At 48.0% G+C, this 142,921-nt stretch overlaps 3 protein-coding genes across 5 annotated transcripts; 1 reads left to right on the top strand and 2 right to left on the bottom strand.

Moving 5' to 3' along the window:
• Positions 1 to 52,635: 52,635 nt before the first annotated feature.
• Positions 52,636 to 64,014, top strand: PPP1R1A (protein phosphatase 1 regulatory inhibitor subunit 1A). Of its 2 annotated transcripts, none has more exons than XM_079775929.1 (7): positions 52,636 to 52,844; positions 56,517 to 56,577; positions 57,521 to 57,558; positions 57,849 to 57,912; positions 62,309 to 62,464; positions 63,346 to 63,452; positions 63,954 to 64,014. In XM_079775929.1, exons 1-7 carry the CDS (start codon positions 52,761 to 52,763, stop codon positions 63,960 to 63,962), a joined length of 519 nt encoding a protein of 172 aa, XP_079632055.1. In that variant the 5' UTR covers positions 52,636 to 52,760; the 3' UTR covers positions 63,963 to 64,014. The 2 variants fall into 2 exon arrangements, with proteins under 2 accessions (XP_079632055.1, XP_079632056.1); XM_079775930.1 differs by having other exon boundaries at positions 63,957 to 64,000.
• Positions 64,015 to 65,104: 1,090 nt separating this feature from the next.
• PDE1B (phosphodiesterase 1B) lies at positions 65,105 to 93,143 on the bottom strand. 2 transcript variants are annotated; one of them, XM_079775067.1, is made up of 16 exons: positions 93,016 to 93,143; positions 92,806 to 92,928; positions 76,052 to 76,165; positions 74,701 to 74,883; positions 74,477 to 74,543; positions 74,040 to 74,156; positions 71,198 to 71,338; positions 70,712 to 70,812; positions 70,480 to 70,605; positions 70,254 to 70,355; positions 69,058 to 69,178; positions 68,665 to 68,746; positions 68,205 to 68,313; positions 67,581 to 67,711; positions 66,982 to 67,101; positions 65,105 to 66,447 (listed from the first exon to the last, which is right to left on the bottom strand). In XM_079775067.1, the coding sequence occupies exons 2-15, from the start codon at positions 92,913 to 92,915 to the stop codon at positions 66,998 to 67,000; spliced, it is 1,608 nt and encodes a 535-aa protein (XP_079631193.1). In that variant the 5' UTR covers positions 92,916 to 92,928; positions 93,016 to 93,143; the 3' UTR covers positions 65,105 to 66,447; positions 66,982 to 66,997. The 2 variants fall into 2 exon arrangements, with proteins under 2 accessions (XP_079631193.1, XP_079631194.1); XM_079775068.1 differs by lacking the exons at positions 92,806 to 92,928; positions 93,016 to 93,143 and adding an exon at positions 80,637 to 80,778.
• A 4,913-nt stretch (positions 93,144 to 98,056) lies between these two features.
• On the bottom strand, positions 98,057 to 141,857 carry NCKAP1L (NCK associated protein 1 like). Its single transcript, XM_079775431.1, has 31 exons — positions 141,701 to 141,857; positions 140,533 to 140,643; positions 139,771 to 139,863; positions 137,777 to 137,833; positions 135,989 to 136,131; positions 134,725 to 134,815; positions 134,498 to 134,635; positions 133,620 to 133,668; positions 133,366 to 133,522; positions 127,223 to 127,279; positions 126,892 to 126,988; positions 125,793 to 125,902; positions 125,490 to 125,622; positions 125,019 to 125,100; positions 124,775 to 124,833; positions 124,411 to 124,556; positions 123,347 to 123,479; positions 122,943 to 123,062; positions 120,735 to 120,880; positions 120,298 to 120,429; positions 116,940 to 117,158; positions 115,353 to 115,483; positions 112,083 to 112,180; positions 111,861 to 111,954; positions 111,629 to 111,711; positions 111,254 to 111,334; positions 107,317 to 107,410; positions 105,916 to 106,032; positions 105,468 to 105,577; positions 103,144 to 103,233; positions 98,057 to 100,018 (listed from the first exon to the last, which is right to left on the bottom strand). Exons 1-31 carry the CDS (start codon positions 141,800 to 141,802, stop codon positions 99,887 to 99,889), a joined length of 3,405 nt encoding a protein of 1,134 aa, XP_079631557.1. The 5' UTR covers positions 141,803 to 141,857; the 3' UTR covers positions 98,057 to 99,886.
• Between the last annotated feature and the right edge of the window lie 1,064 nt (positions 141,858 to 142,921).

Below are 142,921 nucleotides of genomic sequence, written 5' to 3'. Positions count from 1 at the left end.
CATGCCCCCACCACCACCCTACACAGGAGATCTGGGACTACCTCAGCCCCTCTCCATTGAAATTTCCTTCATTTGTGCCTTCAAATGGCTCAAATTTCTCATCCACATTCAAAATGCATGGTTGTCTGATACCAGATGCCCCTGGGGTCCTACCCCCAACCTTCCCACTGCAGAGTCTGCTTGCTCATTTCCCTTCCTCTCACTCCTGCCCAGGTTGGGGGATAGGGCTCTTCCTTTGGCCTCCGGTGAATCTAACCTCCCTCCCTCTGACTTCTGTGTCAGGCCCTCAGGGGCGCAGTGAGGTTGGAAAGAAGATTGAGTTGAGGATGGAATGGGTGGGTGGTGCTTGGGGCCCTTCAAGCCTCATTCTCATCTCTGTTTCCTTCCAGGGGAAATGGACTTTCTGAAGAGAATATTTAATCCAAGCAGAATTTTATTGGGATAAGCTGTAAAGAATGGGATCTGGGAACTTAACGCCTTAAACATGTGTACAGCTCAGAGCAATTAAATTGAAAGCATATAACTTGTTGTGTGCCTGTGTTCTGTTGGGTGGGCCTGAGGGAGAGGGAGAAAATTCCTGCCTGGAGCCCATACCCTGAGCCAGTCACAGCCCACTTTCAGGACACGGCCTCTAACAAGCCCTTTTAGTCACACTGAGCCATAGCCACATGTGGTGGGCCTCCTGCTCCAAATGCCACTCGATTCGGTCTGCCTCCTTCTTCTTCACACAGTGCTCCTAGTGACATTTGAGCAGTTCCAAAAATTAAATCAACCTCCAAAGAGCCAGGATTTGTCATCCTGAAAATAGTCAAATCCTGAGTTATTGCTTCAAAAGCCACTTTCTTGTGCCATTAGTAAAAATGCATCTCTCCTGCCGAAACCGGTTTGGCTCAGTGGATAGAGCGTCGGCCTGCGGACTCAAGGGTCCCAGGTTCGATTCCGGTCAAGGGCATGTACCTTGGCAGCTGATCAATGTTTCTAACTCTCTATCCCTCTCTCTTCCTCTCTGTAAAAAATCAATAAAATATATTTAAAAATAAAAAAAATAAAAATAAAAAAAATAAAAATAAAAAAATAAATAAAAATGCATCCCTCCTGCCTTCCACTCATAATTTCCACACTGGGCCAATTAATTTACTGGGCCTGGCTGGTGTGGCTCAGTTGGTTGGGCATCGTTCTGTGCACTGATGCAGGTGTGCAGGAGGCAGCCGATTGATGTGTCACTTTCACATCAATGTTTCTCCCTCTTCCTTCCTCTCTCTTTTTTTTAAATTAAATCTTTATTGTTCAGATTATTACAGTTGTTCCTCTTTTCACACTCATAGATCCCCTCCACCCAGTTCCCACCCCACCCCATGCCCTTACCGCCCCCCCACTGTCCTCATCCATAGGTGTATGATTTTTGTCCAGTCTCTTCCTGCAACCTCCACAACCCTTTTCCCCCCGAGAATTGTCATTCCACTCCCTTTCTATGCCCCTGATTCTATTATATTCACCAGATTATTCTGTTCATCAGATTGTTTTATTCACTTGATTTTTAGATTCACTTGTTGATAGATAAGTATTTGTTGTTCATAATTTTTATCTTTACCTTTTTCTTCTTCTTCCTCTTCTTAAAGAATACCTTTCAGCATTTCATATAATACTGGTTTCGCGGTGGTGAACTCCTTTAGCTTTTTCTTATCTGTGAAGCTCTTTATCTGACCTTCAATTCTGAATGATAGCTTTGCTGGGTAGAGTAATCTTGGTTGTAGGTTCTTGCTATTCATCACTTTGAATATTTCTTGCCACTCGCATCTGGCCTGCATAGTTTCTGTTGAGAAATCAGCTGACAATCCTATGGGTGCTCCCTTGTAGGTAATTAACTGTTTTTCTCTTGCTGCTTTTAAGATTCTCTCTTTGTCTTTTGCCCTTGGCATTTTAATTATGATGTGTCTTGGTGTGGTCCTCTTTGGATTCCTTTTGTTTGGGGTTCTCTGTGCTTCCTGGACTTGTAAGTCTATTTCTTTCACCAGGTGGGGGAAGTTTTCTGTCATTATTTCTTCAAATAGGTTTTTCAGTATCTTGCTCTCTCTCTTCTTCTGGCACCTCCATAATTCGGATGTTGGTACGCTTGAGGTTGTCCCAGAGGCTCCTTACACTATCTTCATATTTTTAGATTCTTTTTGCTTTTTGCTTTTCCGGTTGGGTGTTTTTTGCTTCTTTGTATTTCAGATCTTTGACTAGTCTGCTATTGGATCTCTGTATATTATTCTTTATTTCAGTCAGTGTATGCTTAATTTCTCATTGGTCCTTTTTCATTATCTCGAGGGTCTCACTAAATTTATCGGCCTTTTCTAAAAAATTCTTGAAAAGCCTTATAACCATGGTTTTGAACTCTATATCCAGTAGTTTGCTTTCCTCTATTTCTTTCATTTGTGACCTGTTTCTTTGTCTCCACATTTTTGCTGCTTCCCTGTGTTGATAGAGTGGCTTTGTGTATGAGGTGTCCTATAGGGCCCAGTGGCTCAGCCTCCCCAGTTAGCTGAGGTGGGCACTCTTGGTGCACCCCTTTGTGGGCTGTGTGCACAGTCTTGATGTAGTTAAGCCTCCTTAACTACAGAAGGCTTATTGGTATCACTGGGAGGAATTGACCTCAACTTGATTGTTGTTGGTATCACTGGGAGGAATTGACCTCCAGACCAATTGGCTATTAGGATCAGCTGTATCTATGATGGAGAACTTCTGTGCTGGAGACATCCTTATGAGGCAAGACTTGCTTCAGTGGGGCTTTGGTGCTCACTGAGTCTGCCCCCTGAGTGTGTCCCTTATGGATCTGAGGAGTTGTACTCTGGATGGTCCTACTCTGACCACTGGGTACACTGGCTCTTGGATCTCCAAGGAGGTGCTAATTTAGCCTCTGCCTGAGGCCACCCAGTGGGAGCTATGGAGATATCTGCAGATTCCTCTTCTTTGTTTGTGTTTTGGAGGTGCCCAGATGAGGCCCAGCTGTGAAGCAATGCAAGCTGCTATGGGGCCTTGGGCCTTCTTTTGGATGTTCTTGGTCTCTCTGACTCAGCTGCAGTTTGTTAGGTAAGTTTAGATTTCAAGGGAACAGGCCATTCATATGCAAAAGCCTCTTCACACAACTTGGATGGGGCAGAGTCTCAGGGCGGAGCAAACAGCTACGGCTGGTCCTCAGCCCTGCCCTAAGAGGCCCCTGGATCTCAGTGTCCCTTGGTAATCACTGTAAGCACCTCTGAGACAAAGCCACCCTCGAGTTCCGTCCGCTGCCAGACAGTCCAGTTTCTCCCCATATGAGTCTGGGTCCCCAGAGTCTCGCCCAGAACTGGATTTCAGAACAGTTGGGAGCTTGTGTCTCCCTCCTGATTGAAAAAGTCAGTCGCATCCTCAGTTGCCAGCCCCTTTCCGTGTGCCTCCGTACCTCGGCACTTTACTTCTGCACCTCCTCTGAGTCTCAATGTGCTTTTCTCTTCCCTTCTAGTTGTAGAATTTCCACTCATCCAGCCTTCCTGTGGTTCTGGATGATGTCTGTTTTGTCTTTTAGTTGTAGTTTTGAAGTGGTTGTGCGAGGCAGCAAGTTCCAGTGTTTACCTATGCCACCATCTTGGTTTCTCCTCCCTTCCTCTCTCTTTATAAATCAATTTTAAAAAATCTTGAGAGAGAGAGAAAGAAATTGGACACAGACACACACAGAGGGAAGATTATGTAAAGACACACAAGGATAGATGGTCATGTGACCAAAAAGGCAGGAACTGGTGTGATGCCAACACCATGAACAAGAAGAGGTAGGGAAGGGTTCTTCCCTTCAGGTTTCTGAAAGAGCATGGCCCTCTTGACACCTTGATTTTGAGCTTTTAGCCTCCAAAACTAAGTGACAATAAATTTTTGTTGTTTTAAGTCATCCAGTTTATGGTAGGAAACTAACACACTCCCCTATTCACATATTCAACATCTCAGCAGGCTACTGGCTTCTACTTATAACTGGAAGGTCACAGCCTTTGACCACCATCACCCATTTCCCCCACCTCCTAAGCCCTGGCAACCACCAATCTACTTTGTTTCCATGAGTTTGGGTTTTTTCGATTTCACATATAAATGAGATCATAAAGTATTTGTCTTTTGCTGACTTATTTCCCTTAGCATAATATCCTCCAGCTCTACCCATGTTGTTGCAAATGGCAGAATTTCCCTTTTTCTCATGGCTGAATACTAGTCCATTATATTGATATATATTTCTTTCAGTTTTTACTGCACAGATCTTTTACCTCTTTGGTTAAATTTATTTCTCAGTATTTAATTCTTTTAATTCCGTATTTTTTTTAATTTATCTTTATTATTGAAAGTATCACAGATGTCTGCTTTTTTGTTATTGTTATTTCATTTTGTTTTTATTGATTTAGAGAGAGAGGAAGGGAGAGGGAGAAATAGAGAGAAACATCGATGAAACATAGATCAGCTGCCTCCTGCACACACCCCACTGGGGGTTGAGCCCAAAACCTAGGCATCTGCCCTGACTGGGAATCAAACTGTAGACCTCCTGGTGCACGGGACAACGCCCAAACAACTGAGCCACACCGGCCAGGGCTTAACAAGTTTTAAGTACACAATGCTGTATAGACATTATGTTGTAGAGCAGATCTCTAGATCTTATCTTGTAGCATTTCTCACTACCCAATATACTATATAATTTACTTATTTATCAATTTTCTTAACTAGAACGTAAGCACCAGGAGAGCAGGGATTTCTGGGTTTTTTTGCTGGTGTATCTTCAATTCCTAAAACAGTGCCTGGAATGAATGTTGAATGAATTCACCCCTTCCATCCACCTCTCCATTCTCATCCTGTGAAATTAATGTCTCCACTTGTGCTACCTCTTTACTTATTTGAAGGTATATAACACTTCAGAAACAAGTCTATGTGTGATCCATCTCAATATCCTGATGGGTCCCTAATACTCAATGGATAATAGATGCTTATTTCACAAATGGCCTGTGTATTGAATGATGGAGATTCATGTAGGTACCGTCCACTCAGGCCCATACCTGCACACAACACTTCTCCCATCCTCCCCACTGACAGTACCCACCCAGGCTCTGGTGATATCTGCCTTCCAGCACTCCAACACACCCCAGGTCCTCCCCCCTCAAAGGACCGAAAACTTTAACCATCTCACACCCAAATCTCTGTGCTTTGGACGGTACAGTGACCATGACAAAGTCTGATGAAGGGGAAACAGTTTCCCAGATACTGTTTCAGAGGAGACTCCAGGCTCAGTGAAATGGTTCATCCCCATAGACAATGGCAGCAGTCCAAAAGCCCTAGGCAGACCAACAAGGAAAAAGGCATCGGCAGCTTCCCCTTGTTGTATGTTACTTTAACATGTTACTTTTGTTGGGGGTGTGGGGAGCAGAAGGTGGTCTCTCTGACACAAACCACTCAAGACGCATACAAACGCATCTGTGTCCAGCTAAAAGGCCAAGCACAGCTTTCCACCCGCTTCGCACACCCAATTTTATGAAATGACAAGAAATAATAAACAAATTTAAAAATATTTTTAAAAAAGGAAAGTATTATTTGGGGTTGTAAGTTCTTTCCATTGGCAATTGTTTTCCTAATTCTGGGGTTATAGAATTTGATGTTCAGCTATGGGTGATATTCTAAATCATTGATTTTCAACTGGTATGCCACAAGACTTTTTAAAACATGCAATACCTGACTATTTAGTCAGGGGCACTAACTTCTTTTCCCTTAAGTTGTCAAATAAAAAAAATAACAATGGCCAACACAACAATAGCCATCCAGTGTGAATGAATCAAAATTTTTTTTTTTTGTCAAATCAACAAAAAATATAATTTTTGGTATGCTGCAGAATTTAAGTAATGAGTTTATATGTTCCATGAGCTGAAAATCACTGTTCTAAATAAATTATATACAAATTAATAAGAGAAACACTCAACACAATTCCAAATATAATGAGAAGGAATAAACCAACATCTTATCTTTGAAACCAATTGAATTGATTTACCACAAGGAAAATAAATACAGATATATAAATTCCATTTTGGATGAAAATGGAAATAACTTACAACCCCAAATAATACTCTACTTTTTAAAAAATATTTTTTATGTATTTCAGAGAGGAAGGAAGAGGGAGAGAGAGATAGAAATATCAATGATGAGAGAGAATCTTTCATCAGCCACCTCCTGCACATCCCACAGTGGGGATGGAGCCTGAAACCCTGGCATGTGCCCTGACTGGGGATTGCATCATGACCTCCTAGTTTCTAGGTCAATGCTCAACCACTGAGCCACACCAGCTGGGCCCAAATAACACTTTCTATGAAGAACTTCCGCCAAGTCCAGTGAAACTGGAACCAAATTGAGGGAGGAAGCTGACACAGTGTCCCATGATGACAGCTCATGGGCAGAGTAGACAAAGTGCATGATATACTCAGAAGAATAAAATCAAGGACACCTTGTTTGTAACTAGATCCACCATATGTATGAGGACTGCTCCTGAAAAAAAAAAAAAAAAAAAACTGATCACCTAGAAAAGAAAAGCAGAATTAAAGACATAATTAAAGTGTTCCTTAAAAATAAAATTTGAATCTGGCTGGGGTGAGAGGGAAATGGGGAGTTGTTTAATGGATGAAGAGTTTCAGTTTTGCAAAGTGAAAAAAGTTCTGGAGATTGGTTGTGCAACAACATAAATGTACTTAACACTATTGAACTGTATACTTATAAATGGTTTAGATGGTAAATTCTATGTTATATGTATTTTACCACAAATAAAAACTAAAATTAATAATAAAATGTGAGCCCTAGTCAGTTTGACTCAGTGGATAGAGCCTTGGCCTAGGGGCTGAAGGGTCCCAGGTTCGATCAGGTCAAGGGCACATGCCCGGGTTGCAGGCTCAATCCCCAGTAGGGAGCATGCAGGAGGCAACCAATAATGATTCTCTCTCATCATTGATGTTTCTATCTCTCTCTCCCTCTCCCTGCCTCTCTGAAATCAATAAAAATATTTTAAATAAATAAATAAATATAAAATAAAATTTAAAAATGGGAATCTACAGATTGAAAGGAAAAACAGGTTTAAAAAGACAAATGCTGAGAACTGGCTTAATAAAATTTCTTATATTCAAAAATAAAATAAAAAAGACTCATTAGAAAGAGGGAAGGAGATTAAGTACAAAGTTCCAGTTGTAAAATAGGTCACAGGATGTAAAGTATAGCCTAGGGAATATAACTATGTATGGTGATAGGTGGATACTAGACTTATTGTGGTGATCACTTTGAAAGGTATAAAAATGTTTAATCACTATGTTGTACACCTGAAACTAATATCATGTTGCATTTCAACTATAATAATAATTAAAAAATTAAAAAAGAATCATTGGACATTCAGGCAAAACTATCAGCATAGCTACTGAGGAACTGAGGGGGAAGAGTCTTATATAATAAAAGCCTAATATGCTAAGTGTCCAATCGACCAGTAGGCTGTTCGAACAATCAAAACATAATCCTACCTAATAAAAAGGTAATATGCAAATTGACTGTACCTTCGACACACCCACAAACCACGCCCACCAGCCCAAGCCACGCCCACCAGCCAATCAGGGCGAGTATGCAAATAAATGCAACCAAGATGGCTACAGCCACAGAGAGCAAGGTTTCCCAGGTAACAGAGGGAAACAAGCTTTCTGCCTGCCCTTGCCAGGCCTAAGCCTCCACTCAAGCTACAAAGTTTCAATTATAGAAGGTAAACAAATTCAAACAGAAATGGCGGCAGAACGGAGCTTGAGAGAGCAGGCCAGGGTTGCCCGCGGCAACAGGGGAAGCAAAGCTTTCCGCACACCCTGGCCAGCCAGGCCTCCACTTAAGGCTACAAAGTTTCAATTATAGAAGGTGAATTAACTTAAACAGAAATGGCTGCCGGCCGTGGAGCATGCAGGAGGCTTGGCTCCGCTCCAGGCTACAAAGTTTCAATTGTAGAAGGTAAACCGGCCTGCAAACCACCACAGGCCCCTCGCTCAGGATGCCCCACACCCCAAGGGAACCCCCACCCTGATTCGGGACACCTTTCAGGGCAAACCAGCCAGCCGCCATTCCTGCACCAGGCCTCTATCCTATCTAATAAAAGAGTAATACGCAGATTGACCATCACTCCAACACACAATATGGTTTCCCCCATGTGGTCAAAGATCCTGCCCCCATGTGGACACAAGATGGCCACCACAAGATGGCCAGCAGGAGAGGGCAGTTGGGAGGCACCCGGCCTGCAAGGGAGGGCAGTTGAGAGGGACCAGGCCTGCAAGGGAGGGCAGTTGGGGGCAAACAGGCTGGCAGGGGAGCAGTTAGGCATCAATCAGGCTGGCAGCGGAGTGGTTGGGGGTGATCAGGCTGGCAGGAAGAAGCAGTTAGAGGCAATCAGGAAGGCAGGCAGGCAAGCAGTTGGGAGCCAGCAGTTCTGGATTGTGAGAGGGATATCCAACTGCCCATTTAGGCCCGATCCCAGTGGGATCGGGCCTAAATGGGCAGTCGGACATCCCTCGAGGGGTCCCAGATTGGAGAGGGTACAGGCTGGGCTGAGGGACAACCCCCCTCCGTGCACGAATTTTGTGCACCGGGCCTCTAGTATGCTAATGATATGCTAAGGCTGCTCAACCACTCACTATGATGTTCACTGACCACCAGGGGGCAGATGCTCTAATCGGTAGGTTAGCTTGCTGCTGGGGTCCAGCCAATTGGGACAGAGCAAGATGGGCCTGACACATCCTGGAGCCCTCCCGCAGTCCCTCCCCATCTGGCCAACCTCCCAGGTCCCTCTCCACCCTGGTGCACCGGTGGGGTCCCTCTGTCTGGTCTGCACCCTCTCACAATCAGGACCCCTTGGGGGATGTTGGAGAGTTTCAGCCCAATCCCACAGACCCACACGAATTTGTGCACCAGGCCTCTAGTATATATATATATATATTCAGGCTGGCTTCAAACTAATACCCAAAAGGTAAAGAAGTCCTTACAAAGTCCTCTAGAAGAAGAAAAATGAGACCCAAGCATTTTGTACTTCCTCAAATTATTTTTCCAGTCTAAAGGTGACAGACAAGTATTTTCAGCATTACAAGAATTCAAGACATTCCATTCCTATGACCCTTAAAAAAAAACCTATCTTACCTTATAATAGAGAAACATGCAAATTGACCGCACCTCCGCTATGCCCACGATTGGGCCGGCAGGAGGCTGGGGGCGGGACTCCGGGTGGCATATCCACCGTTGAGTAGATCAAGATGGCGGTGCCCAGTGGCTGGGCCCATGCCGCCGCTCCCGGGGTGCCTGGGGTGATCAGCACCCCGGAGGGGCGTCGCCGGGCCCATCGGCACCCCGGGGGGCGTGGCAGGACCCATGCTGCCGCTCCCCGGGGTGCCTGGGGCGATCAGCACCCCGGGGGGGAGTGGCCGGGCGATCGGCACCCCGGGGGGGCGTGGCCGGACCCATGCCGCCACTCCCCGGGGTGCCTGGGGCTATCAGCACCCCGAGGGGGCGTGGCCAGGCGATTGGCACCCTTGGGGGGCGTGGCCAGACCCATGCCGCCACTCCCCGGGGTGCCTGGGGCCATCGGCACCCCGGGGGGGCGTGGCCGGGCCCATGCCGCCACTCCCGGGGTGCCTGGGGCGATCAGAACCCCGGGGGGGCGTCGCCGGGCCCATCGGCACCCCGGGGGGCGTGGCAGGACCCATGCCGCCGCTCCCCGGGGTGCCTGGGGCGATCAGCACCCCGGGGGGTGGCTTGGCCGGACCCATGCCGCCGCTCCCCGGGGGGGGCGTGGCTGGGCGATCGGCACCCCGGGGGGGCGTGGCCGGACCCATGCCGCCACTCCCTGGGGTGCCTGGGGTGATCAGCACCCCGGGGGGGCGTGGCCGGGCGATCGGCACCCGGGGGGGCGTGGCCGGACCCATGCCTCCGCTCCCGGGGGTGCCTGGGGCGATCGGCACCCTGGGGGGGCGTGGCCGGGCCCATCGGCACCCCGGGGGGCGTGGCCGGACCCATGCCGCCGCTCCCCGGGGTGCCTGGGGCGATCAGCACCCCGGGGGGGAGTGGCCGGGCGATCGGCACCCCGGGGGGCGTGGCAGGACCCATGCCGCCACTCCCCGGGGTGCCTGGGGCTATCAGCACCCCGAGGGGGCGTGGCCAGGCGATTGGCACCCTTGGGGGGCGTGGCCAGACCCATGCCGCCACTCCCCGGGGTGCCTGGGGCCATCGGCACCCCGGGGGGGCGTGGCCGGGCCCATGCCGCTGCTCCCGGGGGTTCCGGGGGTTGATCGGCCACCTGGGGGGGCGTGGTCTGGCCCCTCCCGCCCCTCCTGGGGGTCCCGGGTCGATTGGCCACCTGGGGGGGCTTGGCCGTGCCCATCCCGCCCCTCCCGCCGCTCCCGGGGGTCCCAGGGGCGGAGGCTTTCCGGGCCTTGGGCACCAGCAGGGAGCCTGCACCGATCGCAGGAAACCACTGGGGGTCGGCTCCTGTGATCGGTAGCAGGGACGCTGGGTGCGGGGAGCCCAAGGCCAGGAATGCCTGGGGCAGAGTCTTTCCCGGTCTTGGGCACCAGTGGGCAGCCTGCACGGATCGCAGGAAACCACTGGGGGTCGGCTCCTGCGATCCTTAGCAAGGATGTTGGTTGCCGCGGAGCCCAAGGCCACCGCCCGGGGCCAAGCCCCGACCCTGAAAAAGGCAGAAGGCGGTGGCCACAGCCAAGGCCTGGGTCCCTGGTGCTGGCAGAAAACTGGTGCAGGCAGCCAGGTGAATGAAGGTCTATTGCACGAATCTTCGTGCAAACGGGCTACTAGTTAGATTATAAACTCTAGTCAGCCAAGAGATAAATGGATAAAATAAGGTAAAAGGCTTAGCTGCAAGTGCTAAATTCATTTTCATGCAAGACAAAAGCTAAAATTGCTAAGGAGTTATGGTTACAGAGCAGAGGTAAATGTTATAAACTATGAGAATGTAACCAAAAAAATCAGAATGGGAATGATGGGGATAGAGGAGAGAATGGGAGTTAATAAAAATAGAATAACTTACACAACTTTTATAGGATATCAAAAACTATTTTCATCTGCTAATGCAATAATAAAGCTATAAAGGAAACCATGAGAATAATTCATACTATAATTCATGAAAATCAGATGGTAAAGAATTGAGTGCATTATTTGAAGTTATGATTAAACAAGAATCAGTAGGACTATTAAAACTATACATATTTAAATTATCAAAAAAAACTACACAGAAAAAATGAAATACAGATAATATATCCAAAAATAAATAATAATAATAATTTGTTAAGATGAAAGGATAACATTGAGAAGATAAAACTAGCACCAAACACACATTTTATATGAATAAATAAAAATAGCACTAATTCATGTATTAAAAGCAAAATATTCTCAGATTGGGTCACAAAGCAAAACTAAACTATAAACAATAGGTTCCTCCCTTCTTCCCTTAATGATTCAGTGCAAAAGCCAACAGAGCCAACAAGTAGGTCTCTGCATGGGCAGGGGGTGGGGCATGCTGAAAAGCTGGAGCTGGGTGTTGGAATTGGAGAGAGATGAGGAAGGTGTCTGCCCAAGGGTACTGGTAGCAGGAGAAGGGGGAGGGTGCAAGTACTGATCTGGTGGGGGGTATCAGAGTACAAGCAGGATGAGAAGAAGGTCTACATGGTGTAGGGTAACTGAGCTGGAATTCTGTGGTACCAGACTGGAATTAGAGGCAACAGGGAGAACTTATTGGAGAGATATATATGATTTATTTGTATGAATGTACATACATTCATGCAAATATATATTCCCTATCTTTGACCAATGGAAGGGCCTAGAAACACTGACATTCCAAGAAACTACTATATCTTCATTTCCAAATACCATTAAAAGAACAGAGATCCTTGGAGAAATGGCGAATACCAGGAGTAGCACAGAGAAAGTACATGATGAGCCTGGAATGCCTGGTTGTACTAGAAAGTTAAAAAGTGCTCAAAGAATAATGAAGACATGTCAAAAGAATACATAAGCTAACCAGAAAGCTAGCTTAATTCCATCACTGTCAAATTGTCTCAGACTAGCCAAGTTCAATGGGAAAGGAAAATATTATAGTAATAATAATAATAATAATAAATAACGACGATGGTAACAAGATTATAATTTACTGACTAAATTAAAAGTCATGAGTCCATATAAATGTGCATATATTATTTATTTATATTAGTGTACATACATTCGTAAATGGGGAAGTGAGAAAGGTTTTCCCTTACAATAGAATAGCAGCTAATGAATGTAGAAGTAATGAATGAACTAGAAAATCACTATTTGACAACAATTTCAGGAATAAATAATTCAGCCAAAAAAAAAAATCAATGGGTGTTAAAACTAATTGGCAAAAGTTTGATGAGGAACAGGACATTTATATAGTCTCAAAGTGACTTCCCACAATATATTTATTAATTACAAAGAGAAAAAATGTAACTCTACAGTGGAGAAATCTGCCAGACATCATGTTAAACAGTGATCAAAGTTAACATCACAAAAATGAAACAAATGGAACTTATGCAACACCTAATAAAATGTGATATGAAGAATACAGTGTCACTTCTTGCTATTCCTGCCAAAAATACAGAACCTGAATCTAATCATAAGAAGACATTAGATAAATCCAAATCAAGAGACATTCTACACAATTGGCCTGTAGTCTTCAAAACTGGAATTCATGAAAATCAATGACGAACTGTGAAAACTAAATGTTAATCTTCAATTGGATCCTTTTGTCATATGGAACATTATTGGGACAACTGGCAACATTCACTTGGGGACTGTGGTTTAAATGGTAATAAGATATCAATAGTATATCAAATGTTAATTTTCTGATTTTAATGGTGGTATTGTGGTTATGATGAAAATAGTCTTGTTTGCAGGAATTACACAAAATTCAATAGAAAAGTAACTCGGGCCCTAGTCAGTTTGGCTCAGTGGTAAGAACGTCAGCTGGTGGAATGAGGGTCACAGGTTTGAGTCCAGTCAGTTGCAGGCTCAATCCTCGACCCCAGTAGGGGCACAAGTGGAAGGCAACCAATTGATGTGTCTCTTTCACATCGATGTTTCTCTCTCTGTATCTCCCCCTCCCTTCCACTCTCTCTAAAAATCAATGGAAAAACTATCCTCAGGTGAAGATTTTTTTGTTTTGTTTTGTTTTGTTTTTTTAATTTCTTTATTGATTAAGGTGTCACATATTTGTCCTCATCCCCCAATTCCCATCCCACACCCCTCCCCATGGATGCCCCAACCCCCTGTTGAACTTAACCATTGGTTAGGCTCATATGCATGCACACAAGACCTTTGGTTGATCTCTCCCCCCTCCCCCCACCCTCCCCTATCCTCCCTCTGAGGCCCGATAGTCCGATCGATGCCTCCTTGTTTCTGATTCTGTTCTTGTTCATCAGTCTATGTTGTTCATCATTTCCCCTAGATGAGCGAAATCATGTGTCACTAGAGATATACTTATAAGAATTGAATGTGCGACGAGCAATAATAGTTATGCTGACAGGCAAATGAATCAGTCTGTAGTGAGTTTCTTTCTGGACCAACAGTTCTTTTGAGACCCAATATCAATGTCCACCAGTTCCTTATGAGTACATGTCGGCACTGACCCCTCAGCTCTGGATGGTGGACAAATGGTGATAATGCAGGTCCGACTCCCTCTGGTTTGGTCTCGGCCGGACCCAGGGGCACGGCTTCACCCGGATCCAGGGGCCCACGGCCTCACCCGGACCCGGGGCCAGGCTCACCCGGATCCAGGGGCCCACGGCCTCACCCGGACCCGGGACCCAGGCACACCCGGATCCAGGAGCCCACGGCCTCACCCGGACCCGGGGCCAGGCTCACCCGGATCCAGGGGCCCACGGCCTCACCCGGACCCGGGACCCAGCCTCACCCGGATCCAGGGGCACACGGCCTCGCCCAGACCCAGGATTCAGCTTCACCTGGACCCAGGGGCGCATGGCCTCACCCGGACCCAGGGGCGCGTGGCCTCTCCCGGGCCTGGGACCCAGCCTCACCCGGATCCAGGGGCACACAGCCTCGCCCGGACCCGGGATCTAGCTTCCCCCGGACCCAGGGGCACGTGGCCTCACCCAGACCCAGGGGCGCGTGGCCTCTCCCAGACCCAGGGTCGCGTGGCCTCACCCGGATCCAGGGGCCCACGGCCTCACCCGGACCCGGGACCCAGGCTCACCCGGATCCAGGGGCCCACGGCCTCACCCGGACCCGGGGCCAGGCTCACCCGGATCCAGGGGCCCACGGCCTCACCCGGACCCGGGACCCAGCCTCACCCGGATCCAGGGGCACACGGCCTCGCCCAGACCCAGGATTCAGCTTCACCTGGACACAGGAGCGCATGGCCTCACCCGGACCCAGGGGCGCATGGCCTCTCCCGGGCCTGGGACCCAGCCTCACCCGGATCCAGGGGCACACAGCCTCGCCCGGACCCGGGATCTAGCTTCCCCCGGACCCAGGGGCACGTGGCCTCACCCGGACCCAGGGGCGCATGGCCTCTCCCAGACCCAGGGTCGCGTGGCCTCACCCAGATCCAGGGGCCCACGGCCTCACCCGGACCCGGGACCCAGGATCACCCGGATCCAGGGGCCCACGGCCTCACCCGGACCCAGGACCCAGGCTCACCCGGATCCAGGGGCCCACGGCCTCATCTGGACCCGGGACCCAGGCATACCCGGATCCAGGAGCCCACGGCCTCACCCGGACCCGGGACCAGGCTCACCCGGATCCAGGGGCCCACGGCCTCACCCGGGACCCAGGCTCACCCGGATCCAGGGGCCCACGGCCTCACCCGGACCCGGGACCCAGCCTCACCCGGATCCAGGGGTACACGGCCTCGCCCAGACCCAGGATTCAGCTTCACCTGGACCCAGGGGCGCATGGCCTCACCCGGACCCAGGGGCGCGTGGCCTCTCCCGGGCCTGGGACCCAGCCTCACCCGGATCCAGGGGCACACGGCCTTGCCCGGACCCGGGATCTAGCTTCCCCCGGACCCAGGGGCACGTGGCCTCACCCGGACCCAGGGGCGCGTGGCCTCTCCCAGACCCAGGGTCGCGTGGCCTCACCTGGATCCAGGGGCCCACGGCCTCACCCGGACCCGGGACCCAACTCACCCGGATCCAGGGGCCCACGGCCTCACCCGGACCCGGGGCCAGGCTCACCCGGATCCAGGGGCCCACGGCCTCACCCGGACCCGGGACCCAGGCTCACCCGGATCCAGGGGCCCACGGCCTCACCCGGACCCGGGACCCAGCCTCACCCGGACCCAGGGGCACAGCCTCACCCGGATCCAGGGGCCCACGGCCTCACCCGGACCCGGGACCCAGCCTCACCCAGATCCAGGGGCACACGGCCTCGCCCAGACCCAGGATTCAGCTTCACCTGGACCCAGGGGCGCATGGCCTCACCCGGACCCAGGGGCGCATGGCCTCTCCCGGGCCTGGGACCCAGCCTCACCCGGATCCAGGGGCACACAGCCTCACCCGGACCCGGGGCCAGGCTCACCCGGATCCAGGGGCCCACGGCCTCACCCGGACCCGGGATCTAGCTTCCCCCGGACCCAGGGGCACGTGGCCTCTCCCAGACCCAGGGTCGCGTGGCCTCACCCGGATCCAGGGGCCCAGCCTCACCCGGATCCAGGGGCACACGACCTCGCCCAGACCCAGGATTAGCTTCACCTGGACCCAGGGGCGCGTGGCCTCACCCGGATCCAGGGGCCCACGGCCTCACCCGGACCCGGGACCCAGCCTCACCCGGATCCAGGGGCACACAACCTCGCCCAGACCCAGGATTCAGCTTCACCTGGACCCAGGGGCGCATGGCCTCGCCCGGACCCAGGGGCGCGTGGCCTCTCCCGGGCCTGGGACCCAGCCTCACCCGGATCCAAGGGCACACGGCCTCGCCCGGACCCGGGATCTAGCTTCCCCCGGACCCAGGGGCACGTGGCCTCACCCGGACCCAGGGGCGCGTGGCCTCTCCCAGACCCAGGGTCGCGTGGCCTCACCCGGATCCAGGGGCCCACGGCCTCACCCGGACCCGGGACCCAGGCTCACCCGGATCCAGGGGCCCACAGCCTCACCCGGACCCGGGGCCAGGCTCACCCGGATCCAGGGGCCCACGGCCTCATCTGGACCCGGGATCTAGCTTCCCCCAGACCCAGGGGCACGTGGCCTCTCCCAGACCCAGGGGCGCGTGGCCTCACCCGGACCCGGGAGCCAGCCTCACCCTGACCCAGTTCCCAGCCTCACCCGGACCCAGGGGCGAGCAGCTTCACCCGGATCCGGGACCCAGCGGGGTTTCGTCTTCTTGATCCCAATTCCTGTTGGTCAATTCCCTCTCAGCAATTCCTTCGGCCATTTTCTCAGAGCTCCAGGGCAGCCACCGCAGAACTCATTGGGCGGCGGGCTCGGCGAAGCTCCGGTGTGCCCGGTGCGCGGCGGCGGGCTGGTCCGGGGTGGCTGCATCGGCCCTTGGGTCTGCAGCGGTGGCCAGTCGCCGAGCGTGCGCACCTGGCCGCTTCCGGGGCGTTGAGATTCTTGAAGGACTCGGAGGTCAGCAAGCGCGTAGTCTCCCACCCCATGTCTCCCAGGGGCTCGTCTGTCCGTGCTCGGCAGTGAGTGGAGCCTTCCCCTCAGCCGGAGACCACTGGGGGAACTGCGCTGAGCACGTTCCAGGCCGCCATTGTGTCGCCTGAGCCGTAGTTTTTAAAGTGTGGTCTTTGGGTCACCGGCATCAGCTTCATCCCGCGTACCCCTCTCTTTTATTCTAGTTGTAGAGCATCTGCTCAGTCAGCCCTCCGGTGGTTCTGGATGGTGTCTGCTCTGCTCTCCCGTCGTAGTCTCAAAATTGTTGTGGTAGGCAGCAATCAGGCTTCTGCCCTATGCCTCCATCTTGGTCCTTGTTTGTATAGTTAAGTCTTGATTGTTGTTGGTGTCACTGGGAGGAATTGTCCTCCAGGCCACTTGGCTGTGCGGACCCTCTGTATCTATAAAGGAAGAGTTGCTGTGAGGGAGACACGTTTATGTGCCGGGTCTTGGTGCAGCAAGGCTTTGGCGCTCACTGCGTCTGCCTCTTGAATGTGTCCCTTATGCGAGTGGTTGAAATCTGGTGTCATCTCACACCGACCACTAGATGCCCTCGTTTCTGGGTCTCCAATGGAGTGTAGGTCAGCTACTGCCTGAGGCCCCTCAGCAGGAATTACAGCATCCCTTATATTCGTGACCTGTTTCGGTGTCTTCCCCTTTTGGCTGCCTCCTTATCGCTCAGCTTCCCCAATCTCCCTAGGTGGTCGCTCTTGATACCCCCCTTTGTGGGCTGAGTGCAAAGTCTTGGTGTTGTTAAGCCTTGATTGCTGTTGGTACACTGGGAGGATGTGACCTCCAGTCCAATTGGCTGTGAGGATCAGCTGTGTCTATGCCGGGAGACAGCCCCATTCAACTAGACTTGCAAAATTGTAAAAGCCTCTGTGTTCAGCTTGGATGGGGCGGGGTTACAGGGCGGAGCCTACCGCCTTGGCTTCCCGTCAGCCCCGCCCTATGAGGTTCCTGCGTCTCAGTGTCCCTCCGTACTCCCAGCAAACACCTCTGAGAGAAAAGCGCCCTGGAGTTTCGCGCGCTGCCAAACAGTCTAGTCTCTCCCCCAATGAATCTGGATTCCCAGATTCTCGCCCGGAACTGGGTTTCCGTGTAGTCGGAACTGGGGCTCACCGCAGTCTGGCGCTTTTGTCTCCTTCCCACCAGGGCGACTCAGCGGCACAGTCAACAGCCCATCCTCCGCGCACAATCCCGTGCACGCCTCCGGTGCTCTGCTCTTCGCCGCCTCTCTGCACCTCTGCCCCACAGCCCAGCTTTCCCCAGCATGAGCCTGGCTTCCCCGGGTCTCTCCCAGAGCTGGGGTTCAGTGCAGTTGGAACTGGGGTTCAGCACGGTCGGGAGCTTTTGTCTCCCTCCCGCTAGGGCAATCCAGCGGCACAGGCAACAGTCCCTCCTCTGCGCACATTCCCGTGCGCGGCTCTGGCGCAACTCCTCTGTGCCTCCGCCCCACAGCCCAGACTCCCCCAGCCTGAGCCCGGCTTCCCAAGGTTTCGCCCGGAACTGGGGTTCAGTGCAGTCGGAGCTGGGGTTCAGCACAATCTGGCACTTTTATCTCCTTCCCGCCAGAGAACGCCAGCCAGGCCGTCAGCCGCCCCTTCCTCTCCGGCTCCGTCTTCCCCGCACGCGCGCGGGCTCATGTCTCCGCCCGTGTCTCCATACCTCAAGCTTTTACGGCTTCTCTGATTTTCCTTGTGGTTTTCTCTTTCCTTCTAGTTGTGGGCATTTCAGTCAGCCAGCTTTCCTGTGGTTCTGGATGATGTCCGTTTTGACTTTTAGTTGTGTTTTTGAAATTGTTGTGCCAGGCTGTAGGTTAGGTGTTTAACCTATGCCGCCATCTTGGTTTCTCGATTTTTAAAAAAAAAGAAAAGTAACTCGGAAAGATTGGAAGTCAAAGGATGGCAAAAGCACATATGCAAACTTTAGAAAGCAGAATATTGATCTTACTATCAGATGACATTTATTTTAATACAAACACATTAAGTGAGACAAGGAAGAGTATATTAATAAAGTTTGCAATTCACAATAAACATTTTAACAGACACAAATAGTTCTGTTCATTATAAAAGAGCACCAAAACTTTAAGAAATGCAAGATCAGTAGTTGGAGAGTATCTAATTCACCTCAGGCCCTAACGATCAAGTAGACCAGGAAACTATGGTTATGGAGTCCGTATCCAAGTAAGTTAAACAGTAAGATAGAGCTAATTTAATGCTCTTGGAAAGAGAAAATATTCCTTCACTTCAGAAATTGATCCCAAAAAAATGCATCAAAAATTATATAATGACAAACAACTACAACAATAATAATAGCTAACACTTCTATGAAACTTAAAAATGTGCCAGGCACTCTATTCTAAGCACTTTATAGATTTTAATTTTTTGTAGGGCTTATAACAACCCTATCATGAAACTTGAGACACTTGAGAGAAGTTAAATAAAATCATGTAGCTAAGGATTTGAACTAAGGCAGTCTGGCTCCTGAGTCTGTACTCTTAACCAATGTTTCAATAAACCCTAAAATGTAGAAGTAATGCAAATGGACATTCCCTGATCAGAAAACAATAAAATTAGAAATTAAGAACAGAACTAAATAACCCCCCCCCAAAAAGAAATCACATCTATATGGAAATTTGTAACCCTCTTAAATGACTCTTGATTTAAAGAGGAAGATAAAATAAAAAATACTGAATATCTGGAATGCAACAATAATGAAAATACTACATATCAAAATTTGAGATACAGCTAAAATGGTGTACATGGGAAATTTCAAAGTCTTAAATATCAATATTAGTCAAAATATGAAGTAAAAATTTAAGAGGGGATAAAAGGTGATTATAAAAATAAATTTTTAAAAAGAATAAACCTATGCAAAATTAAATGAAAAAATTAATTTTAAGCAACCAACTTAAAAAATTAAAGAACAAACTAAATAGAATGAAAACAGAAAGAAAAAATAGTAAAAGTAAAATCAGAACTTAATTAAATAGAAAAGAGAAAATCATAGAACCTAAACTTTAAAAAAATCAAAAAGCTGATTATTTAGGGAAAAAACTAGATAAACCATTATCTAACTCTTAACAGCAACAACAGCAAAAAAAAAGAGAAGGGGGGTTGGGGATGAGAGAAACTAGAATAAAAAATGAAAATGGGGACATAACAAAGATAAAAAGGAAACTCAAATAATTAAAAGATTGTTTTTGCTTCAATTTGCAAGTGAACTTATTAAACCTGAGTAAAATGGATTATTTTCTAGAAAAATATCTAAGCAAACTGACCTCAGAAGAGATAAACTACATAAACAGATGAATTACTGAAAAAGAAATAGAAAACATCAAGAGCTATCACACAAGAACGCATAACGCCCAGAGGACTTCACAAGTGGGTTCTCTAGTCTCTTGAAGGAACTCAGTTTCATTATGCTGTCCCAGAGCACAGAGAGAGGAGAACACCTCACACAGACAAAAATGAAGAACAGAACACTGATTTAAAAACCCAAAAGAGTGCCCATGGGGGGGGAAATGTTTTTAACAGACCAATCTCTTACTTGCACACATCAAGGCAAAATTCTAAGTGAGTTATTAGCAATAGAATCTAGCAGTAAGTGCAGGAGCAAAAGAATGGTTCCATACTAAGAAGGGTATGAATATAATCATATACACCAGAGATCAATGATGGAAAAGTATATGGTTCTATCCCAAAGATTCTGCAAAAGAATTTGACAAGAAGTCAACATTCATATTTTCTTTTTTTCTTCTTTTTTTTTATTGATTTTTTACAGAGAGGAAGAGAGAGGGATAGAGAGTCAGAAACATCGATGAGAGAGAAACATCGATCAGCTGCCTCCTGCACACCCCCCACTGGGGATGTGCCCGCAACCAAGGTACATGCCCCTGACCGGAATCGAACCGGGGACCCTTCAGTCCGCAGGCCGACGCTCTATCCACTGAGCCAAACCGGTTTCGGCCAACATTCATATTTTCTTAAAGATGACTTTATCATTTAAATGATACTGGTAATAAAAGCACACCCAGAAGTTGTGCCACAAAAGCTTCCACTTAGAAAACAATTATGGAAGAAGTATTCAAATAGTTCTATCTAGGGAGATATGGAAAATAAAAATCATTAAACAACTGTCTGAGGGACTAAGGAAAATAAAAGAAGAAGGAGGAGGAGGAGGAGGAGGAGGAGGAGGAGGAGGAGGAGGAGGAGGAGGAGGAGGAGGAGGAGAATATCATAGAGCTGAACCTGTAATACCATAGAACTAAAATTCTAGCCAATATCAGCATGGTGGGATGTGGAGAGGAAGACCAAAGGGACACATCAGCATAAAGTACTTATTTTATTAGAAAGAATCTCATTTCTTCTCACTAACTTTTCAGCAATTTTTCCTACTCTCTTTCTCTACTGGAGTTGAAGGGAGAGGTGGGAACCGGAGATACATCACATTTAGGCAGAGAAAGGAGATGGAGAAAGTGAGTGCTGAATTGGATATATTAAAATTTTTATGGGAGTGGGCTAAAAGAGGTCAATGGGAGGAAAGGGAGACATATGTAATTCTTTCAACAATAAACATTTCTTTAAATAAACTAAATTGAATTAAAAAATTATGACTGGACTTGACTATGTGCTATTCCTGAGATATTATTAAGGGACCAGAAATGGTTGCTTCACAGAGCATTTTTAAGGCAATGAGTTTAAAAAATAAAACCATTACATATGAACCCTATCCGATTCAGACTGTTCATGACCTATTGTTGGTTTCCTATGCAAAAGCTGTAGGCCCCTTTCTCTTTGCCAGCAGATTGATTTACTCCCGGCCTGCTCCTTGTAGCCACGTGTTTCAGGAGGGAGGTGCCATCCAGGGATGAATGGTAGTTTGCAAAGCCAATCAAAGTGGTCCCCTTCTCGAGCACTGACATGTGTTGCAATTCTGGGTAATGAAACGTAAGGAAAATTTCGCCACGGAGACTTCTGAGAAAGGTTTTTCTTGATCTTAAAAAATTATTGCACAAAGATAAAGGTTCTCTTTCTGCCTCTGGATACTGCGAGGGTGTGATACCTGGAGCAGCGACAGCCATCCTGCTTACCTGAAGAGAAGTAGTCAGAAGCCAGGGCTCTTGGGCAGAGAAATGGAAAGAATCTAAGTCCTTGATGACTTATTAGTACTGAGAATTAACCAAGACCAGCTCCAGTGTTCTATGACAAGAGATAACAGCTTTCTCTTTGTCTTCCACAGCTGAATTGGACTGTCCATTATTCGGAAGTGAAAGCATCCGACCTGAGGCCAGGAAAACGCAGTGCTCTGGGTTGCATTCAACGCCAGTACATCCCTAAATAAGGGCCTCAGTGTCAAACCCTCTACCCACCCCTATGAGGGAATTAACGAGAATAGAAGTGCCGCTAACACAGATGGGACCATGTGTCCCAACCACTACCTGGTAGGGTCTTTCCTCACTTAGAATAGGTCCACAAGTTACATCTACTGTTTTTACAACTCACTGAGTTTTCCTTCTGTCTGAAATTCAAAATTCACTGAGAGGGATCTTGTTAACTTGGTTAGGAACAATTCAATATGGAGCACCAGTAAGACAGATCTCTCATCCAGACTTCCTCAGAAGCCATAGGTCCTCTGATGCCCAGCCTCTTGATGGATGCCTCTGGATAAGACCCAGACTTCCTCACCAAATAGGAATGGCCAGAGTAACAGGATCATCTGATCCAAAGTCTGGAATTTATGTGCAAAAACCACGGTGATCTCTCTTCTCAGAAGGGAACTACAGGTGTGGCACTTGGACACTTCTTTAGTACATCTTTCTTCTCCACAGGTGGGGAGTGAGCACACGGGTGGAGGCTAAGTTCTTGGAGGAACAGATGGCAGAGGGTGGAGGCTGATCTGTAGCTGGGGGTAGGATTACCTTATTTAGCAACCAAAACACAGAACACCCAGTTAAATGCGAAATTCAGATAAACAATAAACAACCTTTTAATATAAGTACGTCCCCTGTTTGAGACATACTTAAACAAAAAATAATTATTTGCTGCTTCTCAGAAATTCACATTTAACTGGGAGGCTTTATCTGACAACCCCACCTGGAAGAGCAGGCACCAGGTCTGTTTTGCTCAGTGTTGAAGTTCCAGTACCCATCTCATGACTCCCTCCCCACTGAGGGTAAACAAAGCTCCCAGGGGCCAGCTTTGAACAGGCAAATTGACTCATTCAACTTCCCAAACTGGAGCACTTAGCAAGTGTTAAGATCTGTGCTAAATAAATTGGGATACAGAGATAAATAAACTGTGACTCTTGCTCTCAAAACGGTAATTGATCAATAGGAGCAATATATCTAAACAGAAAATTACAATAGAGTGTGACAAATGCTAGACCAGTGGTCGGCAAACTCATTAGTCAACAGAGCCAAATATCAACCGTACAATGACTGAAATTTCTTTTGAGAGCCAAATTTTTTAAATTTAAACTTCTTCTAACACCACTTCTTCAAAATAGACTCGCCCAGGCCGTGGTATTTTGTGGAAGAGCCACAGTCAAGGGGCCAAAGAGCCATATGTGGCTCGCGAGCCGCAGTCTGCCAACCACTGTGCTAGACCATAAAGGTCATGAGGCCAGGGTCAGGCAATTTTGCTTACCACTATCTCCGAAAAACTTGAAAAATGGCAGACACTCAATAAGTAGCCGTGGAATGAAACTCACTACAGACTGATTCATTTGCCTCCCAGCATAACCATTATTGCTTGTCTCATTTTCGGTTCTTATAAGTATATTTCTTGTATCACATGATCTTACTCATCTAGGGGCAATAATGAACAACATAAACTGGTGAACAAAAACAGACCCGGAGACAGGGAAGCATCGATAAGACTGTCAAACCTCAGAGGGAAGGTAGGGGAAGGTGGGGGAAAAGGGGAGAGATCAACCAAAGGACTTGTATGCATGCATATAAGCCTAACCATTGGTCATGGACAACAGGGGGGTGGGGGCATACGTGGGGAGGGGTTGGGGATGGGTATGGGGGAATGAGGACAAATATGTGATACCTTAATCAATAAAGAAATTTAAAAAAAAAATAAGTAGCAGTGGAATCCTATCTAATAAAAGCGTAATATGCAAATTGACCATCACTCCAAGACACAAGATGGCCGCCCCCATATGGTTAAAGATGGCTTCCCCCATGTGGACACAAGATGGCCATCACAAGATGGCTGGCAGAGGAGGGTAGTTGTGGGCAATTGGGGGTGACCAGGCCTGCAGGGGAGGGCAGTTAGGGGTGACCAGGCCAGCAGGGGAAGGTAGTTGGGGGTGACCAGGCCTGCAGGGGAGGGCAGTTGGGGGTGACTGGGCCAGCAGAGGAGGGCAGTTGGGGGAGAGCAGGTCTGCAGGGGAGGGCAGTTTGGGGGGACCAGGCCTGCAGGGGAGGGCAGTTGTGGGCGATCAGGCCAGCAGGGAGGGCAGTTGGGGGTGACCAGGCCTGCAGGGGAGAACAGTTAGGGATGACCAGACTGGCAGGGGAAAGCAGTTAGGGGTGATCAGTCTGGTAGTTAGGGGCAATCGGGCCGGCCGGGGAGCAGTTAAGCGTCAATCAGGTTGCAGTGGAGTAGTTAGAGGGTGATCAGGCTGGCAGGCAGAAGCAGTTAGGGGCAATCAGGCAGAGGTAGGCAAGCAGTTGGGAGCCAGCAGTCCTGGATTGTGAGAGGGATGTCCAACTGCCCATTTAGGCCTGATCCCTATAGGGCAGTCGAACACCCCTCAAGGGGTCCCAGATTGGAGAGGGTGCAGGCTGGGCTGAAGGACACCTCTCTCCCCCACCGTGCATGAATTTCATGCACCAGGCCTCTAGTCTATACTAATAAAAGGGTAACATGCTAATTAGACCAGGAGACCTTCCGGACAAAGCCATGGTGGTGGGGCTGAGGCAGAGGCGGTTAGGGGCAATCAGGCCAGGAGGGGAGGGCAGTTGGGGTGAGCAGGCCAGCAGGGGGGGGCAGTTGGAGGTGAGCAGGCCAGCCGGGAAGAGCAGGCCGGCAGGGTGGGGGCAGTTGGGGCAATCAGGCCAGTGGGGGAGGGCAATTGGGGTGAGCAGGCTGGCGAGGGGCAGTTGGGGGCAAGCAGGCCAGCATGCAGAGTGGTTAGGGGCGATCAGGCAGGCAGGCAGGTACGTGGTTAGGAGCCAGCAGTCCCGGATTGCGAGAGGGATGTCCGAGGGGTCCCAGATTGGAGAGGGTGCAGGCCAGGCTGAGGTACAACCCCCCACCCTCGTGCACAAATTTCATGCACTGGGCCACTAATGTAATAATGAAAAGATGAAGATGTAAACAATGTACTGTGGAACCACAAAGGTAAGGTGACTAACCAAGGGAGGAGTGATAGTGAAAACATTGGATTCACTCCAGGGAAGAGGCAACCTCTTATGTGGAATACAGCAGGCAGGCGGAAAGATGAAGGGCCTTGAACACATGGCCAAGGAGTTTGCACTTTATCCTATGGATAATGGGTGGTCATTAAAGACTTTTGAGTAGAGACATGGCATGAACTTCAAGAGATTCCTTAAGCATTAGCCCAGAACATGGACTATAGTGGAGATAGACTGGAGGCCAGAGAGCCATGAGAAACTCCAAGGTAGCGTGGTCTGGAAATAATGAAGGCCTAAACTTGTGGACTATTAAGGGCCTTAGGAAATAAGCCTAGGGGCCTGAGGACTCGCTGTGGATGCCCTGCTCTGTCCCTGTCCTATTCCTACGTGCCCTGGGCTGTGGGAGGGGAGGGTACTGCAGAGAGGGGAAATCAGGGAGGAAGGGAAGATGGGAGGAGCCCAATCTTCACTTCATGGCTGGCCTACACAGAAAGAAGCACTGGAGCAATTGGAGAGTGGCTGCCAGACCGCCCCTCCCTTCCCTCCCTCTTGCCTGAGGGAGGAGAGGACCTCACCTGTGCAGTAACCCAGAGCTCTCTGTGGATTACTAAGTTATACAAGATTTTGCTAAATGGAAATAATATAACAATGCTGGTTCGTGGAAGAGAAGGACCTGAAGTATGAATGGATTTCCTTTGACTTATGCCAGATTCTGTTTTATCTTATAATGATAACACAATGTAATGTTTTTCAGTGTCTGGATTCTGTGAGGCTAAATTTTCCTTTAAAGGGAAATGCTTTGAAGAGGCACTGTAAATGCCATTTTTAAGATAATCATGTTTATCTTGGGGGGGGGGACATTGAAGACTAAAATAAAGGTGATTTTGGTTAATTGTCATTTTATATTGCAATAGCCATTGGAACAAAGTTTGCAGTTATTTTGTCAATTGTTCTCTTGTCGTTTTATACCTGTTTGCTTCCTTATTTACATGACCACTTGATTCTCAAAAATTGTTCCAAACAAAATGACAAACTTGGATTTTGAACAGGTGCATTTAACCTGAAATAATTCATTTCAGTTCAAACTGTGATGCTTTGAAATTAGGATTTTTCTACTGAACTCGAGTTCCATTCACTTCTATTAAAAACAAACAAGCAGGAGAAACCAAGATGGCGGCATAGGTAAACACATTGCTGCCTCACACAACCACTTCAAAACTACAACTAAAAGACAAAACGGACATCATCCAGAACCACAAGAAGGTTGGATGAGTGGAAATTCTACACCTAGAAGGGAAGAGAAGAGCACACTGAGACTCAGAGGAGCTGCGGAAGTAAAGTGCAGAGGTACCAAGGCGTGCAGAAAGGGGCTGGCAACTGAGGACACAGCTGTCTTTCTCAATCAGAAGGGAGACACAAGCTCCCAACTGCTCTGAACTCCAGTTCCGGGCAAGACACTGGAGACCCAGACTCATACGGGGAGAAACTGGACTGTCTGGCTTTGGATGGAACTCGAGGGAGGCTTTCTTTCAGAGGTGCTTGCAGTGATTACCAAGGGACACTGAGACCCAGGGGCACTTAGGGCAGGGCTGAGGATCAGCCATAGCTGTTTGCTCCACCCTGTTGATTCCCTGAGACCCCACCCCACCCAAGCTGTGCACAGAGGCTTTTGCATATGAATGGTCTGGCCCTTTGCAAACTAAAATTACCTAACAAACTGAAGCTGGGTCAGAGAGCCCCAGAGCCGCCAAAAAAAGGCCCAAGGCCCCATAGCAGCTTGCATTGCTTCACAGCTGGGCCTCATCTGAGCACCTCCAAAACCCAAACAAAGAAGAGGAATCTGCAGCTATCTCTGTAGCTCCTGCTGGGTGGCCTCATGCAGAGGCTAAATTCCAAGGAAAACCAAGAGCCAGCATACCCAGTGATCAGAGTGGGACCATCAAGAGTACAACTCCTCAAGAAGGAACCAAGATGGCGACAAAGTTAAACAACTAAACTGCCGCCACGCACAACAATGTCAAAAATACAACTAAAAGACAAAGCATCTACCACCCAGAACCACAGGAAAGCTGGCTGAATGGTAGATTTACAACTAAGAAGGAAAAAGAAAGAACAAACGTGGAAGGGCTGAGGTACGGAGGCGCGTAAATCAGGCTGGTGGTGGGCGACGGGACGCGCAGCTTTTTTTCCAACCCGAAGGGAGATAAGCTCCTGATCACTCTGAAATCCAGTTTCTGAGGACGCGCGGGGGACCCAGACACCTACGGGGAGAAGCTGGACTCTCGGCCATCATGTCGAAAAGTGAGAGTGACTTTCTTGCAGAGGTGCGCCCAGCAATCAGTGTTTACTGCGCTGGAGCACGGGATGCAGGGACTTGGAAACGGAAAAGGCAGAAAAGGCAGACTAGCAGCCATTGCTGTTTGCCACACCCTAGCCTAGTGATGCCCTGAGACCCCGCCCCGCCCTGAGACCCGCCCCGCACATTCTACAAACCCGCCCAGGCTCCAAACAGCAGCTTTTGCATATAAATGGCCTGCCCTGTGGCAGCTTAACCAAATAAACTGCAGCTCCAGTCAGATTGCTCCAAAACCACTCAAGCAAAGAGGAGAAAACTGCAGTTTTTGCTGTAAATCCTGCTGAGTGGCCTCAGACAGTAGCTGACCTGCACCCCATTGGAGATCCAGAAACGAGGGCATCTAGTGGTCAGTGTGAGATGACACCAGATTTCAACCACTCGCATAAGGGACACATTCAAGAGGCAGACTCAGTGAGCGCCAAAGCCCTACTGCAACAAGTCCCGGCCCATAAACATGTCTCCAGCACAGCAATTCTTCCTTTATAGACACAGCGGGTCCTCACAGCCAATTGGCCTGGAGGTCAATTCCTCCCAGTGACACCAACAACAATCAAGACTTAACTACAACAAGGCTGTACACACAGTCTAAAAAGGGGTGCACCAAGAGCGTCCACCTCAGGTAACTGGGAGGCTGACCCGTTGAACCAATAGGACACAAAGCTACCCTACCAACTCAGGGAAGCAGCAAAAATGAAAATGAGGAGGCAAGGAAACAGACCCCAAACAAAAGAAATGGAGGAGAACAAACAACTGGACATAGAGTTCAAAACCACGGTTGTAAGGTTTTTCAAGAATTTCATGGAAAAAGCCGATAAATTTAATGAGACCCTCGAGGATATGAAAAAGGTCCAACTAGAAATGAAACATACACTGACTGAAATAAAAAATATTATACAGAGACCCAGCAGCAGACTAGAGGAACGCAAGAATCAAGTCAAAGATTTAGAATACAAAGAGACAAAGGACACGCCTCCAGAAAAGCAAGAAGAGAAGAGAATTCAGAAAGTAGAAGATAGTGTAAGAAGCCTCTGGGACAACTTCAAGCTTACCAGCATCCGAATTTTTGGGGTGCCAGAAAAAGAGAGAGAGCAAGATACTGAAAACCTATTTGAAGAAATAATGACAGAAAACTTCCCCCACCTGGTAAAAGAAATAGACTTACAAGTCCAGGAAGTGCACAGAACCCCAAACAAAAGGAATCCAAAGAGGACCACACCAAGACACATCATACTTAAAATGCCAAGGGCAAAAAACAAAGAGAGAATCTTACAAGCAGCAAGAGAAAAACAGTTAGTTACTTACAAGGGAACACCCATACGATTATCAGCTGATTTCTCAACAGAAACTATGCAGGCCAGACGGGAATGGCAAGAAATATTCAAAGTGATGAATAGCAAGAACCTACAACCAAGACTACTCTACCCAGCAAAGTTATCATTCAGAATTGAAGGGCAGATAAAGAGCTTCACAGATAAGAAAAAGCTAAAGGAATTCATCACCACCAAACCAGTATTACATGAAATGCTGAAAGGTATTATTTAAAATGAGGAAAAAGAAGAAAAAAGTAAAGATAAAAATTCTGAACAACAAATACATACCTATCAACAAGTGAATCTAAAAGTCAAGTGAATTAAAAATCTGAAGAACAGAATAGACTGATGAACATAATAGAATCAGGGGCATAGAATGGGAGTGGATTGATCATTCTCAGGGGAAGGGGGTGTCTGTGTGGGGGGGGTACGGGAAGAGACTGGACAATATCATACACCTATGGATAAGGATAGCGAGGGGGGGAGGTAAGGGCAGAGGGAAGGGTGGGAACTGGGAGGAGGGGAGATATGGGGGGGGGGGAGAAGGAGAAACAATTGTAATAATCTGAACAATAAAGATTTATTTTTTTTAAAAAAAGAGTACAACTCCTCAAATCCATAAGGGACACACTCAGGGGGCAGACTCAGTGAGCACCAAAACCCCACTGAAGCAAGTCTTAACCCATAAGGATGTCTCCAGCACAGAAGTTCTCCCATCGTAGACACAGTTGATCCTCGCAGCCAATTGGCCTGGAGGTCAATTCCTCCCAGTGATACCAACAACAATCAAGGCTTAACTACAACAAGACTGTGCACACAACCCACAAAGGGGTGCACAAAGAATGTCCACCTCAGGTAACTGGGGAGGCTGAGCCACTGGGCCCTATAAGAAACCTAGCACACAAAGCCACTCTATCAACTCAGGGAAGTAGCCAAAATGTGGAGACAAAGAAACAAGTCACAAGTAAAAGAAATGGAGGAAAGCAAACTACTGGATATAGAGTTCAAAACCACGGTTATAAGGTTTTTCAAGAATCTTCTAGAAACCGCCAATAAATTTAGTGAGACCCTCAAGAATATGAAAAAGGACCAACTAGAAATTAAGCATACACTGACTGAAATAAAGAATAATATACAGAGATCCAACAGCAGACTAGAGGATTATAAGAATCAAGTCAAAGATTTAAAATACAAAGAAACAAAGATCTGGAATATGAGGAAGAAAAAAAACACCCAACCAGAGAGGCGGAAAGAAAGAAGAATCCAAAAGTGTGAGGATAGCATAAGGAGCCTCCGGGATGGCCTTAAGCGTACCAATATCCGAATTTTTGGGGTGCCAGAAGAGAGAGAGCAAGATACTGAAAACCTATTTGAAGAAATAATGACAGAAAACTTCCCCCACCTGGTGAAAGAAATAGACTTACAAGTTCAGGAAGCGCACAGAACCCCAAACAAGAGGAATCCAAAGAGGACCACACCAAGACACATCATAATTAAAATGCCAAGGGCAAAAGACAAAGAGAGAATCTTACAAGCAGCAAGAGAAAAACAGTTAATTACCTACAAGGGAGCACCCATACGACTGTCAGCTGATTTCTCAACAGAAACTATGCAGGCCAGACGGGAATGGCAAGAAATATTCAAAGTGATGAATAGCAAGAACCTACAACCAAGACTACTCTACCCAGCAAAGTTATCATTCAGAATTGAAGGGCAGATAAAGAGCTTCACAGATAAGAACAAGCTAAAGGAGTTCATCACCACCAAACCAGTATTATATGAAATTCTGAAAGGTATTCTTTAAAAAGAAGAAAAAGAAGAAAAAAGTAAAGATAAAAATTATGAACAACAAATATCTATCAACAAGTGATTCTAAAAATCAAGTGAATTAAAAATCTGAGGTACAGAATAAACTGGTGAACATAATAGAATCAGAGGCATAGAATGGGAGTGGATTGATAATTCTCAGGGAGAAAGGGGTATCTGTGTGGGGGGTATGGGAAGAGACTAGACAAAAATCATACACCTATGGATAAGGACAACGGGGGGGAGGGGGAACTGGGTGATGGGGAGATATGGGGGGAAAAAAGGAGAAACAATTGTAATAATCTGAACAATAAAGATTTATTTAAAAAAATAAAAATAAAATAAAAATAAAAATAAATAAAATAAAATACAAAGAAACAAAAAAACACCCACTGAAAAAGCAAAAAGCAAAAAGAATCCAAAACTATGAAGATAGTGTAAGGAGCCTCTGGGACAACTTCAAGTGTACGAACATCCAAATTATGGGGGTGCCAGAAGGAGAGAGAGAGCAAGATATTGAAACCCTATTTGAAGAAATAATGACAGAAAACTTCCCCCACCTGGTGAAAGAAACAGACTTACAAGTCCAGGAAGCACAGAGACCCCCAAACAAAAGGAATCCAAAGAGGACCACACCATGATACATCATAATTAAAATGCCAAGAGCAAAAGACAAAGAGAGAATATTAAAAGCAACAAGAGAAAAACAATTAGTTACCTACAAGGGAGTACCCATACGATTGTCAGCTGATCTCTCAACAGAAACTATGCAGGCCAGATGGGAGTGGCAAGAAATATTCAAAGTGATAAATAGCAAGAACCTACAACCAAGATTACTCTACCCAGCAAAGCTATCATTCAGAATTGAAGGTCAGATAAAGAGCTTCACAGATAAGAACAAGCTAAAGGAGTTTATCACTGCCAAACCAGTATTAATTGAAATGCTGAAAGATATTCTTTAAGAAGAGGAAGAAGAAGAAAATGGTAAAGATAAAAATTATGAACAACAAATACATATCTATCAACAAGTGAATCTAAAAATCAAATGAATAAAAAATCTGATGAACAGAATAATCTGGTGAATATAATAGAATCCAGGGCATAGAAAGGGAGTGGACTGACAATTCTTGGGGGGAAAGGGGTGTGGGGGTTGCGGAAAGAGTTTGGACAAAAAATTGTACAATTATGGATGAGGACATTGGGGGGTGGGGTAAGGGCAGAGGGTGGGTTGGGAACTGGGTGGAAGGGAGCTATGGGGGGAAAAAAGAGGAACAATTGTAATAACCTGAACAATAAAGATTTATTTTTTTAAAAAAAACAAGCAAAAATGCACAAGGTAATCTGTGCACATTATAGAAAGGCAGATAAATACAAAGGAAAGCATTCATTGTGTTAGACTTTCACAGTACTCACTTTATGTTTACAAAAACTTGTTCACCCTGATTATGCTCTTTGGTAGCCTCCATTTAAGACATTTTAAAAAATTTTAATGGTGAACATCTTTCCATCAGATATTTCAGCAACATTAATGTGTGTACAGTATTTCATTAAATGGATTTACCATAATAATTTATTTAGCCTATTCTTATTATTGGTCACAGTAGTCTAACTAAATCTTTATACATTTTTATTTTTCTTAGTAGAAATTCAGAAAGATGTCAAGTCAAAAGATATAGTTCTCATGTTGCCAACAATATGATTGTCAGCAGTTTTTCATATTTTACATGCTTATGTTCACTGGTTATGTTCACTCTTCTCCTCTCTGTCATTGTGACAGACAAAACCTGGTATATTTAAATGTTATTAACAGCACTGTGCAGTTTTATTACCCATTCAAGAACAGTAGCAGTTGGTAATATCAGGAGAGAATTGGGATTTAAAAATAAACAGAACCTGGCTGCCAGAAGCTAATTCCAGCAGGTCATAAATGCAAGAAGTTAATCAAAAGGTTGGTGGACCTTGAGCCTTCAGCAAGGGATGGAAAATACACATTATTGCCTGTTGGAAATGGCTAAGGGCATTTCCCCAAACCTGAAAAGGATGCATAAATGATTGCTTGCTGCCAGACACCTGAGGGCATTTCAATCTACATGTTATTGCCTCCTACTGGCCAAACACCTGAACAGTCATAGGCAGTTCCCCCAATCTGACAATGGATTCTGTATACTAAACCTTGCCTTTGATATGTATATCTACCTTGCTTTAGGACAATTTGTGTTAATAAAAAGCAAGGGGTCCAGAGAGACAGGAGAACTTGGTTCCTATAGCCAATCTCCTCTGGCTCCCCAAAATGCCTTCCATAATTATGTTTCATCTCTAGACTCTTTAATAATTTACATGCAGCCCTTCTCCAGATTCCTAAACCCTACTAGATGCTGGACAAGACCCCTGGCATCTGACCAGTGTTGTTCAGTGGTTGAGGGTCGACCTATGAACCAGGAGGTCACGGTTTGTGCCTGAGGCCAAAGCATAACAGTATTGGTATGAAAATGCAACAAGCAACCTGGAAGGCCATAAACCTTGGGCGGTCAGCAGGGCTGTCACCAGCACAGGATTGCTACTGCTGTGATTACAATGGCTCAAGGTGATTTCCTGACCTGATAATCTTTACATTGTTTACCAAACTTTACCTTTGATTTGCCTGTATGCATTGCTAAAGGGAAAATGTGCATTCAAAGTGAACAAAAGTGGGCAGGACCAGTAAACCTCTTCACAAAAGAGGTTTCCACCTGGCCCCCCAATGCCTTCAAAATTCAAATTTCTTATATAGTGTACTCATTGTATCATCGGCCCTCCTGCAAGTCATCCTGAATTTGCCGTGAAGGTTGTGGCAGGTTTGATTCCTGGTCAGGGCACATGCCTGGGTTTTGGCTTGATCCCCAGTAGGTGGTGTGCAGGAGGCAGCCAATCAATGATTCTCTCTCCCTTCCTCTCTGAAATCAATAAAGACATATATTTTTTAGGTGAACTGATATTCAGCATCTTAACAATTTAAAAGAAGCCACTACATACTCTTTTCACAAACATGTTCACAGAGCCAATACAGTACTAGCTATTGACCCAGCACACCAAGTGTACTGAAGTAGAAAAGATCAAGAAAAATGCTACATTAGAAAGACCTCAACACTTTAGAAAACGAATGAAACGCTTTCTGTTTCTCCCTTTAATCCCCTAAAACAACTTCATCTGGATCTACCTGTACAGGTCCTACATCAGCTTCTAGACTATTTGTCGGGAGGGCAAAAATACAATGACACTGGCCAGTGCAGTCCTTGGATATTTAGGAAGAGGAGGGGGAGAAAGTCAGTTCTCAGAACAAATGAGTGAGCTTCAGTCTCATCAACAGTATCTTTGGATTCTTTCTTCTTCTGAACTTCTTCAGTGTGCTTGTCCTTCTCTTGCCAGCGCTCCATTTTGGCAGTGTTTATGCCTCTTTGTTAGCTTCCATTTTGTGGGTCAATTTCTCTTCTGCCATTTTAGTAAAGTTTGTTCTCTTCTTTGCTTTTTGAAGCATTTCTTTATCCTGTTCTCATTGCTCAGCAAACTACTTCAAGGCCTCAGCTCCATGGGACTCGCGTCTTTCTTCTGCAGCTTCTAATTTCTTCTGAATTTCCTCCCAGGAAAGATCCTCCTTCCTCAACAGGGAAGGGGAAGTTCTGGGGTGGATTCTTCTGAAAGACTGGCCTGAGGCACGCTTTTCCCGGTCCTCTAACCTGGATATCAGAGGAAGCCAGGTGAATAGAAGACAAGAGCCTGGCAATATATTCTACACAATCCACTGCCCAGTTCAAGCTGCCTGGCCCCATTCTCAAATTTTCTTTATTAATTTTGTGCTTTGTGAATTACTTCTATGAGGCTTTTGCCATCAAGATGCTTGTCCTGTTTCTTATGAATTTGTAAGAATTCTTAGTAGGTTACTCTTAGTCATATATTTTACAGGTAAATTCCCCAGTTTATAGTTTGCCTGTTAGTTTAAAAATATTTTATGTTAAAAAAAAAAAGACTCACAGATGGAAAACTGAGTTTGTCCAACCCAGGAGCTACCTCTGATCTATATTTTCCTACTCCCAGGACTTATAAAAATATGTGTGCAGCCTGGATGGAGCATCAGTCTGTGTGCAAAAGTGTTGCCGGTTTGATTCCCAGTCAGGACACATACCTAGGTTTCAGGTTCAATCCCTGGTTGAAGGCAACCAATCAATGTTTCTCTCTGACATTGATGTCTCTCTCTCTCTCTCTCTCTCTCTCTCTCTCTCTCTCTCAGCATGTCCTCGGGTGAGGATTAAAAAAAATGTGTGCTCAGAAGATCAACAGTGACTGTCCTACTGGCAATGCAATCTGGAAATGTGTTCAGAGCTGGAAACAGGTTGAGGGATGATGTACGGGATTGGAAGTTAATGTCATTCAGGAAGAAATTGGAGGGGGAGTTTCTGAGATTAGATTAGGGAAATTTCAATTTTCATCCTTTTGATCCTCCAGTTCAGATCAATATAAGAAATGACATGATACTCATTAACTAATGGAGATCACAGCAAAATATCTACCTTACTAATGGCTGGACAGATGTGCTATAAACCCAAAGGCAGGGCTCCCTGTTAAAGCTGGATAGGAGACCTCGGGACAAAGACGCCGTCTACTCTTGCCCTGTGCCCCACCCCCACCTGCCTGAGTCAGGGACGGAATAAAGACAGGGCTGGGGAAGCCACAGTCAGGCTGTCACGGGTAAGATCATCTACTCTTCCCCCAGAGGAGAGTAAGCATGGAATGAAAAAGTAAGCTGAAAAGTATTCCCTCCAACCTCTGTGGGGAGGGAACATCTAAGAAGAAGAGCCCCCAAACAGAGGGGGCTCAACCCTTTGGATTTAAAGGGTTGGCTTCTGATCTGTGGTCAACCACAAATGCAGCTGGAGGGATGGCTGAGAGGAGACCAGACATGCATCAGAGATGTCTCCCACCTTGCAGATATTTAGCCACTTGTGACCTACAAAAGTGGCCATGTCATATGGCCCATTGATTTTTATAACTCCTATTACGTGGCAGGAGCAAACAAGAAGTATATTTCCAAATAACAAATGTGCAAATAGGTTTCCAAATGATTTACACATATTTACTCATTTGATCCTTACAAAAGACCCCCAAAAAAATTCAATTCTTATTTTCAGATAAAGAAAATGAAGTAACAAGTCCTCACCACTAGTCTTTGTATATTCTCCTGGAATCGGTGGGGTGGTCAGTTTACTGTTGCCCCCCAAGAGCTCTGAATTGGGTACAAATAGGATAAAAATTAGCTCCAACACTGAAACTCCTAAACACTATTTCTCCTCTCCAATCAGCTCAGTTTAGCTCACCTGCAAGTTACAAAATAAGTACTACCTGGCAGCATAAACTATTAAATAATTCAACACTAGCTGCCCAAAAATGCCCTAAATTTAAACATAAACCCCCTCTTAATGTCAAAAGTAATAAAGAGCCCTAGCCAGTTTTGCTCAGTGGATAGAGCATCGGCCTTTTGACCGAAAGATCTGGGTTTGATTCTGGCCAAGGGCACGTGCCTCTCTTGCAGGCTCCTTGCCAGCCCCATCCCTGGTCAGAGTGTGTGCGGGAGGCAATCAATTGATGTGTTTCTCTCACATTGATATTTCTCGCTTGTCTTTTCCTCTCTCTTCCACTCTCTCTAAAAATCAATGGAAAAATATCCTCAGATGAGGATTTAAAAAAAAAGTAACAAAATTTAAAAACACTTTCTTTTACATTAGAATGCAATAAAATGAAAGCCCAAAATTATTCCCTTCCCCAGAGATGTAAACTACAGCATAGGGAATATAGTCAATAATCCTATACAATAACAGGGTAATATGCAAATTAACCATCACTCCATCACAAAGATGGCAGCGCCCATAGCCACAAGATGGCGGCACCCAGTCCTCTCAGCCCAGCCGGAGTCCCCCAGTCCCAGGGTGGGGGTGACCACTGAGAGCAGGCAGCATGAGCGGCCTGGCGGAATGCTTGCTTGTAACCCATGGCAACAAGGCAAGCATTCCACCCCATCTGCGGAGGGCCCCTGGGCAGGAGGCACAGAGCAGCCAAGGGTGGGGGGGAATGCTTGCATCGTCGCCCCAGAGAAGAGGCAAGCATTCTGCACCTGGCCACAGATGGGCCTCTGGACCACAGAGAGCCTCTGGGCAGTGGGCACGGAGTGGCCAGGCCCCACAGAGATTCATGTGCAGAGCTACTAGTCTATATATAAAGCCTAAGCAACCAGCCGACTGGTAGCTATGATGCGCACTGACCACCAGGGGGTAGACGCTCAATGCAGGAGCGGAAACCACAGGCATGGAAACATGGAACAAACTGATGAATCTCAGAGGGAAGGGGAGAGGGGGAGGACTGGAAGAGATTAATCAAAGATCTTATATGCATACTAGAGACCCTCTGCACAGATTCATGCACTGGTGGGGTCCCTTGGCCTGGCCTACGGGGATTGGTCCAAAACCGGCAGTCCGACATTCCCCAAGGGGTCCCGGATTGCAAGAGGGCCAAGGCCAGGCCAAGGGACCCCACCGGTACATGAATCTGTGCACTGGGCCTCTAGTACTGTCATAATTGTGTATTGTATTAAATGGGTACTTACTGGGATGATCACTTTAAGTTACATGAATGTCTAATCACTATGTTATACACCTGAAACTAATACAATATTCTATGTCAACTATAATTGAAAAAAATAATTGTAATTCTTCCCCAGTTTGTTATTCTGCTCATTCTTAACCAGGAGGTTTCACTCCAAAAACCCTAGTTATGTCCATTTGCCCGGACAACGCTTTTCCTAAGGAATATCCATTCCCACAAGGTCGGTTCCCTACTTCCCCCAACTGGCTGCCAGGGCTCTGCTGGCCTCCCACCTGAAAAAACACTGGCCTCTCAGGAGGGGCTGACAGTGTTCTTTCTGTTGACCCAGCTGGTTGGTAGAACAAGGTCTGGATGGGAAGGGGAAAGGGAAGGTACACACTCTCTCCCTGTAACTTCAGCTTCCCAAGTGTGGGTAGGGGTTAGGTCCCTGGGTCCCCATCCTCTCTCTGGCTGGGGGAGCCACATCTCCAGATCTCTGAGGTGGGACAGTAGAGGGAAGGACTATGGGGAGACCTCCAAGCTCCTGAGGATGAGGAGGGTGGGGAGCCAGGAGCATGGGGAGTGTTCGCTGGGGTCAGGAGAAAGGCTATTGTGCCTGCACACGGGGGACTGGCACAGATAACCTCAGAGCCAGGAAGAAAGGGCCCAAGAGTGTGGCATGTGGGGGTTAAGGGGTTAGGGGTGAGGTTTCAAGCAGATATGCCTTCCATTGGCACAAACAAGTTTCAGTACCTGACACCTGCCTCGGTGTAGTATTAGAGGAGGCAGGTGCAGTGTGTTGGGGAGTGGGGTAGGGAAGTGAAGCCTGCTGGTTCAGGGGTATAGGGGCAGGGGAGAGGGATAAGGCAGTGAGCCTTGAGCCTGCTTTTCTCTAATCTTCAGAAATCTGTCTGCCAAGCCTGAAATATTACCTGCAGCCTATCCTCAACCCCAAAGGCTATATCCTGGTCTTTCCACTCTGAAAGGTGAGCTGTTCCTCCAGCCCCTCCAAGGGGGACTTAATCCACACTTAAGTAGCCTGTGGGCCCTTCTTTATCAAAGTCAGGGTAACTAGGACACAGAGTACCACAGCAGCAAAACTTAGAAACACAAACATATTCTCAAGTATGTGCCCAGAACCTAGTGCCTGGTTTTTTTTGTGGGGATTTGGGGAATAAATGGGGGCAAAGAAATCTTTGATGAGGATATAAGGGGCAGGGAAAAGATGCTGTGGAGACTGGCACTGAGCCACAGCCACCTCGTGTGCACCTTCTCCACGGAGGTTCTCAGAGCTGTGGTGCTGCTGCTGCGGGGTGAGCCCATCTCATCTGTGCTCCTCCGGAGAGTCCCCGCAGTGAGCAGCTGGGAGAGTCCCCGCAGTGGGCAGCTGGGAGAGTCCCCGCAGTGGGCAGCTGGGACAGCACAGGGGCTGGAATTTGGCTCGCTTAGCCAGGGCCAAGTGCAGTTGAAACAGAAGACATAATGACAAGGCATCTCCATGACAGTCTCCTCCTGACACACGGGGCCTTTGAGCTCAGCCAGAATCAAATTACTAAGTTTGATTATGTAAGCCAGCAACGAAACATGGCAAAACTTGGTGGTATCTGAAAGAATAGAGAAAACCTTGACTGTTTTCTCGGGAGCATTTTCTCAATCCGTTGAGATCTTGCTTCCAGGCATATCCTCAAAATTTAGGCCCAAATAAACTCACAAAATTCTTCTCTAAGTGTGGGTGTTCTTTCATTGACATTCCCCATGGAGGGGTTAACTTGGGCATTAAGTTTCCCATTAGAGGTGGGGGCATGCCTACTGTCTCTTCTCTCAAAGGGGGACACTGAAGACATTCTGTCATCTTGTGATATTTAGAAATTTAAAATAATACTCCCAGTCATCCCAATTTAACTCAGATGTGACTAGATCTATTTCCCTCCTGCATGACTTCCCATTCGTGTGTTTCACCTTCTCAGTAACTACATGGAGGGTCCTGACCACAGATTCTGGGCTTGTCCCCTCAGGGCATAGACGATACTTCCCCGCCCCCGAGCCCCCACCCCCACCCCCGCAAATGATTGTCCCTTTCAGACTTACCTAACCATACTTGCAGTGTTCACCACTAAACCTCCTGGTCTTCCCTCAAGCCAAGCAAGCCACTGTCAACACTAGTTTTCCTGGCTCCACGCTCCCTCTAGCGGCCTCACTCCACTTTGCAGCGTTATTAAATCTCTAGACCCCACTCATCCTCCCTGATCCAGAAATGAGTAAATATTCTGCTCTTTTTAAGTTCCATCCTTAAAAGCATTTAGGTGTAGAAACATTTCCTTTCTCTCTTACTGCAGCTCAAGTGTGCCTCTAAGAACTCAACGTTTCTCCCAAGAAAATGGCCTTTTCCCCCAGCTCAATCAACAGAACTTCCTTTCTTTTTCTTTCTCTTTTGCTGGCTTTTCTCACTACAAAGCTAAGACTTGATTCCCTGAATACATCTGATTTCTAGAGCCAGAGTGTTCCAGGCACTCGATGTGCTCATGACTCTTTTATCCTCCAAGTGCGTAATAATTCTACTGAGTGTTTCTCCGCCGAGGCATTTCCTCCATATAAGGGGTCCTGGTCCTTTGGATCTGTGGGAAGTGCACCACCTCTCTGTGGTTAATCCCCACAGTGGGCATCTGCGATAAGGGCTTAATAAATGTACAACCCGGAGCCAACTTGAGACTGTGTGGTAGGAAATCATTCTCAAAGCCTGTGGACAGGCCATAAACAGCCTCCCTCCATCGCTCCTCCTGCAGCCCTAAATGCAGTTCAAAACAAAGTAGACAATCAGGAGCCAGGACAGCCAATCTAGCATCGCTTACTAAAGATTAGCACAAGGAATCTGAATCCAAAATTGAATATCCCTTTGTTCTGCACCCACGTGGAACTGAGGTAATCCATTCCAGCTTCAACTACACCTAGAAAGCTGCAGGTTAGAATTATTTTGCGAGCCTTTGCCTGATTAAATCCACGGTACTGTAGTCCCCACCAGGCCAGTCCTTGATTTTACCATCCTGGCTCCAGGGAAGCCCACCAGCATGCCACCCCTTCACCCCACTGAATCCGGCCAATGGAGAAGGCACCCCGAACAGAGGGCAAAAGGAGACCCAAGTATTCGTTTTATTAATGACCAGACAAGTGCCAGGCAACCCACAGCACTCTGACCTCTCTGGCAAGCCGAGCTGGAGAATGCAATCGGACGCGAGTCCGAAGGGAGCCTCCTCTGCTTCCTCCCGGCCTGAGCCACTCAGCAGAGGGAAACAGCAGACACCCCCAGGGGAGCAGGGGCAGGAAGCCCTGTCCAAGTGTGTGCATTTGTATCAGGAGAGCACAGCATTAAAAGAGACAATGCTCGTCTGTTAAATTCCTGCTAATGCATTAACTCCACTCCTGCTGAAACACGTCAGATAAACCCTGTCTCTCCAGCTGCCATAGCCGCTCACCCTGCAGGAGGAAGCAGTCACCGGGAAGAGCGGGTTCTTTCCTCTTGTATTTGTTTTCTAATAACAATTTCTAATTACAAATTACCTCCAATGTACTGGCTTAAAGGAACACAACGTATTTTTTAATAATCCTAGAGGTGAGAAGTCCAAGATGGGTCTCCCTAGGCTAAAATCAAGGTGTCAGCAGGGCCACAGTACTCTTGGAGCCTCGAGGGAGGATCCATTCCTGTGCTCCTTCCAGTGTCTAGAGGCCGCCCACATTCCTTGGCTCACGGCCCCATTCTCCCATTTTTAAAGCTAGCAGCATCAAGCCAAGTTCTTCTCCCTTTGCCATCAATCCTGTTCTCTCTTCTGAATCCCTCCTTCATATTTAAGGACCCTTGGGATTATATTGGATCCACTTGGAAAATCTAAGATAATCTCCCTCTTTGAAAGACAGTCCATTAGCAGCTATAATTCCATCTGCAGCCTTATTTCCCCTTTGCCAGGTAATCTAGCATATTCACAGGTTCTAGAGATTAGAACATGGACATCTTTAGGGCCCATCATTCTGCTACCACACACCTCCTGCTGCCATGGAATCAGCCACCACCCACGCCCCCTCAGTCCTTAGTACCACAGGAATCAGTTGCCAAAGGCCCCAAACTAGGTACTGAGGTCTAGGTATACCCTGTCTCGGTTGCTCTTAGAGGAAGGTGGGCAACCAAATCCCTCTTGTCACTCTGTTCTGTTTCCCCCAATCATCACCAGGACCAAGTCAAAGCCTCCAGGACTCTGTTAACCAGACTCCCATCTTCATGTAGATCTGTCCACCCCTCCCCCAACCAACCCAGTCCTCTGCCCAACCTCGTTCTCCCAAGCCCTTTTCTTGTGCCCTCGAGAATTCCTGGTCTATGTCTTGTTTTGAATGCTCTTTCTATTGCCTATTCTTAAAAGACATTTTAAGATATCCTAAGAATTCCGCAGCCTCTATAAGGCTCTCAAATGGAAGCTGCTTTCTTTGCACAGCTGACTCCCTCTCCTTCAGGTCTCAGCTCAAATGTCTCTTCCCAGAGAGAGCTTCCTGGCCACCCCACCTGCCCTCCCACCAGTTACTTCGGTCACCTCACCTGTTTAGTCCCTCATTGCGCTGACCATGCTTTGAGATTATCTTATTTACACACTTGTTTAGTGGTGTATATACTTTCTGCCTCACAAAATGTAAGCTCCATGAAACCTGGGAACTTGCTGATCATTATTATTCACCATTTCTCTCTGATACCTTGAACAGTAATTATTACACAAACAGTTGGAGGTCAGTGAAAAATCTGAATTGAATTCATGAGTAAATTGAATGGATGGATGGATGGATGGATGGATGGATGGATGGATGGATGAAGAGTTGGTGAAATTAGCTACTCCTTTCCTAGGAAGGAGCAAGTAAGGGACAGAGAGAAACTAGAGGGTTTCACACTGACACTCTGGTGAAGAAGGAGCAGAGTCCTCTCCTCTAATGGGAAGGGCACAGGGACGGGGTGGCAGATGAGGGTCTCCCTCCCTCAAAGTGGTTGGGAAGAAAAGATTCTGGAAAGGACTGGAAAGTCTTTGCTCAGAGTCCCAGTACTTCCTTCCCCGGCCTCTTCAGATTTATTGCAGAGGTGAGGAGAAGACCACACTCTCCAAGAACAAGGTGAAATATCAGGGGCCCAGACCCTGCAGTGAGGAAGCCTGAGGTGATGTCTCAGGAAGGGCTTCTCTACCCATGTATGGATAGGAAGACCCTAGAATGGGGACTTTCTTTTACTGGGTGTGAGGGAAGGGTCTTAAAGAAGAATATCCCTCATCAACCCCAAAATTCCTACCCAGAATATGCAGTTATATCACTTGAAGGCAGGAGGAGGGACAGGACAACCCCCACAGAGCCTCCTGCATGGCCTTTTCTCACCCGAGGAGACCAGATAGCTAAAGCCTCGGGTGATTAGCCCTAGACCAGAAGAGACACTGATTCTTTCCACTGCCAGTTCCATCTCCCCTGTCCCAGGGGACCTTCTTCTCCAAGGGAATCAGAATCGTCCATTCATGGACTCTACTGCACGGTTTCAGAGCAATGCAAAGGATCCCAGTGAACTGAGTTAGAAAGGGCCCTGGAAGGTCCAGCTTTGGGTCCAATGTAAGGATCCCCCAGATAGCTTCTTGAGTACTTCCAATGACAGGATCTCCTTGCACACAGTGCAGCCTCTTCCAGGTGTGGGGGGGCTCTCACTGTAAGAGCATTCTTCCTCCCAGCAGCCTGTCTCTGTCCCCCTTGCACTTGCACCACTCATTCAGCCTGATGGAGCAGAACAGATAAGTTGGTGGTTTCCATGTGACAACCTTTGAAACATCTGAAGGCAATTATCATTGTAATTAGGGGCCCAGTGCACAAATTTGTGCACCTTGAAAGGAACTGTGGGCCACAAGGCTGCGATGGGCACAGGGGCAGGTCTTGGCCATCCTCTGTGCCCCCACCCGGCCCCTCCTGCCATGGCCCCCAGTCCCCTGTCTGTTGGCAACCCAGCTCCCGCCAGCCCCGCTCGCACTCGCTGATGGTGCAGAGTGATTAGGGCCAGCGCCGGCAGCAGGTGCAAGCAGAGGCTCTGGCACTGGCTGCGGGTGCGAGTGGCAGCTCCAGCGCTGGCAGAGGGTGCAAGAGGCAGCTGCAAGCCCCAATTGCCCCTCAGGAGCAGGAGGAGGTGGAGAAGCCCTGAGGGGCAATTGGGGCCAGCAGCCACTGCTCACACTCACTGATGGCGCCAAGCAATCGGGGCCCGCGCTGGGCACCAGTAGCAGATGTAAGCAGCAGCTCCAGCGTCAGCAGCAGGTGCGAGCACCGGGCTGGACGGTGGCATGTGGGAGCAAAGAATTTTTCAGTAACCATCAGAGGCTCGCCCCAATGACAGCCTTGGTCTGGCGCCCCGACTCACCTTCTCCACCATCCTGCCGCAGCAGAAGCCTGCCATGTTCCATGCTCTGCCACCTGCTGCCAATGCAAGCCATGTTCCATGCACACGCCCTGGCGGTCAGCGCATATCATAGCAGATGATTGGTTGGTTGTTCGGTTGTTCCACCATTCGGTCTATTGGCATAGTGGGATTTTATATATATAGATAATAAATGGTACCATTTCACGAATGCTTACCAGGCACTGCGCTAAGCATTTAGGGATGCAACATCCCTAGCATGTCGGAATTATTATTCCCATTCTGTAGATTAGGAAATAAGCAGGAGAAGTAAAGCAATCAGCCCAGGCTCACTCAAGTATTGGAAGAATCAGGATTCATTCCAAGGCTATTCTGACTCCATGCCCTCACCTCCCTTGTTATGCCAAGATCTCCCCACCCCTGACTGAGTCTTGTTTAATCCTGGCTAAACATCAAAGCCCTCAGGCATTTCTTCCCTGAGAAGCACAAGGAGCCTTTCCCCACTTTCTCAGAGTCCCCACTTTCTCAGAGAACCTCTAAATTCAATAAAATCTTTGCAGTCATCTAGCCTGAGACCAACTTCCTGGAAACTGGGAAATTGAGAAGGAAGCTTTGCTTCTGCTAATAGCAGAAAATAGTCTTCCCAAAGTTCCCCTACTAGGCCCCAGTCTCCCCTAACAACCCCCCACTTTCCGCTACCCTCCACCTTCCTTGTCATCTGGCAACTCTCTTACCCCCCAGGATTTGTCAATCTACCCTCCTTAGTCTCATGCCTCTTCTTCCCCAAAATCCTACTCATCCTTAAGAAAACTAACTCCAATTCTCCATCCTCCATGAAGCCTTCTCCAGCTCCTGCTCCTTCCTCAGTGCTCCCAAAGCCCTTATTTCTTTTTTTTCAGCTTTATTAAGATATAATTGGCATATAACATTATATACGTTTAAGGTGTGCAACATAATGATTGGATATATGTATAGATTATGAAATAATTACCACAATTAGTTTAGTTAGCACACGCATCACCTCACATAGTTACAAATGTGTGTGTGATGAGAACATTTAAGATCAACTCTCTTAGAAACTTTCAAATGCACAAATAATATTGTTGACTATAGTCACCATGCTGCACATTATTATAACTGCAAGTCTGCACCTTCTGAACACCGTCACCCATTTCCCCACCGTCACCCTCCGCCCCTGGCAACCACCAGCCTCCTCTCTGTTTCTAGAACAAAGGGTTCGGTACACAGCCCTTAGTTCTGCCTCTACAACAGCTGTTGCTATTTTGCTTTCATTGTGTCTGCTCACAGGCCTCCCTCCCTGGCTGGGCTTGTCCAGGGCAGAAAGTGTAGATTTCATTCCCAGGCCCATTACAATGTAGGTGTTTAGTAAATGGCTGTTACTGTCGATGCAGACTGACATTTTTGATACTGCAACTGGAAGAACAGTGGCTTGACTGCAGAAAGTCAGAAAGCACGGCCAACATTAGGGAGCCAGGGGCCCCCCTCATGGCCCAGCACCTGGACAACACCTGGTGTCTGGGAGTTGAATGAAATAATCTAGTTCCAATGAGTTCAAGGAAGGAAAGAGTTTGAAGCAGGATCTGCTGCCCTCTGGTGGCCATTAGAGAAGTCGACCAAATGGACTTAGAACCTGATGCCCCTCTCCTGGCACAACCTTAACTGTCCCAGATGCTTATATAGCAGAATCCTAAAATTAGAATTTAAACCAAGCACCAAGGCAACATCGATGAAATTTCAAAGTAAGGTGCCAAATCGTCCTATGAAGAATTTCAAAGAAAAATGTTAAGAACTAGTCCCTGACCCCCACAGCCAGGTTGAAGATATAAAATGGCACCATAGTATGGAGAGAAGGGGAGATTTTGTGAGGAGGAAATGTATGGACAAAGCTGTGTAATGAGCCCCATCCCCTCTCTCCCAAGGATGGGAGAGGGGACTACCCCTTATAGCAAACATTCTGGATGCTTGACCCCGAGAGCTGAATATGTAATCCTTAGAGCTAGTGGCAGAGTGTCCTGGAGCCTGGCAGAGCTAGTGGAGCCTGGGTGCCACCCATCTATTTAGACAGAGAGAGAAGGACCATGGAAGGGCTGTGTAGGCAGGGCAGGCCAGCAGAGCCGGTGGTCTGGAATGCCCTGGGCTGCCAAAGCTTGCCTGGCAACTGTAGAACTGGCTATGTGTCGGGGAGAGAAACAGGTGTATCCCCATGCATCTATCTTGGGTGTTGTCCAATAGGGCTACCTCAAGGGACTCAGGGATCCCAGCAGCTGAGGGAGGAGGCTCGAGTCTCTGGGATAAATGAATGCAGGTGAATGGGACTCTGAGGGCCAGGAAAATGCCCAGGAGAGAACAGTCACCAGAGGACATCAGAGAGGAAGGGACGAGGACACTACCAGCTGATGGAGGAGGAAGCTGAGTCACAGCTGATGTAAAAACTCGCCTACCCCTTCCTATATGCTCTGCACCACCCAACCTCCTCACCAACACACCTCACTCAGAAACAGCATCTACAGAGCGTGAGAGTGGGTGAAGGGCAGGGCGGGGGGGAGGGAGGAAGGAGAACGTGACAGACAGAACAGAAGTCAGCCACTCACCCCTTTCCACGGCTCCAACTGCAGCAGGAGCCCACGGGCTGCAAAGGGTGACATTAAACAGTTAAGGTTTTGATTCATATATTGGCCTGGTTGTTCTAATTTCTGAATTGAGCCGGTCTCACCTGAGAGTGAGCAGAACAGTTAAAGGTTTTCCTGAGTTTTCCCCCGGAAGCAAGGGAAATAATTACTTCTGCCCACTGACCCAATAAAGGATAAAGGATCATCTCATGACACCATACTCGTTGTGTAATCCAAATGCAACTTTATTTTTTTCATTATATGGCAAGTCATGGTTGTCATATAGCATGTAATATATACTATACAATAAATAACATATATGATAATATGTATGAAATATAATATAATGCAGGCTATACTTTCCCCTCCAACCGGTCTAAATTACAGGGACCAGGATTTTCCCTTCCAAGTTCTCTCGGCCTTCTTTTCCCCAATCAAAAACACCCCCAACTCCTGTTACTTCATCTCTTTATCATCAGTAGCCTCATTTTATAGGCCTCTTGAGACACGATCCAACCCCTCCCAGGGGTCCTGAGCACTTCCTCCACTTTTGGGGGAGGGGGAGACACAGGCCTCTGGCCTCCAGTGCTAGCCACAGCTTCCAACAATCCTCAGGGCCCCTCGGGCACCCTCACCATCTCTGGTGGGTTCAGTAGTCTCTCCAAGAAATTCATGTCCACCCAGGACCGCAAAACGTGGCCTTATTTGGAAAGAGGGTCTTTGACAACGTAATTAATTAAGGATCTTGAGCTGAAATTATCCTGGACTTAGGGTGGGCCCTAAATCCCATGACTGATGTCTTCACAGGAAGAGGAGAGGACACACAGAGGGACACACAGAGGAAAGAAGGCCACGGGGCGACAGAGGCAGAGATGGACGTTATCCTGCCACAAACCAAAGAACACCTGGGGCCACCAGGGGCTGAGAGAGGCAAGGAAGATTTCTTCCCTGGAGCCTTCAGAGGGAGCACGGCCCTGCTGACCCTTTAATTGCAGGCTCCTAGCCTCCAGAACTGCGAGAGAATAAATCCTGTTGTTTTAAGCCACCCAGTTCGAGATCCTTTGTTATAGCAGCCCTAGGAAACTAATACAGCATCTCACCCGGTCCTTCCAGCCCCAGCAGCAATCAATGGCCGATCCCTGGCAGGAGGAATGCCAAGGCTTGGGCTGGGGCCCAGTGGCCTCTGCCAAGCCTAGGAGGAGTGGGGGAGGAGGTGGGCTGTAACTTTCAAATGACCCCCTCTCCACCCACACTCCCCTGCTGAGCAGCCTGGGGAGAAAACCTGGCATCAGCTCCCCCAGCCGCCTATGTCCTGCACCCAGGGGGCCCTGCCCTCAAACTCCCCGTAGCTTACCTTCGTCCTGTCCTGTGGCTGGGGAATTTTCCATCCCACCCCCAAGTCAAAGTCATTAGATTTAATCATTAACAGGGCAGGTGTTAATTAGCAGGGCAGGGTGATCATCCATGCTGCTGAGGACACAGCTGGACATCAAGAACAGCTGCTCAAACAAGGGTGGGAGGAACTGAATCTGGCTGGAAAGAGGCAGGAGTGACTGCCCCCAACTCTGGAAGCTTTGAAATCCCCATTTCTCCATCCCTGATTTTTCCAGAGTCAAAAGAAACATTTGCCAAGATGAATTCCTCCCTATTCATGTCTATTTCTCAAGTGTTTAATGGGTGCTAGGCACTGAGCTAGGTTCTTTATGGACATTACCTCATTCCACCCCTCACTATGATAATAGCCGGGCCTGTTATTTACAAGTGAGGAAACCGAGGCGCAGAGGTGTTAAGTGACTTGCCCAAGATCACAGAGCTACCAAGTGGCAGAGCTGGGATTGGAACCCAAGCAGACTGTTCCAGAGCCTAGGTTGCCAGGCTGGAAGGAGCTGGCGGGGAGAAAGTATGCATCCAAGCAGTCAGAGGTCATGCTGACCTTCTTCCTCGATGTGCCTCATTCTTATACTTCCACTTTTTAATAATTTATAATTGCTTAGTCATCAATTATAATTACTTAGTCATCCTATTCCACACTGACCCCTACTAGTCTGTAAGATGCTAGGGGACAGAGACTGTACCTGTTTTGTGCTCCACTGAATCCCCAATGTTTAACACAAAGCCTGGCGCATGTGGCTACCCAACAAGCACTGGTTAGAAGAGTAAATTCAACCTCTCAGGAAGCTTGGGGTGGGAGGGGCTAGCTAGAGGCTAGCTAGGGGATTGGGTCTTCTAGACTGGTGATGATCATAGGGTTAAAATGCATCTCCAGAGGTCCTCTGGCCCATGCCCCTGCTTCAGTTCAGCCACTGCCCTGCCATAGCCACCAAATCTGGTGGGAAAGTGTTAACATGGGCTCGAGTCCTTGGGAGAGCTGCTTTCTCTCGCGTGGCCTCAGTTACCCCTCTCAAACTGGTTGGATTGGCTGATTTTTAAGTCTCTTCCACCTCTACCAGTTTGTGGTTCGAGAAGAGGCAAAGCACTTTGGAAATGAGCATCTCCTCTGTTTGACTCACCAGCTCTGGACCCATTCCCGAGAGCGCCAGCTGCAGGAGGGTGCACACCCAAGCCTGGCAGGATTCCACGATGGGCTTTTTATCAGGCAAACCAGGACGTACACAGTCAGAGGAGGCCGGGCCTCCCAAGTCAGCCCCTGAGAGGCACACATCTAGGCTAATGGTGCTGCTGGGCCCCCAAGAAGCTCTGGACACTCTGGCACAGAGGCCTTCTAGGTGGGCCTTGGAGGCCCCGGGGACACGGAGCATCCCTGCAGGGTGCCCACCCCCCTCCTTCAGATCAGGTCCCGCTCCCCACCTGGCCTCCTTCCTTCACACGACATGGCCCCACAAGACTCACTGGTTTCCAGATGAGCCAAGCCACCCGGAGGACAGACATGAGCTTCCCACGAGGACTCACAGCATATGCCACAGGCTCTGAGATGATTCCAAGAGTTTCCAGAAATGCTGGAAAAACAGCAGCAAATTGGTATGAACACATGGTCCTCAGGGGAACCGCTTGGACGGGCCACCGCTCCTATGGGTGGATGAAACCCGTCTGTAGCCTCCCCTCCTCAGAGCTGTGCAGGCGGAAAGTGTGTGCATCTTGTATTCAACACGCAGGAGCGCACCCCTGCCCCGGGAGCCAGGCAGGCAGAAATGCAAAGGTGGGGGTAAGGGCCCAGACTCCTGGGGTCTCACCCTGGTTCTGAGACGTCCTACCTAGGAGACTGGAGCTCCCCACTCAGAATGCAAAATATTAGAACAGGAAGAAACCCGTGCAGTCATCTGGCTCCCACTTCTTACAGGAGAGGAAACTGAGACCAGTGTGTGTGCGCTCATTGAGGGCGGGAGGGAGTGATCACCCCAGAGTGGCCCAGACAGTTGGTAGCAGAGGGAGAAATTGAATTCTGACCTCCCAAATCCCAATCCAGGCGGCCCATCCAGTATCACCTTTCTCCAGGACTCTGCCCTTGAAAAGCAAAATAAAGATCATACTACCTGCCCTCCTTCCCGGTGGGTTGTGAGGATTAGTGATAATGCTTGAGAAGGCTGCGGGGGTGGGGAGGATAGATAAATAAAAGCAGAAAGTGCTGAGAGCAACAGGAGCAGCCTATTAACCCGGGGTCCGGCTCCCAGGGGAGCGGCAGGTGGGAGCTGTTGAGTGACTGCACCACTGAGTCACATCCCTGTAATCTTGAATATTGCGTGGATACAGAAGTGTACCGTACAGAACGGCTACTGCTCCCCCGGCAGGGGCTGTGGCGGCAGCGGGGACGTCACCGCTTGCACACGCGAGCACCCCTTGCACGGGCCCATGCACACCGGGGCAAGAGGCTGGGACAGGGGGGCTCCAACTCTTACTCATTCCAGGAAGGGCTCTGGGAGCAGGCATGGTGTGCTCTGCAACTCCCCGACCCTGTGCATGAGCAACCCACACCTTTTCCACCCACAAGCCCAACAGACACTCAGTCACTCAGCTCTTGGCATAAAAAAGTCAAACCGACGTACTCACACCTTCACAGACAGACCCATGACAGCTCACGTGGAGACCCCAGCACCAAAGGCTGCAAACCAGTCACATGCCACCTCCCCGCTACCCATAAACGCTTTGCCACCCACCCCCAGCCTCCTCCGGAAGCCAGCGCCAAGAGCTCTCTCCTCCCGCTCCCTGCTCTCTCCTCCTCCGCTTCCACCCCAGCACCAGCTGCTCCAGGGACCCCTCTTTCCACGCAGTCCTCCATCAGCCATCTCTCCCAAAGCCCGAGTTCTCTGGGCCCCTCTCCCGACCTACAGCTTTTGGAGCAGAGAGTTTGAGACTCTGGAGCTTGAGAAAGCAACATGAAGAATGGTGTGAGATTCTGGGAGGAATTTCCATGGCCAGGCCGAATTTGAGAGGAAGAAGGGACTATGAAAGAGGCCTGGGCAAACTGGATGACTGTGGCGGGAGCGGAAGGTCTTATGAGAGCCTGGCAAGGTCTCTCCTAACTCCCCTGCCCCTCTAGGAGATAGCGACAAGAGAAACAGCAGCTATCCATGTATTGAGGGCTCTGTGTGCCAGACACCTTACCTCAGAGCATACTCAAACCTAACAGGTCGGGACTCTTCTGCCCACTGCACCAGTGAGGACATCGAGGCCCCAGAGATAAGGCTGTGGGAATTCAAGTTCCAGGGTCCTGATGGAAGGGGAAGGGAATAGACAAGTCGTTTGTTTAAAGGATACTTTGGACCCTGCTCTGTGCATGTGTGCTTAGGAGGTGGGTGAGTGGAAAGGAAGTCAGAGCGAGCACCTGTATCTCCCACTCCATCTTTCTCTTGGCTTCTTGCCTCACACCCCCTCCCTCTGCTGTCACTTCTAGGGAGTGGGTAGCAATTGACCAGAAGAGGGGCTAAGGACTCCAATCAGCCGTTTCCCAGGCCGGCCCTGCTACACCAAACAGAGAGCAAGGGAACCCTGCAAATGCAGGCTGGGTGCAGGGGTCCTGGCATCCGAATGACAGCAAAACAGAGCTAGTTAACAGCAAATGGAGGTCTGGCTGGCCCACTGGGCCCCTATAACCCCAGCATTGCCCTGAGAAAACTGAGCTGGGCCTGGCATGTGTAAAGTGATATGGCTGGGGGTGGCGGGGGGGGGGGGGCAGAGGAGGTTATTTTGGGAGGTAACAGGGGAAGGGACCATGTGAAATCCAGGCCAAAGAAGGGCTGCCTGGGAGAAGAGGCAACTGAGGGTTACGGCTGACCCTTTACCGGAGAGGATGACCATGGGGTCCCCAGAGAAGCAGGCATGGATTGCATGGTGTTTTCCAGTAGCTCGGTTTAAAGCGAAAGAAACAGATCTCTGGCCCCGGTCCCTGCTGGGACCTTCCCTCAGAACTCCCTGTCCCACTCCTCCCCACCTCAGTCCTTCTCCTCCCCCAGAACGCCCAGCCCTCCCCTCCCCTCCCCAGTGTCCCAGCACCTCTCCTCTATCTATCCAGTGGCCCCCAGTCCTGGCACAGTGTCCACAGCTCCTATGAATATTCTATCTCCTTTACCCTCTCGTATTGATGACACCCGGGTCCTACATCAAACTAGTAAGTTCTTCACATAGTTTAACCCCCATCCCTTCCGTTACAGCAGATTATTTCATAATCTGCCACTAGCGACAGTGGAAACCCAGGCCATCTGTAAGCGAGCCACCCCACCCCAGGAGTTTCCCTCTCCATCCCCCAGCATCCTCTTCTCGCAGGCCTTTCACCTGCTTTCCCATCCCCACAATTTAGCAAGCAGAAGCAGAAATCTGTTTCACAAGCACTCTTGGCTCACCACCCCCGTTACTCCTTCTGCTGAGTCCCAGATGGTCCTCTCTCCCTGGGCCCGGCACCCACTACCATCAGCACTTGGAGAAGGGGCTCTGGGCTCTGGAGAAGGCGTTCAGGCCCCCTCCCTGCCGCCCAGGGAGCACAGGACCTGTGCCCAGACCCACACCTCCGCTCCAAGTTTCCACCTCCGCCCTGGTGTCTTCTTCTCTCAAGGGAAAGTCCCTCTCCACGTCTATCCTCAATCCTTCCTGCTGCATACCTAAGTCCCCTTTCCTTCTTTTCTTAGGAGACAACCCCCTTTCTCTACGAAAGGAAGTGAAATCTTTCGCGTTTGCTGCCTCCTCTTTCGCAGGGCCCCTCCAGCTCCCCAGCCCGAAAACCTGCCGGGCCGGGAGAAGTTCTCGGCGGCTGCTCGCCACCCGCGCCCCTCCCTGCCCAGAACTCCGGGGACACCTGCACCCGCGCCTGGGCTGTCCGCCGGGACTGGCGCCGGCCACACCTCGCTCGCCCGCCCTCGGGGCGGGGACCCCCGCAGCCAGCGGCGCAGCCACGACGGGGTTAAGGCTAGGGGCCGGGGGGAGGGAGGGGGCTGTGGGGGGGCGGTGCGGAGCCAATAGGCGGCTGCAGAGTCCCGGAGGCCGCGAGCTGGGAGCGCGGAGCCGGGAGCCGGAGCTGAGCGCGCCCGGCTGGGGCCGGGCCGGAGCGGAGCGGAGCGGAGCGGAGAGGGAGCGCGCCCGCCCCAGCCCCGAGTCCCGCCGCCGTCCCCGCCGCAGCGCGGGCCAGCGGCCACCGCCCAGCCATGGAGCCGGACAACAGCCCCCGGAAGATCCAGTTCACGGTCCCGCTGCTGGAGCCGCACCTTGACCCCGAGGCGGCGGAGCAGGTGCGGAGCAGGGCGGGGCGGCAGGGGACTCGCCCAGCCAAGGACGCGGGACCCCAGGAGTGTCTGATCCGAGATCCCTGCTTGGTCCTCCCCGAGCAGGGCGCCTCTAAGGGCGGATGCGCTCAGTTTGGGGGTCTTCCATCCCCTCCCCCACCGTGGGAGCCACACGTCCCTATCCTGGCTTCTTCGAGACGGAGAGAAGGACGAGCGCCTCCCCTGGAAGCTCGTCCCCACAAGGGTCGCTCCCGGCCTCCCCAGCCCCGGGGGAGGGGGCTGCCTGAGGACACGACCCCTCCGGCCTTCGCCAGTCTGGGGTCCTCCGCCCAGCCATCCCCGCCGGTTTCTGAGCTCTGCGGGGGGCGCCGCGCCCAAGGGTCCCCGCTGCCGCTGGGGAGGGGTCAGGGGAGCGGGGAGGTCATGGAGGGAGCCCGGTGCTGTAGGTGCAGGAGTGGAAAGAGGAGCCATAGCCCACCCAGTCCTCTCCTAACTGGGAGCTAGCTTACTGCACCCCAGAGAGTGAGAACGCGAAGGGGCTGGGGAGCACGGAGGGGGCTGGGGCTTTGGGGAGAGGGGTGGTCCCGTCTGCAGGCTGAGGCTCCCCTTGATGCAAGTCTGGACACGTGGGTCCTTTTTTCCCAACTACTGCCCTTTGGAGCGGGCAGCGGGGGTGGCATGGAGAGAACGGCGCCGGGAGCCACGGGAGGGGCTTTCGAGGGACCGGGGTTCAAGTTGAGCGGCAGGCAGGGGAGAAGCACGGTGCTGGCCTTGGCTAGAGGGGTGGGAGTCCAGAGCCCGGCCCAGCCTCCGGGCCTGGCCTATTTTTAGCTCGGAGCAGCCTGGCAGAGGCGGCGGCAGCCTGTGAGAGTGTGTGAGCAAGTGTGTGTCTCGGGGACAGAGCGTGAGTGGAGAGGGTGACCACCCGTGGTCACTACTACAGCCTGTTGGCCAGGTGTTTGTCCATTTCTCCATCTCCTCTGTGTCCTCTGTCCGTTTGCCTGGGCATCGCTCTCCCTAAGGAACGTCCATTCCCACAAGGTCGGTTCCCTACTTCCCCCAACTGGCTGCCAGGGCTCTGCTGGCCTCCCACCTGAAAAAACACTGGCCTCTCAGGAGGGGCTGACAGTGTTCTTTCTGTTGACCCAGCTGGTTGGTAGAACAAGGTCTGGATGGGAAGGGGAAAGGGAAGGTACACACTCTCTCCCTGTAACTTCAGCTTCCCAAGTGTGGGTAGGGGTTAGGTCCCTGGGTCCCCATCCTCTCTCTGGCTGGGGGAGCCACATCTCCAGATCTCTGAGGTGGGACAGTAGAGGGAGGGACCGTGGGGAGACCTCCAAGCTCCTGAGGATGAGGAGGGTGGGGAGCCAGGAGCATGGGGAGTGTTCGCTGGGGTCAGGAGAAAGGCTATTGTGCCTGCACACGGGGGACTGGCACAGATAACCTCAGAGCCAGGAAGAAAGGGCCCAAGAGTGTGGAATGTGGGGGTGAGGGGGTTAGGGGTGAGGTTTCAAGCAGATATGCCTTCCATTGGCACAAACAGGTATCACTACCTGACACCTGCCTCGGTGTGGTGTTAGAGGAGGCAGGTGTAGGTGTGTGTTGGGAGTTGAGGGGGAGGCCAGCTGGCTCAGGGGTGTAGGGGCAGGGGAGAAGGATAGGTCAGTGCTAAGGAGCCAGAGGGAAAAAGAGAGCTGGGCCTTGAGCCTGCTTTTCTCTCATCTTCAGAAAGCTGTCTGCCAAGCCTGAAATTTTACCTGCAGCCTAGCCTCAACCCCTCCTGCTGTGCTATCCAAGTGTGCAGGCAAAAAGCTCCAGGTTTGGCAGGGGCTCCTATCCCAGACTGACAAGAGGGGGGCGGAAAACAACAACAACAAAAAAAAAAAAAAACGCTCCGAAGATCTGCATTAGGGAGCACAGGGTGGCAGGGGTGGGGGGTGCCCACAACTACCAGGCCGTTGGCATGACAGGTTGGAAGATAAATCAGAGGCAAAGGCACCAGCGTCCTTGAGAGCTAAGGTCCGGGGTGTGTGGAAGAGAGAAAAGAGCAGACATAGCTCAGGTGCCTGGGAGGTGCTTCGGAAAGTCTGACTTTGTTCCCTCGCGATTCTCAAGGACGCTGAGTGCTTAGAAATCTTGTCCAAGGCGAGGAAATTGGCTAAGGAAGGGATCACAGAACCTGCTGCCCTTTCCAAGTCTCCCTCTCAGGTTCCCAGCTCCCCCTAATCCGCACCCTCCCGCTCCCTGTCCCTTTTTCCCAGCCAGCCCCCTCCCTCAGAGCAGAGAGAGCTGGAGAGGAGTCCCCTCCTAGGGGAAGGATGGCCCCCACCCACACATGCCTGCCTGCTGGCACCCTGCACATTTGCACCAGGAATAGCCAGAGATGGACTCAGCGAACGTCTGTGCGGTGCACGCATATATGCGGCGTGGCGTGCACACACGTGGGACTGGTAGTGGCAGGGACCTTGAAATGTCACCAGAACAGATGCCACGGGATTATCCTGGGAAACACTGCCCTGCCTCAACATACCCCATTCTGTGCATCCCATTTCTTCTTTGGGGAGAGTCTGCCTCTCAGACTGACACTGCCCCTCTTGCTGTGGCTGATTCCCCATTTGGGGGCACAGAGAAGGGCAGGCATCTTACCACCTTCACCCCCAATGGTAATAATACTAAATAATGGACACACAAAGATGGGGATTTGATCATTCAGTGTCCTCACCCTCCTCCTCTTAGCGCTGAATAATTTTAGCCCCTTTCCCAGTCCCATTGGCCTTCCCTCCCTTCTGCTGCCCTGGAGGGAACTCCAGGGACTCCAACCCCACCTTTACCCTCGTTTCCAAGCCCCTGAACCCTCCAAAGAAATGGAAAAAAACTACATGTCCCAAGAGTCCTTGAACCAACTTCAACAACAATCAACTTTATTGGCAGCATGACAAAAGAACAGCAACGGGGAAAGGGGTTCAGAGGCCCAGCAATCAGCTCTTACATGTTAATTTCTTAGAATGAGACCTGGAGCTCAGGATAAGCTTTTCCAGCTGACCAGGGTCCTGCCTAGGATTCCTCATTTATATTTACCATGACAAGGATTTTCACAGACACATTTCCTGACAAACCAGGAAGGCAGTCTGTCCAAGAATAGGGAAAACATTAGGGAGTGAGGAGCACAAGCCAGGGAAATGCACATTCAGACCTACCTGTTCTGCGCTGTCCCCCAGGCTGGGTGGGGATTGAGGGGTGCTCTCTGCAGGTGCTGATCCACGAAGGGTTAATGTCTGTTTAGGGGGTGGGCTGGGAGACAGAGGAAGAGCCTTGCACCTCCTGGGTTATTTCTGACCATTGATCCAGGATGGACGGAAAGACAGTGGGCCAGAGATCGATGCACAGAGCAGATATAACTGCTGAGATGGATAGCTAGGGCCAGGACTGGGGCTGGGGGCGGGGGGGTGGAGGGGGGTGGGGGATTCAGAGACAGAAAAGGGGTAGGGGATGCAGAAAGGGGGGTGGTCTTTTGGGTCCCCAACAGAGAAGGATGAGCACAGGAAAGTCCACCATGAGGCAACGGGTGCTGTGTAACAATATTTTTTGAGGTGTGCTAACTGGCTGACCTGGTTACATTGCTGAGGGGTATTGGGTGGGGCTTTGATTCCTCCACATGTACTTGACCTCTTCCTTCAGATTCGGAGGCGTCGGCCCACCCCTGCTACACTTGTGCTGACCAGTGACCAGTCATCCCCAGGTAACCCCAGGAATGGGTCACTGAAGGGAATGGGGGCTGCTGAAGACAGCTGGGTCTGGTGAGGGAAGGTGGGTGCTAGATAGAAGGGCAGGTCTGAGAAGTCAGAGATCTCCTCAATCCTGGAGGCAGAAAAGTGGTGGCTGGATTAGCAGGAGGATTTCCTTTGCTCTGGGAAGATGGAGCAATGCTAGGAAGGGGAGGGAGACCACCTGGTTCCTAAGCCCTCAGCAATTGGGGTGGTCAACTGAATGCTGGTTGCTTCGCAACAGCCTTCCAGGTTTCTCCAGCAACTGAGATACTGCTGCCCCCACCCCCAGAGGCTGTGACAGCTGTGAGGGGGAGGGACCGCCTCCATCAGCTATCTCCACAGCCCCCAGAGGGGAAAGGGGACGTTAGAAAAAGCTCAGGGAGCAGCTGGCATTCTGGTCACCAGTGTCCCCATCAAGGTCTGGGGAGAGAGCAAGGTCTCGGGGAATGTCATGGGGAGCTTGACAGGAGAGTGGAAGAGAAGTGGTCATGCTTATAAGCTAGCCGGGAATTCAGGATGCCTGAGTCTCTCCTTGCCTCCAACTAGTGAGAATGATTGCACCTTCCGGGCCCCTGCACGGGATCAATTTGCTATTCTTTTTCCAATGTTCCCTCGTGTGCAGCAAAGGGACCACAAATCCTGGAACCTCCAGGTCTGATGCAAGGATGTAGACACAGATAAACCCATAGGGTCAAGGACAGGATTAGATGCAGGGGTGAAGCCAGCCAGCAGAGCAGGAGGAAGCTGGGAGGAGAAGGCCTGGGGCAGCCTCCAGGGCTAACTGCCTAGGGGCAGATGTGAGGGACACATCAGGAAGGAGGTGACTGCAGAGGCTCTTCCCCTTGGAAGTCAGCTCCGTGGGGTCCCTCTGAGTCTCCCATCCTCATCACTTTCTCCTTTCTCTGTTCCCCTCAGAGATAGATGAAGACCGGATCCCCAACCCCCTTCTCAAGGTGAGCTGGCCCCTCCCACTCAGCCCAGCCCAGGGAACCCACAGACTCACTAAGGAGAACACTCCATCTACAGAACCTTTGAGTTCCTCTTCCCTGCACCCCACAATTGTGCATGTACACACACACCCCCAACATGCCTCCTTGCTCACCATTGTGGGGGCTGGAGAAGCAGGAATTTTCTTTCTCCACTTTCTGAAGTCCACCCCCACCCCCAATTGCAATCCAAAAGCATGACAAGGCAGAGGAGGCAGGTGAGAGGGCCGGCACCCACTGTGTTCTGTCATTCACAGTCCACTTTGGCCATGTCTCCACGGCAACGGAAGAAGGTGACGAGGACCACACCTACAATGAAAGGTTTGGAAGATCCTTCCCATCTCTTTTTTTTCCCCCCATCACCATTTGTCCTCCATATATCCTCTTTCACCTCTGCCCACCCCCAATTCCTCCCATCTCTTTCTTCCCCTCTGTGCCTGAGATTGTGCAGTTGACCTAATGCCCCTTTGGAAAGAATCCTTGAGAAGTCATTAAGTCTGTCTTTATTGTAGTGGGGTTGTTGCTAGAGAAACTGGAGTTGGCTTCCAGCTCTATTTCCCAACTAGCTGAGTGGCCTTCTTAACCTACTGAGCCCCAAATACAACCTCACTATAGCAATTAAGCTAAAGAAAATATGTGAACTCACCCTGCATAGGGTGTAACACATAGAAGTTACTCAAATTTTTTTCAATTACAGTTGACATTCAGTATTATTTTATGCTAGAGGCTGGTGCACGAAATTCATGCACAGTTAGGGGGGTCCCTCAGCTCGGCCTGCAATGACACCAGAATCCCACACCCCGGCCGGCCTCTGGCCAGAGACCCACCTGCCCACCCTTCCTCCCTCTGAAGGCCGGGGCATGCAGGACACTGGGGCTCATGGCCAGGGCGACGCCGCCAGCGTCCAGCACCCCAGCCACTATGGGCGCCGCCATCTTTATGACCGAGTGATGGTTAATTTGCATATCACCGTTTTATTAGATAGGATTGGTTTCAGGTATATAGCATAGTGGTTAAACATTTATATAATTTATGAAGTGATCCCCCTGATAATTTCAATACCCACCTGGCACCATGCATAGTTATTACAATATTATTGACTATTTCCTATGCTGTATTTTACATCTCCGTGACTATTTTGTAACTACCAATTTGTACTTCTTTATCACTTCACCTTTTTCACCTGGCCCCCCCAATCCCTTCCCATTTGGCAACCATCACTTTATTCTCTGGATCTAAAGAATCTGTTTCTGTTTTGTTTATTTATTTATTTATTTCAATTCCACATGTAAGTGAAATCATATGATATTTGTCTTTATCTGACTTATTTCATTTAGTATAAAATCCTTTAGGTCCATCCATGTTGTCACAAATTATAAAATTTCATTCTTTTTTATGGCCAACTAATGTTCCATTGTGTATTTATACCACATCTTTATCTAATCATCTATTGCTGGGCACTTAAATTGCTTCCATATCTTGGCTATCATCTATATATATATGTAAAGAGGTAATATGCAAAATAGCCAGGACGCTGTAACGTCACGACCGCTCAGGAGGAGGCTGCGCACGCAGGTAGGAGGGGACTGCATGCATGGTGAGGCAAGCCACGGATGGCGCAGGCCCGCAGAGAACGGGGCCTGCCAGCCACAGCGCGCCAGCTGTCCCACCTCCGCACGTGAGCTGCAGAGCAAACACCTTTTCTGACTGCTCATTGGCTAAGCTCCCTGTATGCCACTCACAGTGTTCTTGGTAACTTGGGTAATGAGAATCCAAGAAGGTGATCTAGGGTTTTTCCACCTCATTCCTGGAAGAAAAAACAAAGGCCCACTGCTGGAGGGGCTAAGAAATGTCATATACTGCCCTGGCCGGTTTGGCTCAGTGGATAGAGCCTCGGCCTGCCGACCACAGGGTCCGGGTTCAATTCTGGTCAAGGGCATGTACTTAGGTTGCAGGCTCCTCCCTGGCCAGGGCCTAGGTCAGGGCTCATGCAGGAGGCAACCAATCGAAGTATCCCTCTCACAATGATGTTTCTTTCTGTCTCTCCCTCTCTCTTCTATGCTCTCTAAAAATCAACGGAAAAATATCCTCAGGTGAGGAGAAAGAAAGAAAGAAAGAAAGAAAGAAAGAAAGAAAGAAAGAAAGAAAGAAAGAAAGAAAGAAAGAAAGAAAGAAAGAAAGAAAGGAAGAAAGAAAGAAATGTTATATCCTATGAAACAGACATTTTGAAAATGCTTAAAGAAAGTTCTCATTTTTTTGTGGTGAAGGGACTGGAGTCCATGTTGATGAAAACACCTTGGCAGCTGTGGCAGCTGGCAGTGGCAGCAGCAGCGGGGTGATGGGAGTAGCACCTTCCCCTGATCAGCCCAGTCACATCCTGCAGAGGGAGGCCAGACTGCAGCTTAGGCCCACTTCCCGGGGAGTGGGCCTAAGCCATCAGTAGGACATCCCCTGAGGGCTCCCAGATTGGAGAGGGTGCAGGTCGGGCTGAGAGACCCTCCCCATGGTGTACAAATTTCGTGCACCAGGCCTCTAGTATATAATAAAAGAGTAATATGCAAATTGACTCTAGCGGTGGAACTACCGGGAATGACCAGTCACTATAACACACACTAACCACCAGGGGGCAGACGCGCAACACAGGAGCTGCCCCCTGGTGGTCAGTGCACTTCCACAGGGGGAGCAGCACTCAGCCAGAAGCCGGCTCACAGGAGCCTCTCCCACCTCCGCAGCAGCACTAAGGATGTCCGACTGATGGCTTAGGCCCAATCCCCCGGGGAGCAGGCCTAAGCTGGAAGGTGGACATCCCCCAAGGGGTCCCAGCTGCCAGAGGGATGTCTGACTGCCAGCTTAGGCCCAATCCCCTGGGGGAGCAGGCCTAAGCAGGCAGGTGGACATCCCCCGAGGGGTCCCAGACTGCAAGAGGGCACAGGCCGCGCTGAGGGACCCCCCCCCACCTCCAAGTGCACAAATTTTTGTGCACCAGGCCTCTAGTTGTAAATAATGCTGCAATGAACAAAGGGGTGCATGTATCTTTTAAATTAGTGTTTTGGATTTCTTCAGATAAGTTCCCAGAAATAAAATCTCTGGGTCGTAAGGCAGTTTCACATTTAATTTTTTGAGGACCCTCCATACTGTTTTCCACAGTAGCTGCACTAATCTGCATTCCCACCAATAGTGCAAGAAGGTTCTCTTTTCTCCACATCCTCAACAATACTCATTGTTGGTTGATTTATTGATGATAGCCATTCTGACAGGTGTGAGGTGATATTTCATTGTGGTTTTAATTTGCATTTTTCTGATTATTAGTGACATTGAGCATCTTCTCATGTATCTATTGGCCATCTGTATGTCCTCTTTGAAGAAATGTCTATTCAGGTCCTCTGCCCATTTTTTTATTGGATTGTTTGGGGGTTGTTTTTGGTGTTTAGTTTTGAGTTCTTTGTAAATTTTGGATAGTAACCCCTTATTGGATATATCATTGGCGAATGTCTTCTCCCATTCAGTAGGTTGTCTTTTCATTTTGTTGATGGTTTCCTTTGCTGTGCCAAAACTTTTTAGTTTGTAGTCCCATTTGTTTGTTTTTGCTTTTGTTTCTCTTGCCTAAGTAGATATATCAGAAAAAAAATATTATTAAGAGCAATGTTAGAGAGTTTATGCCTATGTTTTCTTCTAGTTTTATGGTTTTGGGTCTTACATTTAAGTCTTTGATCTATTTTGAATTTATTATTTTATATGGTGTAAGAAAGTGATCTAGTTTTGTATGGGGGGGGGGGGTGTTGCGTGTATCTGTCCAGTTTTCCCAGCACCATTTATTGAATAGGCTAATTTTACCCCACTATATGTTCTTGCCCTCTTTGTCATAGGTGTGAGTTTATTTCTGGCCTCTATTCTGTTCCATTGGTCTGTGTGTCTCTTTTTATGCCAGCACCATGTTGTTTTGATTTCAAATATTTTTTACTCTAACTTGAGTCTTTTCTCCTGCCCCCAAGGGAGACCAAGTATCCCAACAAGTTAGAGCCTTTTGTTCTTTTTTTTTTTTAATATATTTTATTGATTTTTTACAGAGAGGAAGAGAGAGTTAGAAACATCGATGAGAGAGAAACATCAATCAGCTGCCTCTTGCACACCCCCTACTGGGGATGTGCCCGCAACCAAGGTACATGCCCTTGACCGGAATCAAACCTGGGACCCTTGAGTCCGCAGGCCGACGCTCTATCCACTGAGCCAAACCGGTTTCGGCGAGCCTTTTGTTCTTAAAGGCTCTTCCCTACACCTTTCTTGCTGTTTAAAAAAAAAAAAATGTTTTTATTGTTTTTAGAGAGAGAGGAGGGGATAGGGAGAAAGAGAGAGAGAGAAACATCAATGCAAGAAAGAAACATCAATCGGTTGCCTCCCATACGCACCCCTACTGGAGATCAAACTTACAACCAGGGTATGTGCACTGACCGACCTGGAATTGAACCAGCAGCCTTCAGGACAATGCTCAACCAACTGAGCCATGCCGGCCAGGGCACCTTTCTTACCTTTGAAGGAAATACGTCTTATTGTCTAGCTTCAGTCCCTCCTAATTGCCTAGCGAATGTCCCTCCCTGTTCAGATCTCAGGGGATGGCAGTGTGTGATAGCTGTTGAGTGTGGTTGTTGAAGCTGAGTGTTCACAGAGGAGGCTCTGAGCAGTCATGTCCAATGTTCCCTCCCTTTCTCTGCACCCCCAGAGCTTCAGATGATGGTTGAACATCACCTGGGGCAACAGCAGCAGGGAGAGGAGCCTGAGGGAGCCACTGAGAGCACAGGGACCCAGGAGACCTGCCCACCTGAGACCACAGACACACAAGCGGAGTCAAGGCTGGGCGCCTCTGGGACAGCACAAAGTACGTTCCAGCCCAGGAGGAGGCAAGCCTATTGTGGGGAGGAGTCTAGTAGTAGCCAGAACCATCTTCAGAATATGGATATATCTGCACATATTGCATGTATTTGCATCTCTTCACCTTTCCTTACCAAATGACCCCAGCCCCTCCCAACTGGCCGTCAGAGCTCCCTGTTGTGGCTGAATGTGGGGAGCCCGTCATGATGAGAATAGCACTCACAGGCTAGAATCCCAGCTCTGCCTCTTTCCCAGCCCAGAGGCCTCGAGCAACTTAACCTCAGTCTATAAAATCATAATGATGGTGCCTGTTTCACTGGTTGTTTGTGAAAATTAAATGAACCTGCCCAGAAGCTGGCACATACAAACCATGCAATAAATGGAAACTGCTGGGGGTACTGTTAATACATGTCCATAGTCCCTTAACCCAATTATTCCAGAAGTCAGAATTTTTTCTAATTTTATGAAGGTGCTACAGTATGTATACTGTATGTTATATAGTATCCCCAGCAGAGCACCCTGTAATCAAACACATTAATATTTCTACAGTGAAATGAACTTTCCCACTAAGTGGGATAAGTGGACTATAAATAGCTTCATATCAGTTCAGTTCAGACTTAGCCACACATGGAGATTGTACCCAAATTTGAAAACCTTTTTTGGAGGGTTTTTTCTTATCTCTCTTTTTTATTTCTGAAAAATATTTTTAAACATAATGCTTCTGTAGTAGGAGTTGTAATCAGAGAAACCCCTGTTGTTCCGGCCTGATTGCCCCAGCTTGGTCTTGACTCCTCTCGGGTCATTGGAGTATGGGGTGGGGGAGCACTGCCCTCTCTACCGGCCCTCAGAAATACCACCCCTCCTCCCACCCTCGTTTTCCCTCCTTAGAGCCTGCAGAATCCACCCCAAAAACTCAGGAGAGGGGCAGTGAGAAACCCATCACAGACGAACTCTCAACCCATATACCACCACTGGGTTCCCAGGGAGCCAACTCGGTAAGCTGCCAAGGCTGGGCTGTGGGTCTACAGGACAGCAGCTGTGTGGATAAAGGCGAGGGCTACGATCTGGACTCAGGGAAGGGGGAACAGAGCACCAGCTTTAGTCCCTGAAGAGCTATTCTCTATGGCAAGAGGATGGACCAATGAGAAGCTGCAGCAGAAGGGACTGAGGTTAGACTCTGAATTAGGGCTTCCAGCTCCTGGAGCAGGTGATGGAAATAGACCATGGGTTTTCTGATAAAGGGCATTTGGAACCCTCAGCTGTCCAGGCTGATGAGCAGTGGTCCCGCCTGGAGTGGAGGCATGGATGGAATAACCTCGTGAGCTTCGATGTTCCAGTCCTCCCTCCCCTGCGTAGACTGGACAGGGGCAGGAACTGGTGTCAGACATCAGAAATTAGATACTTGGCTAATGGGATGGTTGGCAGACCAGCTCGGGAGGCGGCACAGGCCTTGTGGCCTCTCACTCACCCTCTCTTTCTGCCCCCTTTCCCCACAGCAGGTCTGAGCGTGAAGGAGAGATCCTGGGTACAAGCCTGCAGCTGGGAGTGCGTGGACACTGGATTTGTTTCTTATTTCTTCACTTTGGGGAAAATCTCGTTTTTAAAAAGTGATAAATTTGGTGTTAGATCCTTGGTATTTTCTTTCTTCCCCAACTTGGAGAATCTTTTCTCTCTCCCCTCTTGTCCTGCCCTCTCTACAGTCCACTACCCTGTGCGCAGTTGCCAATGGGCAGGAGAATGAGAAGGGGGTTCTTCTCCATCCCTGCCTTACTTTCTGCGGGAAGAGAAGTGGGGGGTCAGATAGATGGGAGGACTAAATCCCAGGGTACCAAGAGGAAAGAATGGCCCCAGTTTCTCTTTTCCTATTGAAGAAAAGTCACCGCTGCCTGGCGGGGCTGCCCTGCAGCTGCGAACCTTGGAGCTCTAAGGCCATCTAACTGTGACTTTGTGTGAGCATCATCTGCTGGACAAAATGGAGAACTGCAGCCTGGCGCGGCCCATGGGAAAGAGTGGGTGGTGTGTTGTGTGGTGCCTCCTCGCCTGCCCCCCAAGCTTCGGTGATTCTGAAACTTCCACCTGTGAGGAGACCACCACCCCTATCCAACCTATTAGCAAAGGTGTATTGAGAATACAGTGGCTATTAACTAAGAGGCCCTTGCTGGGAACTGGGAAGGTCACCCTGCCCCTTGTCCTAGACACCAAGGGGCCAGGGTAAAAGACAAAAGCTGAGCATAAGTGAGGAAACTTCCTCAGACCCCAAAGCCAGGCCTCTCCTGCCCACTGCTTTTGATTTTTCCAGGTAGCGTAGGGGGGAAGGAAGGAAGGGAGGGAGGAAGGGAGGAAGGGAGGGAAGATTTGTCCCTCCTTAAGGAGCAGTTTAATGGAGAGAAAAAGAACCTCAGACGTGTAAGGTCCCACTTCTGCCCTCCCTACTGTGTGCCCTCATGCAACATCTCACCTTTCTGGGCCTCAACTTGCCCACTATATATATATCAGGGAGAACACCGACCACACCGGGATTTTATCAAGCTTAAAGGGACAGTGGACCTGAAGATGCGTGGTGGACTTCCACCCAGTGAACACCAAACACAGCCAAGCCTGGTCTCCCTTCTTTATTGATCTCTGACTATATAGCAAGGTTCTGGGAGACCGAGGGCAGGGGTGAGTCACATGCATCTCTGCCCTACTCGGGGTGGGTAAGGGGGACGGGTGGCAGGGTGGCAGGTCTAAGAGACCATGGATATGGACTTCACATGAACAGGGCCCACTGTACAAATGCATGGTTGATATTTACGAGAAAGAAGGAGGGCAGTCACCTGGACTTGGGCCTTTCCTGGGACAAGGTGGGGCGAGAAGAGCCTGAGGAGAGGAAGGGACAGGGGGCCTGGTGGGCTCTCTTCAGAGGGCATTACAGCAATACCCTGAGCCCCTCCCCATCTGCCTTCCTCCCAACCCTCCCCACTGTCACAGAGGAGGGGCCTCTTGGTGCCCGCAGCTGGGCCAGTGCTGGAATGGAGAAGGGGAGGGATCCTTTGTTGGTAACACAGTATTGCTGGATTATACCTCACCCCCATCATGCACCCTTGACCCTGACCCAGCTGGTCTCTCCTGCCTGTGCTCGTAAGATGCATCCTGAAGGTGCTTTTCTGAGGAGACTCAAAGCACGTTACAGACATTGGTCGGATGGGAGCCTCCAGCCCAGGGGAGAGGAAGGAGGCAAAGGGCTCAGGCATCAGCCAGGGCAGGTTCCAGGTCCCAGGGCCTAGACCAGTCCCAAGCTCTTAAGGACCCCAGGAAAGACCTGCTCTCAGCCCCTGGTCCTCTTCTCCAGTTGCCATTGCAGAATGGGAGAGAGGGAAGACTGCAAGGGGTCGAGCTGGGGATGGGGCTGAAGCAGTGCAGGTCTGGAGTAAAGAGGCTCTCCCCCACCCCCTTCCCAGGCCCTAAAAAGATACCATGCCCTGAAGGAGCCCACTCCCCTCCCCATGCATAGGGCTCTGAAACCCCCAGCTTTCTATCCTATTCCAGCCCCTCCCAGGGGAGGAAAAGGGGACCCAGACCTTCCAGCTAAGATCTGGGGTGGGGGGCTGAGGGAACCCCCAAAATGTATTGCTTAGAAACTTGGAGGCAAAAAGGATGGGGGAGGGTCAAGGGGGCTGGCATCTCTGACCCTCCCCCCAAGCCCTGGGAAGCCTGCAGGAAGCTCCCCTTTCCCAGACATCCATCTGGCCACGGGGGAGTCCAGAGGCAGGGGGATGGGCACAGGGACCGTTGGGAGCCTGAAGTTCCCCAGTCTTGCTGCCGGGAGATTAAAGTATGGCCCAATGGGTGTCGGGTGGGGAGGAGCCCTTGCCCAACCCCACCAGCTCTGGCATTTGGCCTTCGGGTGGGTTGTCTCTTCCTCGACCTCCATGCTCCCTTGGAGCAGATGGGGGAGCTAGTCCCGATGGATGGTGCTGATGACATCTAACACTGGGACTCAGTGAGGACCTGGGGAAAGAGGGGGAAGTTTCAGTGCTCAGACCTTTGCCTTTATTTCCAGCCTGACTTACCTTCTCCAAGGCCCGCCCAGATCCCCACTCGGTCCCACAAATAATGTGCAAAAAAAAATGCCTTGCAGAAGGGTACTCAGCCAAGGTGGCAGCAGGAGCTGCGATCGAAGTCATGCCAACCGACCTCACAGAGCCTGTGCCCTGGCTGGTTCCTTTTCCCGAGCCCTCACAAAGGTGCTACACGGATGGCTCTAGCCTTGCTCAGGCCCCACCCTGCTCTGAAGAGCTACCTGCTTTCCAAATGCAGGGACTGGGACAGAAGAGCTGGAAGGATTTCCTCGCTTCACATTCACGCCCTGACTCAGTTCTATGTGTTCACTCCACCACTTTCCTGCCTGGAAGGAGGGAGGGAGAACCTCACATCCATTGAACCCCAGAGATGACTCTTCAAAATGCCATGTTGGACACCCAGCTCTCCCTACTCCCCGCCCAACATCAAGACCCACCCCCCGCTCCACCATGACAGGCTCACCTGGGCCAGCCCCAGGCTAGTCCAGATTCCCATTCTGGTTGTGTTCATCTTGGGCAGGGGAGGGCGGGGCCTCCTCCTCACAGGGGGACAGCTCATCAATGGACATCTGGTTGGTGATGCCTGCAGAGGGGCATGAAGGAAGCTGAGACCAGACCAAGAAGTAGTTTTCCCCAGAACCAAGGAGTATGTGGAGAAAAGTAAGAGATTCTCATGCATCTTCCTACCTTCAACCCCCGGCCACTTGTGGAGAGCCTCTCAGGCCTTGAAATTGCTAATCACAATCTCAACTCCCACATAAAGGAAAAGACTTCCCAGCCAGGGCCATCAAGTGACCTAATCTACAGGGGCACCACTCACAGGCCGCAATGTGCATAAGGCCCCTTGGTTGTGGAATATGGTTGTCCCTGTTCTCTCTCCAGTTCTCATTCTAGAACAGGCCAATCAGCTGGTCAGTCTTTCCTGTAATCTAACTTTAGTCTGATCAGCTCTATTCCCAACTCTAGGAGTCAACGGCTGCTCCAGGGGCTTGAGGAAAATGGGCCTGCTACTACTCCATTAGCCACCTCCTCCCACGGCTTCATGCCCACAATGGTACCCACCACTTGCTGCCTGTTCCTTCCATTTCTGCTTGTTCTCCTGAATGTATTTGGTCCAGGTGGAGCGGAAGCTGATCACATCAGGGTTAGGGTCTCCTACTTCCACATCCAGAGAAGGCTGGCGCCACTGAAAGCTAGAAGCAGCCCCCCACCAACTTCAGAGGTGGGACCCAGCCCACTCCAGAACCACCTTCCCAGCCCTCAGTGTGGAGGGGATGGAAGACCAGCAGGAGGCTTAGGGGGCCTCCTTCTTCTCCTCTTCCCTCTGCTAGGTACCTTCCAAGTCCCTGTCCCCCTCCTCCCAGATTTCACCCCTCCCTCTCCACACCTTCCCTCTTACTAGAAGGAAAATAAAAACAAGATTAGCAGAAAGGCAATAAACAGAGCTAATGAAAGAGACAAAAATATGGTGGAGGGAATACAGGTGTGGGCACACGCTTTGGGTCACATGGCCCCCTTCCTTCCGCCCCTATGTGTGACACACAGCACAGGGACTCTCCTGTTGGGAGTAGCCTGCTCCTCCGCCACCCCTCCCATGGCTGTGCCTCCTCCCTAGGGGTCCGCCCTCTGTGAGTCTGACTCCCTTCTCCCAGAACCAGAAGGCCAGGCTACCCCAGTCATTCTCACCTGGGCTGGTTTTTAGACTTGGAGTCCTCATCCACCAGGGGCTGGACACTCTTCTCAGCCACGTCGGTCAGCACAGAGAATGTGGGCTCCACAATGAAGTCGATGAAACCTGCAGTGCAGAGGGTAAACACCATGACGATGTTTGACCTGGAGGACTGGGTAGTGGATCTGGCCAGCATGGCTGTGACCCTTCTCTGCATGTAAAACAGAGCTACCTGTGGCTGAAAAGTTCCCAATGAAGGCAGCCTTTGGAATGATGCATTTGTGACCTCAGAGAACTCCTCCCCACCATTGCATGCCCCTGGCCTTCCACCCAGGACCCCATGCCCTAGCACAGCAGGCTTGCCTCTATAGGAAGAATGGCTTTGAGGTTGGGGACTTGGGGAAGTCCTGGCCCAGGCCCCACACAGCGTTCTTTCCCCTTTGCAATCTTCTCCTCCCTGTGCGAAAGGATACTCACCAATCTGGGACTGTGCCACGAGAGTGGAAGTGCGATCACACAGCGGAGAGAAGGGCAGCCCCAGCTCGGCCTCCTTGTCGCCCTGGGGGAGAAGACAGGTGGGAAAGCTGGAGAGGATGCTCAGACTACCAGATCCAGGGTGAAGCTGGGTTGGTAGGAGGTTGTTGTGGGAGAAAAGGAATTTCCGTGCCTATGACCTGGAAATGAGTGATGGGCAAATGGGATGCACCTCTCATCAACCATTGTCAGCTCTTAGGACGATGACAGTTTATCCCACAGGTTTGGGGTCAGGTCAGGAGCCGCAGGTTGCTAAATGAAGGTCTGGAGTAGGAGTATGGAAAACCAAGCGAGAGAAGGCCCATGGGCAGGGGGTGGGCAAAGATGCCATGGTACCTGGCGGAAGAATTCTTCCATGAGAGCCTTGGTCCAGCGGCTGTGAACTGACCACTGCTTGGTTGGATGGCTGATGTCTGCAGCATGGAGCAGTAGAGACAGGGCCTTGGACTTGTCAATCCTGGTCAAGGCAGATGGCAAGAGAAGGGACCTGAGCTTTTAGGAAAAGTAAATGTGGACCATTCCTAACTCCCCATCGCATGCCCTCTCTCGGGTCCTCTCAGGTAACTTCAAACACTCTTCTGAGGATAGACACACACACACACACACACACACACACACACACACACACACACCAAGCAGCCCAGGCTCTTAGAAGCAGGAGTCTGGGTTCAGTCCTCACTACACCTACATCACACACTAGCTGTGTGACATAGAGCAAGTTACTTCAATTTCTGTATTTCATTTTCCTCAATCCTAAGTGGAAATAATAGCAGAATCTGCCACATAGAATTTTTCTGAGAAGTAAATGGCATGCAACATAAAAGTATTTAGAAAAGTGTCTGGCACATAGTAAGTACTCAGTAGATGTTATCTATAATTATTATTATTATAATTATTATTTTCTAACAATGATATGCTCTGACACAGCACATTCTCCCACACATAGGCACATTAACACACACCTTCAGGACACACACATAGTCCGTTCTCTCTTACACACATTTAGCAACTCCCACACATTTAGATACTCCCACTTTTAAGCAACATCAGATGTAATTATGGCCTTTATTCTGTGTTTTTGTCTTTAACCTCACATGACTCTCTCAATAGCATGCTTACAGTAGGAACTGGTGGCAAGCTGTTGAGGAGGGAGGCATATCATTTTCACATTTCACAGATAAGGGAATGAGTCCAGAAGGATTGAATGATTTTCCCAGCATTCCAGAGTAAGTCTGTCCTGAAGCTGAGATGATAATGCCCATCTCAGACTCCCACCCCAAAGTACTCTCCAGTATACCAGCTGCCTAGACTGTACCTAAACCCAGGGCCATGTGCACATACATGTCAGAGAGAGAGAGAGAGAGAGAGAGAGAGAGAGAGAGAGAGAGAGAGAGAGAGACTCAGCTATCGGGAGCCAGGAGAGCTTCTACATCCAGGTAAAGACTTGGCACACCAATCACCCATGTGTATGCCCCCCGATTCACACACCCCTTGCTCTGGCCTAGCCCCGGCCACACCCCACCAGATGCCACCTCTCCAGCTGCTGCAAGGCTGTCTTCATGGACTTCACTTGCTGGAAATGGCAAGACATGTCAGTGGCCAAGACCATCTCGATGACCAGGGCCCGCAGCTCTCTGAATGGACAGAACCAGAAGAGTGATTAGCCCCACAGCACTGGTGGCAGGAGGTCCAAGTAGTAGAGAGAGAGGGATGGGTGAGGGGGTCTTATAGGGAGGCCCACTCCTGGCTTCTGCTCACACAAACTCATCCTTGGTGAGGTTGATGAAAATGTTCATCTCATCGTCCTGCATCATTCGGAAAACAGAGCTGATGTGGTGATTCTCCAGCACTGAGCGGTCATTGTACAGGATGGCACATTCTGACCTGCAAAGCCAAAGGTCATCATGGTCAGCCCCCTGTTAAATGGAAATTCTGGCAACCTCCCCACTTCCATTCAGCCCCTCCTGCCCTGCCACACCCCACCCCTCACTTAGTCTGGATGTGGAAGCTGTTGGTAGTGCCTGTGTGCTCATAGTCATGGATGGCTGCTGCAAAGATGATGGCCAAGACTTCAATCTCTGACAGGCAGTGCTGGGAAAAAGAGACAGAGGATGAGAGGGGGCCAGCCCTCTCTGAGTCACTGCCCCCAAATCTCCACATACAGGCTGGACCACTCACATCACCCTTCCATTCTTCAAGGCCAGCTGCTGGGCTAATGCAGCCGGGTTTCTCAGCTCAGGGAATGACCAAAGACCCTCCTCCATTCCAACCTGCAACATTCCCAGGGCATCCCAGCACACAGCCTGTGAAATTATGGCCCACCCACGAATTCTATAAAGTAAGTCCAATTTGACTCTGAAAACTGTGGGATGCCAAAGGAGGAACCAAAGAGAGGAGGAGGGAAATGGGAGTACACATCCCAGTTATGCAGTCATGAAGCCCTACATCACAGCAGAGTGATCTCCAGGGCACCTACCACCATCCCTGTGCGAAGCAAGAAGCAGTGGACTGTCTGAGTAACGTCAGCTGCGTGGATCTGGTTGTGGTAAGGGTTCTTGTATTTCCCATAGCCTGTCTCCAAAGCATCCAGGAAAGTCATCAAAAACACAGTGGGAATCTGCAGTAGGAGGGAGGAAACAGAGCTCGGTGGAGGATCTGCAGGAATGGCAGGCGGCCCAGGTCTGAGCTCAGCAATGCCATTTTCTGTAGAAGGCAGTGTGGCACCGGGAGAGAGCACTGGCTCAGCAGTCAGGGGAACCTAGGGCACATCCTGGCTCTACCACCTGCTGGCTATGCGACCTTGGGCAAGTCACATGCCTCCCTGAGCCTCAGATACTTAATTGCAGAATGAAGATACCACCTCCTACACTGAATTTAACGAGATAAGTGCAAGGCACTTAGTAAGTGCTCTCTAAAGAGTAGCTATAGTTATTATTATTTCCCTGGAGATTTTTCTTTAAGGAAAGACAGTTTCCCTCCTACCTTTCAACCACCCACCCCAACCCAATCCAATACCATGGATAAGGGCTCAGAAGCAGGGTACACGATAGGATGATGTACAGAGGACCCTTCCAGCCACATGTAGATTACCCCCTCCTCTGAGAAGCTCCCCCCACCCATACACACACAAGCTAACCAATTCTGTCCCTGTCCAGCATATGCCCTTGGGGTATGCCTGCCTCAGTCAAAGGCTCAAGGCTCCTAGAGGGCGGGGTTGATGTCTGCACCTGTCTCTGATCTCCTGAGGCTAGGAGGAGAGCAAGGTTCAGGCCTGAGGAAGCTTCTGTAGAGATGAGTGAAAGTGACTAGACACAGAGGATGTGCCACTCATCAATCAGACCCTAATGTCCCCCACCCCCACCCCTGGAGGGCTGTGCCCCAAATTCAGGGAATTTTAAAGGACTGTTTCCATAACAACTGCCCTTACTTTTACATTGCCATGGTGTCCCTGGAGAAAAGGGACGGGAAAGAGGAAAGGGAAGGGAAGGGGAGGGTAGGGAGAGGGCGACGGGAGGGGGACGGGAGGGGAAGGGGAAAGGGAAAAGGGAAGGAGAAGGGGAAGAGAAGGGAAGGGGAAGGGGAGGGGGAGGGGGAGGGAAAGAGGGAGGGGAGGGGGAGGGGAGGGAAAGGGGAGGAGGATGGATGAGGAGGGGATGAATGGGGGGATGGAGTGGGAGGGGGTGGAGGGGGAGGGGAAGGAAAGGAAGGGAGAAGGGGGAGGGGAGGAGGATGGGAAGGGGGAAGGGAGGGGAGGGGGAAGGGAAGGAAACAGAAGGGAAGGGAGAAGGGGGAGGGGGAGAGAAGGGAAGGGAATGAGGGAGGGGAGGGGAAGTGAAGGGAGGGGAAGGGAAGGGAAGGGAAGGGGAGGGGGAGGGGGAGGGGGAGAGGAAGGAGGAAGGGAAGGGGAAAGTGGAGGGGAAGGGGAAGGGGAAGGGGAAGGGGAAGGGGGAGGGGAGGGGAGGGGAAGGGAAGGAGCAGAGGAGGGCTGGGTGTCCAGGAAGGGAATGTGGAGTTTGAGAAGGATAGCTCCAACTGGGGGATCTACCATGAGTGAACACTAAAGCAATAAGCGCTCCCCCCTCTCTGCCTTGGAGCAAGGTGAACTGGGGTTGGGCCAATCCTAACCTGATGCAATTACTCTTAGGGTCCCCCCAAAACCAGTCCTTCCAGGTAAGGAAGCAGAGTTTAAAGGAAGCTGGTGCCTGGAAGATGCCTGAGAACCAGTTTGGAGAAACATGAGCTGGGAAAAGCCTGGAGGAAAGGAGGGCCCTGCTATTCTCTGCGCAGGATCAAAGGGAAGAAAATAAATCTGCAGAAGGACAGGCCTCAGGAAGGCCCTGAACAAAGTCCCGACTGAGCACCTCGGGAGAGGTCTGGAAGCCGTCCTGGGGTCCTCGTAAAAGGCGGAGTCGGCGGAGGAAAGGCAGACGTGCACAGCGGTCCAGGGGTCCGTTAGGGTGAAATGGGGCACAGGATGGCAGGTGACCTTTCAAAGTCCTCTGGAGGGGCCCCTCCCACCACACTCCTTTCACCCACCCCACCCCGACATGGGCCCCTCAGAACACACGGCTTCCTTTGGGCTGACATCTACGGCCCACCCCACCCCGCCTAAGTCCCCACTGCGACTCTTCAACACCCTTCACCCTCTACTTCCAACTGTGGTTTTCCACGTGGAAATGTTTTTTTCCAGCCTCTATTCCCAAAAGACATTTCCTCCTGGCACAGGATCTGGAGAGGACTTGAATCCTATATTCTTCTTGGCCAGCCAAGCTGAGGAGCAAATGGAGTTCACACACCCTCCCTCCCCTCACACAGTCCTACCCAGCACTGCCAAGAGCTGATCCTCTCCATGAAATGCCTGGGACAGAGATTAGCACTCGGTGGGAGAGCAGGGTGGCCAATTTTCTTCCCTCCCCCTCCCCCCAAGCACATGGAGAGACTCTAGTCCCAAAGGACGGACAGCATCTGGACTTTAGGCCTCTGGAGTCCACAGGCAGGAGGCAGGACAGCTGAAAGGAGGAGGTGAACGTCGAACCAGCCTGGAGAGGTCAAGTGAGAGGGAAAGCAAAGGGGAGAGAACAGAATCCTGGGCTCCACAGTTATAGGCCTAGAATCTTAGCCCAGGAAGCAAAATCAGATCAGAGGCCGGGACTGCAGCAAGTGAAAGAAAGCCTAGACTGGAGTGGGCATGAGGAGACTCCCCTGCCGGTGGGACTAAGTGAGGGATCCTATGGAATCTACTGGTTGGGAATCTTCTAGAACAGGAGTAATGGGAATGGAGAATCATGCCCAAAGGCGGGAATAGGATGTGACCCAACCTTAAAGCGGCTGATGAGGTTATGCCGAGTCAGCAGCTCAAATGCAATGGTCCTCAGAGCGTGGTCATCGGCTGCCCGGTTCAAGGAAAAGACATCAAAGCACCAGAGGTCCAGGTTCTGTGGAGAAAAAACAGGCTAGGAGGGAGCGCCGGGGGCTCCTCGCAGCAGCAGAGAGGGCTTTCCCGCGGTTACAGAGTCTGGGGAAGCGGGAAACAGGGAGGTGGTGAAGTGGGCTTCTTTCTTCCCAGACCTCGCTCAGCGTTACACAGAGAGGCAGGCGTTTGCCTCTGGAGTGGGCAAACGTTGTTTTGAGGAACACGAGAACAACACTTAAAAGGGAAGGCAAAATCACCCCCGAAACAGAGTCTGGAAGTCCCAACGACTATTTCCACCTCCTCACCCCGACCTTTTCCCCTTTCCCGGAAACCCAGCATCACCTTGAGACAGTTGAGGACCGCAGTGGAATAGGAGGGGCCCACAGAGGTGTACGATCTCCGGAACATCCTACGGGAAAACAGTGAAAAGAGGCCAGGTGTGAAGGTCTGCGGAGCGGGGTCTGATCCGTTGGACATGTGGGGCCAATGCCACCGGAGGACCAGGGTGGCCGGGGACAGGGGACAGGCCTAGAGGCAGAGGGAGGCCGAGCGCGGGCGAGCCTCACCGCTCCACGAAGATCCCCGCCTGCACTGCGTGCACGATGCTGCGGAACTTGGGCTTCTCCTCCGCTCGGCGGCCTTTGGCTCGGGTCTGCTGGGTGAAGGTGGAGGCCAGCCAGTCCCGCACCTCCGAAGGCACAGCGTCTGACCGCAGCTCCTGAAGCTCATCCTCTGTGTCCAAGATTTGCCTGAGGCACCAGAGGGCGTCACAGAGGAAAGACAAGAAGTGCTTCCCCCGCCCAGGGACCCGGGCCCAGCCACACCCCACGCCTCAGCAACCCCGAGGCCAGCTCTCTCCCTTCTCTGGCTTTTCTCTCTGCGTCTTTTTATTTCTGTTTCTCTATCCCATGTCCCCAATCATAAAACCGGTCACCATGTGAGGTGGTGAGCATCCCAGCTCTGGCAGTGTCCGAGCAGACACTGGAATACCGCCAACCGGGGATGCTGCCGACCAGCAGCGCTGTCCCGCAGGATAAAATGCAAGCCGCATATAAGTAACTTTAAATGTTCCAGGTGCCACATTTAAAATGCAAAAAAAAAAAAAAAAAAAAAAAAAAACACATGAAATTAATTTTAATGATAAATTGTCTTTAACCTAATACACCCAAAATATCGTCATTTCAATGTGGAACCAATATAACGTATACTGATGAGATATTTTACATTCTGTTTTCTAAGTCTTGGAAATCCAGCATGTATTTTACAAATACATACGCGTCTCAGTTCACAGTTGCCACATTTCAAGCTTCAATGGCCACAGGAGGCCAGTGGCTCCCACACTGGGCAGTGCAGGGCCTGAAGGATTCCACACCGGGAGGGAGGCTGGGCCCAGGTGAGCTTTAACCTTTTGCACTCGGATGTCGAGTGTGACTCGACACGGTTAGCATCGGTAGCAGCTCTTTTTATACTCTTTGAATGTATCAATAATTTGAAAGATAAAAAAATCCAAATAAATAAGTTTGTATGAAAAGAAACTCCAGTTTTTTGTTCTACTGCCGCGCTTTGTAAAATCTGGGGTATTTAAAAATTAAATCCCGAGTAGAATAAAGGAATCGAGAAAAAAGCAAGCGAGTGCAAAGGGTTAAGGCAACAGTCTTCTCTCCTTCTTGACACCTGTTTGCCTCTGTCTCTACAACTCTGCGTCTGTTCCTCTGCCTCTTTATGTCTGCCAGTATTTCCACCTCTAGCTCTTCCTCTCTGCCCACCTCACTCTTCCTTCCCACTCTGTCCCCAGCACAGGTCTCTGCCCCCAGCTTCCTGTGACCCCCAGGGTCTGGGCTTCTGTGTCTGTCTGGTGTCTTCCTCCTCCGTGGGTAGGTCTCTCCCTGCCCAGCATCTCACTGTCACCACGCTCACCGCGTCTCGTCTATGTAGACGGCCTCCAGCAGGGAAGCTGTGTACTCCAGGTTTTTCTTCAGCTCCTCAATGTTGACCTCCCCGTTCTCCAACTGCTTCACCATGTAGCGTAGCCTGGGAAGGGCGGGGGACACAGACATCCTGCTTAGGCACTGCTACCTTGTCATGCGGGCAGGATACCTTTAGTCTCCCATAAATCATTGATCGTTCTAACAGTAAGACTAATAGCAGCTAATGTTTTTCATCTCAGGCTACTGCCACTGACCGTACCAAATGTATCTACACCCCCACCCCCCACCCAGGTGGAATTCCAGGCTTTTCCTGACTCCATTGTCCCCATCCATCTCTGACCTCTTAACACTCCCCTTTAATCAGTGTTTCCTGAACATTCTTATTCAGACTGCCGGGGCTCAGCAGAATGAGACAGGTACAAGCCCCTGGGGGATGTTTTTGGGATGGTCTGTTTCATAGTCTGAATAACCAAGAACTGAAACTGCTTATTTCCCCCAGGAGAGAGGGCTCTGGGATCAACAGAGATCAAAAGAGGACCCAAGATTCTCTCACTGTGTCTCTAGGTCATGATGGGGAGGGAGGTGCGTGTCCGTAGCCCCTCTGTCCCTGGCAGGATGGCAAAGACACAGAACAAAGAGCAATCTGAATGCTTTCTCCTGGCCTCACTCCATCCAGGCAGAGCTAATGGATTATGATCCCAGAATCCATCAACCAGGACAAAGCGGGATTAACCCCTGCCTGCCCAGGACAGTACCAGGGTGACCCATCCCCTACCACGGCCCTGCAGCAGCTTCCCCAGAGCAAGAGTGGTGGGCATGGGGCCAGGGGTGTCACTTACTGAATGTGTTGCCTGAGGGACAATCCCCCATAGTTTGCACTCATGAATTCTGGGGGTTGGTGATTAACTGGGAGGCTTCTTAGAAGTCTGGTGAGTCCAGCCCAGGCAGTCACAAAGCAAACAATGCTTTCTGACTTTAGATGGAGATGTTTAAAAAGGCAATTAAACTTTCCCCTTTGCTCCTTCCTCCAGCCCTGCCCTGCTAGCCCCACCAGAATGGGGGTCAAACGGTGGCCACCACAATTCCCCACTGCGAGGGGCTTCAGAAACCCAAGGTCACCCTCTGAGTCAGGGAGCAGAAGAGAATGAGTCAGGGACCACAGGCTGAAATTAGCATCAATTCCCAGGGATGCCGGGGGAGGGAGAACAATGGCATTCCTGAAGGAACAGCAGATCTGGAATCCTGGGGTCTCAGCAGCTTTGGAAGAGGGGTGCCCAACATAGCTAGCCCCAGGAAGCATCGCAGGCCAGCTCTCACCTGGCTGAAGACCTGTCTGAATGCACACGGGGCAGAGGGAAAGCAGGGAGATGGGAGGGTGACACTGCAGCCTCCTGGGCGGGCTGCTTCAGATCCCACTCCCAGCCTTCCTGCTGCACCCCTCCATGTGCACAGTGAGTCACTGCTGGAGGCTGCGTTCAGTAAAGCTCCGACCCAGCTGGGAGTTCAGTAGGTAGAGGGAATAGAGGCTAGAAGCAGAAAAGGCTTTGCAGCCAATGAGCTAGAAAGGGGGACCTGAGCCAGCATCTCCCAGAGTGCGCCCCAGCCATCGCAGAACAAAAAGGTACACTCTGCCTTTGGGGCCCAGGCTCAAGCCAGGCTTCCTGCTCCTGGTCAGTCCCTGTGGCCCGGGGCCCCCGAATCTGGGGACACATAACCTAGGAAGAAAGGCCTCTGGTTTCACCTCCCAACCCCCGCCCCCCCCCATCCCCCACAGATGCCTGTCCTAGCCTTAATTTTCCACTTTGGTCAGCCCCCTTTACAACCAAAAACTCCGCCCAAGTTTTTCCCTCCACCTGCCTCTCAAAACACATCATCTCAGCGCAGACTCCCAAAGTGAACAGTCAAGCCCACAGGTGCTCATTTGCATGTATTCGCATAATTGCTAACAATGCTGCCAGCTCTACATTTTTAAAGGCGCTTTCTCCTACATTATCTCATTTACCCTCACAATGAGTGTGGGGGCGGTGGGGGGGGCAGCAATCCTGGATTCAAACCTGACTCTGAGCCCTTGGGCAAGTCACTAATTCTTAATCAGTATCTATCAAGATGTGGCCTGGAGACCACTGGCATCAGAACCATCTGGGATACTTAGGAACATTTGAGATTCTAGGTCTCATTACACACCTATTTGAACCAGAATAGCTGAGGGTATGGTTCAGGGATCTGCAATTAGCAAACATTCCAGATGATTCCCATGCACACTAAAGTTTGAGAACTTTTATTTTAGAGCCTCAATTCCTTCACCTATAAAATAGTGAGGAGGATAATAAACTACCTGTGAAGGGCTGTTAATAAGAGGATTAAATGAAATAATGTATGCAAATGGCCTGGCATATACTCCGGGTCTTTATAAATGTGATTTGAATCGGAATTAACTGACCAGCATCACGCTGGCCCTCCCCAGCTCATGGCTCCCTGCCTTCAAATCCAGCAGTGCCTGACTTCTCTATCCCAGGTCCGGAAGAGAGTCTAGTTTGGATGGAGACTGGTACTTAGGAAGTCCCCTAACAGAGGAAATGGGAGAATGAAAATGGTCGTGATCTCTCCTTTACAATCACAACCCTCATTTGAGCCTCCCAATCACGTGATGAGGAGGTTGAGTGACTCGTTCAAGGTCACAAAACTTGTCAATCTCAGTCAGGTCGGCAAGCTTATAACTCACACTATTGGAGCTTTAACGGTGCCTCAAACACGAGGGAGTGCAATCTTGTAATTAGATTGAAGAGAGGCTGGAACTGATCCCATCATAGTTCCTTGAATCTCAGTCATCATCCTTTTTTTAAATATATATATTATTGATTTCAGAGAGGAAGGGAGAGGGAAACAGAGAGAAAGAGATCAATGATGAGAGAGAATCATTGATTGGCTGCCTCCTGCATGCCCCACACTGGGGATCGAGCCCACAACCCGAGCATGTGCCTAACCAGGAATTGAACCGTGCTCTTCTGGTTCATAGGTCGATGTTCAACCACTGAGCCACACCAGCCGGGCCAGCCATCTACCCTTCATGAAGTGTTAGTGTCCGTCAACCCATAGTAGACTGTGCGTGTCTTGATGGCACTGACAGTGACTTGTTTATCCCGGCTGCTGTGCGCAGAGCACACAATACGTGCTCAGTAAATGTTCATTAAGTAAATAAATGGGAAAGAAGGCAGATTCATTAGGTGAAGAGCTAGCTGCCAGAACTCACAATGGTGCTCTCTGAGCCGGGTCTCTCTAATGGAGAGCCTGGGGAGAAGAGGGAGATCGTGGGCTGCCTTCCCACACACCCTCCCTCCAAGCTCCTCCTGCCTCCACCTCTGATCCTGTCCAGGAGCTCCTTAATAGCTCCTGTTGAAATCTGAACTCAACACAATCCAGACACCACCAGCGCATACTCCCAAAGCGAGAGGGAAAGGAAGATTAAAGGATATATTTGTCAAATAGGGAGTCCAAGAAGGGGAACCTGGACTCAGGCAGCTGGAAGGATCCAGGTGCTGAACTTCACCTTCCTGAACTTCTATAACCCCCACAGGGCACTTTCTGGCCTGGCAGGGGCCTCTCTGATTCTAAAGTCCTTCAGGGTTAAGGTCTCCCTTGACCCGCCCAAAGTCCTCACCTCACCATTCTTCTGCAGGAAATCCTATTCCCACCCCTACATCAGTTTTAATCCAACCCCTCTGATTCAGTCTTCGGGGAATCTGTCAGGGAAGGGTCCCTTTCTCTGCAAAACGGGATGCTCAACCCTGTCCAATCCTCATCCAGACCTAACATTCCCCAACATTCCTTCCACCTCCACCCCTAACTCTGTTTCACCACCACCACTTCTTCTCCTTTACCTGCAGTCCCTGCACCATGGGAAACGCCTCAGATCCTAACCCTTGGAAGCCCCAGTGTCTTCCAGCTCTGGGCATCCGGCTGGAAAAGAAGGTTCTAGGCAGTAATAATCCTTAAACCCCAAAAGAGCTCAGCTCCCTCAGCCCCCACCAGTCCATTTCTTTGAATCACCATATGGCTGATGATCTAGTGATTTCCAAATATCCCTGCACTACTTCCAGAATCTACATTCCCCAAAAGATCACTGTAAGTAGGGGGCTCAGCATAGGGCAGCCTTAAGCCAAGGGGCTGAGCGTTGTGAGAAGAATCCTATTTTCCTTTTGGGTTCTTAAGACACCAGATGAAGAGATCTTAGAGGAATGTGAGGTCCTAAGGATGCTGGGGGTCAGGAAGCAGAGAAAGGAGGAAAATTCTACAAAGACTACTTGCCATAGTCAAGAAGAAGTGATAGAAAGGAAGGGGAGGTGGGTAAGGAAGAGTAGGAGATAAAGGGCAAGATGGATGGGGTAAAAGATGGAGGAGAAGTACACACACACACACACACACACACACACACACACACACACAACATATTCATTAAATAAATGTCAAGTCTTAATCGCTCCCCTCCACCAAATTACAACTGGTGGACCTACAGCAACCTGCCATCCTCCTCCCCTCTCCCTTCCTCATCGCTGGCGCTTATGCCTACCACCTACCGGAGGATGGGGCCCTGGAGGTGGCTCCTCTGCACAGGAACAGGATTTGCCATGGGAATCAAAGTCTCCTACTTCAGAGCTTCAATATGCTGCCCCCCAGGACCCTGGGGCCCCTGAAGGGAATGGCGCCCTCTTGGGCCCCTAACTTCCTCCTCCAGGTCTCGGCAGAATTGAGTGACTGACCGACCAGAGAGAACTTTGGAGTGGGGGTGGGGGCGGGGGGGACAGGAGGAGCCTGGCTGGAGGAAGAAGGCAGTGATGAGGCAGAGACCCAGCCCACAGCAACTGGGTGAGAGGCCACGGGAAAAGTTTCACATCTGAAACAAACTGAGAACAAGAATCTGTTCTCAGAAAAATCCCAGAAAGGACAGAAATAGCACAGGCCAGGCCCCTGCTCTGAGGAGGTGGGGCTCCTCTTTGAGGAGAAGGGGTTAGTAGGAGGCTGAAGGGTGAGGGACAGGGACCATCCTGAATCTGTCCTAAGAGAAAGTCTGTAGTGGGAGGGGAAGGGACTCTGCAAGAGCCCACCAGAGGGCCCGAGACTCAGCCCCCTCCCAGGAACCTTTTCCATGGCCATTCTTCAAGCTGAGCTTTAACCCACCTGAAAGAATGGCAGCAAGGCAGGAGGAGAATTAGAAATTGCAGGGGAGGGGCTTGCTGAAGCTAGGGATCAGGGGATCCTTACCCAGTGACCTTTCAACCAGGAGAGAAACCCCTATCCCCACCCCCAAGCAGTGTATGACAATCAGGAGGACTTGCTCACAGACACCGAGGGGTTGGGCAAGTTACATTAACACTCCCAGTCCCAGTTTTTTTCATCTGTAAAACAGGGATTGGAGGATAACTGGATTAACTGGAAGAGAAGAGAAGTGATGGGATGGCCAAAGAGAGAACCCCTCTTCCTCCTCCAGGCTCTCTTTGCTCTCGCTCAGGTTGGGAAGAAAACCTGGCCTCGGGCGAAGTGGACGTGCAGCACACAGCCCCAGCCCGCCTCCGGGTGGGCTGAGAGATGACATCACCAATACAAGTGCATTGGGGCTACGATTGGTCAGCTGAGGGGTGGGCGGGGCTAAGGATGAAAGCCGGGAGTGCAGCCCAACACATCCAGGGAAGAGAGTTCTGCGCTACTACCATTTCCTTAATCTAGGGTCTAGGGCTGGGGCCATGTGGAAATGAGGACAGGGGACCGGTGGGGATGAGTATGACAGGAAAAGGAGAAAGGAGAACAGGCCAAGCGCCAGGATTTTCTGACAGGAAGTCTTCCCCCTCCCTCCCCTGCCCCCAAAAAGCAGGGAGAAATTAAAATACCATGTCTCTGTGCCAAAGCCTTGAAAGATTATAAACAAATGAAGTTTGGGAACCTGCTGTTTCTCAGCTCCACTGAGTAATGGGACAAGTAAAAGTGGGATTCGACAGCAAGGGGAGGAATAGAGGTTAAATATCTACAAGTTGTTTTCCAGTGAACTCCCGGCAGCCATGAGGCAGGGCTGCTTCCAAGTTGGGAAAAATTGACACCCACACTCTGTGCGTCCATCTCATTCCTCCGTGCTCCCAACACACACACACATACACACACACACACACACACACACACACACACACACACGCAAGCTGGTTAGTGTTTTTAGAAAGAAAGGACTAGACCCAGAGTCCGAGACCCAGAACTGCCCCCCAGGAGATGAGGGACAGTCGGTCATCTGGCCTATTCTGTGGCCATGCTTGCTTGGAGGGATAGGATGGAGGTGGGAGTGGGGGCAGCTGCACACAGCCTGGTACAGCACACACACCAAGCCAGGCAGCTCCCGCCCTCCCCACCCTCCAGGCCCTCCCTCCAGGCCCTGTCACCCTAACCAAGTAGGCACTAACCTCAGCCCTCCTGCTGGAAGTAGAGATTTCTTAGACTAGAAAAGCTTTGGAGACGATACCCACCCCTCTGCTGTCTTGCCCAGTAGAACCAAAGCTGGTTGGACAAATGACTATTTACCACTCACCCCCACAGACATACGTGCTGTATCACCCAACCCAGATTGTTTATTATTATTATTACTATTATTATTATTATTATTATTATTATTATTATTATAACTGTTATAACAGTTATTATTATAATTGTTCCTAATAAGGAAAGATATCAGTAAACCACCATCCCTTCCTGGTGGAAAAAAAAAATCACACATATCCCACAGATATACACTCACCCACAGATATACACACACGCCACATTCTACCTCTGCCCAAGCTAAGAAAACTGTCCCCTGGGTGGTAGGCAGGGCATGTCTATAATGACTCCAACAAACAGTCCAGCATGGATTTTCTTTTAGCCCTTAAATTTAGCTTTAAAATAACAAGGAGCCCAAGGATAATGCCTCCTTCCTGGCCCACCCCCAGCTTTCCCCACCTGCACTGAAGGATTGGACTTGGGATGGGATGAACAAAGGATGGGAGATACTGCCTCTGGTCAGAGAAGAGGGGTCTAAGGGAGGGGTGGGGAGAGGGAGAGGAAAGGAGGTAGGGTGGGACAGTTATTAGAGAAGAGATTAACTCGCCCCAAGGCTCCAAAATCCCAGAAATTGAAAGAATGAAGGAAATTAACTAAATCCAATAGGAAGAGGACATGAATTAAAATTAGGAGCCTTTCGCCTAGACTTTAATCACTGTGTGTGACCTTGGGCAAGATACTCTGAGCTCCAGCTTCCTTGTCTGTGTAATCCTATCTAATAAGAGTAATATCAAATTGACCATCACTCCAACACACAAGACAACTGCCCCCATGTGGTCAAAGATGGATGCCCCATGTGGACACAAGATACCTGCCACAAGATGGCCAGCAGGGGAGGGCAGTTGGGAGGGACCAGGCCTGCAAGGCAGGACAGTTGGGGGTGACCAGGCCAGCAGAGGAAGGAAGTTGGGGGCGATCGGGCCAGCAGGGAAGGACAGTTGGGGGGGACCAGGCTTGCAGGGGACAGCAGTTAGGAGCAATCAGGCTGGCAGGAGAGAAGTTAGGCATCAATCAGGCTGGCAGGGGAGTGGTTAGGGGGTGATCAGGCTGGCAGGCAGAAGTGGTTAGGGGCAATCAGGAAGGCAGGCAGGTGAGCAGTTGGGAGCCAGCAGTCCTGGATTGTGAGAGGGATGTCCGACTGCCCGTTCAGTAGGACATCCCTCGAGGGGTCCCAGATTGGAGAAGATGCAGGCTGGGCTGAGGGACACCCCGCCCCATGCACGAATTTCATGCACCAGGCCTCTAGTGGGTAAATAATACATGCTTCACAGAATTCTCACAAGGATCAAATGAGCCCACAGAAGAGCACCTTGGGAACTATAAATTGATGCATGAAAGCAAAAGATTATTTAATCCAATCCTTTATTTCATTAGTTTGGCAAATGTTTAGTAATAGTCCTCCATGAACAAAGTCCCCTAGGCCCACTCCTGTACCCAGGACCCCTGATGTGGAAAAGCCTGCTCCCACCACTCCAGACGTCTGGGACTTCTCCCTGGCTCCTTACTCCTGACAAAGGGGTCAGGAGGCAGTGGAAGCAGAAGCTGGAGAATATATGGAGCGTGGAGCTCCAGAAGCCAAGAACAGCGGATCTCTACCTTATCCAAGCACCGGTGCTCCCCTCACCCCTGGCTTCCCATTGCTATACGAGCAGCCTGGTTCTTGCAGCTGGCTGGGCACAGTGGCGGGGGTGGCTCTAGAGATAAAAATAGACCCCCTAGTGGCAGAGCTGGGGTGCCATCCTGGGAGGTGGCAGGTGGCAGGTTGACATGGCAGCGGTCTCTAGGCACTGGCCAGAGGAGCTGGGTGGAGGGAGGGTGGGAGAGAATGGGGCAGAGCCTGTGGAAGACTGGGGGTTAGTGGGGAAGGACAGAAACCAGGTGAGTGGAGGGAAAGGAGGGAGAGGAGCAGGAGGTACTAAGGCGCAGGGAGGGAAGGAAGGGAGATTGAAAGGTGCTGAAAGAGGGTCTGAGAAACACCGAAGAAGAGGGAAAGGAGCCAGCTCACCCCTGCCTGTGTCTGAAGGCGAGTCCCCCCTCTGCCTCCTGACCAAGCCCTTTCTACCAGGTCTTCCCAGCAACAGCCCAGCACAGCTCAGGTCAGATGAGGAAGCGGGTAATCTAAGCGGCGTGAGCCTTGGTCCAGACCAAAAAGACCCAATATCCTGTCTTCCAGTCCAGCACACAAATGAGTCCCTTCTCCCTCAGTCTTTAGCCCTTGAGAGAGGGGGGAACTGGGAGGGGTGGCAAGAGCAAGACGAGTCAGAGAGGGGGCTCCCAAGGCGCAGTCCAGAAGAACTCTCTCTGCTTCCGTTGTCCGCCCCTCTTCTCCCTCCCTGCACTATTTAACTCTGCTCATTAACCACCTCCACATGGACCAGCCCACGACCCTCCAAACCACATCCCAACAGATGTTGCCAGCAGATGTCCAGCTTCCAGGGGCCTAACAGATGTTAAAAGCAGCCTGAGGTGGAAAAGTGAGTTGGAAACTTGGCAAGGGACTGACTGCAGGTGTGACAGGAACAGCACTAAATTGGGGGTCAGTGGAATCTGTGTCTGGTCCCAGCCCTGCCCTCACCTTACCCATGATCTATGGGCATCAGCTTCCTCCTCTGTAATACTCTATGGTTCTCAGATGCAGTGCCTGCACTGGAGACACTAGGGAAGTAGGATGCCTGGGTCTCGATGCATCCTGAGTTCAAGTGCATCAACGCTTCCCCCAATTCATCCCTAAACTGGTTCTTAAAAGAGGCAAGTAGCTTTCTTCTTTATCATAGAAAGGTCACATTCTAACCTCCATGAACTTTCCAGGAAGTTCTCCTGAATACCTGTCATTAAACTATCTTGCTAAAATTAAAAAAAAATTTTTAAAAACCAGCACATTTTCTTGACATTTCAAAGAAAAACAGAAAGGAAGAGAACAGGCAGGGCAGAGAAGGCTTTGGGGGTGAGTCTGGTACAATTTGATTTATTTCATTTCTTTCAGATTGGAACTTCTAAAGCTACTGCTTGGTAGAGAGACAGTCTGGGCTGAGGGAACTTGGCAACACTGTTGGCACGTGAGCTCGCTGAGCTCACTCAGTCCGGGCCCCAAGAAGTTTCCAAACAAGGTGGGCATAGAGGCGAGAACCAGGGAGATGGTGCCAAGTTAGATCCAAAAGAGCGGACCGACAGGGGAGCAAGGAAGCCAAACAATAGGAATGAAAGGAGAAGCTTCTCCGGCCCCCAGGTCCTGCCTGCCAGAGAATCACTAAGCCCCCAGGAAGCCAAGCTCCCTTCCCAACCTAAACGGTGCCATCAGCAGCTGGCAGCCTATTCATTCCACTGCAGCCATAATTATTTGCAAATCTGACTACTCATTGCAGCTGTGGAATCAACTGACCTGGGAGCCTGGCTGTATCCACAGCACCACCTGAAGCCCCCTTTCTAGCTCTTCTCCCTGCCCATGCCGCCGGCCTCCCCCGATATGCCCTGGCCCTTTACCCAACAAGCCTGTTTCTCCTCCAAAACCCCACTCCCCCCGATTCCCTCAGTGGACTTTTGCCAGGTCTGGGATGCTGAAGTAAAGCAAACCTCATCTTTTCTTCCCAGGAAGGGATAAGCTCCATAGATGTAGCAGGCACTGAGGGGAGAGGAGCAGCTGCAGGGCTGGGGGTGGGGGTACTAGAGGGGCAAGAGCACTGGCATTAGGGATCTCCCCGCACTGAATAGGTAACATCTGTTTTTTCCTTTTCCCTTCTCAGTCACCTTTCTTTCCCCTCAGTTCCCATCTTTGCCCCAACTCAGCATTCCTAGGATTCTCTCCCACTTCTCTCAGACCATTAAGTCTTCCTCCCTTGGGGGACAATCTCATGATCTAACAACTTCCAGTCTCCCAGTTGTCTCACCTGCACCCCACCTGCTGCCCTGGTTTTGTCCCTCTTTCTCTGCTGCTGTCCTGAAGAGTTAGAAATTCCGTACCTGAGAAAAATCAGCCCCCTGAGATCCAAAGGCAATTACTTGGCTTCTTTCCCAGAGGCGCTGGGAGGAGGAGGTCACTGAGAAGGCAAAAGAAGGGCCTTGCCGAATACAGGGGTTGAAGCTGGACTCCTAAGGTGGCCCCAAAGGGTGCCTGCACCATCACCACACCTGGATGGGGGAAGCCCCAGGGTTTCCGACTCTTAGCCAAGGTGAGAGAGGAGCAGGAGCACTGACGGTGAGAGCAGGAGGGTAAGTCAAAGGGAACAGGAAGAGAGGAAGTGAGACCAGAGAGAGCGAAATGGACCTTGCAGAGAAAGAGGAACCAAGAAAGATGTGCACAAAGGAGGGAAGGGACAGAGGGACGGATGCAGGAAGAATCAAAGAAGAGGAAAACAGAGGGAGCAGAGAAGTGGGAAACAAATCCTCAATGATCCCTAAGAGAGGAAAGGCTTCAGGCTCCTCCTTCCAAGTCTGATGGCGGCGGCCAAAAAGCAGGGGAGGATGGAAAACAAACACTCGCTTCACTGACTTCAGGAATCCCCTGGGCAGCGGGCAGGTGGAAAGGATCTGGAGACATCCAGGCCTCTCTCCTCCTGAGTCCCACCTGGCCTTTCAGTCCAATAGCATCCCCAGGCTACTTCACCCGCCTCCTGGCAAAAGTGATAAATGCCACCTCAAACGTGGGATCTCTCTCAGTCTTCCCAACTGGCCGCCTGGGGCTCCTGAGCAGGCAGAGTGATATTTGGGTTCTAAGGGACTTGAGAGAGTCTCTAAAATAGGATGTGGCATACCTGGTCACAGCACACCCAGGCCTAGGGACTGCGGATAAACGCCAGCGGGGAAGTCCTCCAGTGCTCACAGAACCCACCTGTGGCCGTCCCCGGGCTCCCCACACACCATGGCTGAGAACGGCAGTTGCTCTGTTCACTTGTAGTTTTTCCACGGGGAAAGGAGATGACAAGGCGTATCATCTCTTTCTTTTGACCTCAGTGGCCCACACTCTATCTAGGTCAGCCCTTCCTCAGCCCCACCCAGCCTGCTATTCCTAAACTCAGACACCTGCCTCGCCTGCTCCAGACTACCATTCATCAACAAGACTCTTCCAAACCATGTCCCAGACATGGGGACTCAGACCTACTAAGTAATTCATATTTCTGCCTCTTGAATCTTTATTTTCTCCCCATCCAAGCCAATGATCACCCATGTATTCTTTTTTGTTTTGTTTTGTTTAAATTTCTTTATTGATTAAGGTATCACATATTTGTCCTCATCCCTCCATTCCCATCCGAAACCCCTCCCCACGCATGCCCCCACCCCCCTGTTGTCCTTGACCGCTGGTTAGGCTCATATGGATGCACCCATTTACTCTTACTCTCATGCTGAAAGAACTACAGTCTGTATCATTCAGAAGTCACTTTCACATGATGGCAGTGGCCAAAAAACAGGGGAGATGATTTTCAGTGCCTTCCTCCCCGGATCAGCCCTTCCTCCTTTATTTCCAACCACAGCAAAGGGACTTTCTCTTTCTTGGATTTATATCTCCAGGAATGACAACAAATGAAGAACTGAGATTCAGAGAGACGTTAAGATCATGTGGAGTGGAAACATGAACTCCAACTCTAATCTCCCAATATTCCCAATGATCTTCTACAACCCTGCCTCCCTGATTCCTTCCAGCCACCTATTCGGACCAGAAGTTTGTGGAGTTCTTCCTTTGGTCTGAATTAATTTTCCCTGTCTTTGCACCTCCCCTCAGCTTACTGCAGAAATTTTCCACCCTCTACCATCCGGGATGCCTCATTCAGACAAAGCTGATGGGGGAAATAGAGAGATGGAAGCCATCTGATGGGGGGATGCGGTGGGAGATATAAATCCAAGAAAGAGAAAGTCCCTTTGCTATGGTTGGAAATAAAGGAGGAAGGGCTCATCCGGGGAGGAAGGCACTAAAAATCATCTCACTGAGGCCTGGGAGAAATGATGCTCTTTTTTCTCCAGCAATCCAGGGAGCTATAGTTTACCCTGCAATCTTCACAACAGCTCCACAGCCATATGCAGAAAAAGGAGGACAGCAGCACAGTTTTCAAAATTGGTAAGAGCCACAGAGGATCACTCATGGGGCATACACAAAATGAGGACAAAAGGTGGGATAAATCAGTGAGACGCCCAGTTCAGTCCCTCAGCTTCCTCCTCCTACCCATTTGATCGCCCCAGGACTGTCAAAAAATGTGAGTGTCACAAACACATACACAAAATCACACATACATATTACCCCATTACCTACACACGTACTCACATACACTCATACATCCCATTCATACATAGAACAATTTCAGGCATTCAGCGTACCCCAATTCAGCATACCTTCCCAACATATTTATTATCACACATGCCATTTATAAACATAAAAACAAAGAGACATCGTCACAGAATTCCGACTCCACAAACTCCCCGGCACGTATATCAACCTTTAACCCGGAATCATACGTAAACATGTCGAGCATTCACAATCGTTCGGATACATCTCGTTCACACATCCAAATAACGTCGTTTATGTATCCTCTCTGTAACTCCTTCATTCCCAGGCTCTGTTCTGAGGCACTCAAACCCCACACCTTTTAAACATCACCTTCTCAAACAACAACAGCTCCCTTTCTGCCACCCCCATTTCCTACTCCCCCCTCTGCACGCAGGAACACACGCACCACAGAATCAGTCAGACCTGGGCTCTGTGACATATTCAAATATAATCATTCGTTCATGTGTTCCTTCTTTTATTTATTGAGTGCCTATTATATTTCAGGTACCACACTAGACTCTGACGAAACAAGATGGGCAAAAATAATCCCCAACTAGGTCCTTGCTCCAGCTCACCTTAATGACCTTGAACAACAGCTTATGACATTGAGCCTAGACCTTGAGAGTCCTGAGTGTGTACCATGTGGAGAAAGAAGAGAAAGGGGTTGTGTCTGTACTATCCCAAAGGAAGAGGAAGGTTATGTCTGTAAAATTCCAGGATAAACTGAAGCAGAGAGAAGAGAGTGATATTTGTCCTTTCCTGTAACCCCCAAAGGAAAAGATTAAGCAGAAACCAGAGTGGTAGAATTTTACCGCTTGGGTGGGTGTATCAAAATGAGGAACAGGTGTATCAAAATGTTGGCGTTGACCCAAATTACAAGCTCCACAGGAACAGGGATTGTGTTCATTTTATCCAGCACTATATCCCCAGCATCCAGCACATCACATGGCACACAGGAGGAAATTAATAGTTGTTGAATGAAGGAATGAATGAGCTCAGGGTAGCAAACCAATCTCTGCTCATAGTTTTTCCTGATTCCCAAAAAGACATAGAAAACCCCTTCTACTCCTACTGACCTTCCCCCTCACTCCTGAAAGCCCTCTGGTCTCAGAGAAGTCCATTCCTTCATCTTAGGGTGAGAGATGCTAAAAACCATCCTGGTCAACCCATCAACTCCAGATTGCCTGCCCCAGCCTCTCTCACGTCTCAGCTTGAGTCTGCTTAGTTAGGAACATTTTCCTGCTAGGTAGAGGTGAAACCCCACAGTTAGGGACTCTCCAGCTCATATGCTCCAGATTCTGGATTTATCTTTGGCAGAATGCTAGTGTGGGAACAAAATTCCTGGATGCCCTTCCCAGAAAGAAATTTCCCTGCACAATTATATTATATCGCTTTTAACCAGAGGCAAAAACATCAGGCCTGGACTCCCTGAAGAGAGTCTAGATGTTCTAGATTAGAAATTAAAAGGGTATAGGGGGGAGGGGAGGGCATAATGGATACAGGATATGTTGAGTAGGGAAATCAAAGCCTTTATAGATAGATATATAGATATAGATAGATATAGATATAGATATAGATATATAGATATACTCCATCTGCTTTCATTTCTATTCAGTATCCAGTCTTGAGATAATTATGTTCATCCCACACCCCCACCCCCTATTTCCAGACTAAACAACCCCTTCCCACTCAAGCCCATTTGGGAACAGGTGGTGATTGGGGTTGGGGGAAGGTGTGTTCTATTTCCACCTAAAAGAAAGAATGCCTTTTTTGATCAGCTCTCAACCCTGAGAGTTAGAGAGTTCCTCTCTCCTACCCTAGTCCTAAGTCCTTTTATTTCCCTTCCTCTGATTGGCAAAGCCTCCCCAATATTCAAACAGGGCCAAATCCAGTCACCCATCAACTTGGGATCTCCCTTGATACCAAGATCTTTCTCTGCTTTGAGGACGTGAAATTGGGAATCTGTCTTGGTGGTTAATGATGAGGAGATGGTACTTTTCTGGGTACGTTATTACACATAGCTAGCACCCTTAAGGTCCAGATTGCTACAGTGAGTGAAGACCAGAATAACCTAATCAATATAATTAGTGATCCTTGTCCACCATCACCTCCGGTAAGGACATGTCAACTAACACACTTCGTAGGGGCAGCGCCTCGGCTCCCTTCTTTCCCCAGATTCCGATGCCTGCTCCGGGGATCCTCTTCTCTCACCATTGAGAGCTTCTCACCTCAGAAGAAATAGCAATTTGCCTCCAGGAAAGACTTTTGGCTAGAAAGGGAGATGGTAACCTGGAATTGAGGCTGGGGAAGTATATGATGACCCCTAGAGCTATAGGGGAGGCATCCCAGGATACCTAGAATTCTCCCATTTATGGACCCTGAGGCCCCTTTTTTGCCTTTCAACCACTTCCTTACCTGTCCCTCTTCCAACCTTAGTTACTATTAACAGTTACTAGCACAGTTTTCTAACAAGAATCAACCAGCGCTCCTCCCAACAAAAATCAATTCAATCCGGTTTTCCATTCTTCATCCCGGCGCTCATTCCAAGGCTGCGCTTCAGAGAGCCCGCAAATTGCATTGGCTGGAGGCAGCAAAGGGGGTGAACGGCGAAGCACATTTGGATTCCAAGCCTTGTTACCACCATGCCTCAGTTCTCCCTCGGGCCCCTCTAAGCAGCTAGTATATACACCGGACCCACCGCCCAGTAAAAAGGCATCATCTTATTGCCGCATTGAAGTATTTTTTAAAACAACACAATCATAAGCATCTAGCCATCTCCTACCTCATCTCTCCCTCTCGGCCAGAGCCCAGAAATGGAAGCTTCAGTGCTCACTACTGAGGATACTGGAGAGGAAGTGGGTTTAGGGGCTATGTTGCCTGTATTTCCTCGTTAAACATCTACAGCCTCTTTCCTGGGCCCATGGGGGGGTCATATTAGGGAGAGGAGCACCTTCCCGTGTTCTCTGCTTAAGAATCAACAGACTGCGGGGGTTCCCCACTCACGGCTGACTGGGAGGTCGGTGCGTGGCTTGTATCTGACCAGATCCTCTCTTTCTCTGCGGAGCAGGAAGAAAAGTTCCTCTCCTCCCTTGGGACTTTCCTCATTTATTCCTCACTTATTCCTTCCCACCTGCCCTCATCCTGCAACAATGAGAAAAGATGCCTAAATGAGCTTGGAGATCCTAGGGGAGACCCAACAGCAACAACAAGGCTTTGACAGTTACCTTGCCCCTATCAGTCATTCTTCACCTCCCTGCTCCCAGGTAGGGACCCTACCCTCCTCCTCCAGATCCTAGGTAGGGGTTCCACCACTTCTCCAGATCCCAGGAGAAGTGCAGAGTGGGGCTCCAGGCCTCAAGAGAACGGAGCAGCTCAGGTATGGGGGTCCCCAACCCCCACCCCATGTAGGATGCAGGAGGCAGAAGCCACCAATCCCAGCAGAGAGGTACATATGACCCACAGGTTGGCACTAGAATCCCCATGCACGGCGTCTGCAGCTGTGTGCAACCATTCTACAAACATCTCGGTGACCCTCAGACACTCATGCACATACATGTGATGTGTCTCACATCTGCACAACCCTGCACAGGGATACGTGTGAGTCAGCCTGGCGCCTCCTGAATGCTGCCGGTCTGCAGCCCTGCCACACTGCACCGCACATCCTGTGCCGCCTCTCCGCGCTGCGTGTCACCGGGGGTCCACATCGCTAGCTTTGCAACTCCTAAACCGGCTCTACCCGGCCAGCCCATGCCTTGCACATGTGGCCTGGCCACTCGTGTCAGAGCAGCTTATTTCCTTGCACCTGCCAACATGTGTGCCGGGGAAAAAAATCCACCAGCCCGACTCCTGCACCCCCCCCACCCCCTTTTCCAGGCGCCCTGAGATCCCTTCCCCCCAACTCCGGGCCGGGGACTCACAGCGACCGAAGCTTGATCCACATCTTCTTGCTGGGGGCTGACTTCAGCTCCAGGGGTGACGGGCAATCCGACTCCAGCATCTCGGGAGGGCTGCGAGGGGACAGCTCCATGCTCAGCCTCTTTCTATGGAACAGAGGGAGGAGACAGCACCGCGGCTCAGCCTCAGCCCCTAACCGGAAGACCCTCACCCCCAGCCCGGCCCCTTCCCACCTGCGGCTGGCGTGGACCAGCCAGGCCGGTATCTCTAGGCTCGGCCCAAGCTGGCAGAGCTGCAGTTCCTGCGGCTCCTCCTCTCCCGCTGCCCAGCCGAGCTCTGGGCTCCCGGTCCAAGCTCTCCGCGCCGCCGCTGCCGCGCGCAGCCGGAGCCGCCTCCTCCGTCTCCCCTCCTCCCCCGGCCGGTTCCCCCGCCCTCCGCTCCTCTCCCCTCTCGTCGGCCTGCCCGCTCGTCTCTCACTCCTGGCAGCCACTCCTCCCCGGGGAACGATTGGAAGCCGGGGGCTCACAGAGACAAAAGCGCCCGAGGGCGGGCGCGCGCACCCCGCGCCCGGGAGGAGAGGCCGTGCGTGCCCGCCGCGGGGGGATGTAAGTGCGTGTTTACCCGGCGCATCGCAGGCGGCGGCGGCAGGACTTCGCTGTGGGTGTTGCGTGGGTTCTCTTGTTGTGCGTTTTGAGTTTCTGTGTACGTGCGTGTGGGTTTCATGTATTCGCATGTGCCTAGTGTCCCGTGTGAGAGGCGGTAGGGACGGGAGTCCGCCTCTCTCTGCCTGGGGAGGGGGGTGTGGCCTGGCGCTGGCCGAGTGAAGCCACCACCATCAGAACCCAGCCCCGGAGGAGGCTCCCTGTGGGCTCCAGCCTTTGAAGAGAAAAGTTCAGGGTCTGCTCTGAGTTGCATGGTATCCCACTCCTTCTTGCGGTTAGCTCTTTTCCATTTGCTTGGTCTTCCTGACATGTCCTCCTCGCTGTGGCCTTCCTGCTGGTGTCTAACTTCCCTCCTGGCCGCGGAAGTTTCTCCAAAGTTTAAAGCTTTCCAGAGAGAATCCACCAGAGCAGGCAGCACCACGTCTTCTTTTGGTTAAATATAACTCCATAAGGGCCAGGAAATCATTCCCAATCGTTCATCTCAGCCCCTCCTGCAGGCTTTCCAGATTATTTCCTCTTAATCTGTCTTCGGTGAAAGAAATCTAGTGGCTGGGGGCCCAGCACAAAACAGCCTAGCTGCTCAAAACACTTTTAGAATGCAGGACCTGGAATTGAACTCAAGACTTTGTAACAGGACAAAGCCTCTTCCATCAAACTGAGTCCTACTTTGGACTCTGGCAGGAACCACCCCAGCATTCCTTAGAATTGTTCCCCTTAATGACCACCTGCTTTGGCATTGGGGAAATCCTGTGTACACAGAAGGTGGAGATGTGTGCCCTAACTAGTCCAGGATCCCAGGGTGTGAGTTTTAATTCCAAGAACTCTGGCGATTGGAAGGAGGGGTGATCAGGAGAAGATACTTACTCCGTTCTAAATATTATGTGGAGGCTCCCCCCTTCCCAAGCACTGGAGTAGGAAAAAAAAAAAAACGAAAAAGAAAAAAAAACACAGAAGTGAAGTGACAGGGTGAAGACTCCCAACATTCGAGAACTGCCTTTTAGGCAGCTAGGTTAGGCCGGGCCTGCAGACCAGCAGGACTGGGAAGTATCAGCAGAACCAGCTCCCAGAAGTACAGAGACAGCAGGAGATGGCAGAGGCAGAGATGGAGAAAACTCTGGAAGAATACTGGGACTCCCCCGTCTCTGTCCATCTAACTTCATCGCACACACCCTTCCCCTCTTGCCAGGAACAGTGCCAGCCAAGACATAGCTGCGTCTGAGATCCCAGTCAGACTCCTACACAATCCAATTCTCAAAATTTGAGAGTAATTGCAGTCCTTATCAATTGAAAAAGAATGAGCTAGAGCCCTGGCCAGTGTGTTTCAGTAGTTACAGCATCGGCCGGCACACTGAAGGGTCTCGGGTTCGATTCCTGGTCAAGGGGCACTACCTGGGTTGCAGGTTCAATCCCCGGCCCTAGTCGGGGCGCATGTGGAAGGCAATCAATCCATGTGTCTCTCTCACATGGATGTTTTTTTCTCTCTCTCTTCCTCCCTCCGTCCCACTCTCTCTAAAAATCACTGGAAGAAATATCCTAGGGTGAGGATTAACAAGAAAAGAAAATTAGGATTAGAACTAAAGAGATTCCCAAATTAAGCAGGTATTTTCACGTCAACACAGTGGTATATCCCACCCCTGCTCTCCCAGGCCCCCATCTTCTAACCCATTTTAAGAAAAGAAAAATTCACACACCCCCAAAACTTATTTGTAGCCCTGCCAGCATGGCTCAGTGGTTGAGCATCGACCCATGAACCAGGAGGTCACGGTTCGACTCCTGGTCAGGGCACATGACTGGGGTGGGGGTTAGGGGGCTTGATCCCCAGTGTGGGGCATGCAGGAGACGGCTGATCAATGACTCTCTCATCATTGCTGTTCCTATCTATCTCTCCCTCTCCCTTCCTCTCTGAAATCAATAAAAATATATTTATTTTAAAAGTCACTTGTAAAGGAGACTTTAGACTCCATCTAGTCCAGTGGTCGGCAAACTCATTAGTCAACAGAGCCAAATACCAACAGTACAACGATTGAAATTTCTTTTGAGAGCCAAATTTTTTAAACTTAAACTTCTTTCTAACGCCACTTCTTCAAAATAGACTCACCCAGGCCGTGGTAGTTTGTGGAAGAGCCACACTCAAGGGGCCAAAGAGCCGCATGAGGCTCGCGAGCCGCAGTTTGACGACCACGGATCTAGTCTAACCCCCTTCATTTAACAAATGGGAAAACTAAGCCCAGAATAATTATGTGGTCCCACAGAGAGTAAGCTACAAAGCCTGGGCCAAGTCTCCCAACCTTTTTTCTAGTGCTTTTCCATTCTGTGCTCTTTCTCTCTTTCTCTAGTCACCATTCCTGGTGTCTAACCTCAACCCCATTCCTCTTACAATCCAATCCCATTTCTGTCTTACCCTCCCTCTAGACAAGGTATATGTGTTCCATTCATAGGCTTAAAAAACCTGCTATTCTTCTCTCCCTGTCTTCTCCTCCTGTCCCCTGCCCCCACTTTTCCCAGGCTCCTCTGCCCAACCTCCTTCCTCTCCTTTTCAGCTTACAAACTGCCCCTGCTCCTTGGAGACCGTGCCTCCTCACTCCCCTAACCCCACAATCCTTCCCAACAAGCTCTGAGTTTGATGGAGACCAAAAATGACATGTTGGCAGTGGTGACGGATGGATGTGATCTGCCTCCTACGGGAATGCTATTTCAAGGGGAGGCCTCACAATCCTCTCCTTCCAAAGTGACAAAAGAAAAGCCTGCAAACTCAGCTCAAGTTAACTTCTGACTTCCTCAACCTGCAACCTGGCCTGCTGCTCCAGCTTCCTATGCAGGTGGGAGGGAGAGTGCTTGACAACTCCTTGAAGTGTGGGGGCTGCGGGGGGGTTCATCTTCATCTCCTTTGATGACAGGTACTTAGGAGGAGCAGGAGGCCCTGTGGGGAGGAGGACTGGAAGAACACTCTTCCCCCCGCGCCCCCCCGACCTCCTGAGTGCATCTCAGCCATGTGCCAGCTTCTTCTCAAAGTGAAACTTCGTTAGAGAAGAACTGATACAGGCATGAGGGCCAAAGGTTAAGGAAGTCTTGACTTGAGCTGGGATCTCCCTCTCCCAGGTACAGCTCAAACCGCAGCTGGGCAAAGTGCCAAAGATACACCCCCTTGTCCAGGCCGCAGACCCACTGCATTTAGAGGCTGCCCTCACCTGCCCACTGGACTGAACACCATCGTGTCTTTTTTTTTTTTTTTTTTTTTTTTAATTTTATTGATTTTTTTACAGAGAGAAAGGGAGAGAGATAGAGAGTTAGAAACATCGATGAGAGAGAAACATCGATCAGCTGCCTCCTGCACACCTCCTACTGGGGATGTGCCCGCAACCAAGATACATGCCCTTGACCGGAATCGAACCTGGGACCCTTGAGTCCGCAGGCCGACGCTCTATCCACTGAGCCAAACCGGCTTGGGCACCATCGTGTCTTTATTGCCCAAAGGAATGGGAGCTCCTCGGCAACATCTCGCCACAGGCCTGGTAGGGAGGATAATTCCATCTCATTGCTGCAAACAAGTTAATGGAGATTGTAATGAAAACACTGCACTAATGAAATCGCTGAGGCTACAGCCTACTCTGCCTGCAAGACAAGCAATCAAGGTCAGAATTTCTCCCTGATACTCATGTCTCAGATCCTTTTAGGCCTGAACAAAGCAAGTTGGGGATCTGAGAGCAGAAAGAAGTTCACAGTTGATTGTGTCCTGGGCTGCAAGGGGTCAGAGACCATCCTGGCCTAGAAAGCAAATTGCCTAAAGTGCTGATAGGTCCTGTTACATCTAGGCATTCATCTTTTGTTTCAAGAGGGTAAGGCCATCTTGTCCTAACCTTCTCCTATGTTTGCTTGTTCTAGGGTCTCTGGATGCTGACAACTAAGTCTTCCCAGAATAAGAGGCCGTCTGGACAGGGAGAAAAGGTCTAGGACTGAGTATCAGACTCAGCTCCCAGGTCTACATGTGCTGCTAACCATGACCTTCATTAAGTCATTTAACGTCTCCAAATCTGTTCACTGGCCTGAAATAAGGAAGCCTCCCCTGGCTACCTTGCAGAAATATCATAAGGATGCAAGAACACTTTGAAAAAAGTATATGTGGTAGAGAAATGTATGTGTAATTATATGTTTATAAAAAATATTATGACAAATGACATTTTCGAAAAGAGGAAAGATTTGTGTTGCCAAGGGTTTGGGAAGGGGAAGAGGCTGCAGGAGGGAAGTGGGTGTTGTTATAAAAGAGCAACATGAGGGATCCTTGTGGTGTTGGAACTGGTCTGCATCTTGATCGAAGCGGTGGATACACAAACCTACACGTGAGACAGCTGCACAGAACTAAATACATACACACAGAGAAATGACTCTAAGTAAAGCTGGGGAGATCTGAATAAGCTCAGTGGATGGTGTCACTGCCAATATCCTGGTTATGATAGTATACTATCGCTTCTGCAAGATGTTACCATTGAGGGAAACTGGTAAAGATACACAGTATCTCTCTGCATTAGTTCATTGGATTAACTATTTCAATATAATTTTTTAAAATATGTTTTTATTGATTTCAGAGAGGAAGGGAGAGGGAGAGAGAGAGAGATAGAAGCATCAATGATGAGAGAGGACCATTGATTGGCTGCCTCCTGCACGGGCGCCCCTCCTCCCCCCGACAGAATATCGAACTGCGGCCTCCTGGTACATAGGTTGATGCTCAACACTGAGCCACGCCGGCTGGGCTCAATATAATTTTTAATTTAAAAAATAAAGATATTATTTCTACCCTCTATTCCCCTGCAGCAACTTGTCTTCCGTCCTCTGGGAGGCTCCTTTTAAGCAGTTCCACATGTAGATGAAAAAGGGGTCTCCATCTCCTCAAGATGATGATCCCAGCAAAGACATGTGTTTAAGAGAGGTTGTTCAGCTACTTTTGAGCCTTCTCTTCCGCATCAACTTTGCCCTCAGTCTCAGTAGGCCTGACCCTGAATCACTCCTTAGAACATAATGTCCTTTCCGCTGCAAGGAAGGACAACTTGCTGAGGCACAAAGCAGGATCCTCTGTTGCTTCTATCCTAAAGAGCAGACAGTTGTTGCTAAGAAAAACTTGGGTACTGGTTATGGGTGCCAAGTTTTAAAAGTATGGACTAAGCCTGGGTCTCGAGAAATAAAAATCAAACATGCATATAAAGTCCAAAAACAGCTATTAAATAGCTTTAATAAAAGCCAGATGGTTTTGCTGAAAATCAATAATTGCTTCCCTTTTATCGTGGAAGTCCTAACATGACCCTGATTAATCAACTAGTTATTTGCCATTCCAACCACTCTATACCTGTTACATCTATGATCTGTTGCTTCAGCCTCCCTGGCAGTGGGTGCACAGAAGTGATGCAATGGAGACCACTGTTTCCTGCCAAGGGGTTAACTAAATCTAGTTTAGTGCTATCTTGAACGCCCCAGGCTTTGTGACACTTGAAATTCTAATTAGTGCAGAAAAGGGCTAAGTTGAAACAGCTTGTACTCCCTCAAGTATACCCACTCTCAGGGCTCTATAACCTAATGAGGTCTGTGAAATTTAAGATCTAGAAGAGAAATCCCTGCCTGGAGCAACAGCTGTACCTAAGACAACAAGGGGATTTGGGTTAAATCAGTCCCTCCAGATATAAGGAAGAGTATCCAAAATGGTCCAGGAAGGAAACCACATGACTCTGATCCAATTTGTTGTCATGTGACCTAGAACTACCTAGACTGACCCTCTGCTCTGGGTTTTGGTGATGTCAGGAGGGGTGAAAATTAAGCAGATGGGAGAACTTACTTGTTACCCACAAAGTGTGTGGGGCAGGTGAAAAGTTTTGGGGTAGTAAATATCTCTCATTGCCCATGTAGGCAGGGGAGCTGGAGGCAGAGGAAGAGGCCTATGACTCCTAAAAGTGACCCCACAAAGGAAAAGAGGGGTTCCTTTGCTGTGACTTTGCAGTAGGAACAGGCTGAATATTTGCTGAACACTTTTGGAAAAGGAAGAGAGGAGATAATCGTCCTAATGAATGTGCAGGAGACAATAGCAGCTCCAGTGGGAGGATTATAAGCTCGTTATGGTTTAATATGATGATTGATCATCTCCGTCCGCCTGCATTATCCTACAATAGTGATGAAGGTCGTCGGAGAAACCCATGCCAGTCAGAGCTCAAGCTCTACTCACCAGGAAACAGAAACATATTTTGTACTCGGTTTTTTCATTGTAAAAATCCACACTCTTGGCCCCATGCCCCTACTCACTGTCCTCCATTCCCCCAGCCCGCCCCACTTCTCGATGATTTCTCGCCCTGTACTATTCATCCATATGCCTGTTCATCTGCTCTGGCTCCAGACCCCACCCCTTGATAAAATGCCCACAGCTTCCAGTATGGCATGGGTGTAGGCAGGTCCAAAGGGCCCTTCAGTGGGCACTGGCCAACACTCGGTTCAGGTGGTAGGCCCGAGACACCTCCCGATAGGCATTTCGAAGCAGAACGTAAGGGAAACAGGACTCCAGCATGTCCAGGGTCAGAAAGGAGGACTCCTCCACCACCTGGAAGAGAAGGGGCCAAGAGATGAGAACCTCAGGTAGGGCATACCTCTGTGACACCCGTTCCTCTTCAGTCCCCTGGGCCCTCTGAGGCCCTCCCAGTTACAGTGAACAGGGTTCCAAGTCACACTTCCTGTTTCCCCCCACTTGGTTCAGCTCTAGGAAAGTAATGTGGCCTCTTCACCTCCATTATAATGGCCCCTGTCCTCCTCCTCAAGGTTATATGAAAGGCTCCGAAGCAGAAGGCAGGAAAGAAACGCTTCCCCTGTGGCAGAAAAACCCATTCTCTCCTGTTCTGGAGGCTAAAGCATATGTAGGTGGGCAGCACAGATGCAGGTAAGGATGAGTAAAAGTGATAATGACGAAGCTTGGCAGGGAAAGAAAGAATGGCTGTTTCAGGCCAAGAAAGGGGGGCCTGGAATCCCCAACAGTCCTCTTGTGCTGGGCCTCGGTGCCCTCCCTCCCTCAGTGCAGTGCTTGTGGAGCAGTAAGGATGCTGCATAAAGGAGCAGGCATGATTAATTAGTTTAATTAGAAGCTCATGTTCTGTGGTAATAATCCCAGCAGCCCCCACAGCCAAGCAGAAAGATAGATCAAGATGCCTGGATAAGACGGGGTAGGAGGGCATATTAGCAAAGAGCTGTGCCACCTAGCCTTGGCTGGAGGGTCCCCGCCTCTGAGGAAGGAACAGGGTGTATTTCTTCAGTACTCTCCTCATCAAGAGGTTTGGGACTAAAAGACACACTCTGGAGAGAAGTGTCCCATATCCTCTGGCAATTCACACAGATGGGGCCTCCCCAATATGGCTGGTGTTTCAAGTCCTGAAAATCCACTCAGAAAAGAGAACCTACCATATCTACTCTAACATGTTTCTGTCTCTGAAGTCCTTTTCAGGCTTTAAAATGTGTAAGGTCCTGCTATTCTCGAGCACATGCACACACAATACACACAACAGCCCCAGAAGAACAGACATTACAGGCTGAGGGGAGGAAATCTGCCAGTAATACGGTGGCTCTGGTCTTAGGTTGGATAAAGGAAAGAATTTTTTGCTAGGCAAGACTTTGAAACCTTAAGCCAGACAGAGATCAGATCTCTTTTCAGGATACAACCCTCGGGTACAGGGAAATGAGTGACAGCTTCAAGAAGGATTCACTGGCCCAAGACTTCCTATTCTTTGCTCCATTAAACACAGAAGATAACAGGGCTCCTGACTGAAGAGATTCATAGTAGTGAAAACAGCCCTAGAATGAAGGCCAAGAAACTTGTAGTCCCAAATCTGCCCATATATCTTGGGGGAGACCTTGAATGTCATCTTTCTCTCCCTGTCCTCGGTTTCCTCACCTATGAATTGTAAGGACTGGACTACTTGCCAGGATCTGGCCACATTCTGACATCTAAGATTCCACGATTCTATGACTGAGTCATCTCTTTCCCCTGTGAAACCCAGGAACACGTTGGCAATACTGGGGTGGGAAGTGCCCAGGCTTGACAGCCAAGACAGAAAGACCCCGGGGGCGGGAGAGAAGTGCCTGACTAGGATTTGGGGCCACATGAGTAGCCTCTTATATCAGAACACAGCTCCTTCCCCTTCAGTAATTTCCAATTGCTCTGTGGAAACATTTGCATTTAAATTGCTTTGTAGCAGCTAGTCCCTCTGTCACTCCCTCCAATAAAAAGCGCCTGGTTAGGACCTAGCTCTCTGTTCCAGCCACTCTGCAGGCCTCACTGCAATGCCACAAGGGGCAGCCGCCTCCTCACACTGTGGGGATGGTGGGGGAGGAGGGAGCAAAGCAGAAGGAAGAGGACAGGCTGGGTGGCAATACAGAATCACCTCCAACCCTACAGAGCTGAAAACTGCCCAAGAAAATGAAGAGACATGCTTAACCATCCAGAAACTAAAATGAACAGCAGAGAGAGGGAACTAACATTTCTTGAGCATCTATTATATACTAAGCACTTTCACATATACTAGTATTATTTGATGAATACTAACCACTCTATCCTAAAAATTATTGTCCACTTTTATGGACAAAGAATCAGTCTCAAAAGGTTAATTAACTTGCTCCAAAAATTGTGCTCTCTTTAGCACAATACTAGCATTTGCCCTCATTTGCCTCCTCTGTCCTCTCACCCCTCACCCACACACCACCACACACATACCCTCATGTCCATTCTTTTCCCCACCATAATCCTTAATCAGCCCAACCTAGGCCTTTTTCTAGCAGGAGGAACTGAGACATGGATACCACAGTGCCCATATATTTAAAGGAAACCAGGGTCAGTCCCAGGTATGCCTGCTCCTAACATTTGTGGTCCTGGGCCAAGAGTCCAAATGGAAGGCCACATACCGTATGACTAAATAAATCAAATAAGCTATACTAGTCTATATTTCAACCTCCAGGTGTGCATATCCTCTCCCCATAGGCCAGAGGAGGGCCTCTTACACACAGGACCCAGGGCAGGAACCCCTCCACCACAGCTAAGTGCAGTACTAACCTGGAGAATTGGACTTTTGGAGCAAAACAATGAGTAAGTGTGTTGAGGAGGGAAACAGGATCATGGGGAAAAGATCTTCAAAAAATTAACTGAGTCAGAGTTCCCAGAACTTTCTGCCAAAGCAGGGAAAAGCCCACAGCTTGTGAAGAAAGAAGAAGAGCTAGCAGGAGCTGCCTGATGCCTGGCTCACCTCGCTCCCCGCCTTATAGCTCTTCATCGAAGAGCCCTTTCTCATCAGACCCCTCCTCCCCCTCTCCCAGTTCAGCTCTGTGCTATTCAGCATCCTCTTCATAATATTCTAATAAGGTGGTAGGAAGTGGTCAAGTAAAGCCAAATGTGCACTGGGAAAGTAGTTATGGCGAAGGGACACAGCTGCCCCACCAGGTCAGGCTCCAGAACATTGCAGGAAAAGGGGCCCAGTCAGCTAAGGCCCTGTCTTGCAGAGAAATCCTTGAAGACTCTACCTTGGCAGGACACTTTTAGAATGTCAACCGGATATGAAGACTAGACCCAGAGGATCGGGCAGAATTAAATTCTTAGTTAATGCTTTTGAGTGATGACAATACCAGGAATCAAAAAACCCTCTAGCTCTCCTCTCTCTTTCACCAGAGCAACTTAAACCAGATACATACCAAGCGCATGAGCAGAGAAATGGATTCCCGATTTCTGGTTTTAATCTTGTCAGTCTCCTGGCCCAGCTGCAGGAGGCTGACGGAGGCCACCTGTAAGGGAAGAGTTTGTAAGGGAAGCAGTTTTTTATGGAGGTCAGAGTAGGACAGCCTCAGGCTGCAGGAAGTTAAAAGATCAAGGAGAAAAGAAGGACTGGGATGTTCCTGGAGACTCAGGGTGGAAAAGCGGCAAATTCCCTAGGTTTCAGAGATTCACGTGGCCTGTAAGCCTGCCAGTGTGGACAACAGGAGGTTGCCTGGGGGGCTGGGGGAGAGATTGCAAGGGGGAGGGAAGAATTTCGAACAAAGGCAGGTAATGCTGTATGCCAGGAGATTCATCTCTTTTCCTAGGCAGCCTCCAGACACCACTGTCATCGGGCTGTTTACAGCTGACTCCCCACCAGACTAGAGACACAGCCTGGCCTCTGATTCAGACACAGTCCGCTTGTTATTCTCCTCCTGTCAACTCCCGAATATCCACCCGTCCTCTCCATTCACCTCCAGGTCCCCAGCAAGTTAAAGAGGGGGGAATAAACATGGTTAATTGTATCCCAGATTCAGATTTCCTGCATTTAGCAAACAAGAAGGGTAAAGGGAAACTGAGAGATCTGGTGTGAGTTCTCTTTATATCTAATATGCTCAGAGTCCATCTGTCTGACTGGCTGTTTCAGTTTAAATAGAGACCCACTCACTAAGCTTCCAAGTCCCCAACATGTGCTTCTCAAGACAAGAGTATGATTCTTGAGAGAAGATGACCTACTGTGTTTCCTCTTGAAAAGAGGCAGATGAGGCCCTGGCTCTTAAGTCAGGACCATGTTTTGCAAATGAATAAGGTCCCTATTGCTAAGAATGCTCAAGGAGACAGTGGGTAATGGACTCTGTGGGTAAAGGAGGATCAATAGAGAAATTATAAAAGGGCTTAATACCAGTCCCTTGGTTCTGAGTGTGTATAAGTATGAATGTGCTGATCACAGGAAATGTGTAATGGAAAACATGAGAGACAAGTGGGAGTTTTCATTTTTTCAGTCTGGGCCACCCCTATTTAACCCCTATAGGAGGCATTTGGAGATTAGGAGAAGGATATTCCTATGAAATTTCACTGTATCAGAAGTGTATGGATGTGATTCCTCCATGAAGGATTGAGAATGGAAAACTCCAGACCATTTTTAATAATGGAAAGAGATTATACTTATTCTGTGTTTTTCCAGAGGCAAAGCTAAGATCAATGATGATAGTTATAGGGAGTCTAACTTTGGCTAAAATTTGTTTTAAAACAATTTTTTAACAAATTGGACATAGCCTAAGGTTGTAAGCACCAAACCCTAGTAATAATCTAGACCAATGGTTCTCAAAGTGAGATCCCAGGATGAGCAGCATCAACATAACCTGGGAACTTGTTGAAAATGGGAATTTTCCAGCCCTGCCTCTAATTCACTGATGCAGAAATTTTCTAGGTGGTTCTGATTTATGATAAAGTTTGAGAATTTGAAAAATGTTTGGTTTTTTGTCAGTATTAGAGTTGGAAAGGACCTTATAAAACTCAGTGTCTCTCCAACTTTATTGTGCTTCAGATCTCTTGGAGATCTTATTAAAAACAGAGACCTCGCCTGGCTGGTGTGGCAGTGGGTGAGCATCGACCTATGAACCAGGAGGTCACAGTTCCATTCCTGGTCAGGGCATATGCCCAGTTGCAGGCTCAATCCCCAGTAGGGAAGTATGCAGGAGGCAGCCATCAATGATCCCTCTCTTCATTGATGTTTCTATTCCTTTCTCCCTCTCCCTTTCTTGCTGAAATCAATAAAAGTATATTTTTTTATTAAAAAGAGAGAGAAAAATAAAAACAGAGACCTGGACTCACCCTAGGATATTCTGATTCAGTAGAGTGGTATAAGGGTTAGGAATCTGTATTTGAACAAGCTCCTCAGGATCCTAATGATCAGGTAGTGAGTGGTGGATTTAGTTTAACTGCCCTATTTAATAAATGAAAAGACTGAGGCCCCAAAAGTTTGGCTCTTCAGAGGTCATACAACTTCTTACTGGCAGATCCAGAACCCGAACTCAGAGTTTTCTGACTCTTAGACTGATGCTCTTTCCAAGCATTTGGGCAGAGGCTGAAACACTAGCTGTTAGGGAACTTTCACAAAGTGGCCTCTCACTACTTACTGAATGAATTAGATGGGAGGTTAGACTCCAAGGCCTGCTCAACAATAACCGTCTATGGATTTAAGTCAAACCAATTCTCACCAGACTTTGCAACCTTCCATTCCTTATCACCTAGACCCACTCACCACCAGAAATTCCTTGAGGTGAGTTTCAATGTTCTTGTTGTAGAGTGTGAAGAGTGCAGCAGACACCTGGATGATGGCTTTGGTCAGGCAGTGAATATTGTTGTTGTAACCTAGGTTATTATTGATAGAGGGAGAGAGAAACAGAAGTAAGTAACAAAGTGAGTCACCCCAGGCTGACCCAGCTGAGAAGTTTTCATTTTTTCAGTCTGGGCCACCCCTATTTAACACCTATAGGAGGCATTTGGAGATTAGGAGAAGGATATTCCTATGAAATTTCACTGGAATTGACTTTTATGGATAGTCCATTCTCAAGTGCTTTTTGAAATAGAACTTTACACCTGAGTCAGAAGTCTGTATTTTCCAGATAGATACCTGTCTCCATCTCATCTCCCTGCCCTAGGACAGTAACCTAAATAGCACTGGTTTCTCAACCCTACTCTTTACTTACCATCCTTCTCAATGCTATAGAAGGAAGAAGGGTCTGTGGCAAGGAGTGGGAGGGAAACTGCAAGGAAGATCAAGAGTAGGCAGGCCACCTTATATTCTTCTTCAAGGGATGAAGTATCTGGTAAGAAGGAAAAGAATAGAAGTAAGGTCGGCCAACAGAAATCATCCTCTACAGGGGTCCTGCTTCACAGAGTTACTGAGGATCACATAAGAAATATCTATGAGCATCTATATATATAAAAGCTTAAGAAACCATTCGACCTTTCAACTGTTTGACCAGTAGCTATGACGCGCACTGACCACCAGGGGGCAGATGCTCAACACACAGGCATGGAAACATGGAACAGACTGATGAATCTCAGAGGGAAGGGGGAAGGGGGGAGGGCAGGAAGAGATTAACCAAAGATCTTAGATACATACTAGAGGCTCAGTGCCTATGGGGATAGGGCCGAAACCAGCAGTCCGACATCCCTTGAGGGGTCCCAGATTGCGAGAGGGTACAGGCCAGGCCGAGGGACCCCACTGGTGCACAAATCTGTGTACCGGGCCTCTAGTACTTTATAACAGCAGTCGCCAACCTTTCGGACCTCACGGACCACAGTGGTCCGCAGACCACTGGTTGGTGACCGTTGCTTTATAAAGCACTATAGGCAGGTCATTTATTGCTGAAGGGGACAGGATTAGCCTGCACTTCTAGTGAGGGGCCTGAGTCCTTGGAGGCCTCCTCTGGTGACTGAGCAGAGCTCTTAGCAAAGGGCTCTGCTGACAAGCAGTCTGGAGACACTCTGTCACCTGTGATGAGGTACAGAGGCAGGAGGGAAAGGTAAGAGTCTCATCAAAACCAGGAGAGAAGAAGGAGGACCAATCTAGAAATTATAAAAGGGCTTAATACCAGTCCCTTGGTCCTGAGTGTGTGTAAGTATGAATGTGCTAATCACGGGAAATGTGTAATGGAAAACATGAGGAACAAGTGGGAAACCTGGGGAAGAAGTGAGCAGTGTCGTGGTGATTATATGGGAGGAGAGCACAAGATCACTCTGGGGAACTAGATGCTATACCACTCAACTCAGCATGAAATTATATACTACTGGGTACTGTTCTCTCGTTGTTTCATTTGCATTCATCTTATTTCCCCAACCAGATTATAAATTCCTTTGAGCACTTGCTAAGCATCAAACAGACTCTCAATACTTTTTAGCTAATTGACAGGTCAACTGATTGAATTCTGACTAGAAATCTAAATTGCCTGTGTAAATATTTTGTGGGGATTAGGGACCACACTTTAAGTCTTTTCTTAGTTACCAGTTACCCTGAATTCACAATCCCAAACAAAAGGCTGCATTGACATTGGCATTTTCCCACCCCAAAATAAGGCCCAAGCCCTCCCTTTCCCCAATTTTACCAGCTTTCAGATTAGCAATGGCAGTCACCAGGGCTGGGTCGATGTCACAGCCCACTCCTGCAGCAGATGCCAGCTCAAAGATACTCAGGGTCACCTGATAGAGAAGAAAACAACATTCTGGAGACAATTCCCAGGAGAGAAGTGCTTGGCAAAAGCTACAGGAAGTAAGGATTCCTAGATGACAGGTTTTAAACTTTTGGTGTACTATCACCTTTTCTAGGTATTCCTTCATAGCTCTCCCTAACTTACGAGGGGAAAACCCAAATGTTTTAGTTTGTCATTCACATACGCCATAGTACAAATTTACTGTCTCGACCTTGTGGACAAAAAGGAGCCACATGCTAACCTGACTAGCTCAGGGACAGGCTACATGGCGGCCTTGCAACTTCAGAGACCTAAAGTAAGCACAAAGGATGGTCTGAAATTGAAACATTTTTAGCCCAGCCAGCGTGTCTGATCCCCAGTGATTGAGCGTTGACCTATGAGGTCACAGTTCGATTCCGGGCTTGATCCCCAGTGTGGGCCATGCAGGAGGCAGCCAATTAATGGTTCTCTCTCATCATTGATGTTTCTCTCTCTCTGCCTCTTCCTTCCTCTCTGAAATCAATTTTAAAAAATTAAAAAAACTTTTAAACTAAAAGCAGTTTATGGTGAGTAGTCATGTCCTAGGCAGGTATCTTCCATGGCAAAGGTCAATCTTTACCTTACCTGAGCCTGTCTATTGTCTTTTGCATCTACAATAACATGTCATTTTAGAATGTCAAAGAAATTTTCCTTTTTCTGAACCCCTCAAAGCACAGGCACTGCTCTGTGGAGACCACAGATCCCTTCATTGTTATTGTTTACAGTTAACTATCCTGCACCCACCTAAGCTTGTGTCTATCATTTTACTTTTTCTCCAATCCCAGAGGTTTTTCCGCTTTGCTTTTTCCCACCTCCATAATCTATCACCAATGGATTTCAAGTAACCCACTTACGTCTTCTCTTTTGATTGTATTATATAAAACAAGGTGCAAAACTGCCATTCTCTGAGCATCATCTCAATCCGTTGAGAGTCTGATTCCTGGCATTTGTCAACAGTTTGGCTCAAATAAACTCACAAAAATTCTTTACAGGTTTGAATATTCCTTATGTTGACAACCTTATTTCCCCAAACACTTCCTACAGTCAATATAGCAAGGGTAATTTATCCACTCTCCAAACTACAATTTACTTCCTTACTTCCATACTTTGGTTTATATGCTTCCCTCTTCCACAGTGTCCTTTCCTCTCCCCTACTTATATCTAGGTGACACCCATTCCTTGAGGCTTAACTCAAATTTCATATTTGCTGTGAAGGTCTCCCTGAGTACTTAAGCCCAAATGCATGTCTCCCTCCTTAAATTGGTACCAGTGACTTAGCCCTGGTCATACACAGCACCTGGTAATTTCAGTTGTCTTTTCAGATAGGAACATATGACTTATCTCACCAATTAGATTATAATTCTTTTTTAAACTTTATAATATAGAGAAGAGAGAAAAAAGGCTTTGGAGTAAGAAGATCTGGTTCAAGTTCTAAACTTATTAAATGTGTGATCTTAGCTAAAAGTTACTTAACCTCTTTGAGCCTTAGTTTTCTCATCTGTAAGACTGGGGTACTAGTACTCACCTCAGAATTCTTGTGAAGATTAAATTAGACCACACATGTAAAGTCTCTGTCTACCCTAGGGACTGATGGAGTCACAAATAAACTAATAAAAATTATTCCTTTTCCTTCTTCCTTTATCTCAAAGCTAGGAACATTTCTTTTTATCCTTTCTAGTTTTTAACACAATGCTAAGCACATAGAAGGCACTCAATTAATATTTACTGATTGACTAGTGGCCGGGTGCACGAAATTCGTGTGTGTGGGGGGGTGTCCCTCAGCCCGGCTTGCACCCTCGCCAATCTGGGATCCCTCAGGGGATGTCCGACTGCCAGTTTAGGCCCGATCCAGGGATTAGGTCTAAACCGGCAGTTGGACATCCCTCTCTCAATCCATGACTGCTGGCTCCTAACCGCTCACCTGCTTGCCTGCCTGATCGCCCCTAACCACTCTGCCTGCTGGTCCGCTGGCCCTCAACTTCCCCCCCGCTCCCCGCCGGCCTTCTTGCCCCCAACTGCCTCCCCTGCTGACCTGCTCGCCCCCAACTGCCCCTCCTGCTGGCCTGATCGCCCCCAACTGCCCCCCCGCCAGTCTGCTCGCCCCCAACTCCCCCTCCCTTGCTGGCCTGCTTGCCCCCAACTGCCCCCCCCACCGGCCTGATCATCCCCAACTGCCCTCCCCTCCTGGCCTGATCGCCCCTAACTGCCCCCGCCTCAGCCCCGCCACCATGGCTTTGTCTGGAAGGATGTCCAGAAGGTCTCCCAGTCTAATTAGCATATTATCCTTTAATTAGTATAGATACCCGAATCCCTCAATGTATTTAGAATCAGGTTCCCAGGATCTAGTCCCAAACCCCCAACTCCCACACCAAATACTTATACCCCTCTTGACATTGAAAAAAAACAAAAAAACAAAAAACCTTTAAAATGTTCTGAGAGAACAAGGATAATTGTAGACAACTAAGTAGAGTATTGTATGCAAAGAACCCCACAAACAACAATATACACACACTTTGCTTATGGTACTCGACACAGAAGGCAAACCTTAGCCACATTCTGCTTTGTCCTTTATTTAAATTCCCTACTAACTAGATGACCCTGCTTATGACAACCATGGCCTGAAATCAGGGACCTGGACCATGACTCGTGGTTTTCTGGATGAAGAAAGGGATGTTTGAAGGGGTCTTATTTTCTCTTCTCCTAACCTTTTTACCCGCTGAGGCAGTAGCAGAATCTCTGATGGACAGGTCATCCCCCTCTCCACCTCTACCTGCTTATTTTCACAAGCAGGTAGAGCCTAAAGCCTCAGGGCTCCCTGGGAGATATCACCTAGACAAGCTGCTGACAGGCTAGAGCATTTGGCCCCAACATCAGCAGCTGCCAGAAATCCAGCCTCACCATAAAATCAAAGACTGGTCAAAACGCACAGCCATCCAGTGAAACATCGCCCTCTAACGGACCCCATAAACATTTGACCCTTACCTGATTTTACACAGACAGAGAGATATTTCCCAACTATTTTGATCTAGAGTTACCTCTAGATGTTTTTCTTAACATCTAACTTTAATTCTTCCTGTTGACCAATTTCCTCTTAGCATATATCTCCCTCCCTTAAAGGAATCAACAAGAGAGTAGCCTGCCCTATGTGTTTTGAAGGCCCTTGTTCCCAACCTTCAGCTGTATTTCCTGCATAATATACTTGTTTGTTCCAAGTGATTCAGAAGATAAGATAATGCAAGTAGGGGAGGGAGGGGTGGGGGATTGTTTAACTTGGGGTATCTACAGAAGCCCCTCTTTCTTTCTCCATCTCAGTAGTGAATGGGGCCTGAGGCAGGTGACACAGATAGAGGAACCAGAAAGTTTCGGAACTAGTAGGAAGAATAGGCCAGAAAAAGAAAGGAAAGTCTGACAGCAGGCAGGGTGGGTGGGAATGGAAGGAACAAATCTTTTTATAAGAAGTACCTAAGCTCATAACTAAAGAGAGAACTTGTGTGCACATCTTAAGTGAAAATCTACAGATATTGTCCTAAAGCATACCCCTCTCCCTCCTGTAATGTTTCCCCAGCCTCAACAGGCTCCCACTTCTCTCCATCTCCCCATGCCTCCCCAGCTCTGCCCTCTCTCTCCAAGAATATTCATCTGACCAATGCCCCTCTCTCTATTCATAAAATCTCCCCCAGTGTTTTCCTATTCAAAGCCTGGCTCATCTCTCTACAGTATTTCCTCAGAGCCCTCTCTCCCTTATAAGATCCTAGCTACATCCTTTTTCAATAACATATCTCCCCATTAGAGTCCACTTTGTACTCCACTCTACCTTGATGTCTGTGTCTGGAGTGACAAACTCTTTCAGGCACTCGATGGGACCCATAAGGAATGGGCAGTGGGAGGAGAAAACCTGGAGGAAAGAGAACATAGAGGAATTAACAGACAGCGTCTAGTGCCTTCAAAAACAGGTGAAAACAAACAAAAAAGGGGGGGGAGGTCTTAGCTTAAATAAATAAACTCCCCACCCCTCCCCTCATGCCTCTAGGTTTCCTCAGCTCATCTATCCCCGGAGATCTTCCAGGGCCTCTACCAAAGTAAGCTCCTTTCTCCTCAATGCTCACCAACCCTTTCCACAACTTCTCATACAAGCCCTACCCACGGAGGTGTCTGAGATTCTGTGGCAGCCCTCACTCCCCCAACACACCTCCCGAAGTCCCTCTTGGGCCATGGCCCGAAAACTGAGGATAACTCCAATGATGGTCATGCGCTTCAGCACGTTATCAGCCCCTGAGGGGAAAGAAGAGTATTAGAGAAGAGAACACAGAATAGTGATGGTTTTGCTTCTTTCAGACCAAGCTAGCCCCAGATCCCCCAAAACCCCTGTCATCCACAATGCTTTTCCCACAATTCCTTTTCCCTTTAGGGGAGGTGCTCACCCGTCAGCTGGGGCAGCAGAGAAGCCATCAAGTCCGCCTTGCTAAAGTTAGATCTGATCTGAACAAGTACATCCATGTTTTCTACCACTAGCTTCTGCAGTGGGGACACAGAAACATTAAGCAGGAAAAGACAAGAGCCATGGTACATTCCCCCCAGTCTCCTACTCCTGACCCTCTTCCACTGCAGCTAAGCTTTCCACCCGGGGCTTGGTTTCACAGTACCTTCAGCTCCACAATCTGAGAGGTCACGTGCCACATCAGGTTTTCACTCAGGAACTTCATGCCATAGGGGCCCAGGAGTTCAGCCAAGGCCCGCATCTCTGGAAAAGAGTTTCAGAGGTCCCAGGTGAGGCTCCGAGGGCCCTGGAGCATCTGCATAATAGCTATAGGGCAATTTGAACATTTAAAATGTTTTCAGCAAGGAAAGGAAGTAGGAAGTTGAGGAGCAAAAGTGACCTGATATCCTGCATTAAAGTGACAGGTCTGGCCTGCCTGTGGGACAATTTACCCTCTTCCCATTGGTACTCACACCAAGACTTACCACACATGATAACTATTTACTTTACATTCTTATAAGAATCTATACTTTCCCAAGTCCCTTTATGTGGCACCTGGATTTCACTCTTGCTGGACCAGCTGTTGTAGCTTTACTAAATGTAAGACCTTAAACAGGTCACTGACCCTCTCTGAGACTCAGTTTACTTTTATGTACAATGAAGAAATTAAAATCTGCCCTAATACATCATAAAGTTTATATTAGAATAAATAAGATAAATTTCATAATAAGATACAGTATAAAAACCTTAGAACACTATAAAGATATATAGAAAAAGGGCTTTTATGATCATTATTAGCAGCTCTCTGAGGTAAGTATTTAACAAACAAGGTGGGGTTAAGTGGTTGTCCAAGGTCACTTAACCAAGTCAAGAGCTGGTACTAGAAACCTAGCACATTGCCTTACTGCCCCTACCTGTGTCCCAGCAGATACCACAACTAGTTCCTTACCTAAGGTTTGGCTTTTTCTATGTTCCTCCCTCTACTTCCCTTATTTAACACCTCACTGTCCAAGTTTTCCTCTCCTTAAGCTACCTTTTCTTTTTTCATAATCAACACATATCCCCAGAGTTCCAACTGTTTTCCCCTCTAAATCCTTCTTCCCTCTAGTCTGCCCCAATGCTTTATCCCTCCCTACCCAGCCTGCTTTTGGCTCTTTGTTAATCAAATAAAACTGCCTGGGAAATCCCATGTTAGAAACACCAGAGACAAATTCAGATAGGGAGGAGCTCTAGTTGTGATCTTTGGGTGTGGACTATCCAAGCAAAGAAAACTATAAAAGACCAGAAGTAACAAGAGACCAGTAGGAAAAAAAGTGAGTTTAACATAGTTAATACAAGTTCAGAGAAAAAGAAAATCAAGGCTCCACACTCCAGTCTTGACCTCCAGCAGGACCGGTTGACCGCCACCTTACCAATGATTGAGGACATGGAACTGGTCACAGCAGCTGACACAGAGCCTTGTCCAAAGAAAATACATTTCTAGAGTCACAGATTTACAGCAGGAAGATTAAGTTGAGAACTAGAAAAGGATTTCCTAACCAGTCAACTTAAATAATGCTAAAATGGTTGACAAAGGGAAAAGGGGCTGAATTATCTTCTCTGGAGCAGATGGAGACAGATTGGATCTGCCAAACCTCCTTACTCTAGTCTCTTCTACTTCAGGCTAGTAACCCTAGGGCATCCTCCTCTTTCCATCTACCTATTTTTGGAGTAGCATTGTCCCATTACCATGGTAACTCAGGGAAATTGGGGTGGGGGTGGTAGATTGGGGAATCGGCATTATCTCCTGCTGCTTGTCAGTTGTCAGCAAGACCTAAAGCTGATTTTAGATGCTGCCTACAGTGTGTGGGTGGAGTTGATGAGAAGGGGACACCTGAAGCCTCCGGCAGATGAAGAGTTCGGATGGAGTCAGAATGAGCTTAGGAAGAAGGCAGAGCTGGAAAAGCAGAACTGCGTACTCTGACTCTCATAACATCCCAAGGAAGGGGAAGAATGGAAAGGGCAGGTCACTGAAACACCTCCTACCTATACCAGATACCATGCAGGAGCCATGATTTATATGGAGGTGAGAGGAAGGAGAAGAGTTCATCAATCAGCCAGTCCGTAAAACAAATCTATGAAAAAGGATCTGTATGGCTCAAAGCCCTCTTTAAAAAGAGAATGACTGCCCAACTCAGTCACTACACATTCATTACCTGGCTCCCCTTGAGACACAAAAGCACTTCTATACACTGGGAAGCAGCACTATATAGCGATTAAGCACCCGTTTCTGAAATCTGACTGCCTTGAGTTAAAAATCCAGTTCTACCATTTATGAATGTGTGACTTGTGGTAAGCTCCTTAACCTCTCTGTGTCTGTGTCCTCATCTGTAAAATGGGCATAATAAGAGTATCTACCTGAAGGCTCTTGTGAGAATTGAGTTTATACACAAGAACACTGACAACTTAGCCCACAATAAATGCCACCCATTATTTCATCATCATTATTAAACATCAATAATCTAAGCACTCATTAAGGCTCTAAAATTTATCCCTAAGAAAGAAGATAACTTAACATCAGACCAGTGTTTAATAATTCCAAACATACCCTTGCTGGTTTGACTCAGTGGATAGAGCGTCAGCCTGTGAACTGAAGGGGTCCCTGGTTTGACTCTGGTCAAGGGCACATGCTTGGGTTATGGGCTCGAACCCCAGTAGGGGGTGTGCAGGAGGCAGATGATAAATGATCCTCTCTCATCATTGATGTTTCTATCTCTCTCTCCCTCTCCTTTCCTCTCTGAAATCAATAAAAATATATTAAAAAATAATAATTCCAACCATGAGAATATCCTCCTTACATTTATCTTTTACTCTTCATTATATGTCCTACTATTTTATTCTTTGGGGAGATGGAAAAATAACTATTTACAACCCTTCAAAAAATAAATCCTTTCAGGGACTGGAGTACCTCTGCCTCATTCCCAACTCCCCACATTTTCTTTTTCTTTTTTTTTCTCTTTTTAATATATTTTTATTGATTTCATAGAGGAAAGGAGAGGGAGAAAGAGATAGAAACATCAATGATGAGAAAGAATCATTGATCGACTGCCTCCTGCACGCCCCACACTGGGGATGGAGCCCACAACCCGGGCCTGTGCCCTCACTGGGAATCAAACCGTGACCTCCTGGTTCATAGGTCAATGCCCAACCACTGAGCCATGCTGGCCAGGCCTTCCCTAATTTTCCCTCTCCACCTTCAACCACCAAGCCACTCCTCAATTCTGGGTCTTGCTTAGAATTTTTTTTATTGCCCCTAAAGTGGAATTGAGCAGAGATGCTGAGAGTTTAGAATGAGCTTCTGGAAAGATGAGATAATTTAGATAAGGTCCACAGGCTGAGATACTGTATTGAGGGGAAAGACTCAGCTCCTGGATGAGGCAACTAGGCTTGGGCTTACCAGAGATGTCAGAGAACTCCTCTGCGCTGAAGTGTTGCTCCTCCTCTCTGGGTAGGCTGATGAAGGCCTGCATGGCTGGGGAGAGAATGATGGTCCCGCTGCTCGCCTGTCTAAGCAGACTTTCTAGGTACCTAAAGGGTTGGCCAAGAAAGCACAAAAATTAGTGTTCAATCCCTGCTCCCTACCATTGCTCCCTACCACTACCACTGGGCTCAGGAAGAGAAACTCCACCAAAGGCTGGGGTGGAGAGAAGAGATTCAAAAAAGACAGTAAAACACCCTAATTAACATCCCAAACCACTGGTGCAAAAACAACTGGCAGTAATGTAATTCCACCTTGCCTCTAATCTGCAGGGCTATCAAATGCACTCTTCCCCCTCCCCCCACCCCCACCCCGGCCCTGCTTTTTTCCAGTTACTGCACTCCCCTCACCCTTGGCCTTCCTTCATCAGGTAAGGCAAGCCCAAGATGACAAGAAAAAAGTTCCTGCTAATTGGGCTCCTCTGAAATATACTTAGCCTCAATCTCTCCAGTGAGAATGTTGGACTGAAAACCTAGGATCTTGGAAGTAGATCTCAAGTCAAACCTCCTGGACAGAGAGAAGCCCCAGGAACATTAGTCATCCAGTCTCCAAATATACCCTCCTGACCTCAGGGTAAGCTGAGAAGGCCTCCAGCCATTGTCAGCAGAGGAGGTGCCTGGACAACCCATGCCACTCACCCAGGCACTAGCTCTGGGTTTATGTCTCAAGCTAACCACGGTGGACCAAACTCACTCGCTAAATGTGATCTGTTTTTAAAATTTAAACTAGTTGTTCAAAAGTTTGAAACTGATGATGTTACATTAAAAATAAGGATTTAGTGGGGCAGCGAAGTGGCCACTGCCCCCTTTAGGAGGTATGCCTTTCCCAACTACCCAAAGTTCCCACCTAATCCACAACACCCAGGTCCCTTCCCTCCTGGCTCCCTGTTGGCATTTGTATTTGCAAACCTAATCTGTCTTTCCCCCTACTCAAAGGGTTCTTTACAGCCTTATTGCTGAGCTGATATTGGATTAAGAGCACCACCCAGTGGCTTGGGGAGGTAGAAATCCAGCTTCTTTCCAACCTTACATCTCAAAGGACATTTTGCTCCTACCTCTGGTTTGGGGGAGGAGACCCCCTTCCTATTAAGAACTAGGGAAATGGTCATGTCTGGGATTGAAAAGCTAGTGTCCCAGAGAGATAATGTTAGAATGGTTTTCATAGGAAGAAGCTGGGTGAAAAGAGGAACAAGAGAACTTCAGAAAGAGGACGAAAGATCATTTAAAATTAAAACAGAGTCCAGAAAAGGAAGGTCAGAAACTGGAAATTAAGAGGAAAAGGTCCAACTGTTACAGAGTAGGTCGGTGGATGTTACCTGGAAGATTAGAGAGAAACCTCATGGTGGACAGAAGGGAATCTGGGCTGCCTCAGCTTCAGTCCTCAAACAGAAACAAGCTTTCATTTAAGGGTTTGTGACCCTAGGAGCTAAAATACTTGGATCGGGTCCTGCTGTAAGGAAAAAGTGTAACAAAGAGGTAAGGCAGAGAGAGGGTGAGCAACACTGACCAGTTTGTGTAGAGAGTGGTGATAGTCTGCTCCCCACATGAGTCCAGGGGCTGTGTCTGCTGTAGGAGGGCATTGCGGATGACTCTGGAAACATCTGCACCCAAAATCTGGGCCAGTGACTGTATGAAACTGATGTATGCTTTGACTCCTGCCAATAGCTCAGAAGGCCTTGCAATCTCCTGGGTCGTGGCATTGTAGCCAGCCAAAGACACAATGGCTCTAGGTGACAAAAATCATAATTACAATCAAAATGATAAACATAGTAACAGTTATCACATTTACACTGTGGTCCAGGTGCTGTGCTATGATTTCACTACATACATTATCTCATTTAAACCTCACAACAACCCAATAACGTAGACACAATTATTATCCCCATTTTACAGAGGAATAAACTAAGACACAGAGATAGTAAGTCACTTACTATCTGTGAAGACCACACAGCTGGTAAATGGCAGAGCTGGGACTTGAATCCAATAACATTTGATTCCTAACTATGCTCTTCTGCCTTCTCTGGAGAAATTAGGTCAGGTGGCAAGAGACCTGGGCTCCCAAATATCACCTAACTCTTACCTGAGGGCTCATACCACCTGCATTCTCAGGCCCAATCACTGTCAGAAATGGAAAACCACACCTAGCAATCCTTGGGAGTGCAGTGCTATTCCTTGTGGTCACATAGGATGCCAGAGCTGGATGAGGAGCACACTTGGCTGGCATGCAGCTATAGCCAACCCTAGAGAAGGTAGGATAACTGTTCACACTGTGCTGCAGGTCCTTGAAGAATATATTTTTGTTTTAGCATTGATCTTTTCATTGAAAAATTGATGAGATGCCATAGGAACTTAACTCTTGTTTATATGGTAAAACTAGAGGCCCAGTCACAAATTTGTGCACGGGTGGGGGCCAGCCCGCCCCAATGTAGGCCGATCGGGCTGGCTGGCAAGGGAGGGGAGCACGCAAGCCAGCTGGCCCTGCTCCCGATGGGGGTGGGGGGGTCGATCAGGGGCAGGGCCAGCCAGGGGGAGGGGCTGCAGGAGGTTGGCCTGCCAGCCTCAACCCCTATTGGGGTGGGGGGGCTGATCAGGGGCCAGGCTGGCTGGGGGGAGGGGCCGCGGGCAGTTGGGGGGCCGATCAGGGCCCCTATTGGGCCAGTTGGCCGCCCCTGTGCACGTCATAACGACCAGTTGTTCCAGTCGCTTGGCTTTTATATACATAGATTGGTTCTTATATGTTGTTTCACTTGAAGTCACAGAACCTACCAACTATGTTAAATGAGGACTTACTGTATTATTTTAGGGGCACACAGGAACACCCCTTCCCATTGCACCACCATTTCCTTCCAAAATACCTTCCCCTAGAACCTGAGAATTCAATTTTGTTAAAAGGTAAGGAAAGGAGAAATATAGCACTTTGCTGAAGCCTTTGTCAGTCATTTGCACCTCAACATGAATGAGTTAGTCAGATTCTTCCAAAAGCCACAGATATTTGGGGAGCTTTTTGTTTTTGTTTTGGGAAAATATTTATGGTAGGGAAGAAAAAGGGAACAGGAGGGCCTGCTCCCCAGAGAAACCATTTGAGGGGGGAAAATACAGAAGGGACAGACTGGAGGCAAACCTAATCTATTTTAGAATTTTCATTGATGCCAAACCTCCAGGCCAATGTTGGCGCTTTAGGAACAGTGATGTCAGTAAAGAAAGTATTTGAGATATTCAAGAAAAACTAGACTATCACACCATGCTGCTCCAAGGCCTAGAAACCACTGCCAGCTTTTCCAGGTTTATACATGGACAACTATTGACTTATCATCTTCTTGGTGTTGTTTATGCACCTGAGATACTTCTTTCCATATAGCTAGTATATAGAAAAAAAACAAACAAACACTAAATTTGCTGTCACACAAGCAAAATCTAATTGAAAAATAAATTTGCATCCCCTACAATAGAAACACAGATTCCTAACTATTCGTTCTCCTTCTGTCCTTGCTCTCTTAGTGCAGCCACAGTGATCCTATTGAAATATTGAGTGAAATCTTGTGTTGCTCTGCTCAAACCCTGCCATAGCTCCCCATCTCACTCAGAATAAAAGCCAAAGTCCTTACATTGACACAGAAGCATCTGCACAGTATGCCGCTCCTCCAGCTTCTCTAACCTCACGTCCTATCCATCTCCCCCTAGCAGCTAGGGAGCTCATTCTATTCCATGAGCTGGCCACACTGATCTCCTCCATGTCCCCTGAACATACCAGGCAAGCTCCCCCACTCAAAGGCAAGTTTTTGGGAGCAGAAAATTTTATGTTCTGTACTAGAGGCCCGGTGCATGAAATTTGTGCATGGGTGGGGGCTCCCTCAGCCCAGCCTGCACCCTCTTCATTCCGGGACCCCTCAGGGGATGTCGGACATCCCTCTCATAATCTGGGACCGCTGGCTCCTAACCACTCACTTATCTGCCTGCCTGGTTGCCCCTAACTGCCCTCCTCCACCAGTCTGGTCACCCCCAACTGCCTTCCCCTACCGGCCTGGTTGCCCCTAACTGCCCTCCCCTGCTGGCCTGGTCACCCCTAACCGCCTCTGCCTTGGCCCACTGTGGCTTTTTCCAGAAGGATGTCCGGAAGGATATCCAGAAGATGTCTGATCTAATTAGCATATTACCCTTTTATTAGTATAGATACTGCTGTATTAACAGCTTCTTGAACACTGCTTGTTCAATAAAAATTTGTTGAATGAATGACTAAATATACTACATATTCCCAAAGAAAACATAGAATATTAGGAGATGGTTCACAATAACTCTTCTCCTCATTCCCCTAATTGCTGACTATAGTGCCCAATTCCAATATAAGGAATGTTCCCCTACTTTGGGGGCAAAGGAATGAGGGGCAAAGTGGAGGGGAAAGAATCAATTTTATGGAGGCCTGTTATACATATGTATGTCAGGAACTTTGCACTCATTATAATCTCTACTAATTCTCAATTACAGGTAATTCTCAATTATCTGTCTATAAAATAAATATCATTATCCTTACTTCACAGGGTAGGAAACTAAGGCCCAAACAAGTTGAATAACCTACTCGACTGTCTTAGCTAATAACCAGGATCTCAACACAGTTCTGCTGACTGCAAAGGTTCTGCTCATTCTACTAAACCAGTGGTGATCAACTCTGGCTGTTCATAAAACCCACCTGTAGAAGTTTGGGGTTCTTTTTTGTTTATTCCCTTTTAATATAGATTCTTGGGAACTTATGCCAGATTGACGGCATCAAAATTTCCAGGTGTAGCATGACCACCAAGATGAATCTAATGGAACCCAACTTTGAAAATGACCATACTATACAAACTTAGAAGACAAGGAAAGAGTGATACCTGTTGAGTCTGGCCTCCAGATGGCTGCTGAGATACTCAGAAGGGAATATAGTGTGTTCAAATACAGAGAAGCTGTGTACATGATTCATTGTCAGTGCCAGTTCTGTCAAGTTTACATGTAGCTTGTCCATGCTGCGTAAAATTGAGAAAGTATAATGAGCCTTGATTATGGGTCTGGCTCTGCCTGCTTTTATCTGGAAAGGATCTGTCGGGCCATGACCTTCAGACCCCTTTCATCTTCTAGGAACACTCAGCCTAGAACAGTACACATTGATACCAGCTACAAAGGCAAACTAGAAAATTCACATTTCAGTGCTTTTCCATATGTCATTCCTCACCACCATGCCTGCATTCTTTTGCTGTATCACCTTCCCTCTTCCCAGCTCTCCCTTCTTTGATGCAGTGCCCATATGGTCCTCTAGGGCCCAGATCCTCACTTGGTGACAATGCTGCGGTTCTTCCGGTGACTCTCAGCTCCTGGCTTTTCCCGCTCAGGCTCTCCTTTTCTGGGAGTCTGCCTCTGCTTCATGGTTTTCTTGTTCTTGGCCTTGCTGATGGTAGTAGCAGAGTGCTTAGGCAGAAGCTTTAGAAAAAACACCAGTGAATAAAGAAATGAGATTAGTTCCTAAACCTGCCAAGTAGCCCATCTAAAAATTATAAAAAAGTTTCTCCATGATCATCTGTCCTTTTATCTTTCTGCCTTTCTCTCTCTTTCCTCCCAGCATTTCTTTTTCTAATGGGGGCCTATTTACAAAGTGCTCACCTTTTTTCGTTTTTATTAAATATCTCCCCATGTTTCAGCTCAAAGTCTTAACCTGGCCATGTCTTTCAGGGGTCAGATCATCAATCCCCTACCCACATTTTGAAAGAGAGTCTTTCCTATTGGAAAAATTCAAGTAAAAATAATACAATCTAAGAGCTCCACTCAACTGCACTTTCTAGGGTCTTCCAACCTAGAAGATAGTTGGCTTTTTGCTGTTATGGAACAACCATTTCACCTGCTGCATTCCTTCACATACCGTCCAGTGGAGACAGTAACCCACACTACCACAGCCCACCGGAAACTCAGAGCTCACAATGTGGCCAGCTCTCTCTTCCTACTTCTTTTCTTTTGTGTGTTTTTTTTTAAATAAGATATCATATTTATTGTTAGCTAGTTTAAACATCAATTCTGGATCTCTTTTCTTCAGATAGACACCCCAGTTATCCATACAGAAAATCTAAGATAGACCTTATTGTTCCAAAAAAATCCAAGTCCACCTTGATAGACAAAGATGTGTCAACCTTAAAATCATGTGAAAGTTTCTGTGATACATTCCAAAAGTAATGCCAAAAAAAAATGTAATTCCGTTAGTAATGGCAATATCACTAATTACTCATTCAAATTTGTAACTTTGGAAGGACCAATATTCATTTGATTGCAAAAGTTCTGGGGTGTGTGAAAACCACTGCTCACATGTTTTAGTCATCCTGATTCAGCACTGAGCAAAACTCTGTCCCTTGCATGCAGTAAATATTCAAATTGAGTGATGAATGTATACATAAATGTACTTGCTTACATATCTTCCTTGCATTAATTACTTAAATGTCTTTTAAACATGTGTTTTCCCTCTTTTTTCCTTAAACTGGGACATTCCCCTAGGGCAGGTACTATATACCTTCCTTCCAGGACCCCATCACAAAAAGTACCCAATAAGTACCAAATTATAAAAAGGTTCCTCCATGATTGTCTGTCCTTTTATCTTTCTGCCTTTCTCTCTCTAACAGCTAACATCTATTGAGAGTTATATACCAAATATGTAACATACTTTATTTCATTTAATCTTTATGATACCTTTATGAAGAAACTATTTTATCCCCATTTTACAAATAAGAAAATATGAAGGTTATGTAATAATATAACTGTGCATATGTATACACACACACACACGCACACACATACACACACACACACACACACACACACACACACACACACACCTGGCTCCCCTTCTGCCAAAGTTGCTTCAAAGCCTGACTCAAACCCAGGAAGGGTGGGTAGTCTGGGCAACCTAAAAGACTCCAGGGACAACAGTAAAACAAGTTCCTCATTCTCAAGTTTTCTGAAATTTAGGTTGAGCTAATCATGACCAGGTGCTATGAGTCAGTGAAGGAAGGGGAGGGGAGAGAAAAACAAGCAGACAAAAACAAGAAAGCAGCCCTGAGGATAAACACAGAGGAGGTGCTTAAAAATGTTCAGACGGCCACAGATTAGAGTGCACATAGATAGAACGGTGAGACAAAACAGGTGATCTAGGGCCCACTGTCCAAGTAGTGTATGTACACAAGGCAGGGAGAAGGGAAGTAAATTAGAACGTTAAGTCATCTCTCAGAACTCTACAAATGACAGCACAGATTTTGTTGAAGTGCAGCTGTTCAAATAAGTATTTTTAGATACCTCTATCTAATCCTGCAGGAGTAAAGACTTAAGGGACTACACTAAGAAAATATTCCTACCATAAACTCAAGTCCACTGAAGCTCTAGCTCTACTTGAGAGAAAGGGTCTAGAGAACTTGAGAATTGATGAGAAGAAAAAGGTAGGTAGAGGGAAAGGCACAGAGGGATGGCAAAGGGGAAATTCCTACAGAGAGAGGACTGAACCTACCTGCTCACTCAAGTTTCGCTGCTCAGCACAGATCTCCAGGACACAGTTACTGGTCTGCTTGGCCAACTCTTCCAGGAAGGAGTTGCAGTGATGAAGGCCATGGTTCTTCAGGTGGGGGTACTTGGGGAAAGAGGAACCCCAGAAAAAAATATCATCACCAGGAGAGTCACTTCTTCCTCATAATACTGCTCTGCTCCTCTGGCCAGAGCTACCTACTCCTTCTACAGAAAAGGAATCTGAAACCCAAGAGAGAACGTAGTCTACATAAAGCTGAGACACTCATATCACATGCCTATGTTTGTGCCCTTCTTGGGACCAAAATCAACCCCTGGAATTGTGTTTTGAGGGAATAAGAATGAGATGTGATTGGAGAGATGACAGGGTTTGGAGTTCAGGGTACCCACCTCCTCTGGGCACATCTCATGAGTGCAGTGAACAAAATGAGCACAAATTAGGGGGAAGGCAATGGCATAACGCAACATGGTAGGTTCCTCCAGGGTCATAGCAAACATCTTTTCAAAGGTACGGAGATGAAAGCTGCAGAAAAAAAGGAAGGTGACTTAAATCAAGGTTTAGGTCACTTTGAAGTGGAGACAGTATTCATTCTTTCAACAAATATCTGTTGATATTCATCACTCCCTTTTTAATTTTCCTACCCTTAAGGTAGACAGGAACTCAAGAAACAACCCTTTCAGACTCTTATACTGGACTCAAGAGCAGTTTAGTGCTAATTTTCTTCCCTTTCTTTGTACAAAATTTGCTATTTCTCGCTCAGAACCTCTGCATAATTTGGGCCATTGCCCCTAATTTAGAAGTCTTTCAGTATTACTGATTCACATTACTCCCAAATTGGACACTCAGGCTCCAAAAAACTTAACTCTCATTAATTCCATGAGACTGATCTTTCCTCAACCTACATTCTCTGAATACCATACACACTTTTTACACTTTCTTACATTTGCAAATATTATGATGTCCCTTTCACACATGGGTGTTATATCTCTCCATCTATATTCAATGCAGAGAGAAGAGACAACATACTGTATTGTTTGATCAGCTCAATGGGTAAAATTATGTACAAGGGTGGTCACTTAATAAATGATACTAAGAAATACAAACTAGTGTTTATTCTCCAAATGCCTTATTCTCCAGCCCTTTTATTTTCAGTTCTCCCCACTAAACGCCCAAGTTTTGCATGTCTCTACTAAATCACAATAACCTAAGAATAAAAGAAAAAGGAAGGCTGTGTAAAGTCCAAATGGTTTTCCTAAAGAAAGCCAGAACAAAAGGGAATTAGCTTTACATTCCTATTACTTAGTAGAAGCTGGAATGAGCAAGCTGAGGAGTTTGAGCATCTGCATTTAAAGAAATCTCAAAGAAAACAAGACTTTCCCATCTGTCTAGGGCAATTATAGAAGCCATACAAGAGATCAGGTGAACTAACAAAGAGCTCTGAATCAGGACATACCAGAAAGTAGACAAGTCAGATGTTTCCACCAGCATTTTCTCTACTGAATCCAGCATTCGGGAGTGAAAAACAATAAGGTTCATCACCTTGGCTAAATCAGGGTTCTCATGCAAGTGCAGGGGAGCCTTAGCCACACTGGTGTATGCCTATGGTGGGAGTTGGGAAAGGGGTGGAGATAAACAAGATAAAAGAAAGGGGGAAAAAACAGCCTTGGAGCTACAGTTTGGCTGTGGTTTTTCCTGTCCAATTAACAGTTTTCAATGTTGAATCACTCCATATAGCAGATCTTAGAAGATAAAAAGAGAAGGGATTATGGGGGAGGGAGAACCTGAGAATGGGGGATCGTTAACAGGAACAGATTTACCTGTAGGCGAAACCAGTCCAGTCTCAATCCAGAGAATTCAAATTTTTCTCCATTATCAACTGCAAGAAAAATAAAAGAAGCTCAAAATGAAATAATAAAGCAGCACTCTACATCCAACTATATTGAATGCTCTTTGAAGTCATCTTGTCCCATTCCCTGGCTCAAGAGATCAGTATTTCTAGAGGGGGGGGGAAAGATGTTCACCCTCACATATATCCTGCCTCCTCCACTTCCCTTCAGTTACCTTGTTTGAGATTCAGAGAAGAGAGAGTACTGACGAATGAGGACATGATAATGGACTCCTCCTCAGGACACACCGACAGGTTCTAAGAGAGAAGTTGGAGTTACCATCAAATGCACAGAGGTTTTACGAGGATAGAAATGAGGACCACAGGGTTCAGTCAGTGTATGAAGGTAGAAAGAATTATTAAGTACCACAAACAGAAAGAACCAAGCAAAAGATGGCAGAAACCTCCTGGGTTCCCTGCCATGCTAACACCTAATTTCTCTTTATTTTTCTCTCCTATTTCTGTGTAGCTTCACCTTAGGGGCAGTAGGGGGAGAGGGAAGACTGCTGAGATTATTAGTCTTTCTTTTTTCTTTTAACAAATGTAGAGGGGGAAATCTCGATTTTTGAGATTTAGCCAGGGTGTTCCCCAGGGGAAATGACTAGGGATCACCCTGAAATTTCCAAAGTATAATCAGTTAAACATACTTGAATGATGTCACTGAGCACAAGAGCATCAAATCTGGCCAGATACTGGAGGTGGTATTGCTGTAGCACTTTGCTGTGTCTTCGGACCAGTGCCCTAATCTCCTCCAACAAGAAAAGCAGTTCTGCAATGCTCCTACAAAGTCAATGATGAGAACAGAGAGATGTATGAGACTAGAAATATGAACTGAGAAAAGACAGTGATAACAGGGCAGAAACAGAAGTCTCCTAAGGTCATTTGATGCCTCCCTGTCCCTTTTCCCAGTCCATTTAAGGTCAAGATTTTTAACCATGTCAAGTACTAACGAGTCAGTGTAGTCCTCAGGTGTCTTTGTCTTGGTGACATTTTCCGTGTGGCGAACCAGCCAAGTGACCTCATCACGAATGAAGGACAGGGCCATGAAAATATAAAGGGCCTAAGGAGAGGACAGGGACTATGAGAATTTCCAACTTTAAAAATGGATTTCAAAGCATGGAGAAAACTATCATAATATGTATAAGGATACAATTGTGTAGCCACATCAACAATAGTGCCCAATAAACACAGAGACCCACAAAAAACTATGTGGCACAGAATCAGACATGTACATATATAATAAAAGTGTAATAGCCTAATTAGACAAACAGCCGAACGACCTTCCGGAAGTCATTCTGGACATCATTCCAGACGTCGTTCCAGACAAAGCTGCTGCGGCAGGGGCCGAGGCAGGGGTGGTTAGAGGCAATCAGGCAGGCAGGCAGAGTGGTTAGGGGCAATCAGGCAGGCAGGCAGGCAAGTGATTAGGGGCAATCAGGCAGGTAGGCAAGTAGTTAGGGGCGATCAGGCAGGCAGGCAGGCAGAGTGGTTAGGGTGGATCAGGAAGTCAGGCAGGCAAGCAGTTAGGATCCACCGGTCCCAGATTGTGAGAGGGATGTCCAACTGCCGGTTTAGGCCTGATTCCGGGCCTAAACCAGCAGTTGGACATCCCCCAAAGGGGTCCCGGATTGCAAGAGCATGCAGGCCAGGCTGAGGGACACCCCTTCCATGCATGAATTTCATGCACCAGTCTCTAGTGTACATATACTGACATTAGCTCACAGTCAATCCTCTTTCCTCCCTATCAAATTAAATTTTAGAAAATTTATTAGACATTATGTGATTTTTGAAAAGCAAGCTCTATCTTCAATTAGTTCATACTCAAATAGAGGATAAGTACACAAATACTAAAATAAATGATGTACTATGATAGTGCTCAAAAAAGAGATACAAGAAGTCTGGGGTACTTCAAGAAGATTCGATGGAATTAGCATATACAAATATAAATAGATATCAGAAGACTTAGAAATGCAAAAATTCCTGAATGCAAAGTCACTTCCCACATAGCGACTTTATCATCATTTCCCTCCCAACATTTCTTTCTCTTACCTTGGGACCCAGTAGTCCTGGTTCATCAATTAACACAGTCTCTAGCTCCTTCACTGCCATCCGCAGAAATTGGCGTCGTTGACAGTGAAACTGGCCACTGGGAAACAAAAGTGGACATGAGAACATGGCCTCTCCCACCCTTAAAAACTCTCCAAAGGCAGAGGAAGGCTCAATGTTACAGTTAGACTTTGTAAGAAAACACAAGAATCTGAGAGTAGCAGCAAGTTCTTGGGTTGAGGCAATAAGACTGTTCAGAAACTGGGGGTAAGAACAAAGACTAGAAGAGATTCCTATTCCATCCCCTCTTGAAGAATCCACCAGCCACCTTTACCTGTTCACAATTACATGTTCCTTGCTTTCCTTTATGTCTGCCACTCGCTTGCCATACCTGAGGATTGACACAAGCACAGAAGGGTTGACCATACCACTGGTCAGAGGCCTTGTCCCACCTTTCCAGTCCTCCCCAGAGATGCCAAACTACAGCCTGGGGTGCATGGGCAGCCCTTACTGTCAGAATCTTTCCAAACCCTATTTTAACCCTGGCCCATCTATATATATAAAGCCTAAGCGACCGGAACGACTGGTCGCTATGACGCTCACTGACCACCAGGGGGCTAACACTTAACACAGGAGCTTCCCCCTGGTGATCAGTGCACTCCCACAGCCAACCTCCCCCGGCCAGCCAACCTCCCGTGGTTTCTCTCCCTGGCTGGCAGGCCCCGATGGTCTGATTGGGGCCGGCCCCTGGGCTGGGACAGGGAATTGGGAGTGGGTGGCAGCGGACATGGCCCCTTTCCCAGGAGGGCCAAGGGCTGGCTCCCTCCTTGGGGCCAGCAGCCAACCTCCTGTGCTCTGTCTCTTCCCCCTGCCAGCAGGCCCCGATCGGCCCGCCACCCGCCCGTCACGGTGGTGGCGTGGTGGCAAGGGAAGGAGGAGGGGAGAGGCAGGGAACTGTGCGGTGGTGGGGCGCCGACAATGGTGGCATCAGTGTCTGTTCCTTCCGCACCCAACCTGGCAACCATCGCCTCCTCTCCAGCCCAGCCCTGATTGCCGGCCAGGCCTAGGGAGCCCACTCATGCACAAATTTTGTGCACCAGGCCTCTAGTTAATTAATAAGAGATTTATAGGGCTTACAGACCATTCATTTCCCTTCATTATTTTGCAGATGAATAAAATAATACCTGGGGGCAGGGGGAATGACTTGCCCAAGATCAAATAAGGTTTTAATGACAGAGCTGGGAGTAGACTCCTTGTCCTATGCTCCTGCCTTGACACTTTCAAGACAAAGTACTCTTCCAGGTTTGAGGGAGATAAAAACAGCAGTACATAAATATGACACAGACCCTGCTCTCAAGTAAAACAGTTACTCTAGCTCTACCTTGGATCCCATTCCTACCCCAACCCTCACCTCTTAGAATTTAACTTTATCAGTTATCCCTTTGTCACTTAAATCTCTCCACTGGCTTATTCTCTTACCCCAACAAATAAGTTCAAAGCCTCCCTTATTCTAAAAAAACCCTCGCTTGACCATGACAATCTACTAAACTTTGGCTATTCTCCCATACCACCAAACTCATCCAAAGGGACATCTATGCTCTTTTTACTTCTTTACCTTTCACCCTTGAACCCCACAAACCTTTGACACTAAACAAATTGCTCTAAGGTCAGGGTGAACTCTGGAATCACCAAATTAAATGGTCTTTTCACCGTCCTCAGTCTGTATGTAATATTTTACTTTCCTCACAACATCTCTTTTTTTCTATGAGTGACCTGTGCTCCAAAATCCTACATTACATTAGGCTCTTTGCTCTCTATGTTCCTCATATCTGTCTTTTCTTGTCCTCTATCACTGTTGCCACCACATTAGTCGAACTTCATAACCTTTCATTTCCCTTCTCCAAACCACACCCTTATTGAATTTAGCACACAAAGAATTTAGAGCTGGAAAGTATCTTAATTAAATCAGGATTCAACTCCACTAGCAAATAATTATTTTACCCTCTACATAGTATGATGTAAAGAGACAGGATTAGCCCTAGCCGGTTTGGCACAGTGGATAGAGCATCGGCCTGCGGACTGAAGGGTCCCAGGTTCGATTCCGGCCAAGGGCATATGCCTGGGTTGTAGGCTCGATCCCCAATAGGGGGCGTGCAGGAGGCAGCTGATCAATGATTCTCTCTCATCATTGATGTTTCTATCTCTCTATCCCTCTCCCTTCCTCTCTGAAATCAATAAAAATATATATATATTAAAGAAAAAAAAGAGAGAGAGACAGGATTAAGAGTGGAAAAATCTAGAATTACTTCCTAATTCCACCTCTTAACTGAATGACATTTAGACTGTTTTCATTTTATCATTTATTTTAAAGGACATTAATACTTATACCTGTTTATAAGTATTGTGGAGATCAAATTATATCATTTATGCCAAAGGCTCCCTAAACTATAAACCTTATGTGTTAGTTCTTGTTCTTAGTGATGGGGAACTGAACATTCGTCAAACATCCTTTCTAATCCTCAGATTGGTATTCATTAGAAAGTTTTCTATATATATAGATTTATCTAGGTATATAGATATAGCTAGATCTATATATACAGACATAGATCCAAATTCACTTCCTATAACTTCATATTATTAATCTTAGATTTACTCTTTTAATTCTGGCAATTATTTCTTTTATGGTAATACTCAATTGTTGAGAGTATGAAGAATCAGTATTCAGATAGATTATAGATAACATATCTGTTTATATGGCAATTTATTAAGCTATTAAAATTTGAAATATAACTTTACCTCAGTTATTTCACTTCTGAGAATTTACCCTATAGAAATGTTCACAAGGATATACATCTAAGAATGTTCATTACAGCCTTGTCTATAAATATTTTTAAGAGTTGAAACATTTCAAATGTCCATCAATAGGGGGTTGGGTAAATAAATTGTTACAACAACAAAATGGAATACTATTTGACTATTAAAAATCCTACCTAATAATAGACAAATATGCAAATTGACCGTACCTTTGCTATGCCCACGATTGGCCAGGAGGCGCGGAGGGGCGGGACTCGGGGTGGCCGGGGTGGCCTATTGGGCCGGCGAGACGCTGAGCTCACGTCACCAGCGGCGGCGCGAGCTCAGCGTCTGCGCCATGGCTGTGTTGCGGCACAGAAGGGGCCTCTGGGGCAGCAAGCCCACGTCCCGCGGCAGACCATCAAAAGAGGGGGAGCTGGGTGCCTGTCCTCTGGTGCACCAGAGGACAGGCACCCAGCTCCCCCGTGATCAAAAGCGAAAGCAGGGGAGCTGGGTGCCTGTCCGCTCCCGCACCAGGCTTTTCAGAAGCCTCCGCCACGCAGGAGGCTTCTGAAAGGCCTGGTGCACCAGCGGACAGGCACCCAGCTCCCCCGCAATCAAAAGCGAAAGTAGGGGAGCTGGGTGCCTGTCCGCTCCCGCACCAGGCTTTTCAGAAGCCTCCGCCACGCAGGAGGCTTCTGAAAGGCCTGGTGCACCAGAGGACAGGCACCCAGCTCCCCCGTGATCGAAAGCGGGGAGCTGTGTGTCCGCTCTGGCACCAGCGGACCCCCTGCCATCAAAAGCGGGGAGCAGGCTGCTAGCAGTGTCCGCGGAGCGTGCTAGGCTTTGTGGGGCAGTGGATATGGCCTGGATGGCAGGTTAGGCCTAGGGGACCCTACACGTGCATGATTTAATCATGCACTGGGCCTCTAGTAATAAGATAAGTCTCTATAGATTGATATGCCAAGATATCCAAAATACACTAAGTGGGGGGAAAAGCAAACTGTAGAGCATAATGTGGAGTGTGGATCCATTGCTTTTTAAAATTTCTTACATAGGTTGAAAGTACATACACACCTTTACATGTTTATCTATATACTAGTAGCCCTATGCACAAATCCATGCCCCAGTAGCTCTCTGCCGCCCTACTGTAGCTCTCCGCCCACTGCCCCCGCCCTCTCACCCATCCCCCCCCCCATAGCTTGCTGCCCTGCCCCCTCCTATAGCTTTTTGCTGCGCCCTTGTAGTTCGCTGCCCCACCCTCCTGCAGATCCATGATCTGGTCGTTAGGCAGTTGGTCGTTAAGCCTCAAGGCATAACGGATAATTAGCATATTCTTCTCTTATTATATAGGATATAAAAGCCTAATATGCAAATTGTCCCCTTGGGAGTTCGACTGGGAGACCCGGAGTTCGATTGCTTGCTATGACATGTGCTGACCACCAGGGGGGCAGTGAAGAATGAAGGAAGGCCCCGGCTGGCAGCTGGAAAGCCCCAATCGGCCCTGATCACCCACCAGGCCTAGGGACCCTACCCATGCATGAATTTCGTGCACTGGACCTCTAGTTTAGATATAAACACAAGCATCTGGAGGACATACACCAAACTATTTGGGGAGATGAAATTGTAGCCAACTTCTATTTTGTAATCTTTACATTTCTGGATGTTCATTTTGCAACTATAATGTATAATGAAGGTATTTTACCCCTCCCCTAATCCCACACCTCCTCCTCATTATAGCTCTCCCTTCACAGTGAAACTTCTTGGAAGTTACTTATTAAATTCCTTATCTCTCATTTGCTCCTATACCTGCTGTAACCCAGTTTTGAACCTCACCATTCAACTGAATTTGTCCATAAGAAGAATGCTAAGACCATCTTTATATATAGCCAAATCCAATAAACATTTTTCAGTCCTCACTTTATTTGACTTCTCAACATCATCTAACATAGATAACCAGTCCTTCTGTCTTGTAATGTCTTCTCTTGACTTCTGCTTTCCCTCTTCTTCTCAACATCACACTGATTTCTCTGCCTCCACTGGCCCTTAAATATCAATATCCCCAGAGTTCTGTCCAAATCCCTTCTCACTCTACATGTTCTCCTTGAGTAATCTCACCTACTCCTATGGCTTTGAACACCATTTTACCAATCTTTATCTGAATCCAGATCTCACTCCTAAATTCCAGAGCCACAAAGTAAATGGTCTAACACGCATCTATGTTCAGTGTCCTATAGATGCTTCAAATTCAACCTGCTCAAAACTGAATTCACAATCTTTCCCCCACAAACTTGCTTTTATTCACATATTCTTTATCTTAAGGAATATCAAGTATCTATACCAGAAATCCTGACTTCGTCCTCAAATTCTACTAATTTACTTAATTAATCTCTGCTTCTACTTTTGCCCTCTAGTTTTCTTCCCTGCAGCCAGAGTGATTTCTTCTAAAATACAAATATGGTCATGTCACTCCCCTGTGAAAGTTTGAAATCATTCAATGACTCCCTATCCTTTTTAGGACAGGTTCAAAATCTGTGACAGGACATACAAAGCCAGAAATAATCACCTTTCTCTCCCTCTCTCTCTCTCTCTCTCTCTCTCTCTCTCTCTCTCTCAATCCTCACCTGAGGATATGTTTTCATTGATTTTGTGAGAGAGAGAGAGCAGAAGGGAGAGAGAAACATCGATATGAGAGAGAAATATCAATCAGTTGCCCCCCATAGGCACCCCAACTGGGAATCAAACCATAAACTAGGTATGTGCCCTGACCAGGAATCGAACCTGCAACCTTTTGGTGTATGGGATGATGCTCCAACCAACCGAGCCACCCGGCCAGGGCTAAATCAGTCTCTTGACATCCATACCTTTGTAATCCAGCTGCTCATGCACTGAACTACTTGTATTTCTTAGAACTTGACATGCTCCCTCTTGCCTCAAAATCTTGATAGTTTCCCTGCCTAGAATATCTTTCTCTGCCTGGAGCAACTCCCTGCCTTTACACACACACACACACACACACACACACACACACACCACTTCACCTGTTTAACTCTTCAGGTCTATCTGTCTCCAGGTTTTTCTGGATCCTCCAAAGCCAGTTTAGGTGTCCTTCTAAATGCTTCTACTGTACTTTGTGTTCGTACATCATAATCCCTTACTATATCATAACAATTTGTCTATTTTTCACCAATTTGTAATCTCCTTAAGAGCAGAGATTCTGTCTTTTTTTATTTAATAAGCACATATATAGCACTTAAAATGTACCAGGCAATTTTCTATGTGCTTTATAAGTACCAATTATTTCATTCCTCATAACAACCCTATGAGGTAGGTCACAAGGAAGTACTATTATTATTCCCATTTTATAGATGAGGACATTGAGGTATGGCAAGGAGAAGTTAAGTAACTTGCCCAAGATCACAAAGCCAGTAAGTTGTAGAGCTAAAATTCAAACCCAGGCAGCCTATTTCCAGGGTCCATCTTCTTAACCTCTATGCTATCTTAGTAATTAATGTATCCCTAAAATCCACTGAAGTGACTAGTAAATAGTAGGTATTCAATAAGTATTTTTTCAATAATTAGAATTAATCCTTACCACCCATACTCAGGACACTCGTAGAGACTGAAAAGCATGTGAGCAGGGGCTAAAAGTCCCAAAAGAAGAGTTTGGTTCTCATGTCTCACCCTTTAAAACTGCTAAACAGGTCCTCGGTGACCTTGTGCACCTGTAGCACTTCGTCCCGGATGAGGGTGATGTACAGGGAGCCCTGGAGACACAGCTTCCACAGCTGCTGGCACTGGCTATTGGAGTTGAGGCACCCATGACAAAGAAGAAACCCAACTGCAGGTGGGTAAAACAGTGCAGAGGAAGATTTCAGAGCGTGCTATCCATGTAACATGCTGCTATGTCTCCTCCCACCTAATCCCACAAAATTTACTGATAATCCAGCGCTCCATCACTTCCACAGACAGGTATTCACAGGCCATCTGCGGGAAGAGAAGCAGAGGTAGTCAAGCAGTTATTTAACTTGGTCTTCCCCTAAGGACTAATGCAGTTAAGCTAAAATGTGAGTACCAAAACCAACTTTTATTTCACCAGATTGGATTACAGCACTCTGATAAACCAATAGCTAGGAAACCTGGCAAGAACTTACTGTGTCTGAATTAGCAGGGTTAATCATGGGAGTGAAGTAAGCGGGGAAAATATAGTTGAGAAAAAGAAAAGGAGCTTGGGATAGAAGTCAGGACAAACAAAAAGTTTAACAGTTCAAATATTTTTAATAACAGGAGAGCAAGACTCAAAATCTTCTCATGATTTCTCCCTCCTTTGGATTCTTTTACCATGTAAAGTATAAATCATTCATTTGGTACTTCTCATTCATCTTGTGCAATAAGTTGTATTTTTATGACTACTTGTCATATCTTTCCTACTAGACAATAAGTTCTTTGAAGCAAGGACATTAGGTCCACAGTAGTCGAATAAAAACATTTGTTAAATAATTTATGCCTATGCTCAAGTTCCTACTGGGTTGAATAGGTGCCTAATGACTCAGTTTCACCCATCTATTCAATCATTCATTCTGTGAATATTTACTAAGTTCCTTCTATGGGCAGGCGCACACTAATCCTGTTCCAAACAAATGATCCAACCCAATCACGATTTTTTTTTAAGCTACAAGAGGTGATCAACTTTGAGGATGTCCTAGAAGAGGGCTAAAGTACTCTCAGGGCTGATATTTCCTGAAAGAAACACCCTCTACAGAGATGGCCTTGGCAGAGAGAACGCCTCCACTGACAAGAGGAAAGGAGAACTTACTGTGTCTGAAGTAGCAGGGTTAATCATGGTAGGGGGGCTGCTGATGAGACTTAGAAGCTGGGCACTGCGCCACTGCTCAGCTCCCTGGTTCCTTCTAACGAAGAGGAAGTGCAAAGAGAGGAGGGCACCACTCACAGCCTGTGGGGAAAAACAAATGAATCCTTAATGTCAACAATGGGGAAAATATACTTCTGCCTGAGGAATTCTCTACTCTCTCGGGAACTTGCCTTTGTGTGAGGCCCAAACTCCTCTGTCAGCTTCTTCAGAGGGTGATCATACTCCAAGACCATCTGACTTAGACGGGGGAAGCTGGGATCACTGAAAGAAAACCAAGGAATGAGGAGTTTCAGGCCTCCCTTAACCATGACATAAACTCTCATGTTTGCTATAGGATAAAGACACATGCATAGGCTGGCTGGCATTCTCCACCACCTCCAAAGAAATACATACTAAAAACTTTGAATTACATATATGGAAAATCCACTCCAGGCTCAGCTATATTAAGCTATGATTAGGTATAACTACATATTTTTGAGCAGGTCCATGAAAATGTCTTCCATATAAGCACCCAAAATAGGGTTGGAGACATGATAAATACTCTATAAATTTATGTCAATTAGTTGTAAATCAAGTAATATATCTGGACCTAAATTTGTAACAACCCAAAAGGATACAGACACATTCAGCATATGCCTAGGTATTCATGTAGACACATGGAAACACACACCATGCATAGAACAATGTGCCACAGGCTACTCTGATCCCTCTGGTCTTCATTTTTCAGCCTTTAAGTACTTTTATTTGTACTAACGGAGGAGCACAGAATTACAGATATTCCAAAATCCATTTCTATTTTGCTTCAAATGTAATATCATACAGTGCTTACTTCTAATGGCTTTACCTTGCTAATATTATTCCAATCAATACTACAAAAAAAATTTTCTTTGACTTTTACAATAGCCTGAAGAGCAGAAGGGAAGCCAGCCCAGGATTAAAAATTGATCAGAGCCTGGCCTTCGTGGCTAAGTGGTTGACCAATTGACTTATGAATCCAGGAGGTCATGGTTCAATTCCTGGTCAGGGCACATGCTCAGGTTGCAGGCTCAATCCCCAGTGTAGGGCGTGCAGGAGGCAGCCAATCAATGATTCTTTCTCATTATTGATATTTCTATCTCTCTCCCTCTCTCTTCCTTTCTGAAATCAATGAAAATATATATAAAAAAGAATTCTTTTTTTAAAAAAAATTTTAACAATCAGAAACAATGAAAACTGGTTAACCCACTACCAGATTTTTAAGAATTAACTACATGTAAAAGTGCACTTGTTGGTATGTGCACTTATAAGTATTCTAAGTTGCCTGATTTTACCTGGGTCATCACGTAGATTACAAGTTCTCATATGAGGAAGCATGGCATCATTTCCTTTGTGTCCACCCCCTACCTCATAGCACCATGTATGAGATTCTTCACCATCTATATCTCCTTAGCTCACCTATGCCCGTGCAGCATCTCATGGGCACAGTTGTACACACCAATTAGTAACCGTCGATCCTCAATCCGTGACAGAAGCAAAATAACTGAGGTGTAAGTCACAATCAAGTCCAGATAACTTCGAGTGAAGTCAAAGTTGAGAGTCTATAAGAAAGACACATAGGAAGAGCAAGGCCAATTTATCCCTACTACCCCAACTATTCCAGACAGTGCCAAATAAACTCTCAAAGGATCTATTTAGAAGGAGGAATTCACAGGACTAAAAATTCAAGAGAAAATTGGAATAAGTCAGGGGCCAAAAGTGAGATCAGGATACAAGAAGGCCAGGAAATAAGGTAAATTTAGAGGTTGGAGGAAGTGGAATAAGGACTTCCTCCAACCTCTAAATTACACTGTGTGTGTAATTTCTATATTAAATAAATCACATTGCTAATCTGCTTCACATGTAAACACATTTTAACTTCAGCACTTTTTAGGAAAGAACTATAGTCCTGGAATGAATAGCTATTCATTCATTACATAGTATACTATATATAGGGGTGGACAAAAGTAGGTGTATAGTTGTAATACAAATAAATAATACAATAATAAATAATAATACAAGAATAAACTCTGGCCCAGCCTGTGTGGCTCAGTGGTTAAGTGTCAACCTATGAATGAGGAGGTCATGGTTCAATTCCCAGTCGGGGAACATGCAGGCTCCATCCCCAGTGTGGGGCATGCAGGAGGCAGCCGGTCGATGTTTCTCTCTCACCATTGATGTTTCTATCTCTCTCTCCCACTCCCTTCCTCTCTGAAATCAATAAAAATATATATTTAAAAAAGAATAAACTTGCCCTAGTCGGTTTGGCTCAGTGGATAGAGTGTCGGCCTGTGGACTCAATGGTCCCAGGCTCGGTTCCAGTCAAGGGCATGTACCTTGGTTGCAGGCACATCCCTGGTGGGGGGTGTGCAGGAGGCAGCGGATTGATGTTTCTCTCTCATTGATGTTTTTGACTCTCTCTCCCTCTCCCTTCCTCTCTGTAAAAAATCAATAAAATATATTTTCTTAAAAAAAGAATAAACTCTGTGTTTCACATACTCACAACTATAAACCTATTTTTGCCCACTTTTGTATATACATTATTATATATTAGAGGCCCGGTGCATGAAAATTCATGCACTGGAGTGGGGGGGTCCCTCAGCCCAGCCTGCCCGCCTCACAGTCCGGGAGCCCTCAGGGGCGGGAGGCAACCCGGTGATCAGAGGAAGGCAACACCCCCATCACACCTTTGCTGCTGCCATTGCCAGCAGCATAAGCCTTGGCTGGCCCTGGTTACCTGAGCCTTGGGCAGCCCTGGGCGGCTGGGCAGCCACCATTCGAGGCTTGCCTGCACCTCAGGCCAGCCCTGGGCGGCTGGGGGGCTGAGGGGACTGGGGGACTCCGGAGGAAGGTGCATGGAGCAGCCAAACCTGCCTGGGGGCGGGCCTGGCCATGCCGCCCGCCTGTCGCCCACCTGTCGCCCCGGCGGGGCTGAGAGGACTGGGCACCGCCATCTTGTGGCTGTGGGCACTGCCATCTTTGAGGGTGGGGCAGTCAATTAGCATATTCCCTTCTTATTGGCTGTGGGCACCACCATCTTTGTGAGGGTGTGAGGGTCAATTAGCATATTCCCTCTTTATTAAATAGGATTATATATTATATATTATATAGTCCTGGAGGAATCGCTATTCCTCTACTCCCTCCCACTTCACACAGTCCCAAATGAGACATTTTCTGTGGATAAATGAGAATTGCACAGAATCTTACAATATCAAAATGGCACTGGCAGGCATCCATGGTGTTGAGAAGTTCATATACATGATCCTGAGGGTAGAATTGAAGATGAGAATGAGTAAAGAATAAAGAGAATATGACTTCTACTACCAGAATTTGAAGAGAAGGGTTCTCTCCCTTATAAGTCTTAGGAAACCACTGAGTAACATAAGAGAGGCATTGCTGAATAGAGGGAGTTCCTTCCCAGTAAGTTGTCAGTGGGCCCCTATAGGGCTTTACCCTGCCAAATGCCATATTTCCACAAGCACAAGTCACATATACTCTTCCTGATCTTATCATCCCAGTGCTTCCAGCATGCTTTCCACTACCTCTACCAATGTTTTCCTCCTTCTTAATCACTACTCTTAATTCCAAGATTAATAACCTCTGACCTGACCCTCCTTCAGATCTTAGTTTTTCATGTCCCCACTTCCCTCTTTATTATGTGATCTGATCAATGGCCTGAATTATCTCCCTAGGGTAGACACAGGTCATGAGGCAGAGTCCCATGTTATGGTACTATCTGAAGAAATACTATAGTATTGTCCCAGGTTGTGGGATCAATCCCCAGTGTGGGGCATGCAAGAGGCAGCTGATCGATGATTTTCTCTCATCATTGATGTTTCTAACTCTCTCCCTCTCTTGCTCTCTGAAATCAATAAAAATATTTTTAAAATGTGTATTTTAAGCATTTGAAACACATTATCAATTTGCCTTTCAAAAATATTGTACTAAATAATGTTTAGTTTGTTTACATTGACAAAAATAATACATGCTCATGGTTTAAAGTTCAAATAAAATATCATTCGTGTAGTATTGCTACGAAACACTGTTAACAATCAGATAAATCCAAATTGAGGGGTATTCTCAAAAATAACTAGTCTGGACTCTTCAAAAAGGTCAGTGTCAAGAAAGACCAAAAAAATATTTGGGACCTATTATAGTCTGGACTCTTCAAAAAGGTCATTGTCAAGAAAGACCAAAAAAATATTTGGGAACTAATCTTTATTCTAGATTAAAAACTGAAGAGACATGCCCTGAATGGGTGGCTCAGTTTTTTAGAGCATCAACCTATGCACCATTCCATGCACTGAAGGGTCGTGGGCTCAATTTCCAGTCAGGTCACATACCTAGGTTGCAGGTTCGATCCCCAGTTGGGGCACATGTGAGAGGCAACCTATTTATGTTTCTCACATCAATGTTTCTCTCTTACACTCTCTCATTCTCTCTCCCCCCTCCCCTCCTCTTTCTCTCTCTCTCTCTCTCTCTCTCTCTCTCTCTCTCTCTCTCTCTCTCTCTCGAATCAATGAAAAACATTTCCAGAGAGGATTAAAAGAAAATAAACTAAAGAGACATGACAACTAAAATCAATGTATGATCCCTAAACAACTAGAGGAATGTGAATATGGGCTATATATTAACTAATAATATTGTAGAAATTTTACACTTCCTGAGTATGATCATTGTATTTGGGTTATGTAAGAAAATATCTCATCCTTAGCAGCTGTATGCTAAAGTATTTAGGAGGGAAATGTCATGATGTCTGCAATTAACTCAATGATTCAGGAAAAAAAATTAAGATAAGCAAACATGGCAAAATACTAACAATTAGGAAATCCAGGAGAGGTATATTTGTAATAAAATATTGGGGAATAATACTTTAAAATTTTTAACTCAAATAATACAAAATGTAAAGTTTAATAAATTAGTTTTTTTTAGTTATAATGTATAATATTCCAAATCTTTCCTATGTATATACTAGCACTATGTGTAGTGTATAAGCTTAGTATCTTTTAAAATAAAAATATAATTGTATCATACACTATTCTGTAACTCATGCTCATTTAACAACTTAGATACCCTTCCATATTAGTACATCTTATTTTTTAAAGAAGTCGTATTAAGCAACATAAATGAACATTTATTAAAGAAGGAATAGCCTCAGAAAGACAATGCCCACCCTGGAACCTGAGTTAAAGGGAGCTCACCCGAAATTCCATGACATCCACAAATGACTGGTAGTAGTTGGTGAGGAATCTAATTATCTCAGTTTTTTCCCGATGTACTGGTCCTAAATGTTGCTGAGAGAAATACAAAACAAATTGTTTTTTAAAGTAAGAAGACAAGTGTTCAAAGTAACCCAAGAAGAATAGGGGTTATACCTAAAACATTCTTGAAGAGACTTGAAATACACTGACAAAGGAACTTGGGAAATTTCCAACTCTCTGAGGGTCTTTAAACAGAGGAGGTTTCCTACCTAGGAGGTAGGATAGTTGCATGTGATTCTGACTAAATATAGAGTGCTAAGTGAGAGGAAAATGCAAGGTCCTAGAGGTTTATCAAAGTCAAAAGAAGCAGAATGAGAAGATGCTACAGGTGAGATGATAAGGAATCTAGTGCTAACATTCATAAGGGATATCCCACCAGATGCATAATTCTAAGATAATTTGCAAGGAAATACTGAGTGGGAAACAGGAACAACAATAAAATATATGCACCCTGCTGAGTTAGTAGAGCTGTCTTCCTCTACAAAAAAAATGTGTTCTCATGAATTTTACGATGGAGAAAAGGGCAATGCTTTGTTCCAACTTACCCTGGGAACATTCTATCTTTCTCAGAATTCTCAAAACTACAATAACCTGAAGCCCTGTGATTGAGCCTAGGAAAACTAAGAGAAGATTATGCTATCTCCTGCCATCCAAGCATAGAGTTATTTCAGAGAAAGGAGAGAAGAAGGATCGCATTCTCACCGTGCTGTTTCGGACATCTATGTTGGGAAATTTCTTGTTGATGTACTTGAGAGATGATTCCATGGACTTTTCCAGTAAGAAAGGTGGCTTGGATTTGGGGTCTGAACAAGTCTGCACAGAAAAACCACACTGTAACTCAACTCTTTCTCCTGCCCCCCATAAACATACCTCTTCCTTCATCATTCATTCTCACAAAAATCTCTTCTTAGGGAAAGGGAATCTGGGGATTCATTATAAAAGCATGAGTAGGTCAGGAACAAGTTCAAGGACATTAAGCCAACTATCAGAAGAGCTAAATAACCTGGCATCTTGTCTTGCTGTGTAAAGTTTAATGTCTGCTTGGCCCCAGCACAAAGAGGAAGCTCTCCCCACCCTTCAGCTGAAGCCGGAAGTAGTGAGAAAAGCAGCTGCTCAGGAGTTAGACTTTGCGGGAGACTCAGTGTCACAATTATGTCCACTATATAAGTAAATCATCCCAAAGAGCTATTAAAGGAGACGTGGGGACAGAGAAACCATGTTCCTGGTGATTTGCTTTATTTTAAAAATGCACATAAGTTCCCTCCCCAGGTCCACTATTCTCTCTGCGAGAAACACCCCACTCCCACCCATCTTTATCTCTTTACTTCCCTTGCCACCAGCTTCTCTCGATGCCACAGTTCCTATCCTAAACACACAAATATACAACCACAGCATGAGCTGTCTCAGACTCTAAGTACCTCAGAAAGCAACTACTCTTTTCGTTTTAATGTAAATATCACAACAAATTTTTTTGTTTTTCCTCTTTGGGAAGTACTTCTTCAGATGTTTTTGCTGAGACCCAACTTTGGATATCTTCAGAGGCTGAGGGATCAGCAATAAACAATACAACCCAGAATTCTAGACCCCAGACTGTTACCCAAGTGACTCATAACACAATTATTTACCACACCACTCCTACCCCATACCCAGCAGAAAACAAACACTCCCATTGGGGTGAGAATCATACCTAGAAAGGGGAAGCCCTGAAAAAGGCCTCCCTGTCCACTTCGCCTATCTAATCCAAGTGACTGAAGGCCAGTGAAGCCAGTGGGAAAGATGAGAAAGTCTCACCACTGGACCTGCTGGCCTCAGGGTTCCCAGCCCTATTACCGCTAGAATAATTAGTGCTAATCCAGTTGCTCATGCTTACCTTCTTGATGTTATACATACGAATGAGAACCCCCTGACCACGATCATTCAGGATAGTGAGCTTTTCTGCTAATTTATGCTGGTAGGCAGAGGTCAAAGACATGGTGGCCACCGAGAGAGCGGAACATGGGACAGCAATGCCTGATCTCCCCAGACACTTTCAGCTTGGGTGGTGACACCCTCTGGGCGGAGGCACCCAGCCCTTTTCGTGTGCTGGTCTTCCTGTTGCCTCTACAATTGGCTCATGGGTAAAAGCCGTCAGTGCGGCTCACAGGCCCTCAGAACCCTCTTGTGCTTCCTCTTGCACATTCAGCAGGGGAGACTTCCTCTTTCTAGCTGTGCAGCTCAGGCTGTGAAATGGGCGGAGGCAGGGGAAAGAGACAGGCTTTCAAGGCTCTTCAGAGTCTGGCATCAACCTTTTCGGCCTTACTCCTCCGCTAGTGTCCTATATAAAGCTCTATATCAGATAAACAAATATTGACCACCCCACTCCCGTGCACCTTTATATTTCCTTTTTTTATATCCCCATCAAGAATGCCTATGTGATTCTCTCCTGAACCCTAGGCTCATCCATCCTTTATGGTCCAAATTAAGTCCCAACTCCTCTTAATTATCCCATCCAGCCCTGATCGGTTTGGCTCAGTGGATAGAGCGTCGGCCTGTGGACTGAAGGGTTCCAGGTTCGATTCCGGTCAAGGGCATGTACCTTGGTTGCTGGCACATCCCCAGTGGGGAATGTGTAGGGGGGAGCTGAATCAATGTTTCTCTCTCATCAATGTTTCTAACTCTCTCTCTCTCTCCCCCTCTCCATTCCTCTCTGTAAAAAAACAATAAAAATAAACTTTTTTAAAAATGGGGGAAAAATTATCCCATCCAATGTCAAATATTATATATATATAACATTGAATTTTTTGTTATATTTTTAAATGTATGTATTATCTCCCCCAATTACATCATAAGCTCTTTAACGATAAGCATTGTATCTTATACTTCTTTATACTCCTCAAAATGCCGTAATACAGTGATTCTCAAAATGTGGTCACACAAACATCACCTGGAAACTTATTAGATGTACACATTCTGAGGCTAAATCCACAACTCTGGGGTCGGGTCCAGTACTCTGGTATAACAAGTCCTCCAGGTGACCCCAGTGCACTCTCAAGTTTGAGAACACTGCTCTAATACAATGGCGGTATTTTTGGTGTGTGTTTTTTTGCTAATT

Source organism: Cnephaeus nilssonii, assembly GCF_951640355.1.
Source record: "Cnephaeus nilssonii genome assembly, chromosome: 6".
Classification (NCBI taxonomy): Eukaryota; Metazoa; Chordata; class Mammalia; order Chiroptera; family Vespertilionidae; genus Cnephaeus; species Cnephaeus nilssonii.
This window is presented reverse-complemented; position numbering and strand designations above follow the sequence as displayed.

Excerpts from the sequence above, each read along its gene's own strand:
- PPP1R1A (XM_079775929.1), top strand. The coding sequence starts at position 52,761 with ATGGAGCCGGACAACAGCCCCCGGAAGATCCAGTTCACGGTCCCGCTG. Across the intron at positions 56,578-57,520 it reads CAGTGACCAGTCATCCCCAG|AGATAGATGAAGACCGGATC; the intron begins GTAACCCCAGGA and ends TGTTCCCCTCAG. Across the intron at positions 57,913-62,308 it reads GACCACACCTACAATGAAAG|AGCTTCAGATGATGGTTGAA; the intron begins GTTTGGAAGATC and ends CTGCACCCCCAG.
- PDE1B (XM_079775067.1), bottom strand. The coding sequence starts at position 92,915 with ATGGAGCTGTCCCCTCGCAGCCCTCCCGAGATGCTGGAGTCGGATTGC. Across the intron at positions 74,884-76,051 it reads GTCTACATAGACGAGACGCG|GCAAATCTTGGACACAGAGG; the intron begins GTGAGCGTGGTG and ends CTGGTGCCTCAG. Across the intron at positions 68,747-69,057 it reads TGGAAGAATTCTTCCGCCAG|GGCGACAAGGAGGCCGAGCT; the intron begins GTACCATGGCAT and ends CTTCTCCCCCAG.
- NCKAP1L (XM_079775431.1), bottom strand. The coding sequence starts at position 141,802 with ATGTCTTTGACCTCTGCCTACCAGCATAAATTAGCAGAAAAGCTCACT. Across the intron at positions 137,834-139,770 it reads TGGATGTCATGGAATTTCGG|GATCATGTATATGAACTTCT; the intron begins GTGAGCTCCCTT and ends TTCTACCCTCAG. Across the intron at positions 105,578-105,915 it reads CTATAGCATTGAGAAGGATG|GTTACAACAACAATATTCAC; the intron begins GTAAGTAAAGAG and ends ATAATAACCTAG.